The 121,896-nt window shown below is 32.8% G+C and overlaps 2 protein-coding genes, 1 long non-coding RNA gene and 1 pseudogene across 3 annotated transcripts; all 4 read left to right on the top strand.

The window, feature by feature from the left end:
* The first annotated feature begins 642 nt into the window (after positions 1 to 642).
* On the top strand, positions 643 to 91,379 carry LOC128224088 (uncharacterized). Its single transcript, XM_052933743.1, has 16 exons — positions 643 to 718; positions 3,524 to 3,568; positions 6,160 to 6,183; positions 9,456 to 9,506; positions 9,878 to 9,925; positions 28,604 to 28,630; positions 72,843 to 72,866; positions 79,264 to 79,287; positions 79,966 to 79,980; positions 80,141 to 80,170; positions 80,805 to 80,819; positions 81,609 to 81,632; positions 83,238 to 83,252; positions 85,334 to 85,537; positions 86,941 to 87,228; positions 87,749 to 91,379. Exons 3-16 carry the CDS (start codon positions 6,162 to 6,164, stop codon positions 87,958 to 87,960), a joined length of 999 nt encoding a protein of 332 aa, XP_052789703.1. The 5' UTR covers positions 643 to 718; positions 3,524 to 3,568; positions 6,160 to 6,161; the 3' UTR covers positions 87,961 to 91,379.
* Positions 91,380 to 94,938: 3,559 nt separating this feature from the next.
* On the top strand, positions 94,939 to 97,636 carry LOC128224091 (uncharacterized). Its single transcript, XR_008259423.1, has 3 exons — positions 94,939 to 95,022; positions 96,802 to 96,918; positions 97,595 to 97,636. It is a non-coding gene; the product is annotated as an uncharacterized LOC128224091 (long non-coding RNA).
* A 2,727-nt stretch (positions 97,637 to 100,363) lies between these two features.
* LOC128223265 (probable phytanoyl-CoA dioxygenase) lies at positions 100,364 to 103,676 on the top strand (annotated as a pseudogene).
* Positions 103,677 to 105,208: 1,532 nt separating this feature from the next.
* LOC128224558 (ectoine dioxygenase-like) lies at positions 105,209 to 114,532 on the top strand. Its single transcript, XM_052934440.1, has 9 exons — positions 105,209 to 105,232; positions 105,559 to 105,640; positions 106,537 to 106,615; positions 108,586 to 108,696; positions 109,217 to 109,308; positions 110,912 to 111,002; positions 111,376 to 111,505; positions 112,588 to 112,739; positions 113,889 to 114,532. The coding sequence occupies exons 1-9, from the start codon at positions 105,214 to 105,216 to the stop codon at positions 114,006 to 114,008; spliced, it is 876 nt and encodes a 291-aa protein (XP_052790400.1). The 5' UTR covers positions 105,209 to 105,213; the 3' UTR covers positions 114,009 to 114,532.
* The last annotated feature ends 7,364 nt before the right edge of the window (positions 114,533 to 121,896 follow it).

Below are 121,896 nucleotides of genomic sequence, written 5' to 3'. Positions count from 1 at the left end.
ATAGTGTTGTACATACGTATTTGTTTTAATCTACTTAAATGGACACCAATTGTTTATTACAAATTTAGTCAAGCAATGATGCGCGAAAGAGTGTTCAAATATAAAGAATGCAATGTTTATTTAAAAATAATATTGTATTGTATTTGTTCGCTGTAAAGCGCTTTTATTAACAAAGAAAGCATAAACTGTTATTAACTATGCTTTTAAGTTGCACGAACTATAAATCAAAGCAGAGATGGTTAAATGCAAATATCCCTATTGTTTCAAGGAATAAGGAACATGTGTTTTAATCATCACTTATACAGATATTTGTGGCCCTTAAACTTTATCAATGGATTGAGCTTATTGCCAATGGCTTTGAAACCAGTCAATCCACAAATAAATGTACTCAGATCCTTACAAAGTGTGCCGAATTATGGCCATAAGTCTAGTTTCTCAAAGCCTTAAATTTATGTTTACATTGCTTTCATTAGATAAAGAAGTATAACCAAAGGTTCCGATATCCCCCTTTATCTCGAGAGTGCAATACAAACTTGTTCGATCCCCCACAAGCTATATTTAGAGCCTTTGGAATTTCCGTATAGCTGGCTCTATTTCTAATATGTTTGGGATTTGTAATTTGATATCAATAGATCTTAGATCATCTTGTAACACTCGGAAAGTGAAGTTGGATTGTTAAGAAGTTAAGTCTGGAAGAGGAAAAACGTATTTTCCTGAGGTGCGTACTCGTTTTTCTTTTTTCAATAAATATATATCTCTTTTAATAGTTGTTTTAGGATAACATTTTTGTAGTTGAAGAAAATATATAACCAAGAACATTTCAGTTATGATCAAAAGTAACCTAGGTAAGAGAAACTTCCACTATGGAATATTTTGTTAACTTTTATAATGGAAACACAAATGAACAATGCGTTTTGCCTCACACAAGTTGTAGTAATTTAAGTTTAACTGATTTGAATACAGGATGAAGCAAATTTAAAAAAAATAAATAAATAAAATAAAATACTTTAACATAGTGAAACCAATACGTCTTAAGTATTAAGCTTCATGTTTTTTCCGATTTTACATCTGATGTAGAACGTTTATCTATCTGACAAATTGTAGTCAAAGATGTTGATTATGGAGACTTTTTGCGCATTAATTTTCTGATGTTAAATAAGAAAATTAATGAACATAGATAAATACATGGGTTACCTTCACAACATGGGCAGTTAAATCTCTAAAATTATTATTACAAGTAATCACTAGTATTGAACCGGTTTACAAATATGGGCCATTTCCGAATCCTGTTTTTGGCTATAAAAATTCTGGAGCCTTTTGATATGGATTTTAAGATTGGCCAGGCCTATGAACATATGTTTTTTGCAATGTTTGGCATAAGCCGTTTTCCAATTAGCGATTGGCAATTATCATTAAGACTCACAAAACCACAACAAGACAAAGCGTTTGCGGTCGTGAACTATTATATATTTAGCAAACGTACTACATATGACAGTTCATGCCATTCTTGTGTTTGTTATGTTATATTGTGTTAAAAGATTAGCACATATGACGAAATCATATTTTAACGGAATTATCTTCAATAGAATTTGCAATCTTAAGTAGACGATCATGCTTGCATGTACATATCTGAACATTTATGATCTGGGTTCCCAATATTGCAATATTGATATTAATACTTCAGCTGATAAGATTACGCATGCTATTCAACTGAGGTTATGTCATGTTTTATTTTCGTCCATTTGGAGATAATGTCGGCCCACTCACGTTACCGATTGTGTTTATAATTTAAAGGGACCGTGCGGTTATTGACTTTAAACAAAAAATGACTGACAACATGTGGGTATAATGATTGGGGAACCGACCATTTCCAAATAAATCAATCCTTAATGAAAGGTTAGGCGCTAACTCTACGATCACAGCTGAGTAACGATTAGAATAAACTAAATATGACCTTTTACGGGATGCCCTCAGATACTTGAACATAGCGTTTATTGAGGATATTATTTGTTTTTTATTGCAAGTTTGTCTTCAACTGTAAAACTGTTTCAAATTAACAGTAACAATCATTAATTGATGGTTGTCTTTTGGGACCACTGTGTTTGTATGTTTTTTTTATTAGCAAAATTGATTATTTTAACAACTTACTTCTTCATTACAAAGGATTTTACCAAGAAGACACCATGATATTAGTATCGTCGAAAGGGTTTTCATTTTGATTGCAAACGGATTTTAACCTTCTCTGAACCAATGATTACCTACCTGAAAGTTTCTCTTGATTCCTTTATAGACCGAAGATGTACACTGATGTGCAGTTGACACTCACAGAACGGCTTTATTTTCAATAAAATTTTGTAGGTAGTTTATAAGAGGGGTAAATATGTTGTGTTTAAACCTGAAATGTTGAGTATTGCTATTGAAAAATTATGAAATAACCAAAAAAAAACATTTGTAAAAGGCATGTTGGAAGCTTTATGGACCCCGATAGTTCTTTATTTACAGGCATACTCAGTATTAGTAGTACTTAAATACGAGTGCCTATGCTCTCCTATTTTTTTGGTGTAATAGACAAATTACTTTTAGTTCATTTAGAACGTTTTGTGTTTGGATAAGCGAAGACGTTGCATGTTCGACATGCGATTACAAAATATGTAGTAAGCAAATAAGGGGATGAACTATTTAGTATATGTACGTGACAGTAGGTCCTATACAAAGCATGAACATACTAGTAACTGGCAATATACTGAACCAACATTTAAAGTGAACCATATTTTTCAAAGAACAAAGGGACACAAACCTTAATTTAATTCAAAACTATCCGTAAAAGATGTCAGCTTTAGAGTATATATCGATAAGGCTGCATATATTATATGACGTTACCGTTACTGCCTTTTTATATAGTTTTTTTTATCTACTGATGATGGCCTTAAGCCGAAACATTTAAGATAATAAACTTTACGTGTTTGTATGGTTTATTTTATTCATATTCATATAAAATCATTAACAGTCATTTAGATTTTAATTTATGTATGTTCTTGCATCAACAAAACATTCTTAAATAAACGATGTAATGAGATATTAACATATAGGATAACTTGCAAAACTACAAGTAATGTATTTAATACATATAAAACTAGTCTATGAATATGAAAGACCATTTTTTATGATAATGATAAACACATTCATGTACTGCTCTACATATAAATATATTAGATATACCGAAGCTCTATGTGGAATATTTTAGCAAAGACTTTGATTCTATAGGAATGGATCGAATATATTGACTAAACCTTGTCTCCATAGTTAATTGTTAAACTCGCTTATTGATTCACTTAAATCACAAAATACTTATCACGAGTTAATCAATCAATCGTAATACAGTTTTATTAATTAGTGTCACGATTTATAGCTTGAAAATATATAGCAAGATAACATTACCTTATAAAGGGTCCCGATGCCCACCCAGACAGTTTAGGTTATGGAATGATTGTGTCATAACGAACTGTTTTCTTTTTCTTTTCAGTTCATCTACAGAGAATACGATTAGGAAACATTAAAGACAAACTCGGTAAGTATTTTCAAACATGTGAAAATAATCATGATTGTACATTCTTCAAAATATGCCTGATCAAAAAATGCTGATGCATTTTTAATGCAAATAATCCATTAGTACTTCCAGATATATGATATTGATTTAATTTTTTTGGGATTGTGACAGTCATATTCCTTATTTCTAAGTGTTCACAAACTTTATGGACACACCTCTTTAAGATATATTGCCCCGTTTACAACTTTTATTGTAAAAGGAAAAGGTATTTGTAAAGTGACACTATAATTATAATCAATACATAAACATGTCAAAGAAACATGATTTTTGAGAAATTAAGCCTTAATTACTTACAAAATAATGCAATAATGGAACAATAATTAATTAATAATAACAAGCTTGTAACCGTGCATTTAATAGCTGAACACAAAAATTAGTTTTGCTATTTCTTATTTGCGAGTAAAAGTGCATCTTTAAGTCATAACCAAACCTCCAGGATATAGGAAATGTTATTATTATTCTGAATATGTTGATGTACATAGTAATCAGTGTTAACTTAAATCATGATATACTTGTATTGTAATGGTATAATTTTTTTATGAATATTCGTAATTGTCATGCCTATAATAGCTTGTTATACTTATTATATTCATTGCGTAATCCCTTAATGACAATTACAACAGACACAGTCAAAATGGCAGCTTGAAGGAGTGTTTACTATCTGATTTTCAAGTGATTTGATTGCATATACAAACATAACGTGTTTGCACTATATTGCCTTAATGACATATTTATTCATCAGTCATAGTGATTTGATGAACAAAATGCCGTATACTTAAATACCTTGTTTTGAAAGGTATCTGCAGTAAAAGGGTTCTCACTATCAACATGAGTTTTTCCATCTACTGTGGCACCAAATCCACAAAGGTAATTGATGACTAAAAAACTAATAATATATTTTTACCTTCTTATGGAGTAATTTACCTAATAAAATAAGGCAAGAACAATTTTTATCATCCCCGGGGAAAAAACGGGTTAAAACTTCCAAAAAATAAAATAATCCTAGATGCTGTAAAAGCAAACTCGATAAAAACGATTTATTGATGCAAATATTCATGGTAAATGGAAACATTCTTGACTAATATATTAGATAAAAAAGTAGGAACATTATAAAAGACTGGATGAAGGGCATATGTTATCATTACGTATCTTTAATGGCATCATTAAATCTTTACATACTTAAACAAAACCAAGAAAAAGATGATATAGGAAAATTAATCATAAGGAACAACTCAGAAATCAAATGCAAAAATACAACTGTATATTCTAAATAATGGCATAAATGATATTGTATATAGAACACATATTTGACTTCATAGAAAGGAAATTCTTCTCATTTGATAATATGCATTTTTATAAGAAGTTTCTTAAGGTGATTATTTCAATTACAACAACTAACTACCAGCCATACTATGAAATCCAATCTTAAACCTTAAGATTATTGTAACGTGATTCCGTATGGTGTCGCTCAGTGTGTACTACACAAATTACAACGTATCCAGAACATGTGTGCTAAACTTGTTCTCAACCGCTTTAGACGTGATAGTTCAAAACAGTCATTATATGATCTGCACTGGTTACCCATAAAGGCACGAATTAATTTTATGATCCTAACTTATATGTGCAACTGTTTTGATGGAAATGCCCCTCAATACCTTAATGATTATTATCTAGTAAAGATTCTAAACGCACACTACGATCCTCAAAATCCTCAATAGGATGCTACGTTGTGGCTTTGAATAAGAAAAAGATATTCTGTGACAGACGTTTTAGTACTATTGGCCCTAAGCTTTGGAATGAACTGACTCTGAGCCTTAAACAAAGTGAGTCAGTAAACACCTTAATAAAACATTTGAAAACTCACCTTTTTAAATATTAATTATGCATTGTTCTTAAACATATACCCATGAACTATTTACCAATATATTGATGTGCCGTTGTCTGTTTATACGTTGGTGAACACCAATTATGTTTATAAATGTTGTACAAAAATAACATCATTTATATACTATTCATTGAACTATGTATGTAATGAACTGTGTGCTAGTATTCATGATTTTTTCATTGATTACTGGTTATTGAATGATTTAGTTTGTATTGCTGAATTACTTATATTTTCTTCTAATTCATTACTGTACAACGCTATTGAATATGTATTTGTATGTAGAAATAGGGGTTTAAGCAAATAAACAAGTTTCAAGTTTCAACTTCAAACTGAACGTGACATAGCTATTATTAGAAAAACAACATTAAATGACCATATACACAAATGGGCTTTAATATTATTATTTTATTTTATTTTTGTCCTTAAAACAACATGTTTTAACAAAAAGGGCATTACAATTTTATGTCGAACTTTATTGATTTTTGCATTAAAACTCCTCGTAATGTTTTGAAAATAGTTTAAAAAAGTATATTTCTATGAAATATTCTTACCACTGCAAGATATATGTTCACAATGTTCTGTCTTGAAATTGTTTGTTGATTTTTTGAAAAATAATGATATTTGAATATCTTGATCAATATATAATGTTATTATATTCATGTTTCAGAAATGGCGATTAGTAATGCAGATGGTAAGTAAACAATAGGTTTACAATGGATTTTTAAAGTACACTTTATACGTTGATAACATTTAATCAAATGCAACGAAGTATAAAAACTTAAAATATATATGATAACTATTTATCATAGATAGTTAAGACTTTGTATTCGTCCCTAGTTATACCATAAGCATATGACCTACATAGACTTTTCTTTGAATGATTGGATAATAAATCCTAGTGCGTTTGTTTTAAACAATAGCAAATATGGAAGCGATAAGTTCAAAGAAAAACGATCAGTCCATGTTATCCATATATTTTAGTTCACCTGAGCACGAAGTGCTCAAGGTGAGCTATTGTGATCAACCTGTGTCCGTCGTCCGACGTCGTCCAACGTCCGTCGTCAACAATTTGACTGTTATCACTCTAGAGGTCACAATTTAGGCACAATCTTAATGGAACTTGGTCAGAATGTTACTTTTAATAAAATCTTGGAATAGTTCGATATTGGGACATCTGGGGTTAAACACTATGTCATCAGGTCAAATTAAATGAAAAGCTTGTTAACACTTTAGAGGTCACATTAATGACTGTATCTTCAGGAAACCTGGTCAGAATGTTAATATTAATAATTCCTAGGTCAAGTTTAAATCTGGGTCATGTGCGGTCAAAAACTATGTCGCCAGGTCAAATGGAAGGAAAAGCTTGTTAATACTCTATGGGTCAAATTTATTACTGTATATTCATGAAAGTTAGTCAGAATGTGCTCTCAAAAACTAGGTCACCAGGTCAAATTAAAGGAAAAGCTTGTTAACAATCTAGAGGTCACATTTATAAATGTTTCTTCATGAAAGTGAAATGTTTATATTTATAATCTCTAAGTCAAGTTTAAATCTGGGTCATGTGCAGTCAAAAACTAGGTCATTAGGTCAAATCATAGGAAAAGCATGTAATCGCTCTAGAGGTCACATTTATGAATGTTTGTGCATGAAACTTAGTCAGAATATTCATAGTGATTAGTTCAAGGCCAAGTTTGAATCTAAGTCATGTGCGGTTAAAAACTAGATCACCAGGACACATTTAAGGAAAAGCATGTTAACATTCTAGAGGAAACATTTATAACCATATATTCATGGAACTTGATCAGAATGTTATTATTGATGATCTTTAGGTAGAGTTTGAAACTGGGTAATCAGGTGTCAAAACCAGGCCACTAGGTCAACTCATATGCTGACATATTAAGCAACCAATAACCATCTTAGCAATCAGATGATTCTTCATATATCCTTAGTTTTCAATGTTATTCTTAGAAAACAATACCTTTCTTAGCAACCAAATACTTCCTAAGCAACCAATTACTTTTTAACAATTACCTTCATCCATATCTTTCATTGATCTTAGCAGATAATTGCTTTCTTAACAACCAATGATCAAGTAATGAATACCCTTCACACTATATTCACCTATAGCAACCAATGACTTCCTTTTAAAGCAATGACACCCTTAGCCTTAATTGACTCCATTAGCCACCAATGATTTCCTTAGCTACATGTGACTTGCTTGGCAACCAATTACATTCTAAGTTACAAAGGACAACCTAGCAACGTCCTATATTCATCGCAACTAATACGTTTTACGCAAATAATGGGGTTTTATGAGCAGTCAGATATACCCTAGCAATACCTTACTTTTTGAGAAACCATTTACTTACTTAACCATTACTTCAACCGATTTCATAGATTTATTTTCTTTAAAACCCGTGACTTTCTTTTTAAGCAATGACGTTCCTATCAACCACTGACTTCTTCAGAATCAATTACTTAGTCTAAGCAACTGCCTACATCAGAAGTTGAAAAAAACTTCCGCAGCCAAACATTTTTTTTACCAACTTCCTTCATCGATGCCAACCAATACATTCCTTAAAAAGTAGTTACGTACTTTGACTTTCTTAGCGATTTTTATGATAACCGAAGTAACAACAAATTACTTCTTTTTAAAAAATTTCCTTTTTATATTGGCTACTTCAGCTATGGAGTTCTTCCTATGCAAATTCTACTAACCATAGCCACTTATGACTTCCTTAGCTTCCAATGACTTGTTTAAACTTTTGATATATATAATCTCGGTACGTTTCGAATGATTACAGTAAATAAAAATGAAGACAAATTATTTTTACATGAAAGAGTTTCCACTCCCATTGAAAACTCTTAATGTGTTTAACACAATTAAGCAAAGCGTACAATTGTGTACGTTTGGCATATGTACGGCAGCAAGATTCAAATGGATAATGTCCGAGGTCCTTTCAAACAATTATGTCGATAAATGTTGTAGTTACCTCCTCAACTAAGTCAGTTTAAATTGATAAAAGTCACTTGGGGTTACCAGGCATCTATATACGTATTCTTTAATTCTGAAATTCCAGTTTGTGCAATGGCCTTATGTTCGTAAACAACTTGGCTTGTTTTCTGAATTACGGCAATTCATTTCCATTTAAAAACCTTTCTATGAAAATAATATAAATTGTTCTTTGCACTGTAAGTGCGAAACATATTTCACTTCATGAAATACAGCTGTTCTTTCTCACTCAGAAAAGTATATATGTTCCAATGTATAGATGTAAAATCAAGCTATATATTTTCAACATATGCACCAGTAACCACGCCCCCCCCCCCAGGTCCGGGGGTATACCGGGGATATCCGGGGAAATGGGCCGTGTTTTTACTTTCCAGGTGGCCACATAGTGCCGTGTGACTGCGGCGGTTTTGTCTTCACGCCAAATTTAGCGGGAAATTGACCTTATCTAGGGTCCCTTGGGTGCATTTGGCGGGTTTTTACCAGCAGATTGTTCCCGCAGGGTGGAGACTTTGCCCGGGCTTGGCTGGACCGTAGGTCAAAGTCCCCGCTATTCCCCCCGGACCTGGGGGGCCGTGGTTACAAATATCTGGTGCATTAGTAATGTTTTGATAACAAAGTGGTGTTACAACATTACAGTCTATGATGCAATAAAAAGGTTTGCCATTTGATGCTCTTAGTATTCATAACCGGTGACCTTATTCATACATTTATCATTCCTCTGTGTCTAAGGGAACTAACTATTGTATTTCCTTAGACAAATTATGACAGTATTTGATATTGACTTTTAGTTTTTTTATCACATCTTTCGGGTGATTTATCAAGGAAACAAAAACTCGGCGTATCTTGTATCATAGATTATTGTGCTCACTTAGTAAATATATTGCGATCTTACACTGGAACACAAGCATTTATCCTCTATATCAAAAGCTGATTTTGCCTTCTCTTTCCAGTTTTTGACAGAAATCTGGATGAATCTACAAAACAGACAGAAGGGAGTGAAGGCAAATTTTAATTGTTTTAATTAGTCAGAGTTATTGTAGCCGATGTGATCTTTCTTATTACAAAAGAAGTGATGATTTTTTTTTATTTCGTTGCGAAGTAAAATTAAGATTCGTACTTCATAATATGTTCATACTTTAAAAGAAAAATATGCTTTAATTAGCAGATAAAGTCAGTGAATTGAAAGAAGCCATAATTTGAATGTTTCTGTGTAGAATGACTGTTCATGTGCCTATGATATACAATTTATACAATTATGCAAACTATTATATAGTAGTAGGTGGTATTTCTAATGATTTTAAACACCGAGTAGTAAAAGCAATACTTATACAACTGGTATTATTTTGAAAATATCATTTTTCTTTACTTCAAGGAGCAGAAACGTCCAGCCATGATGAAGGGAAAAACCTGCATGTCCATGGTAAATAACAATTTTACTTCTAAGTTTGACTCACTGTTGTAATATGCTTGGTGAAACTATCATTATAGCGCTAGCACTTTAAAATTGTCATTACTAAAAACTATAAAAATATTCAATTGTAACTTGTTGCACATGTTCTCAGAGACAAAAAGTGACATGATAGCAAAGCCATTGACAATTGATTTAATAAATGTTATGCTCCTTATTGTTAAGTATTACTTTTACTCTGTCTTTCGACCTTTTAAATGTTGGCCTTGTACTGCTGACGAAATGGCCCTTAAAATGTGAACTTTTACGAGTTGTATCTCCTGATGCAGTACGTTTATATAGGATATAATATAATTCGGATTTTGTTTGCATTCAAACTCAATAATGCCTCAAAATTGTCTTGGGATTGTTTTATAAAATTGTCAATTGGATTTTCTTGAGTATTGGACACAACAAACATGATCATATTCATATTGTCGAAATAGTTTCAGTTTCATTTCAAACGAAATTTTAGCATAACTCTGTAAAAGTATATGCTTTCCTGATATTTTAAGTATTGCTTTTGATACATATATAATAACAATATGAGTCAGATATGAACAAACATTTTAAAAGAGCTCCTACGCATGCTTGTTGATGTTCTAGTGTCGAATAATAATAATAATAATAATAATAATAATAATAATAATAATAATAATAATAATAAAAATAATAATAATAATAATAATAATAATAATAATAATAATAATAATAATAATAATAATAATAATAATAATAATAATGATAATAATAATAATAATAATAATAATAATAATAATAATAATAATAGTAAAGTATGTAAAGCCCGTTATCTCCGATCTCAGCTAGACATCTAATACATTACCATTTTACTCTCACTTTTGCTCACGGTAAGTTCGTCTTAAAATAATACTGAAATAAATAGAAAGAAGCCATTCTTACAAACATAACGCTATTCCAACAAGGACAGCACTATATTCGACATGCTAAACGTTTCTGAACTCCAAAAAAGTCAGAATCAACTTGAATTTAGTCCAGTCTTGTCTACTACCCACAGTCATCGTTTGCCTATCTCTTCCTTTTCTTGCAATTTCTATATTATCGTTTATTCAACTGTACCATTATTTTGCCTCCTATTTCTCAATGTATTCATCATATCTCATTCTGTTAATATTCGATTAACCACAGCAGCCTCCACACAATCATAATCATCTTTACGGAACTTTTTTCTCTATTTTGTATTTGTGTAATTGTTTTGTGCATATATCACGAGTCTTTCTTCATTACCCATTTATTTATTTTTAACATTACCCATACAAATATCAAATTAATATGTTCAATTTTGAAACATCCGAATAAATATTGTTAAAACCAAAAAGGAAAATATCTCAATTTCTCAACAATATGCTTCCAAAAAGTAACTCATTGCAGTTAAAACTCAAACATGGGAAAGCTCCTTTTGATACAGGTTTAATCTGGAAATAAATTTACACAATGCCATTCATTGCGAAAATTGATACGTGTATACATGTATACGAGCATTTCAACTTAAGCTAATAAACAACTTTCAGCTTTTCAATTTACTCAAATGAAAAATTATTTCAAATCAAAAGGGACATTTATCGAACTTAGGCTGATAAGCATTTTATTTGAAAGAAAGGTAAGTAGTACATATAGCAGTATTACCTTCATAATACTACTCATGACATGTTTCATATTTGTTCAAATACAGACAAATGATTCCACATTTTCCTACTTTTGAAAATACTTGCACTTATGCATTCTAATTGAACAATAAAAAAAATCAGGAACAACTAAGTAAATGTCCATAAACAGAAGCGGGCCTCTTTTTACTGATAAAAGATAATGAAATGCAATTAAATGAAAATAAATATTGAAATATAAACATATTCTCTAAACTCGCACGACCCATGCCTTTGAAATTTTGTGTGAAGCCGTGTGTAGTGATTCTTTACCAAAATAGTTCACGGTCTGTCCTAGCGTTTCTTTATACTTTGATGTTAAAAGCGATATAAATCTTCTATATCAAATATACAATGTTCACATAATGTCCTTCGTGTAAAATGTAGCCCCGCCCCGGGGGTCCCAAGTTTTCTTTACTTAATTCGTATAGCTAAATTTTGAAAAAGGCATGACCAAGACCATTCAAATCTGGTTTGTACCCTCAAGAAGTTACCTTTTACTAAGTGTTCAAATAATTGCCCTTGAATCAAAACTAGCCACGCCTGTTTAAAAGTTTTCTTCATACTCATATAGTATTTTTTTTAAATCTTCTCTAAACACGCAAGGTCCAGACCCTTGCTATTTGGTATGAAGTCTCATGTAGTGGACATTAACTACTTTCATCAATAGCATCCAATTACTTGCTGAGCAGCCACTGATTCCTAAGCATAAGCAGCCAATGATTTTCTAAGCAACCATTTTTTTAGCAACCTTAGCAAAAAAGACCTTGTAAAGCATTGACTAACTTAGCGACACTTACTTCTTTAGCAACTCATGACTTCCTAAGTGACAAGGGCTACCTTAGCAACCATGGACCTCCTTAGATATAAATGACAACCAGTTACCAATAGCTTCCTTTGCAACTTCTGACTATCTTAGCAAGTAGATAATTACAGAGCATTTATCATTTTTCCTAGTCATATTTTGACCAGTTTAGTATCCAATGACTTGTTCTGCAACCAATGACTTTCTTAGCAACCAATTACTTCTTAGCCACCTCATACATACAAAGCAAAACGGTTTAAATAGGAACTAATGGCTTCTTAGCAAACTATTTTTTAGCAACCGATGATTTTCCAAGATACTATTTTTATCCCTAACTTCCTTTTCAACCGATGTCTTTTTTAGTTACCATTACCTACCCCAGCAAACTCTTACTCTTCTAGTGACTCTTGACTTTCTTAGCTACCTATGACTTTCTTAGCAACAATGCCTTTCTTAAACACATAAAACTCAACGATTTTCATAGCAATCAAGGGATATTTAAGCCTACCATCCACTTACATTATCACTATTTAGCGCCTACCTAAACTCGTATTATAACTAATGGCTTCCTTAGCAACCGATGACTTCCTTATCAAACAATGACTTCCTTAACAACTTATGAGTGTCTTGGTAACTAATTACTTATTAGCAACTACCTACACTAAAAGCAAGAACATCCAAATAATGACTGACATACCAACTACATTTATCCATAGCATCAATTGAATTTCTTAGAAACCACCTTTTCCAAACTTACAAACTACATTCATAGCAATCATTGACTAGCAGAGCAACGATCGGGTTCCATTGACATTATATGCATTTCTCATGTAAAAAACAGTTGACAACACCTAAACTCCCCTTAACTCACCCCTGCATACGAAAATACGAAATTGGTCATTTTAACCAGGTGAGCGATGTATGGCCATCTTAGCCCTCTTTTGATGTCATTCACTTGTCGCAGTACGTTTCTAATGTTAATAGTGCTTAATCAGAATGACTGGTTGACTAAAGTAAAACATTATACAAAGGCAATATATATTACCTAAGTTTGGAATATAATATTCTAAAACGCTTAGTTTACATAACACAGTTAATCAAAGTTGATACTCGTTACCATTCATGCGTATTTACGATAGTGATAATGATTACGTAAGACCTTCTTTCACACTATAAAGTAAATAAATGTTGCATTTCCTTCTCAACAAAGTCAGGAAAATTATATGAGAAATCACTGGAGTTGAACAAGAGTCTAAATATGTATTAAATTGTATTTTTTAAGCAATACAACTTATAACCCTGATTTGCAAATAACGCTGATGTCAATTAGTGAAGTTTTGATAGAGGTACTTTGCCTACAGTATTGTATTGTTTACAAATTAGAAAGTTTTCACCAAACAATTGACGTTGACGAGCGAATTAGTAAGGACCATATCAGCAATGATTCATAAAAGGGCGTCAATTTGCAATCACTATTTTGATTACCACAATTGATTGGTGGGTATCTTAATTCAGGAGTTATGAATATTAATGAGGTAAAAAAATATTTTAGTATGAAAAACTGTCATTTAAATCTTATTTCGTAATTTCGTAGAGTAAACAGCTCAACAAATATATAAATATGCTTCGTTCATTGTATTTCTGAATGTTGTTCATAATTATAGTCTCGATCATCTATCTGAATATGATTTGATTTTACTTTCCAGTTATACTGTGTTATATATGTAGGTATGAAACAAATGAAAAGGACAAATTATAAGCATGAAACAATGCTTGTTTTTCTTTTTCTGTTAAGGTACATAATGACCGTCAAACTAAAAGATGAAAATGGCCAATATTACGACCAACGCACAAGTACATGAACGATACATGTATACACGAACTTGTCTTTTCCGAATATCAATTCAAGTTATCCGGGAAAAATCGAGTAACCTAGTACTCGATCGGAAGATTGTCCGAGTACTCGAGAACCAATTGTACAACTCGTTGAAATCCATAATTGTTCTGTTTACAAATAAAATAAATCAAAATATTGGAATTCTTGTATAAACATAAAGTTTTCTTTTCTTTATTTGTATACCTAAGTTCTGAAAATGGCATGACCAAGACCATTCAAATCTAGTTTAAGCCTCAAATTGTGAAAACTAGCCACTCTGCGGTTGAAAGTTTATTTTATACTTAAATAGTAAAATGTTTCAAAATCTTATCGAAAACCGCAATGCCAAGACCCTTGCTATTTGTCATGTAGTGGACATTAACTATCTTAACCAATAGCATCCAATGATTTGCTTGGCAGCCATTGATTTCCTAAGTTACCAATGATTTTCTCATCAACCACTTTATTAGCAACCTATGATTTCCTTAGCAACAATGACCTGCTTGTAAAACATTCACCTACTTAGCGACCATTTCTTCTTTTGTAACTTTTGATTTCGTAAGTAAAAAAGGACTACCTTGGCAACCAATGGCATTCTTAGCTATAAATGAAAACAAATGACTTCCTTTTCAACTGATGAATTTCTTAGTTACCATTTCCTACCTCAGCAGCCTTTTACTCTTCCACTGACCCTTGATTTCTTAGTAACGCATGGCTTAGCAACCAATGCCTTTTAAAAATACAAATGACAACCTTTGCAACTTCCTAAATAAACTTAATAAAGGAAAATAATTTTCATAGCAATCAAGGGCTACTTAAGCGGCCAGATAATGCCCTACCATACTTTTACTGTCTTAGTTACTATTATTTAGCGAACATCTACACTCATTTAAATTAATTCCTTAGCAACCGATTACTTCCTTAGCAACTACTAACTTCTTAGCAACTACCTACATTAAAAGCAAAAAACATCCTTAGCAAACAAGGACCTTTATACCAACTACTTTCATCCATAGAATCGACTTAATTTCTTAGAAATCTATTTTCCAAACAAACAACCTACATCAATAGCAACAATTGACTACCATAGCAACGATCAGAGTTCCGTTGCCAACATATGCATTTTCTATGGAAAAAGACAGCTGACAACATCTCCTAGAAATACTATTTAATCGCATACCTCCTAATCAACCATCATATTACTCGGCAAACACTTACTGTCATAGCACGCAGCATTAATTACCACTAACTTGTTGGTTATTTTAACCAGGTGAACGATATATGGCCATCTTTGCCATTTTTTTAAAAAATTATACACTTGTCTTAGTGCGTATTTAGATTAACTGCTTAACTAAAGTAAAACATTATACAAAAACAATTTCTAATAATTAAAAGTTTTGAATATTATTTGAAACGCTTAGTTTACTTAACACAGTTAATCAAAGCTACCACTCGTTACCGTTCATGCGTATTTACGATAGGCAGATTCATATAGATTACGTACGAGCTCCTTTCAAACTATAAAGTAAATAAATGTTGCGTTTCCTTCTCAACATAGACAGTCAAAATATATTAGAAATCACTGAAGTTGACGAAGAGTCTAAATATGAATCAAATTACATTGTTTTTATAGCAATACAAATTGTAATCCTTTTATTTTTACGATACGCAGATTCATATAGATAACGTACGAGCTCCCTTCAAACTATAAAGTAAATAAATGTTTTGTATACCACCTCAAAAAAGTCAGTTCAAATACATACTAAATCACGTCTAAAAACGTGTCAAATCATGTTGTCTCTTTATAACGTTTGAAAATGCGTTTCCTTTTATTCTGAGATTCGGTTTGGACATAAAAAATAATAGATTATAGGATCCGAAAGATTTTAATCTGAAGTAAATATCGTTTAAATGCGGGTTAAATGCTTTTATAAATATTTTATATCAAAATTCCTTGTTTGGTAGGTCTTATAGTGGATAATATTGCTTGCTAGCATGAAGATCTGATGGCGACCCAATGAAATATATATATATCATGAATATCTCGACTTTCATAATTACTAGTATTTTATTCGACTGATAAAAGCACACTTTGTATACAACTTGACAGCATTTTTTATTGTAGTTCATCTGAAGATAATTCAAATTTTAAAAAGTCGGTACCCAATTCAAATTGCACATTTTCATAACAATATACAGGAAACGTGGAAAAGTTGACTGACGGTATTGTTCTATCAACTTTTCAGAAATGATAAAGGTTTTACAAGAGATTTTCCTCATTATACTTTTAACATTGATAAAATATAATTAAATACAATGAAGTAAAAAAAGGTTAAAAGATATATGATAACTATTTACAATGGATATTTAAGATTTTGCAACAGTTTATATATCATTTACATAAAACATACAACGACTTTTCTTTGTATGATAGGATAAAAAATCCTGGTACGCTTGTTGTAAACAATAGCAATTATTGAAGCGATAACTTCACTTAAAAACGATCATTTCATATTAACAACATTGTATTTTATTTTTCAATCGTACGGGACAAAACATGTAACCATCATGCAAGAAGAGAATGCATATTACGAAGAAACATTCAGACTCATAGTATTAAGCATTGAGTTTGAAATTGGTCTTACATACCTTGAAATCACTTACCGAAAAAAAGTATCCGGATGTATTTTACATATGACTTAACGCTATAAAATAAACATACACTCAAAATGACCGCTTATGGACATGTCGGCGCCATGTGAGTCACAGATTTGTCTGTAAACACAGTCTTTTACCTTGCATTTTTTGTAAATGCGTACATAAAGGGAAATAATTGGCCATTCAGGACAAAATGAAAGAAACACTGTTTTAAGCACACCTGACCAAGAAGAGTTAAAAGTGACCTGATGTATCCGTATTCCGTTTAAACTCTACCTATTTCAATGTAACAGTTAAAAGAGACACCTAGTCTAAGCATGAGCAAAGGATTTTTGGTGGTAACAAAACATGAAAAATAAACGTTGTGTGCATTCACAAAACAACAACTGTGGAACCCCCTAAGAAAACAATGCTTATTTTTGGTTGAAACAACTTTGTAAATAAGGTTTCAATCTTGAAAAAAATACTTAATAACAACTGATACATGTATACAGGAATTTCAACTTAAGCTTATAAACAGAATCATACCTACAGAGGAATATTTACTAAAATGCAAAATGACCAACACCAGCTAATGCAGAGAGTTCTTGCAATTAATAATATATTTTGCACTTTTTCTTGGAGTAACATATTATGCAAGACCTTTGTAATAACGTGAGCAGTTCTTGTTACTGCAATATAAATGTTCACCAAGTTCTGTATTGAAATTATTATGTTTATAAATAAATAAAAAATAAATCAAAATATCGGAATTCCTCTATCATTATATATTTTTTCTATGTTTCAAGAGAGATCTTATTTGATCCACTTGGTAAGTAAACAATGGTTTTACAAGTGATTTTCCCAAGTAATGTATACTTTTAACATTGATAAAATATAATTTAATGCAATGAAGTGAAAAAGGTTAAAAGACATATGATAACTATTTACTATGCAATTTTAAGACTTTGTATAGGTCACTAGTTTATATATAAATAACATATAACTCTCAACGACTTTTCTTTGTATTATAGGATAGGAAATCATAGAACGCTTGTTTAAACAATACCAAATATAGTAGCAATACGTTTACTCAAATACGATCAATTCATGCTATCAATATTGTATTTTGTTTCAATCATATGGGGAAAATATGTAACCATATGTTGAAACAAATTAAGAAGAAAATGCATTTTACGAAAAACTATTCAAACTCAGAGTATTAAGATTGCTGATGATTAAAAGTAACTGTCTATAATTAAAGGCATTTACGCCAAAATGTAAGGAACACTGTTTTAAGCTCACCTGACCACGAAGTGTTAAAGGTAACCATTTTGTGCATGAATAAAATTAACTGTCCATAATGAAGGGCATTGAGGACAAATGAAAGGAACAATGTTTTAAACTCATCTGACAACGAAGTGTTAAAAGCGAGCTAATATGTCCGTCTGCCGTAGTCCATTGACCGTCGTGAACATTCTCTTAAATTACAAATCTTCTAGTCTGATAATTTCAATAATGTCCGTTTGACCAAAAGTAGCCAACCGCCCCCCCCCCCCTTGAGGACTCAGGTTTTCAATGTACTGAAAATCTTCTCTGAAATCGCAAATTAAGGTTCTCTGCTACTCAGCATTTAAATCATGTAGTTGCATTATACCAAGTTTGTATTGTTCGAATTATGTCCCCTCGGGTGAAGCTGGCCCCGTCCCGGTCGTCAAAATTTTCTATAATAAAACCTTAAAAATCTTCTTTTTATAAAAACCGAGAGGGCATGACTTTTGACAACTTGGATGTAGTCTCATGTTATGGCCGTTTACCCCAGAGGTTCGAAGATTTATATATTCTTTAATGTTGTTGTTTCTAAAAATGTTATTCTCTAAAATCCCATGGCCCAGACCTTTGGTTTTTGGTATGACGCCTTATGTCGCGATTCTTCACCAAAATAAGTAAAATGTCTCTTGGATCAACACTGGCATCTACCCGCGGTGTCAGGTTTTCTATATACTTATTTAGTTAAATATTTGAAATGATATTCCTCTGAAACCGCAAAACGCAGACCCTTGATGTTTTTCCCTACCCTTCTGTAGTGATCCATTACCGTTTTTGTTCAAAATATGTCACTTGAGTCAAAGCTGGCCCCGCAGTGGGGTCCATGTGTTTCTTTATACGTATATATATATATATGGTAAAATCTTTATACATTTTCTTCTCTGAAATCTCAAGGCCAATATTTGTGCTCATTGAAATGTAGCTTAACGTAATGGCCGTTAAACAAGATTGTTAAAATTATGTCCCTCGAGTGAAATGTGGTCAAGGTTTTGTGTATACTTATTTAACTTAATTTTGAAATTCACTTGACCTAGACCATTTATATGTTTTTTTTAGCTTCAAAATTGCCATTTACTAAAATTCTTCAAACAATGACTATTTGATCCAAATCCCGTTGGTCTTTTTTTATATACGAAAATCTTCTCTGAAACCGCAAGGCCCAGACCATTGATATTTTGTATGTGATATCAGGAAGTGGTTATTACCACCTTCATCAACAGCATCAAATGACTTGCAAATCAAACAATGACTTCCTCAAATACCAATGACTTCCTCACCTACTACTAACTAAGCGAAGTATGATATCCTTAGCCAAAACTTACCTCCTTTGAAACCATTGACGTATTTAGCGACCACTTATTTCTTGAGCATCAAATGACTTTCTTAGTAACCTATAAATCATTTAGTAACCAATCACTTCCTAAGAATACACATACCTACATTCATGGTAACCAACAACTTCCTTAATACTGCGTACATTCTTCACAACCAATGACTACCTTAGCAAGCAGATAAATCACCATTCTTTTTTAGTTTCCAATGAATTTCTTAGCACCAACATACTTCATTAGGTTTCAATGACTTCCTCAGCAACAAATGATCTAATCAACCATTTATTAAGTGAAGAATAATTTCCTTCGCTAAAATTACCTCCCTGGAAACCATTGAATTACTAAGCGAGCACCTATTGTTTAGCAACTTACGACTTTCGCATAGAAATGCAAAACTGCATCAACATTGTGATATAAAATCAAGTGATTTAAAGAAATATGTTAAGCGAGGTTCTTTTTAAATAAGAAACACGACGTTTTATCAGTTGTCAACATTCGAAAATATATAAACAAAAAGTCACTTTATTTTTATTTACAATTTTATCAAGATAATTCAAGTCACAATACATTGTTAAGGGTTTCGTCCATGAATTTTATCAAAACAAAAATAGTAATTGATACCGTCTAAATGCAAACGGATCAAATAAGTTTTAGCTTAAAAACATGCTGAACTTAATAATTATGAAAGCCGAGTTATGGTTGACAAAATGAAAGAATTTATACTTTTTAATAATTCATTCGAAAACAAAAGCGTTTAGGTCATTTCGTACATATACAATCATAATCCGTAAAATTGAAATCATTATTATTATTATTATTATTATTATTATTATTATTATTATTATTATTATTATTACTTTTATTATTATTATTATTATTACTTTTATCATTATTACTATTATTATTATAATTATAATTAATTCTTATTATTATTATTATTATTGATTTTATCACAAAGGTATTCGTTGGTCACTTATCTTTCTCGTATTATAGACTGACGAGTATGGGTTTTGAACACAAAAATCAGGACAAACATTATAAAAGTGTGATTATTTATGTATATTAGATCCATAACTGTCTCAGCGTTTCTTTTAACTTTTATGTTTAAAGTGATATAAATCTTCAAATTGTTCACATTAAGTCCTTCTTGTAAAATGTGGCCCCTCCCCGGGGGTCCCAAGTTTACTTTTCTTGAATAATATAGCTAAATTCTGAACAAGGCATGACCAAGACCATTCAAATCTGGTTTGTAGCCTCAAGAACTGACCTTTTACTAAAAGTGCTCAAATAATGGCCCTTGGATCAAAACTAGCCACGGTCCGGTTAAAAGTTTTCTTCATACTCATATATTTTTTTAAATCTTCTTTAAAACCGCAAGGTCCAGACCCTTGCTACTTGGAAATGTAGTATCATGTAGTGGACATTAACTACTTTCATCAATACATCCATTTACTTGCTGAGCAGCCACTGATTACCTAAGCAGCCAATGATTTTCTAAGCAACCATTTTCTTAGCAACCTATGTTTCAGATGTTTAGTGTATTCAGATTAAATTAGGTAGAACAACACTTTTCAACAACAAAATTATCATGGTTATTAATTAAACCGCAATAATGGTTAAGACATCCTTGTCCCGTAGTGTTTTTACTTGTTTCAATTTTATACCTTGATTTGATTGTTTTTCTAAACAGTATTTGTATATTAAGTAATAATTTTAAAAGCTAGCTAGTTGCAAGTTAGTTAATTTAGAAAAGTTCGCTAAAAAATATGCCTTAATTTTCTAACTTCTTATTTAGAAACCCTTAATTTACCACACATAACTTTATTACATTAATACATCAATTAAAAAAATAATATATATTGTTTGGCGTAATATTTAACTTTTTTGGCAAATAAACATTGAGAAAAAGCTAAACAATAAAAATAAAGTATTAATTAACATACATGTATTCGCCATAGAATATTCTTTAACTTCGTACAGTTAAGCAGACTTTTGTGCTCAATGATCTTGCCGAAAACGCGATGGCTGATACTCACGTAGTGAAACACATGCATTTACCTGGGAAAAAGAAACAGCTCGGGTATCTATCGAACTTTTTCATATACATAGATATATGCGAACATACTATTTGAAACATACATGTCATTAAAGTACCCGAAAGGTAGCCTACAACGACACATAACTCAAAGCAGACGACAATTCGACTATTTTGAAACAAAAAATATAAACTTAACTTGATTGTATATCATTTATCTGACATATCCTATCCAGGAATCACTCATGTTATGCACTGGGAACGATAATTAGTTCTATACTGTATTACATTAAACGTAGATTAAAAAACGACAACAATTCAGTAGTTTTTTGCAACAGAGTAGTTGAACAGTCATTTGGGTTAAAGGTAGAGACAACCCGTGCCCTAAAAACGTTATCAAAGTCAACACGTTACTTTGTTTAAACAATATTTAATTCAGTGTAACATTTAAAAGAGACACCAAGCCTTAGTATAAGTAAGGGATTTCCTGTGGTAAAAATACATATGAAATAAACAAGTATGCACAAAACAAGATTATCAGGACATAATTTAGAAGAAAGGTTTAGAGCCTATAACATGCCTCGATCCTGTAAATTGAATTTATTATAAAACAAGTATATGATTTTGAACGTTGATCCCTTTTATTGATAAGCAAAGTAATATACTGAGTACATGATAACGTGGGATATGTTAGGAAAGACAATGACTTTATATGATTGGATAAAACATACTGACTAACCTATTTTATATTTGAAACATATGTAATCTTGTTGATTCCCTCACATCACTAACAACGTATCTATAATTAATCTAAAATTCGAACAATATGTATGCTTTTAATAATTCTGTTTTAATATTAGTTTATAGATCAACCTTTGTACAGAACATTTCCTTTACAAAATATACGAGTCCTAAAACCACACTCCGCTTAATTTTCCAATTCAGAAGTGGTTTCTTTATGGATTTATTCAGATGTAAATTACTCTTTTTCTTACTTTTCAGTTGATCTGCTAATGCCGAAAGTATATATAATTGAAAATTGTGAACACAATTTTTATAATAACATCTCAATTTTCCTATAACACACTTCCAATACTATAACTAATTGGAATTAAAGCTCGAACAAAAGTGGACAAAAACATTTTGTCTTAAAAGAAATTAACTCAACAACACTGATACATGTGTATGGGCATTCCACCTTATGCTAATCAACGGAATCACACCTACAGACGAATATTTCCTCAAATGCAAAATGTCCAACATTAGCTAATGCGACAAGTGTTCTTGCAATTTAAAATATATTTTCCACTTTTTCTTCGGGAATCATATAATACAAGACCTTTGACATAACGTAAGCAGTTAATATATCAGTTTTACCTGCAGAATACTACTCATTAAATATTTCATACGTTGTTTGAAATAACATAAATTCCACACTTTCCTAACGCACAAACGCATTCAAACTGTACGTAACATAGTTAGCATGAAAAACGAACCATATTTTTCCATAAAGATTCAAACAGAGAATACCCGTTCTTCTCTCTTTCTTTTTCTTTTTTCTGAATACCAACATTTTTTAACAAAAACATTACATTTCAATGTCGAACATTCTATGAATGTTCTTATGTCATAAATGTTTACTAAGTTCTGCATTGAAATTGTTTTGTTTATAAATAAATAACAAATAAACCAAAATATTGGAATTCCTATATCAATGTAAAATTATTTCTATGTTTCAGAAATGAAAAAGGTTTTACAAGTGATTTTCCTCATTATATTTTTAACATTGATAAAATATAATTAAATACAATGAAATAAAAAATGTTAAAAGATATATGATAACTATTTACTATGGATATTTAAGACTTTGCAACAGTTTATATATCATTAACATAAAACTTACAACGACTTTTCTTTATATGATAGGATAACAAATCCTGGTACGCTTGTTTTAAACAATAGCAATTATTGAAGCGATAAGATCACTTAAAAACGATCATTTCATATTAACAACATTGTATTTTATTTTTCAATCGTACGGGACAAACTTGTAACCATCATGTAAGAAGAGAATGCATATTACGAAGAAACATTCAGACTCATAGTATTAAGCATTGAGTTTGAAATTGGTCTTACATACCTTGAAATCACTTACCGCAAAAAAGTATCCGGATGTATTTTACATATGACATAACGCTATAACATAAACATTCACTCAAAATGACCGCTTATGGACATGTCGGCGCCATGTGAGTCACAGATTTGTCTGTAAACACAGTCTTTTTCCTTGCATTTTTTGTAAATGCGTACATAAAGGGAAATAATTGGCCATTCAGGACAAAATGAAAGAAACACTGTTTTAAGCACACCTGACCAAGAAGAGTTAATAATGACCTGATGTATCCGTATTCTTTTTAAACTCTATCTATTTCAATGAAACAGTTAAAAGAGACACCTAGTCTAAGCATGAGCAAAGGATTTCCGGTGGTAACAAAACATGAAAAATAAACGTTGTGTGCATTCACAAAACAAGAACTGTGGAACCCCTTTAGAAAACAATGCTTATTTTTGGTTGAAATAACTTTGTAAATAAGGTTTTAGTCTTGAAAAAAAAATACTTAATAACAACTGATACATGTATACGGGAATTTCATCTTAAGCTTATAAACAGAAACATACCTTCTTAATAAAATATGTTCCACTTTTTCTTGGAGTAACATATAATGCAAGACCTTTGAAATAACGTAAGCAGTTTTTATTACTGCAATATAAATGTTCACCAAGTTCTGTATTGAAATTATTATGTTTATAAATTAATTAAAAATAAATCAAAATATCGGAATTCCTCTATTCGTTGGTCACTTATCTTTCTCGTATTATAAACTGACGAGTATTGGTTTTGAACACAAAAATCAGGACAAACATTATAAAAGTGTAATTATTATGTATATTAGATCCATAATTGTGCAGCAGTCTTTATTTTAATTTTATAATGTCCTAATGTCAGGTATGCCCCTATTTCCATTTTATTTGCATTTAAACATCTCAAACAGATAATACGCCTTGTTTTAAAAGGTCTAAGGGGTGTATAAATGAATTCAAGTTGCTGGGCATATCCTTAGATCGGCGGGGACCTGGGGGTCCTTTCCAGTCAGAATCAAGGGGACAATGCCCTTTGTGGTAGGTTTCGGGAAAGAATCCCCCCCCCCCGACCGCAAATGAATTGAAGCTTTTTTGAATCACAAAAAATAAAGTCTTCTGGTGAATAGTATATTTTCATTTGGAAACACATTTCTAACATACAATATAAGGATTAAGTTTGTGACAGTGAAACTAAACATAAGAGTACTTGAATATCGTACTGAATCTGAATATGACAGTACGGGCTTACTAATGAACTTTTTAATTGACAAAATTCAGATTCAGTATCATATTTAGACCATTTGCCATGTCATATGCAAGCATTCTCTCCTAATGACGTCTGTATTTTTTTTACAAATCAAGTTATGAGAACTCTTCAATTACCTGCGTATAATTGACGCCATGATTTTTGAATGTTTCCTAGAAACCTTTTACGCAAATAACTGAGAATATTCTACACAGTGATTCCATACTTGAATTTTATTGTCAGACGGTATCAACTCTTAAATGTTTAACCACCCATCCACTTCACGAGCTAGACACATTTTTTACTGAGGACACATTCTGCAATTTCGTATCATCCTGTCATAGGTGTATTTGATAGAAGATGTAAGCGACTGAGATGCTTCTTAACTGAAAGGTTTACTTAAATTATTAAGGTGGGGCAGAACTTCTGCTACGTTTTCAAAAAAAAACCTTAAAACTTCTAATTTTCATTAGTAGACCTTGTGCAGCAGATTTTTGAAGTAAATTTGTTGCTTGCAGATCAGTAGGGTATTTCTTCAGAATAGCTGAACGTTTCCCTCACTTAAGATTCCAAAAACATATTATGTTATGTTATGTAACCACCCTGGCTGGGAAACTAAAGTTTAGTTCAACAATACCAACAATCTTGGTTTTAAGCGGATGTAAACATGATTTTAATTTAAGAAACCAGTATCTTTTGATAAGTATATGTATATAATGTGTAGTTTTAGAATCCTGCCTAATTTATCTCAGTAAATAAGGACATACGGGAAAATATGCAGATGTTTATTTGAAACAATATAAATTTTGGATCCCTTATATCACCTGATATGTTTTTTCTTTCATGCTTTGCAATGAAATATGGATTTTATTAGTGAAAGAACAACTACAAAAATATCATCTTTCAGGACTATTTTTCAATAATATTGTAGGAATTCCCCCTTGATCAGAACAGAACGCTTCACTTCAACCAGAACATGTTGGCAAAAAAAATAAAAAAATAACAAAATGTGACATAAATTTAATTTGACACTCTTATTCAAAATCAATAAATCCTTAAACTACTTACTAAATACAATGTAATGCATTTATGGAAAATACTAATTACTATTACCAAAATTGTAACCGTGTACTTATAGCAGAAAGCGCACGAATATTAAGTAATTCGTAAATGCTATACTATAAGGTAAAAATACCGTGTTTTATGCTCATTTATTTCAAATTAAACACATACTTCAAAAGAACCATTGTTTTCGACATGTATTCATCATTTTTGGAATATTAAAACAATATTATTAATTGTGGTAAGTCTTATCTTGGAGCAAGAATGCATCTTTAAGTAAAGATATGTTTGGAAATTAAGAACTTACCGTTATTAGAAAAATGGTTATCCCGTTTTTCAAATGTTTTCTTGATCTTGAAGATGACTGTTCGAACAATTGCTTTCATATCATCAAAAATTACAGACGTAAACAACTGTTCGAACCTAAATATAATGTTATATCATCGTTCAAATGTATTTTGAACTGTTTGTCGTTGTAATACGTCATGCAAACCCCTGGAAAATTTACATAGCTATTTACAGATTAACTGATATTTTTTTCTACCCAACCCACATCTCAAAATGTGTCAAAAAACGAGCGTGGTCCTCATCATTACCTGGAAAACGACATGTCTTCAAGCGAAACAGACTGATCTCTGACAGTGAGATGAATACATATTTGGACACACGCTATAAAACTAAGAAAAATATTTTATATGCAATGAGTATCCGAAATTGTTTTGCCAACACCTTCGACCTTTTCAAATGTTCATGTAATGATTGACGGCGTAGTAATTTGAATATGTATTGATGCCCCGCTTAGAACAACCTGTTTTCGTTATTTTTTGGAACAAAGATGCACATATAAAGATTCACTGATAACTTCTCATAAAATATTAGCACTAAAAGAGCGAATAAGAAATTATAAAAAATAATATCAGAGAACTTTTTCTAATCAAACAGGAAAGAGAAAAAAAACTGACAGCAACGCACCAGCTATAATTTTGCGTGAGGGGTGTCCCACGGGTAGCTGCGTGAATAACGGCTTTTTCAAAAAGGGGGTTATTAAGAAAATAAATTAGAATACTATACATCTCGGAAAATAAGCATACAAGATACAAAACATTGGCTTATATTAATGTAAGATCGTATTTTATTTGACTCGGTATCATAGACGAATTATATTCTTAACAAGAAAATAATACTTCTACTAATAATAATAATTAACCCCACTACAACTATGTATTGCACATTAATATTACATGTCTTATTGCAAATTTGTTAATGTTATATCAAATGTATTAAATTCCATTATAATTGATAAACAATTTTAGATCTAAACAAGTAGGTATGTTAATTTATTGTTTTAACGTTTTGTCTGCCTTTGAATCCGCAATTCATTCTAAAATTTAAAAGGTTATTTTTGACACTCTGAAACACTGGTATATTTTTCATTGCGTATATAACATATGTTAAACAAATAGATAAATGTGAAATTTCATTTTTCATATCATTAACAAAAAAACACATAAACAGTTTGTTTAATATAAATATATAAATATTTGTGTCTGCTGTATGTTGGAGTATTTTTGAAAAGCCAATTACATTATTGGAATGTATTAAACATACTGACTAAAGAGGTCTTCTTCGGGATATTTTGAAAAAAGCGTTATTTTATTAATAAACCCATATTACCAAATTCTTATTGAGACTTTTATAGCTTAAGGAGAGGTGATTTGGTCGTAACAAACTCTTCTTTTAATTTCCAGTTATTTGTACAGAGCATTTAGGACCTTTATGGGTAGATTAATTTGAAACATGCGAATACAATTACGCTTTTACCTTTTTTCAATGTATACGTCTTCAAATAATTCTAATGCATTTTCAATCCAAAAACTCCATTAATAATGCATCCAACCATATGATAATCATTTAGTTTTTGGTGTGATACGTTCACATATCGTATTATTATTTCAAGTCTCCTTGAACTTTATTGACATTCCCTGTTCACTAATTTGACATAAAAAATATGACAAAATTGGCCGTTAACAAAATCATTATGACAGGTTTAAATAAATGATAGCATATAAATCGTATGATTAATTACGTAATAATATAACGATTGGCAGTCGTTATTATCATGACTTTATAAGCTACTTATGCTAACTTTAGTTATGACGTATGACCTAATGCAAAATAACACACGATAGAGTTAAAATGGCATCCCTGGTAAGTTATAACATTATGCTAAAACGGTTGATTAATTGACGTATATGAAGATGTTTTTGACATACTTCTAGATTGCACTTTAAATACCAGTCAAGAACAAGATGATTTGATCAACAAAATGCGTTATAATAAACTTGACCGTGTGATTAGATACTTTTTATAAAACTTATTCTCATTCTTGGCAGCCTAATGAGCGTAAAAGAGTCGTAAAGCATGAACTAATCCATAATTTGATGGTTATTTAAATTGGATGTTCTTTGGATTTTTTTATCAATACACTTTTATTTCTGTTTTTCAGTGATGAGGAGGATTTATTTGGACGAAGGTAAGCAATCGATGGTGATATAGTCGATTTTCTCAAGTATGCCTTAAAATATTGATAAACTGTATTAGTCTATAGATGCAATTAAATCTCACGGACTACGAAGTATTATCACGTCGGGGAATCCACGTGACGAAATGGTTGGTTTCAGTGAGAGATGGCGTCACCAAAACGCTCAAATCGAGCCAAAAATCAAGGTCATACATATAATCCTAATAGTTTCTTGAATTTTAAACATAGCCTATCATATGCCCACCTTCCTAATGTGTATTAGCATATCCATATTTCCCTTGATACTTTAACCGTTTTGAGAACATTTCTGCAATGTGTCCAACATGCACGAAATCCGACTGGTAGGTTACAGGCTCTTTTAACATGTTGGCTCGGATTTAGCGGAAAATGAGGTAAAGGTTCGGGAAAACCGCATAAAACACTAACGTTTTGTTTAAATATAAGAGGTGCATGCATTTGTAAACGAATATTTTAATGAATTTTCAAGATTTGAGAACGAAAAGAAAATGATAGGTTGCAGCTCCGATTTTTAAAAAGATAGGGGTTGCAGTTCCATATATAGGTTGCCATCTGGACTGCAATTACTTTGAATTATTCTTAGTGTCCAAGCCAAATATATACGTTCACATAAAACTTAACTGATATTTTACTATGCCATTTTCATTTTACATAGTTAAAACAGCATTTAAAATCATAAAATCATTGAAAATCAAATGGGACTGCTTTGTTTATACTTTGGATTTTTCTGCTTACAAATTTATAAGGTTACCACCAATAATGATTTGTATTCTGATATAAGATGATAGCATGTAAAAATGTTTGTAGTTTGATTGCCAAAAATCAAGACAGACACACGAACAGATAAAAAATATAAAAGATATCAAACACAATAGCAAATCGCTGATAGTCTTCAGTATGGAAACAGTATAGCATATATTGCCCAAATTAATTTTACATTTGTTTGTTTTATCAAAAATACTTTTCTTCGAATTGTCTGTTGAAATCAATTACATGTAACATCAAATGATTTCAAACGTTTAAACAACGAACTGTTAAAGAAAACAATGCCATACAATTTCAGAATATATCATACTATTATGAGAGACCAATCTATGCCTTGCATGTTTTTCGGTAGCGCGCAAGTCCGGAGGAGTACCGGTAGGCACGTCAACATTGGCTAGTGTATTTGTTAAACATGTCATGCTGGCCGCGATGATTAGCTAAATTCGCTTTCTTACGAAATTAATTCAACAATCGCTGCACTTAAAACGTTTTTCTTTGTGCGATACAAGATGCAACCTAATTAGTGACTTTGATGCACCTTTTTGCCCACAAACGGCACACGCTTCAGGCTTGATTGGACCATGATACGAGGACCTGAAATGATGATATTAAAACCAATCATGAATGAAATATAAGGATAAACATTAAGAGGTTGAATGTTTGCCGAAAGTAACCGAAATTGGTGAACGTCAATCAATACTTTCAAAGTTTTAGTAAATGTTTGCAAAAATGGATGGCGCTATTGTATCCTATAGACATCAAGTTACTTTATGATTGAAAGAAGACATTTTGTAAAACACAAAAATTCGGTATGCTACGTTTGTAATCATTAAAACATCATTGAAGACTTTATTATATTTTCAAATACGCACTGGCGACGGCCACAGCGCCGTTACATAAGCTAACAAGATAGCTGGTGTGTAGAATATCAGTCTTATTCCGACAATATTAATAACAAATATTGTCTTATTGTGAATGTACCATACTGAGATCGGACATATTGGAAATACAACGAATAACACGGGCATGCGCCTATTGATAAGATGGTTATTTGCCGTCCAAATGGGTTGAGTGTAATCAGTCAAAATTAAAACAAAAATATTTGTTCATTGCTAGATGAAAAAAAAACAAAAAACAAAAAAAACAAGACCGCCATTGATCCAGTGTGTATGTTGTAAAAGCAGCATTACAAGACAGTTTTTTTTCAATAAGTGACTCTTACTTTATGAGTGTAATATTTTGATGACGAAACTATTATAATTTTTTTCGGGCCTGAAATGAGAATGTTATAATATTGGCAATATATAGTTATCCACATACATCACATGTCAGCGTTCTTACGGAGAAAGAATACATTACAATAATTTTATAACTTCAATACGTCAATCTTCACTGGTCCTTGTGACAAAATAAATTGTTTTCATTAACAAAATATTTTACACTGCCTATCGTAATGATACAGAGCATTATTTAATTCAATTCAATACCATGACTTCCCTAGAATGCAAATGCATGCCATGGATGCGCAGGTATAGAAAATATTTCAATGTAAAATCTGTTGTTCGCCATAATGCAAATAATATCAACATTTAACATGTATACAACTGTATTTAGATTTTCCATCATTTGACTTAACTGCTAAAACTCGGGAAATTGGCAAATGTGGAGATAAACTTTTAATAGAATTCATTGTTACTTTGCAATATCAACTGGTTCAATTAAATGAGGACGTACATATTTGGCTGAACAGACTAAGAATAAGTCAAAGAGTTTGCAGTCCAGATGGCAACCTATAGACTGAACTGCAACCTATCTCTTTAACAATCTGAGCTGCAACCAACCATTTTCTTTTCGTTCTCATTTATTTTAAAATCATTAAAATATTCGTTCACAAATGCATGTACATCTTATATTTAAACAAAACTTAAGTGTTGTATACGGTTTTCCCGAACTTTAACCTCATTTTTCTTTATATCCCAGCCAAAATGATAAATGTGCCTTAAACCTACCAGTCGGATTGCGTACATGTTGGACACATTGCAGAAGTGTTCTCAAAAACGGTTAAAGTTTCAAGGGAACCATGTTAATGCTAATACACACTAGGTAGGTGGGCATATGATAGGCTATCTTTAAAATTCAAGAAACTATTAGAATTATATGTATGACCTTGATTTTTGGCTCTATTCTAGCGTTTTGGTGACGCCATCTTGCACTGAAACCAACCACTTGCCACGTGGATTCCCCGCCGTGTATTGTTATTACCATTAAAAATTATATTTATGACCTTGTATCGGCCATAAGTGTACATATAATTAGCATATAGTAAGGGACCCAAGGTTGCAAGACTCGGAAGAACTGTTTTCAGAGGAACCAGCTTTTCACACCGTTTTTTCCTTAAAAATTGTGTCTAGTATTGCACTTACACTTGCAGTTGGACTTACAAAGGATCAAAAGGATCAGATTTCTAAGATCACTACCACAATTCAAAAAAGCAAAAACGGAAGTTATCTTTAGCCATTACCTTAAATAGATCCCCAAACACATTTATATTTCAACGAGTGTAGTCGTTAAACAATAAAATGAAACAAACAAATGAGTGAACACTGAACTCATTTTATTTGTATGGATATCATAAAGGGGTCGAATTACTCCATTAATCAGAAAACAACACAAAATGGTCAGATGTCTTGTTTAAAGTTGGTTATAAGTTAAATAAATACATTTTAAGTGTTAACGGTAGACACAGTAACTATTTCTTTTAAAGAAATCACTAGGATGGAATGCTATGGTCAAACAACGGCAAAAGTAAAACAATATCATACGAAAACTGGATTTTCGTAGCGTTTTACAGTATATTATTTGAAAAAACAACAACAACAACAAAATCATATCTACATGAATATGTAGCCAGGGTAATGTTGCTGATGTCTTTGAATTGCCCTGGTGTGTCCTTTGGTAGCTATTTGGTGTCAGAGGACCTGAAGTATTATCCAATTTGACCAAGATAACTTGGAGCCATACAAACTTGATCAAACAAGTGTCATGAACATTTGGTTGAAACATTTATATCAATTAATGCTAACAATGCTCTTCGATCATCTAAGATTTTAAAATAATTAGCCTTTTATATATGAAACTGGCCTCATAAAAAAAACAATGTTTTCCAGGGGTTAGATTTGTCTATGTGTATAAAAGGTTTTATGGATTCGATCAGAGGTACATTCACATTGCTTCTCAAAAAGGTCAGTTAAAACACACAAATAAAACAAACGCTATTCGCCAACATATTTCATTGTTATCAATAAAATAAATTATAATATAAAAAAGCAACATATTCTCTCCAGGAGAATGCTGTTACATCAGGCTAAAACATCAAATACACGAAAATAATAGTACTATAAGTGGCAGCTTCAAAGAAAAGAAAAGACATTTTAGTTAAAAGTCGATTCTCATACACCTCCAGATCAGCAAAAACTCTAGGAATTTTAAAATGATAATTCATCCTTTGCAACGAACAATATTATACCGATAATACAGGAATTCAAAAAAATGTATTAGAAAATGGCAACAGATAAATTTAACCTTGCTTGGAAAGGTCTTTGTAATTCAATTGTTAGCACTTCTAAAATTGGGTTTTCCGGTCACTGATTTACTCAATCATCCAGGTCAACTAATAGACGAAATCCTAATTTGTATTTTACTTTCATATGGGATAACGATTCTGATAAAAAAGCGAGATATTCTATATTATCCCCGGAAAAATGGTCGATTGAAACTTCCGCTTAAAAAAGTTCTACATGCTATAAAGCAGGCTGGATCAAACGATTTATTGATAAAAATAATAAAGGTGAATGGAAAACAGTTTTTGACAATATAAAAAATAAAAAGGAAGGAACTGTTTAATTGAATTGAGACTGGATAACAATCATATAAATGGAATTTGTGGTCATAATGAATTTATTCATTACGTCTTTAATTCTTACATCATAGTTTAACAAAATCAAGAACAAACTGATATCAGAATATTCATCATAAACAACAACTCAAAAGTAAATGCAATAATAAAACTATTTATTTTAAAATTTGGCATGAAAAGGGAATATTATACCTTAAACACATATTTGAATTCAGTGTAGAGAAATTTTACTCATTTGATGATTTGATTATTTAAGATATCAACAATTAGCCAAAATAACATCACACTAAATTAACTTCAATATTCAGTCTATAGATATCACGGTTCGAGCTAAATATAACAAATATAAAATCCAGAAAAACATTATCTAAATTTCTCTATAACACACTTCCCAAAACATACTTTATAAAATTAAAACAAAGCTCGTACCCAGAGGGATATCTATCAAACTTATCCTGATTAGCGTTTTATTTTCAATAAACGTAAGTATAGTCCGGCAGATATAAGCCAATATTCAACTTAACCGTGCAATCGCGTATATACACAATATTTTTGCATTTTGGGGTAGGTTAAATCTTGAAGTTAACGAATCCGGGTGATGAAACACTGGCATCTTTGAGCAATTTGCTAAAACAAGATGTTTGCCAACATGGCTGCCAAAAAAGGCAAAAAAAAACACAGACACGTACTATATTTCGTAATTCAGATACATGTTAATAAAACAAATGATTACATCGCAGCAATAACAATCTCCTGTGTACATGTACCGGTATAAAACGGAATTTGCTCATGAAAAAGCATAAAATTGTCACTTTCTAATAAAAATAAGTTACCAAACTAGTACAACGATTGTATTATAAGAAAAGAAAATCATATGAAGTATATGCGTATCGTGTTATGTAGGTTTGTGATTGGTCAGTTAATTGCGTGCTAGCAAACCTATAATTATAATAAATTTGCAAGTTTGAGCAGTTGACTATGTCATGTACGTAATGTACGTTACAATGTCTACTCAACTCATTTACATTTTCTTATTTTGGGATCAATAATCATCGTGTTTAAAATATAAAACTGTATCCGCGCGACAAAACTTTACTGCATAATGTCATGATTGTAAATTATCAACCTATGAAATGCATGGTTACAATAAAATGTAACATACGTTATCACGTCCACTTTATCTTAGTTCTTTTTGACGACTGTTATGCATCGTTGTGAAAATATAAATCCATAACATGGCAACATACCTGAAAGAATGACGTTATGATTATTCATTTGCAAAGTTAGCAGAAATCCATATAATACATGACTATGTAATGAAATTTACGTTACCACGTCTACGTAATTCCAATTCTTTTTTACGATAGATAAACATTGTGGTGAATATATTGACCGATGTCAAAGATAAAAAAACGGAAATGATTATATACTTAATATACGCAATACTAATAACACTTCAAAAAGAGGCAAAAAATTATATATGAAAGAACTCTACATTTCATTTGACACGTTTTGATTTCAGTGTTAAATCGGTCTAGTTTAATAAGATATAAGCAAGCTTATACAGCTTATACATTCTTGCTTATACATTGATTTCCTTATTGATATGTACGTTACAGCATATATCTTTTCCACGACAAGCACAGAACACATTGCATGACAGTAGAGAGCTATTACAACGGCATCGCATAATAAATCATGGCATTTTGCTTTCACATGAACATCAGTTTCACTTATTACTTATGTGCTCGTGTTATATTATCAATGAATGATTCATTTGTTGGGAGATGTGAAGCTTTTGTCCTGTTGCTGGACATTTTTGGCCCATGCAGCCATTCTTACGTCTGACATTGTATTTATTCCGTCGAGCCCGTAACAAGCAGCAAAAAAGGACGTCGATTCCCTGACGATGATGTCCAAAGTCGATGTTTTATTTCCAATAGACTATATAGAGTGTGTATTATGAGATTTTAGAACCTTTCCGATTCCATGACAGCACGCCACTGTGTCACAACCGGATAATGCATGAGCTGCTGGTAAATCCAGTATTATATCTTTGTTAGCCTTAGACGTCGCGTTGATCTGCACGCGGCCTTGTGTTGGTGATTTCATTAATACTTTCAAATACACTTGGTATACTAAAAAGGTTAAAGACCCAGCACAAACACATAAGTTTTGTCAGATATTATGCATATACCACTTTCGGTCTCATTGACAAGCAGAACCCTTTGTTGAACAAGGATATAATTCGCCTTTTCATGTGCTGTTCGCATGTCTTCCAGTCTTATCGTTACACTCTCTGTAACATCGAGTGGTACATCATCTTCCCCGGTTATAACGGGTTTGTGTTTTAAGGCTGCTTCTGGGAATGTTACATTTGTCGACAAAACGTCACATATCAACTGTTTCTTGTTTTCTGGTACAGTATGGTCGGTATCTGTCAAATACAAGTTATACATTGAAGTCAGCCAGTTTCCTTTCAATATACCTCCTAAATTGGATAATGTAACCGATGACCGTTCCATTTGTGGGCCAGCGAATTATATATAAAATTGCAGAGCCGTAAATTATAACACATTATATCTACTTTTATTAATTAATTCCGTTGTTGACATTGTTCAGAACTCGCAGCAATATAGACTTTTTGGAATATCGATAGAGTTGTATATAGTCACTGATGTAAGCGGACTGAGGTTCCCACGTGTATAACCCACAATTGCATATGTTAAGAAAGGTACCACGCATTTTCACACAAGCGTCGTCGACATTCGCAGCACAGTGCAAGAATGGGTCACACTTTATTCCAAGGTGAACATATTCCTTAGCTTTATGTTTATTCCCTAGTTTAAATTTCGGTACATTGTTATTATCAATTATGTATTTAAAAAAACAGAATAAAAAATTGGCATTGCATTCGTAACGCCAGCGCTCTGAATAACTGTTACAAATGTCGTCGGCCACTGTAGGGGAGCTGACCGTATTGTTGAAGACACAGATGCCGTAACTACTTGTATCTAGCATGTTGATAAGCAACAAACGGCTTTCTTAACAACATATGATTCTCTTAGCAACCAATCACCTCCTTAGCTACAAATGACAACCTTTTCAGCCTGATAATTCTCGAGCGTCCACAGACCTACATTCATAGTAACCAATATATTCCTTAGCAAACGCTGACATTCTTAGCAACAAATGACTATGATTTTAGAAACCAGACAATTCCTGAGCATCAACATTCTTCCTCAGTATCCAACGACCATTTAATAAACCAATGACTTTCTTAGACAGCATTTACTTCCTTAGCAACCAATTACGTGTTAGCAGCTACCTTCAAAGCAACCCATGATTATCTTAGGAGCACATGGTACTTTTTCAGCAAACAATGATTACCCTAGAAACTATCTTTGTCTATAGCCATCAACCTTATCTTAAAACAATGACTTCCATAGCAACAACTGACTTTCTTAGCTAGCAATGACCTCCTTAGCTGCATTTGATTTTCTTAGGTACCAATGATAACTCAAGTGACTATTAAATCAGTTCCTATATCAAAAGCATCCAATGATATCCTTATCAACCAAGGGCTACTTAAGCAGTCTGATTTCTAAGTATTCACTTACCTTTTTAGCAGCCACTGACTTCCTTCGCAACCATTTCGTTCTTAGCGACTGCCTACCTCCATTAAAACCAATGACTTCCTAAGCAATATATGACTTCCTAATGAACCAATGAAATCCAATGAAAACCTTAACAATTGCTCGTTTCCTTAGCAACTACTTACATCTTGGCAACTACCTACATCTAAACAAAGAAATTCCAAAGCAAACCATGACTTACTCAAAAAGAACCTACATCCATAACAAACAATAACATCTTTTTGCTTAACCACCTTAGCATTCAATAATCATATTGACAACTATCTTTATCCATAGCAACCAATAACGTCCGTTTTAACCACTGACTTCCTAATATTCCATTGATTACCCTAGCAATCGATTATTTCATGAGCAGATATTAACTAGCATGTCAACTATGGCCTCTCATGCCAACTATTAATATCCTTACCAACCAATGAATTCCTTTGGCAAACAAACCTTTTCTTTGTAACTACCTGCATCCATAGCAACCATTGACTAAAATAGCATTAATTGGATTCCATTGCCATCATATGCAATGTCTCAGGGAATAACCAGCTGACAAATGCCCTATAAATACTATACAATGACCAACTTCCTTATCAACCTTCAAATTATCAGGGAAGCACTTACTTCCTTAGCAAGCATCCTTCAGAACGACTGACTTGTTTATCACTTTAACCAGGTTACAGATATAGTGCCCTTTATGCCCTTTTGTTGTTATACACCAGTCGCAGTACGTTTCTAATGTTTACAGGGCATACATAGATTTATTGGTTAAGTAAAGTAAAAACATAATATTATTTCTAATAGTTAAGCGTTTATATATAGTAACAACACTTCTAGGGGTTTATCAGTTTATGTTACCAGTATGGTGAAATCTATCAACATAATATATTATAAAATACAACACAAGACAAATGTTTAAAAGCCATACTACAGGGTACAATGCAATAGCCACTTAAACTATGGGTCATGTAAAAATAATTACAAATGTGTTTTATTTTTTAGATATTATTTTTAAAACAACGACTAATATATGTACTGACATAAAACAGCTCATCAGGATATGAGACGATGTAATATTTCAAACAGTTTTATTATAAAATGAATGATAAACAAATTGCAAATTGACTTAAAACGTGCTAGGTAAAGAATGATTACAGGAAAATAGAAAGTTAATCTGGTGCGGTGATGATATAAATTTAGATTAATGACATTGTACATTAAATTTATTAATTTAGTTTAAGACATCACCCCATACAAAACAGTGTACATACATGAAGTTGTCATTGACTAAACGAATGACAATTACATGGACAGCACAAGTGACAAAACGAAACGGACTGCTGGGGAAGTTGATCCGTCTACACATAGGTATTTAAAGCTGATACTTGGGAACGTTCATGCATATCAACGAAAGGCAGATTTATGTAGATAACGTTCGAGCTCCTCTCAAATTATTAAGGAATTAAATATTGCCTTAACCATTATTCATCGAGTTCCGAAGTAACTATTTAATTATCAGCTGATAGGAAAACACTTAATAACAGATTATGTTATGGCATTGGGGTTTATTGGGAAAAAATCATGTTATGTCACCTTTTATTGTCGTCTATGATCTATTATGGGATAATTTAAATTTAAAAAGTTAAATAGTTAAAATTAAACAGGTTCCGTAGAGCAATTGACTGAACGTTTCGTTTTAGCTTTTTTGTTTTGTAAACAAAATACTAACTAGCCTGTTTCGTTATGGTAAGATTCGAACTAATGATGCAGTATTCCAATTTGGCTTCTGTTTTAAGCTTTTCCGGATTACATAAATCGTTTTTATTTTTTTTATCAAATATGTAAAGCTTAATCTCCGATCCCAGCTAAAGTTCCGTTACAGTTACATTTTACACAAATATTCAACAATCCAAACGTAGGGTTCTGATTTGCTGACGATAAATTCGTCAAAAGCTGAATGAATTTTAACGCGTCTCTCTGAGTTTGTTATGATATGACATTATTTGGAATGTACATGAATAACTTCTGCAAAAGCAGAAATAACGTTTCAGGTACACATGCATAAATCACGTTATATTGTTCATGTGATAGTCTTCACAAACATAATTATAATAAAATTTTCGAAACGGTCTCTTCTAATTGAAAACAAACGAATCGTACATGTATCTTTACAATCATATATACCTTCGATGAGTATGAGCACATGATTACTACAAAGCGTATAACAAAGGATAGACATAGATTATTTGAAACTGGCATTCCCAGTTTATAATGGTAAGTTTGCTTCTCGCTACATATAAGCAAACAGCATTTGTCGGCCTATATTCGATAGTAAACTGACACCGATATTTCTTTGCTTACAGTAATCGAGAGAAAAATGATTAACAATGTAGGTCAAATATGAATAAACAAAAAGGTATTGAAGCATACTTTACTGTTGTTCGTCTGTCGGACGAGGGGCTTAGGTCATCCATTATTAAAGATGGCTTTTGGGTCATGCTAGACATTTGCGCAATATCTCTTGCAAAAGTTCTATACATTTTACATGACTAGATGAACAGTTTCTAGTTTTTGACCACGCAGAAAGAAATTTAAGGAGAACGTCTTTGCTTCGAAAAACAAATCAGCTTAAAAGGCATCTTAAATAGTTATATGTGCTATAAAATGGTATTGTTAATGATTATCTCCAGACAGAAAGGAAACGTTCGTTTTACATTTCCCAACCTTTGGTATAAACTTATACTGTATAAGACATTTTTTCGCCTTTTGTTTATTCTCGTAATATTTGTGTTTTTCTTTTCAAATCCCCAAATTCATCGAATAGCTGGCACTCAAGATTAAAGTTAATCGATTATATGGACTGAACACAGTAACAGTGCCAAAATCAAATAAACATAATTAGTTTAAGCGGAAGAAACAGTTAAGCACAGTTCAATGGTACACTCTGGCAATATATCTGCCCACGGATTTTTCATAGTTTACCTACCAAACGTTTCGTTGAACAAGAGATAGTCTAAAATGATCCTTCGATTCTATATACACGAACACATACGTTTATTGTAAAAAAAAATATACAGATAATCTTATGCAGAACAACAATTTTCAACAACTAAATCGATATGGTATTAAATCTGAATTATGATAAATACCTTATGCGTTTTCCAAAAAAAATATTGCCGGAAATTTGCTAGTTGCATGTTAATTAAAATAGAATGAATCGCCAAAGAAAAAAAATTGCCTTTGTTAATTTCATTTTTTGTTATTTAAAATTCCTTAACATATAACATATTACTTGATTGATAGCAGAATAATTATTAATTAAATGAAGTTAAGTCTTAAATAGGAATAAATTGGCTTGTTTAAGTTGATGTTTAATTTTTTGGCAAAAAAATCATTTCGCAAAAGCAGTCTCACCAAGAATTATAAATTAACATACTTGTATTGTATTGAAATCCGTACATTTAAACAAATGTTTATGATCAATGATCTCGCCAAAACGCGCTAATGGATAAACGCTTATTGACACAAATATATTTTAAACCATAAACAAAGTAGCTCGAACGGTTCCTAATTTTCAATCGTCAAAAAATCAATAATAACTGTTGAGCAAATCTCAGCATCATTATGCCGTTTTTTGTTATCCTTTAAAATTAGTATGCCCTTATTTCTTACCATTTTTTTTTTTTGGTTTTTTTATAATGATGCTAATTATTTTATACGTATTTCTTTTAAAAGCAATGATGATAAAGAAATTTGTAGATATATTTCGAATGTTTCTTTGATATACATAGATATATGAAACATATACTTATTAAAACATACATACCATTAAAGTACCCGAAATCAAGCTACGCCACACGACAATTTGACTTTTTTGAAACGGTAAAAAATATTTTACCATAATTGATTAACATTTATCTAACATGTCCTATTCAGGATCTATTGACACATATACTGAGTTTCGAACGTAGTTCTTAACTGTTTTAAACGTAAACAGAATAATTACCTATTAGGAAGGTTTATGCAATTGAGTTGTTAATTAAATAACCGTAAAAAGTCATTTGAAATAAAAGTAGAGTCTTCCCTTGCCTACAAAGCGTTATAAAATTCAACACATAAGCATTATCAAAGGATTTGTTGTGGTTATAATACATGAACAATAAGCAAGTATTTAATGTACAAAACGAAATATCCAGTCAGAATTGAGATTGAATGTTTGGAGCCTATTCCATGCCTCGAGTCTGTGACTGTGAATATTTGAGAGATTAAAATTTTGGTATATTTTCAACTATGTTTATTTATATATATAAATCAAATAAATGATTATGAATTTTTATAAGAATAATGATCAGCAAACTAATATACTGCGTACTAGATAACGTGGGATATGTAAGGAAAGAAAATGACTTCAAAGGACTAGATCGGAAATACTGACAAACCAATTATATATTTAAAACATAATTGATCTTGTTGATACACTCACATCACTAAGAATGTATCTATAATTAATTTAAAAACAAACAATATGTATGTAATTATTCTGATACGTTATAGATCACTTTAGTACAAGACATTTCCATAACACAATAAACGAACCCCGATACCTCCCTATACAAACCTTTCAATCCAACTCATAAGCGGTATTCTTTATGGAATTATTCAGATGTAACTCCAGGTGATATGAAAATTCGGGAACTTTATACAGGTTTGTATAACTGAGACATGCAAATGCAAACATTGTTTTATCTGTTTCCAAAATAAAAGACTGCAAATATTGCATTCAAGTTTCGACTTCAAAATATAATATGTCATAGGATCCGTTTGATTGTTATATGAAGTCAATAGCATTTCAATGAAGATAAAACGGTAGTTACTTTATACAAAAATTAAGAAATTGCAAATATTGCAAATAACATTTGTAAATTAGCGGGGGATATATATTAAAGGCATTTGCGAACTGCTTCCGTCCAATTTGCAAAAAAAACAATGTCAACAGTATTTGTTTTTGTTAGGTCTTATAGTCGACAATCTTGCTTGTTTGCAGGAAGATCTCAAGGCAAGCCTTTGAAATATATATTATGAATATCTAGAAAACCATCACTACGATTAAATTATCAATTGATAAGAACACGTTTCATATACTTCTTATGTTATGTCATGTTTGGTTGTCGTACATCTGGATATAATTCAAATTTAAGGGAAAATAGTCTGTACCCACGTTGCACATTTTGTAAACATTATAGGGTACAGTGTTTAGTAAAGTAGAAAAATAAAAAAAAGGTTATTTCTAATAATTAAGAGTTTTAAATCTCATTTAAAACGCTTAGTTTACTAAACACAATTAATCAAAGCTGATACTCGTCATGTCATGTCTTTCTGTCGTCCATCTGGAGATCTTAATTTTAAGAAAACAATAGTCGGAATCAACGTTGCACATTTTGTTAACAATATATGGTATAGTGGAATCATTGACTGACCGTTTGGTTTAAACATGTTTGTGGAACCAAATATAACTATCAAGCTTGTTTTGTTTTTTTAAACTTACGATGCAATATTCCATGTGCGCGTCTGTTTGCGCGTTTCTGGATTACATAAGTGTACTGAGGATATGACCATTCGAACTGTATTTGCAAGATCAGGAATTAAGTTCCATGTTCCATTATGTTTGACACTATCTTTTAAAAAAAATGTTGTCCCTTAGTTGTATTCGTTTTTATCTTATGGCATATGTTTACGGATTTTCTTTATAACAACGAGAAGTATACATTAAGTCAATATTTGTTTGCCAATTAACTGCTTATCTCTAAAGTTATCACATATAAATCACGCCACATTATTAATATGATAATCTGTACAAACATAATCATAATTAAATGGTCGAAATAGACTCCTTTTTAAAGCAAGGGTATTTTCGAGGTATCTTTGCAAACATTTATACCTTCGTTGAATATGAACTCGACTTCTTATAACTACATAGTAAATGTTTAACTTCAGCCAGAAAGAAATCTGTTGTTTAACATTTCCCTACTTTTGGTCAAAACGAGAACTGTGTAAGGCATTTCTATCGTTATTTCTTTATTCTCTCAATATTCGTGTGTGTTCTTTGTCAAATCCGCAAATTCATCCAATAGCACGCAATTGAGTATCACGTTTAATCGTTTTATGAACTGAACAAAGTTTTAATGCACAAACAAAATATTAAGCTGTATTTTATGAGGAAGGGGCAGATAAACACAGTTCAAAGTGCGCTTAGGAAAACATATGTCCACGGATTTTCCATAGTTTACTAACCTTACCCTTTGATAAACAAGATACAATTACAAAACGTTTCATTTCAGTTGAAGAAATATCAGAAAAACACTCAAATAAAACAAACACTATTTGCCGGCGACGCTACATGTTTTAACAATTGAAGTGAATTGTCATATTATAACTAATATATTCAATCCAGGAGTATGGATTTACATCAAATTTAAACATCATTTACAATGTACTCGACAAGGTTAGTACTCCAAGAAGGCAGCTTAATTCGTCCTTTCCAACCAATAATATCAGACCTATAGTACAGAAATAAAATAAAAATGTCCAAGACAGTGACAACACAGAAATCTAACCTTGCTTGACTCTGTAGATATAACATTATCACTTCAAAAATAAGTTTCTCATTAAATGTGTTACCAAATTTCCCTTGTCAACTGATAATACACTTATGTTTACCTGTACATGGTATAACAAACCTGATGAAATGAATCGAGAACAACTATATCATCGCCGGAGGAATGGTGTATTAAAACTGACAAATAAAAAAAGGTAAACATGCTTAAAAAAACAAGCTGGATAAAACGATTTGTTGATGATAATAATCGTGGTAAATAGAAAACATGTTTACCAATATATTAGATGAGAAGGTGGGAAATTATATTTCAATGTAGAATGGATGAACATAATAGAAATGACTTTTGTTTTCTTATAGTCTTGAAAAATACATAAACGAAATCAAGTACAGTTTGATTTCAGAAAGTGTTCTCATATGCAACATCTAACAAATAAAATGCAGTAATAGCACATATTATTATTATAAAGAGTGGCATGAAAGAAATATTATACCTCGAACACAAATTTGACATCCTAGATAATAAGTTCTACTCATTTGATAAATTGATTATTTGAAATATCAACAACTAACCCAGAGAATACCACACTATATTAAAATATAATTTTCAATCTTCCAACATAACGATTACAGCTAAATCAATGCATGAAAAATAAATGTTTTAGACTATATTTAAATTTACACAATGCGATGCATTGCAACAATGCAACAATTGAAACGTATACGAGCATTTGAGCTTACTTTAATCACCATAGGTATACCTATTGAATATTTACCCAAATGTAAAACATCCAATACTAATTTATGCGACATGTGCTCTAACAATGTAAACAAATGTTGTCCACTAATTCTTTAATTACCATATACTGCATTATCTATGAAATAATATAAAAAAACTCCAATCAAAAGGCATATAAATCGAGCTAAGCATGATTGGTGTTTAATTGATAAATGAGAGTAGTAAAAATCGCAGTATTGCTTCATAATATTACTCATGAAATATTTCATATGTTGTTCAAAATACATAAGCATTCAAACTGAACGTGAAATAGCTATAATGAAGGATCAAATGTCCAAGTACAGAAATCGGTTTTTATATCACAAAGATATCTAAAATAAATACCATGTCTTTTAAAACCATTTTTGTTCATTTTGTTCTGCATAACCACATTTTTTAGCAAAAAAGCAATAAAGGTTTATGCAAATAATTCTACAACATCCACATACGTACATTCGTTATAACCAATTTCTTCCTTATCTACTGACATTTGTAGCAACAATTTACAAATCCTGGAAACTAGGTTATTTCAGAGCACATTCAACATTCTTCCTTAATTACCAGTGACTTCCATATCAACCAATGACTTTCCTAGCAACCATTGCATTCCTAAGCAACCAATTAAATCTTAGCAACTACCTTTATGCAAAGCAACCATTGCTTTCCTTAGGAACAAAAGGCTTCCTTAGGAACCAATGACTTTCCCAGAAACTAATGATAACCCTAGAAACTATCTTCATCCTTAGCAAAAATTGACTTCCTTAGCCACTAATAACATCATAGCAACCAATGATTCTCTAAGCAAACAAGGCTACTTTATTAGACAGATATTATTTTAGCATCCACTAATAATTGCCTTTCTTAGCAACCTCTGCCATCTTAGCGACTGTCTACATCCGTAAGCAATCTATGACTTTCGTGGAAATTAATGAATACTTTATAAACCATTAACTTTCATAGCAACCGCTTACATTTTAGCAACTTCTGACATCCTAAGCAATAATTTTCAAAGCAAACCATGACTCACTCATCAGCTACCTTCATCCATAAAAATATAATTATGAATTGCATAGGAACTAACGTCTTCCTTAACCAACAATCATTTTTTTATCAACCAATGATTATCTTAGCAATTATAGTTACCTATAACTATCGTTTCAACCACTGACATCCTAAGTAACCATTGGCTACCTAAGCAACCGATTACCTCTTAAGCATGTACTAAATACCATAGCCACGTATGTATTTTATAGCAATCAATGACTTCCTAAGCATCCAGTGAATTCCTTAGCAAATAAATATCTTCTTAGCAAGTACCTACATCCATTGCAACCATTTACGACCATAACACCAGTCGGGTTCCATTGCCATATTAAGGTAACAGCCAGCTACCAACGTCTTAACTTCCCTAGAATTACTATACAATTTTGTCACTGCAAGGTAAATGTTTACGTTGTTTTTTTTTGTTTTGCTGATAAAGGATTAAAAAATCAAAATATTTTAATTCCTTTATCAATATATAATTAGTTCTATGAATCTGGTACGATGCATGGTATTGGAAAAAGCAAGCAAATACTGGTGATAGAAGTGAAATTCTCAAGTATATTTTAACGTCTAATGATTAAATATTAAGATTGCAATAAATGAAATTAAAGGTTTATAGAAAATAGAATGATAACCATTTAATATGGATAATTGGGACTTTGTATCGGCCATTAGTTTAAAAACCATTCACATAGATCTTACAGGATAGGATTTTATAAGTATCTTCCATAGCCGAGAGTGTATCATAGATTCTTTCCAACCAGAGCGTAGGGTGTTTTACGGAAACGAGGTTAACCCTGCGCAAGAGAATGAACATACACGTAAAATGACCGCTTTTGACCATATCGACGTCATGTGAGTCGCTGCTCTGTATTTTCATAAACTCTTTTTCTAACTTTTTCCGAAACGTGTACTCCCAGGAGTCTCAGGTTTTCGATGAAAACAAACATTTTCTTCTCTGAATCCGCAAAATCTTGAACTTTAGAAATTGAGCATTTTATCTTTTAGTGAACTTTTTTTTCAAGTTTGTTTCGAATTATGTCCACTGGGTCGCATCTGGCATCGTCCAAGAAGTCCTAGAGTTTCTATAATTTGACCTTGAAAATGTTCTTCTCTGAAACCACAAAGCAAAGTATTTTGATAATTTTTATCAAACCTCGTGAAGCGGACCTCTTTTACTACGATTGTTCAAATTATGTTACTAAGGATCAAAGCTGGCCCCCAAACCCTATATTTCTAGATAATTATTTTTGTTTTAAATTGTACATTGCTGTAAACGCATTGACAAGACCTTATATATTTGGTTTAAGCCTTATGCTGTGATCATACAGCTAATTAGTTCAAATATTGCCCCTTTGGTCAAAGCTGGCACCGTCCACTTGGTATCGGGTTTTCTATAAACTTATATAGAGTTTCTCTGAATCCGCTAGGCAAAATATTTTAATAATTGGTATGTAGCCTGATGAAGTGGCCTTTAATCAAGATTGTTCATATAAGATCCCTTGAGTCAAATGTTGCCCCGTCTCTGAAACTGAAGACCTAGACCCTTATTTTTTGGTAACAAACATCAGTATTTACTACTTACATCAATATCAACCAATATATTCCTTTTCATGAAATGACTTTCTGTGCAACAATTGGCTACCTTCGCCACCAAAGACCTCCGTAGCTACATAAAATTTAATGGCTACTTGAGAAGTCATAATATTTCTAAGCATTAACTTACTTCACTAGCAACCATCGACTTCCTTAACCACTTCCTTATTAGATACTGGCTACCTCAATAGAAACCTATGACTTCCTTAGCAGTCCATGACTTCCTTATAAAACAATGACTACCAAAGCAGCCACCGACTTCCTTAGCAACCATTTACATCTTAGCAGTTACCATTGAAGTTGATCTCGTCTTAAATGCGTAGGCGAGTTAAAAGTAATAATGACACATCCGTTATAAAATAACAACTGAGGCTACCTACATCTAAAGAAAAAAACTTTCAAAGTAAACCATGACCTAATCACCACCAAACTATATCCATGACAAACAATTACTTCCTAGGGAAGTAATGACTTGCTTAACCAATAATTACCCTAGTATCTATCATCACACATAGCAACCAATAACTTCCGTTTCAACCACTTACCTCTTAAGTAACCATTGGCTACCTTTGCAATCAATTACGCCATAACCAGTACCATAGCCACTTTTATGCATTTCTTTCATACCAACTATTACCTTCCTTAGAATTCAATGAATTCATTGCAAACAAAGATTTTCTTCGTAACAATCTATAATCATAGCAGCCATTGACTACCATAGCAACAGTCAGATCCCATTGCCATCTTATGCATGGTCCCTGGAAAACAGCTAAAAATACTATACAATGACCAACTTCCTTATCAATCACCAATTTACTCGCGAAGCACTTACTTTTTTAGCGTGCATTCTAATTGCCGCCGATTCGTTGGTCATTTTAACAAGGTGACAGATATAGTGCCCTTTAGGCCCTTTTCGAAATACACCAGTCGAAGTTCGTTTCTAATGTTTAGGGCATATTTATGTATATATTTACTGATTTAGTAAAGTAATAAAAATGATAAGAGTTTGAATCTTATTTATTATGCTTGTTTTACTTAACATAGTTAATCAAAGATGATACTTGTGAATGTTCATGCATATCAACGATAGACAGATTTATGAAGATAATGTCCGAGCTCCATTCAAACCATTTATGAAATAAATGTTGCTTGTTAACCTCCTCAAAAATTCAGTAAAAATGTATAAGAAATCACTGGTGTTGATCAGGAGTCTAAATATGTGCGAATAATGTTGTCTCTTAATTGCAATCGAAGTTTCGATTCTTTTTATTATGGAAATATACTGTCGACATAAACAACTAATATATCTTAGGATTCATTAGAATATAATATGAAATCAATATCGATAAAATGAGTGGGAAAATGCTTTTATAAATATTTTAGAAACCACTTGTGGCAAAACCATTTGTTTGATAGCGCTTGTCAAATATGATGCAGGCATTCATGACTTACCACAGTCCAAAATATAAAAAAGCAATGTCAACATGATTTGTCTTTGAAAGGTCTTATAGTGGACAATCTTGCTTTTTCGCAGGAAAATCTGATGGCGACCCATTGACATATATATATATATATATATATATATATATATATATATATATATATATATATATATATATATATATATATATATATATATATATATATATATATATATATATATATATATATATATAAATAATTCCAGGAAGTTTCTAATTATCAGCTGATAAGAAAACACTTTATAAACAAATTATATTTTGTTACGTTTAATTGTCGTCTATGTTCTTGGAATAATTCAAATTTAAATAGAAATGGTAGGATTCGAACTTTTGATATAATATTCCAATTTCGTTTCCGTTTTAGCTTTTCAGTATTAAATTAAATCTTAATTGAAAAGTTTTATTAAATATGTAAAATTAAATCTCCGATTCCTGCTAAAGATCCGATACAGTATAATTTGAGCTGAATGAGTTCGTTATTCAAAACGTGTACTTATAACAATTATGATAATATTTGGACTGCATTTGCATAACTACTGCAATATAGGAAATTAGATTTCTGGTGCATCATGTAAACAGTGTGTTGCCCCTTAGTTGTAATGTCTTTTATTTTAAGAAATATGTTTACGAACTTTCTTTGTAACCATCAGTCTACTTTAAGTCAATATGTTTAAAATTAGCTGCTCAAGCCATTTTATAACTACAAAGCATGTAACAAAGAATGGAAATAAGTTCTTTGTAATTCGCATTTCCAGCCCTGCTTCATAATATATATTCTGCAGAAACTTTATTAAATAACATATGTCGGCCTTCATTCGGTATTTTATTGGCACTGATTTATTTACTTACAGTAATCGGGAGAAAAATGTTAAACAATGTAGGTCAAGAATAAATAAACATTCTAACAAAACCATTGAAGCATACGTTACTGTTGTTAGTCTGTCGGACCAGAGGCTTAACTCAACCATTAAAAGCTAGCTTATAGGTTTTGCTAAATATGTGCGTATTGTCTCTTGCAGAAGTATAATATGTTTTACATGACTGTCTTGAACAATTTCTTGCCAAGATTATAAACACCCACACACACACATATACGCACACACACACACACACACATACGCACGCACGCACGCACGCACGCACGCACGCACACACACATACACACAAACACACACACTTAAATACAACGACGCCGCCGACGTGTGTTCTTCGATAAACAGAAGAGCTAATTAAGCATCTTAAATAATTTGCGATTTAAAACAGTATTGTTAATGTTTTTCGTCAGACAGAAAGAAAACATTCGTTATACCTTCCTCAACCTTTCGTCAAAACTGAAACTGTGTAAGTCATTTCTTGCGCGTTTTGTTTATTCTCTCAATATTCGTGTATGTGTTATTGTCAAATCATCGAATTCATCCAATAGCGCGCAATCGATTATCCCATGTAATCAATTTCATGAGCTGAACATAATAACAGTACACAAACGAAATGAAAAGCTCTATTCTATGAGCAAAATATAATTAAACACACCCCAAAGTGCGCCTGCTAAGGAAAAACATCTGTCCACGGATTTTCAATAGTTAAATTACCTTACCTTTTGATAAACAAGATACGAACAAAAACGTTTCATTTCAGTTGAAGGATTATCAGTAAAACACTCAAATAAAACAAAAACTAGTCGCCGGTGACGTTACTTTTTTAACAATTGAAGTGAATTGTCATATTAAAAAAAAACCTAACATATCGTCATGGTAGTGCAACAACTCAATAACCACAAATAACAATAGACGCAGATATTGAGTTCTTGCACTAAAGTGACGATATCCAATCCATTGTGGTGTTACATCAGGCTTAAACATCAATTCCTCGAAAACTGAAGTTAGTTCTCAAAGTAGGCAGCTTAATATATCATAGACAGTAACAACACAGACATTTAACATTGCTTGGATAAGTCTCTGTAGTTATTACGTAAGCATTCCTTAAAACTAGTTTTCCCATTTACTATGTTATCAAAGTCCCTAGCTCAAATGATAGACGAACTAATAAAATGTTATTTTAACCTTTATATGGGATAACAGATCTGATGAAATGAGGAGAGAATTACTATATCATTCACGGGAAATGGTCGACTGAAACCTGCAAAATAAAACTGTTCACATGCAATTTAAGCAAGCTGGATTAAACAATTTATTAAAGAAAATTATCGTGTTAAATATATTTTTACCAATATATTAGATAAATAGGTGGGAACATTATATTAGAATGTAGACGAGATAAATGATATAAAGGTTATTATCGGTCATAACGTATTTTTATGACATCTTTAACATCTTGGAACATACATTAACAACATCAAGAACAAGTTGATATCAGAAGATTCATGATATGCAACAACTCAAAACTTAACTGCAAGAATAAATCTTTTATATCATAAAGAATGGCATGAAAACGGATAAATGTACAAATAACTCATATTTGACTTCAGAGAAAAACACTCTACTCAATGGATATTTTTTTTTTGAAATATCAAGAACAAATCAACATAATGCAACACTATATAAAATCCAACCTTCATACATCACGATTCCAGCTTAATATTCATCGATGCATGACATACAAAATCAAAAAAGAAAAAATCTAAAATTCTCCATAACACACTTTCAAAAAATACTCAATAAAATCAAAACACAAACAGGGGTGGGAAAGCTCGAACCAAGAGGGATATCTATCGAACTAAGACTGATAAGCGTTTTATTTGAAAGAAACTTAATTAGTTGGTATAGCACTATTACCTTTATAATATCAAACAAAATATTTCATATGTTGTTAAAAATACCGTCAAGTGATTCCACGTTTTCTTTATTTAGAAAAATACTAGCATGTCAGCATTGAAATTGAACGTGAAATAGCCAATTTGAAAATGAAAACTAACTTAGTGTCCATAAACAGAAATTGGCTTTTATCCCAAAGATAACTAAGAAATGATACCAAACTGCTCCTCATAAACACTTTTTTTCTGCATACCCACATTTGTTAGCAAAAAGCAAAAAATGTTTATCTACACTCGGTTAAATATGTGACCGCTAAAACCGACTTTTTTCTACACTAAAATGTCGGAACAGCACACAGAATGTTTCATTATCGTATCTATAGTCCGCCAACAATCCTCCTTAAAAATCACACGCCCATAAAGTACCATCAATCTGCATAATAATGACACTCCGTCTGGCAAAAGTATCGGCCAGAAAATCTACATGTTCATTGCTGAAAACAGGGCAGCATTCAACTATAGCTAATTCCATTTCTGAGGTGAATGACAAAATCGCACTGACAACAGAAAAATTGAATTATCTCTTTACCATTTGAAATGTGGCGATTGTTTGTAAACACTCGGGATCTTGATCCATGACCGGTGAACTGTAGACTGTGACCTGCGGAATAATTGTAACATCGTCAGATAATGTTTGGTAATTGATCCATGTGTATGCACTTTTAAAAGCTATTTTATGTTTTGAATTGGTAATGGCGTATTAAAATGCAATAATTTGGTTATAATCGTATTGAAAAAAGCTGAATAGTTTTAAGAACTATTTTGGGGGCGAATGGACATAGATACCAAGTGTGCCGACGTCAAAAAACAGTTGCCCCACCCCCCTTTATTTTTAAGATACTTAATGATTTTAAGGTTGTTGGTAGTGTTTAAATAAACAAAGTAACAGAATAAATAGCCTTTGGCTCACTCGGATTTTTTCCGCCTTGCCAGATAAACTCCCTCCATCCACGGCACTAACCTAGTATTCTCGATATTATCGATCCCAGGTTAAAAACCGATAGAGTATAATTAAACACACACTTTCAACGTTCTAGACGTATGGTTCTGATTTGTAATGATAAATTCGTCAAAGGTGAATGAACTTGAGTTACCCTGAGCTCGTCATGCTGAGCGTGTACTTAATATGGCATTATTCGCATTGTATTTGAATAACTGCTGCAAGATCAGGAATTAAGTTGCAGGTGCATACTATTTAACACTATAAACAATTTGTTGTAGCTTACTTGTAATTATATTTTGTTTAAGAAATATATTTACGAATTTTCTTTGAGACCAGGAGTCTACTTTAAGACAGGACGTTTTTAATAAACTGCTTATTTATAAAGTTATCAAGTAGAAATCACGAGATATTAGTAATTTGATAGTCATGACAAACATAATTATAATCAAATTGTCGAAAGGGTTTCTTCTAAAGAAAGAAAATCGATGTTCTAGATATCGATGCAAACATATATACTTCCGTTGAATATGAACTCGACTTCTTAGTACTACAAAGCATGTTGCAGTAGTTTTGCAATAAGTGATTTTAATAGGCATTCCAATAAGGAACTCTATAAGAGATGTTAAATGTTTGTAATGTGTAAATATTAATATACCTTGGAATGGTAGGTGTTGCTTTGGATAAACATTGGCAAATAGGAATTGCCGGCCTTCATTTGATAGTTTATAGGTTATGGGTTTTGTTAGACATGTACGTATTGTGTCTTCCAGCAGCCTAATTATTTTGACAATAATATCTCGAATCATTTCTGAGTTTTAGTCAAGGTGTAAGAAACAAACACACATGCTGACACGCACACGCACGCACGCACGCACGTACGCACGCACCCACACACGCACGCACGCACACACACACACACACACACACACACACTTAATTACGACGACGCAGCAGAAGAAAACACCGCCGCAGACGAAATGGCTACGTAAATTGCAGGTCCTATTGGGAAAACAAAATAGCTAATAATTCATCTTTAATAGTTATTTGTGCTTAAAAACGGTAATGTGACAGAAATAAAAGGTTCGTTTTACATTTTCCAACCATCGGTTAACACTGATACCGTAAAAGGCATTTCTTTCGCTGGTTTTTGATTCACGGAATTGTATGTTTCTTTTGTGAAATCCGCATTTTTTTTAAGTGAACAAAGTTACACTGCAAAAATTAAATGAATAGCAGTAATTTATGAGGAAGCAACAATTAAACACAGTCCAAAAGTGCAGTCAGGCAAAGCATCTGTCCACGTGTTTTCCACAGTAAACCTACCAAACCTTTTGATAAACAAGATACGAACAAAAACGTTTAACCTGGTTTCAAGTTTTCAGATAATCTTATCTAAAACAACTATTTTCAACAACAAAATTATTACTGTATTTGTACGGAATAATGATAAAGACATGTCCCCTTTAATAATATTTTTGGAAAGTTGGTTAAGTTTAATAAGAAAGATTCGCAAAAATATTATTTTGCCGTTATATATTTAATTTTTATTTAGAATCGCCTAATTTACTAGATTTAGATCAATTAATAGTAGACTATATATATCAAAGTAAGTCATAAATACATCTGCTTATTTGGGTTCATGTTTAAATTATTGAAAAAAAAACATTTCGAAAAAGCGTTTTCACTAAGATAAAAGTATTAAATAACCCATTGTATTCGCTACATGGAACAAAAATAAAATAAACAACGATAAACAAGGTATGAATTTTCCCCTTTTTGAGAGCATATGCTTTTCTGTTAAAGTAATCTTATCAAATACAAGTATGTTGTTGTTTTTTGTTGTTGATTTTTTTTTTTGAAAAACGTCCTAATGTTTAATTAATTATATAACATCGTTTAAAAGTTTATGTACTGATTTGTTCGAAACGCTTCTAAAAATATGTTAATGACCACATAAAATCATTCATATACCTCATTTGTATAAGAAGTTATTCGTTACATTTGATTTTATTAAGCTCCTAAAATGTTTCGCATAACATACAAAATCAATTGGAATAAAATAAACAATAACATTTAGCAAATCGACCAACCAAATGTTAAACGACAAATCGAAATCGAATGATTAAAATAAATGTGTATCTTGGAGCTATACCATATAAAACCTAAGCAAATGATATTCACATGTAAATATAACCATTGTATCAATTCACCCATTTATTCAAACAGGAATAGAAAGACACACAATTCTTAACAATGTATTTGCTGGCCGTGTTTGTTTAAATACGAGCAAGCTTTGGGGCCAAAATTTTAAATTTTAAATTGTATTTACAGCAATTCGCAACTTTCTCCCCAGCTGGAAGCTTTATATTTGCTTTTAAATGTTGAATAAGGAACAAAACACCCAATTCTTAACAAACTTATTGCAGGTCCTGTGTGTGTACATGAGTGAACACTTTGGCGCCAAAATGTGTTTGAGTGATATATATCAATCAATTATCAGACTCATAAAGAGTGTGTAATAATACATATAATACGTTTGACAAACATTGAATTACATTTCAATGAAATGCAAGCAGTTTACATTGAAGTAATCTTCAAGCAAACTACCCTTTTCTCTGACATTTTGCATTCCACACCGAATCCTTTTTGAAATTTATTCCGAGTAGCAATCGGTGTTGCTGTGTTGTTACGTGTATGTTAGACATCGAAACTGTCAAAAAGTTTACGTATGATGTCTTTGTTTGGCATCACAAGCTTAATAGTGTCTATGTTATTTGATGTATTTATATTTTCTTCAGTTTGTGCTAATCGAGAAATCATAATTTAGTTTTTTTTATGTATTCATTTATATTCATTAGTTTAAACATTGACTTTATAATCACAATCTAATTATCACAATTTTTTTTTAAATCAAATACATAGTTGCACATAAACAGATCATGGCACAGAACTAGTTTAGTCGACAATAGACAATGAGATCAAATCATACAAAAATAGCTGTATACATAATTATGATCCTGTAAATTATGAATACCAGTGATATACGACTGCTGACAAAAAATCAGATCGCAGTTATTAATATCTACGTTCGAAATTCATGTTTTAATGCAACTAATGCTTTAAGAAAAATGCATAAAACATTATTTTTTATACTTAAATAGGAAATTCTGCGATCTCATATTTGTCAGTAGTCGTATATAACTGATTCCCATATTTGCAAAAATTGGCTTTTGCCAAAACGCTCATTCTGTGAGAGTGCAGCGCTAAGGCTGAACTCCTTATCACAGTCGTGTCATTTCCACTTAGGTTTTTCGTGGTAAACCTGATGATGATTCATTTCAGCCTTTGTGGCGAACTGTGTAATACAATTATGACATGTAAGATCCTTTAAACGGTTGTGCGATAACGACTTGAAACACTTAAGTAAGTTAATATTTACAAAAAACACAAATACAAGAATACACAAACTTCTAAATCCAAAATACTTCTGACAGCGTTACACATTTGATCTTTAAGTGTATTGTGGTGTAAACATCAGAGTCTCAGAAAGTAGCCATTTGGAATTTACTATAATGATATTACGTTTGCCTTGTTGTTAGTATAATGATCACCATTTACTTGGTCGGGACGTTTTTAGAACAAACACAAAATTATTTATGAGTTTGAATGTTAAGCTTAATACGTGTGCTCCAGCCTAAGCATATGAGTCGTCGCCAATATTTATTGAAGGGATCGTTATAGGTATTTTTATTGAAGTTTTATGTTTTATTTTCGATCAAATTAACCAGATCAACACGTAATTCGGTGACACCAGGGTCGCGATGATATATGATAATACAAATTCGTGATGATATGTCACAATCAAAGGATAGCATTTCTTTTATCTTGAGTTATTTGACAAATATTTCTTTGCAAATGATCTACAAATGCCCAAATAGTAAAAAATGTTATTTCACTTGTTAACAAAACTATTCTCTCAAACATCGCTTCTTTAATTCAGGGAATTATATACTTTTTGTAATAAGTATATGCTTTCGTATATGCCTCACGCAGGAAGTCAGAAGTAAAAAAATGCAGGCATAACTGAAGGTCAATAAGATCGAAAAAAAGGTCGGATGCTGATTGAACGGATTACCTGACTGGGCTGATCGTTGATCACTGATATAAAAACGGGGTGGCAGAAAATTAACTCGCAACGTCTAATTTAAATAATCGATTTAATGAGTTTACAAAAGTTACATTTGAACCCCGAACATTGGTCCTCTTAAAGTCCCTTTGATTACTTATTTCATATTTAGCATTTTATGACACCACATGAATTATCATCCAATGTACTTTGTCTTATTCAATAGTGTATTTCAAAGTGCAAACTATTGTCCCTGGATTTTTGATTTCCTGAAGAACAGCTTCCACAACATTGATATGGCGTCTTTCCATCATGGAAATGCTCATGCAAGTACAGCCCCAACCTCATTTTAAACACATTTCGACAATGACGGCACATCAATTCTTTTGTAGATTCCTGAAATAGTTTATTAAACATTTGCATGTTCGTAATATATAGTGGCAATCATTTTAAAATCAGACCCTTTTTAACCTTAACATTGGAATTTCAAAAAATGTATCGAGTTTAAGTCTTATACAATGCATACCGCTTAAAATGAAATCGCGCAATTTAATTGTGTTAAAACACGGATACCCTGCACTTAATCTTAAGATCCTACCTTAACATTCACCATCCGTAAATGCCAAATTTAAAGGCTGAAGCGGGGTTAATCATTCCCCATCTTGTTTGGCTAACAAAATACAGCGATCACGTGATAATCCCCTGTGTAGAATGATAAAATGTCCATGCCTACAAAATACTGTAAATATTTGATTACAAGTTTATATTTTAAAATTACAATTATTTTGAAGATATGATAGACTTTTTACTCCAAAAGCAATGGTGTTGGACAAATTAAACTTATCCGACCTAGACCAAGTCAGAGCTAAAGAAATTAGGCACTCGAAGCAATATGGCGGCCTAGTTGCAGTGTCTGCGCCAAAAAAACAACACCTGCGAGAACTTTTGACGCATTCTGCTTAAATACTTGTGGCCAAAAGGATGATTCATGGCGTGTCTGATAAAAGTAACAAGATGATAACTTTTGATTAATTCCCTACATCCGAGAATACACAGCCTGTCGATCAAATTTATTTCCGAAGAATTAAGACTGTCTCTTTTGGTGTGTTTTCAGGGACACTGAACATTGTATTTGACTTGTGAGCAAGGCTTATATTGCCTCGAAATTTGAATTATAGGTGCTTGATTTTACATTTTTAACAAACACGTGCTAAAGTCATAACAATTATGATAGTTATCATTATATTCGTTGGTAACTCGTCATGTTCTTTACATTTGCTATTTTTAGATCGATCAGACCGGAAAAGACTTTTAATAGTTGGTAGGTAGCGTGATGAAGTGGCCCCTAACCAAGATTGTTCAAATTAGATCCATTGAGTCAAATGTTGTCCCGCTCCAGGGGTCACAAGTTCTCTTTATCCTTATACAGCTAAATTTCCAGAATTGCTTGCCACAGAGCGGATATATTTGGTTTGTAGGGTCATAAAGTGGCCTTTTACTAAACCAATAAAGTAATGACCATTGGGTTAAAGCTTGTAACTGATAGACCCAGACCCTTGTTATTTGATAAGAAACATCTACATTTACTACTTACATTAATAGCAACACATACCTTCCTTTTTCAAACAATAACGTTCTTTGCATCAATACTTTAGCCACCAATGACCTCCATAGCTAAATGAAATTTGCATAGCAACCAAACTTCCAATTTTCATAACAACCAATGATATGAATCGCAAGCAAGGGCTACTTTAGCAGTCAGAGAAATTCGTAGGGTGTACGAAGCAACCATTGACTTCCTTAACCACTTCCTTCTAAGAAGGCTACTAATAGCTACACCAATATAAACCAATGACTTTCTTCGCAGTCCATGACTTCCTTATCAATCATTGACTACCAAAGCAACCACTGTCTTCCTTAGCAACCGTTTACATCGTATTAACTACCACTAAAGTTGATCTCACTTAAAACGCTTAGGCAAATAAAAACAAACAATGACACACATCTCTTATAAAATAACAACTGACATAAAACATGCAAAAATAAACCCGAATTAAGAATGACAATTTGCTTGGTATTTTCCTTTTTTTTTTCGTCAATGTCCAATACATTGACAATGAAACCATTTTGATTGTATTCTTGAGTTGGATCAAATTCAATGTCACTGTTACTTAAATTATAAGTTGTGTCCGCCCAGTAATCTTGGAAAGTATTCCCAGATTTAATTTAAAGGTAATATGTATGGTGTATGTGAAAAACTTTAGAATATATGATGAACATGAGAGTAATAAAATGAACATGTTCACTTAAAGTTTAAGCTTTACTGAGTCCTAGTGTGTTTTTGTTTAAAATGATAGGTGTCTTGATATATTAGTATGTAGAAAACACTTTTTAGCAACAAAATTATCAACATCAACACGTTCAGCTTAAACCTGAATACATATATGTGCCATTTTCGGTGTATCCTAATCTCATTCAAACTGATGGGCCTTTTTATTGTTAATTATCTGTTGAGGCCGTTTTACAAAGTTCTTTGCTATTTTCAGTTTTAAATTTCTTAGAAACCTGGAAGTCAGAAGAATCAAAGAACAGAAAAATGAAGTATTTTCCCTTTGTACGGTTCAATATTCAGCAAACACAATTGTCCGTTCGTGCAATGTCAAGCGTAGTGTGAATTAAGCAAATATTGCACAAAATCATACATAAAAAACTTCAACTTGTATAAAAAAATGATGTTTTGCTTGCAAATGTCATGGCGACTCATTCGAATCTACAAGTTATTGTGAATTATCTGGAATTCCAAATTGTTTTTTTAACATGCCAGCCGTTACGAATACCCATTTTATACATACTAATGCTATGTTATGAATCATTTTCGTTTATCTGAATTTAACAAGAAAATATTCCAACATCCAAGTTACACACTTTTTTAACACAGGTATCATGGTATTAATTCATGACAGCAAGTTAGTTTTATTTTGTTACATGTTAGGACTAAGATGTAATTGTAATTTTTGTGAGAATCAAACTTACAACGAAAATGTGCTACTTACTGTGCTATTTCAGATAACAAAATCGCGATTCAAGTGTTACCTTAAACTTTCAATCACAGCTGAATATCGGATGAATTTTACTCTTTTGCTTATTGCAAAAATTTACAGTTTTATCAAACATGATAATGCAAACGGAATTAATCGAATGATTTTACGTTCAAAAGTGGGCTTAATTATATAATTATCAAAGCCAAGTGATGCTAGACAAAATGAAAGTGTTTATACTATATAATTTATTTTCTTCGTACAATTATGATAATTATCCATACAATTGACATAAGCAATTCCAAATATGCATTTATTTAGAATGTAAACATTTTTTATCAAGCTATCACAAGACACAGATCGGTCTTCTTTGCAGTATTGGTATTATTGCTTAAAAAGTACGTACCTAAACAACTATTAAACCCTCATAATATCATACGAGATTCATACGGGGTGTAAAATTTATTAGAAGTAGGCGGGTTCTGGGGTCCTTCCAAGTTAGGATCAAGGGGACAACGCCCCTTGTGGTCTGTTTCCTGATTTGGAGCGCCACCCCCCCCCCCGACCAAAAATGAGTTTAAGCCATTTTAATCACAAACATCTAGTCTTCTGATGTATTGTTTTCATGTGTATTCTCATTCAGAAACATATTTCGTATCTTTAGTATAATGATAACGTGTGTGACTGTGAATCATAACATAAGAGGTCTTGAACATTGTACTGATTCTGAGTATGACAGTAAGGCCTAACTAATGAACCTTATCAAATTCAGATTCAGTATCATATTAAAGATGCCTTGGCATATGCTAGCAATACCTCCTTATGATATCAGTACTTTATTTTCTACCGCGACTGAGATCTATGCTTCCTCACAGTAAAAAAATAACTAATTTTCTCAAGGTGGGGCAGAACTTCTGCTGATTTATTACAAACTGTTTTTTTTTTTTTTTTTTTTCATTAACAAACCTAGCGCAGCAGATTATCGTTTTTTGGAGTTTATTCGGCGTTTGCAGGACATAGTGTTTTTCTTCAGTTTAGTTTTTATGGAACTATTTAAGTATAAGTTTTTACCATCCGATGAGATGGTGAGATTCGAACTTACGATAAAAAAGTCCATGTTTGCTTATGTTTTAGCTTTTCTTGATTAATTTTCTTTGTAACTTCAAGTTCATATTTTTTCAATATACTGCTTATTTGTACAGTTGTGAAGTAGAAATAACGCCAAATTATTAATGTGATAGTCATGACAAACATAATCATACTCAAATTATCGAAACGGTATTTTCTATTTAAAAGCAAACCCGAACAAAAAAGTTAGTTTAACATTTCCCCCACCTCATCCAGTAGCGTGCAATCTAGTATCTCGTTCTATGAACTGAACAGTTACATTGCACAAACGAAATGAAAAGCAGTAATTTATGACGAAAGAACCGCTTGAGACATTCCAAAGTGCGATGCTTAGGAAAAAACATATGTCCACGGATTTTCCATAAGTTACTTACCTTAGCTTTGAAAACCAGATACGAATACCAGCGTTTCATTTCAATTGATGAGTTTGGTGTTACATCAGACTTAAACTTGAATCCCTCGAAAATGTTAGTACTCCAACGTAATTCAACCTTTTCAATAATAGTATGCCGTATATACAGATATTCAAAACCAAGTTCATAGACATAGAAATTTAATCTTTGATTGAAAAGGTATTTGTAGTTGATATATTATAATTTCAAAATTCGTTTTCCCATTCACTGTTTTACCAAATTTGCCAGCTGAACTGATAGACGAAATGATAAATGTATTTTGACCGTTATATGGGATTACAATCCTGATGAAATGAAGCGAGAAGCAATTTATCATCCCCGGGAAAATGGTCGAATGAAACCAACAAATTAATATAGTTTTATGTGCTATAAAAGCGAGCTTGATTTAACGATTTGTTGATGAAAATAATCGTGGTAAATAGAAAACTCTTGTTCCAATATAATAGATAAAAAGGTTGGACCATTATAGTTGAATTAAGACTGGATTGAAATGATATAAACGTCATTTGTGGACATAACGTATTAATTCATGACATACTTAAAATCTTAGATCATACATTTACAAAATCAAGAACGAGTTGATATCAGAAAACTCAACATATGCAACAACTCAAAACTCAAATGCAATAATACATATATTTATTATAAAGAATGGTATGAAAAGGGAATATTATACTTAGAACACATATTTGACTTCAGATAAAATGAAAACTACTCTTATGATAAAATGATTATTTGAAATATCAACAATTAACCTACGAAAAACACACTTTATGAAATCCAATCTTCCAACGTTCCAAAAATAACTCAATTAAATTAAAACAAAAACAGGTGTGGGAAAGCTCTGTTATTAAAGTTTTAGCCTGGAAATAAATTTACTCCACGATATTCATTACAACAACTGTTATTTGAGCATAGAAGCAAAAAAAACAGAAATACAAAGGAATATTCACTCAAATGCAAATTATCCAACACTTATTTATGCACCCTGTGTTCTAGCAATGATAAAAAACTATTATACACTAATTCTGGAAGTACCATATACTGCATTACCTATAAAACAAACAAACAACTTCAACCAAAGGAGAACCATATATCGAACTAAGTCTAATTAGCGGTTATTTGAAATGAACGTAAGTTGTAGATATGGCAGTATTTCCGTCATAACATTACTCACGTTATAGTTCAAATGTTGTTCAAAATATCGACAGATGATTCCACATTTTCTTCATTTTGAAAAAAGATACTTCCAAGTAAGAATTCGTATTGAATGTGAAATAGCCAAAGAGGAAACTAACTAAATGCCCATATAAAGAATACCATTATGCCTCTCATAAACACATAATACCACATATTTAGCAAAAATAATAACAATTTGTCCTATGTTGAACCTAATTGATTTTAAGATTATGATCTTTCAAAAGTTTGAAAAAAGCATTATTTTATGAAAGGTTCTTAAAAATGCAAAATATTTGTTTGCTTTGTTTTTGTATTGAATTTGTTTTGCTGAGAACTGATTAAAGAATAATTGATCAATACATGACTATCTTATGTTTCACAACTGGATCTGCTTGGTAAGTAAACAATGATGATTGAAGTGAAATTATCCAGTATATTGTATAATGTTGATATAATAATTAGTAATGCAATTAAATGAAAATAAGGTGAATATAAACTAATATGCTATTGATAATTAAAATTTTGTATCGGCCACTAGTTAATAAATCATTAACAAAGAGCTTACAAAGACATTTCTCTGAGTGATAGGATACGGAAATCCTTGTTTGTATGTTTTAAACCATATAACAAGTATGAGATCTATAAAATGACCTCAAAACGACCCATTCATGTTATATTTTTGTATATTGTTACGGTCTTATAGGTTCAAACCATTTCAATCCTATTAGCAGAAAATATATTTTACGGAAATACATTAAACTCCTAATATCAAACATTGCTAAGCAAAACCTAAACCTAAGCAAATGATATTCACATATAAATATGACCCTAGTATCAATTCGCCCATTTCATCCAAAAATAAATCTAAATGTAGGCTTTAAAATGTTAATCAGTGAGAATACACCAAATTTTAACAATGCAATTGCATGTCCTGTGTGTGGTTTGTGCCAACATAGGTTTGAAGTATATTTACATAAATTCGCACATTTCAACCAAACAGGAAGCTCAAATTCTACTTTTGAATGTTTACTAAAAAAAGATGCATCAAATGCTTAACAAGGTAATTGTAGGTCCTGTGCCTGTTAATAAGTGATCAGTTTGGCGCCAAAATATGTTAGCGATTTATTTAAAAATACAAATTACCACGCACGATATCAGTTCAAGGCAACAGAACAAACAAGTCCGTCTCTTTCAAAGACTAATATAGAGTGCATTATAGTACAGATATTTCATCGCAAAAAGATTAAATAACATTTAAATGATACGCAGTTAATCTAAGAGTTATTGACAAGCATGCTACTTTTTTTCTCAGACTTTCTGCTCTCGACTCCGAATTCTTTTTGAAATCTCTTTGGAGTACATTCAATTTGAATATCGACAATTCGTTCAGCTCATGAACTATCTTCCCTTTTTAATGCCCGATTCTTTCAATATTCTGATTACTTTCTGTTCCGATATGTCGCAAATTGTCCGAAATGTTTCATTAACATTTGTACGCTGCAATGAAAAGAGGCAAATCTACGCTTCCTACTACCATATTTAGCACTACACGAACACCCCGTGATTTCACGCCAATATGCCTACGCCAAACGACAAAAAAAACTCTAGCAGGCGACAATTCGACTATTTTGACACGGTAAAAAATATTCTTAACTTGATTGTATAGCATTTACCTGACATGTCTTATAAAGTAAGAAGTGAAGTTATAACACATGTACAGGGTTCATATGTATTTCTAAACTGTATTAAACGTTGATGAAACAATTATCCAGAAGGTTTATGCAACTGAGTATTTATATACATAGCCATGATCTGTCATTTGGATTAAAAGAAGTGTCTGTCCTTGCATAAAAATAACATAAATTAATTGAACATGTTATTTGGTTTACACAATATGTATTTCCTTCTTTTAAAAATACCACAAGTCTAAGCATAATAAGAGGTTTTAAAAACATTTTAAAGTACTATGCATTTAATATTGAGTTGAATGAACTGTAGTAGATGTGCAGTACTTTTTTTGTTCTCTCTATACATACAATTTCCACAATGTAAGCACTAAAACTTATCCAGAAGCTATACATCTGTTCTACATACCGTCAGTGTCATTTTTATGCCAACATTGTGTTAAGCATTCTCTGCTTCTTCTAAAACTCTCATCTATACGGATTCTCATACCACTGTCAAATAACATGTACATTAGCCCCTTGAGATGATCATTTCAGTGCATTCCAATAACGCGCTGTAGAACTACAATAAAGAATCAAAACTTCGACCTTTAGAACATCAATTTACTGTTTCTTTTGGAACTGTACTTCAAAATGAAAGAAACAATAGTATGTGTTTGTAGTACACCAGTTACAGAATGTTACTTATGTAAGGTGAGCAGCTACCGATGAATTGGTTTAGGAAAGCAAATACAAACAACAACTATTTCAGAAGTATAAAGGTTAACATATTATCATTTAGTTTATTAGCACAATCAATAAAACTATTTTCATATCAATGATCCAGGCAGAGAAACTTAAGCATCACGACACACGTATTTTATTGAATACATTCCATTTAGTAATAACCCTGCCAACGATTTTGGTTTATTATGTATATACCCAGCAATTGGGTTTTCCTTTAAAATACCAGTATCAATGGCCTTATATTGAAATCGTGCTCTCTTTATTGTTTGCTGTTTTTAGACCAGAAATGTCCGAACAAAATATTTACTTATGCAATGGCCGAACGAGCCCATGTTTATAGCATTTCTCATTAATATTTATGTACTGTTCCTTCTTGGGTGATCCTGTTGCACCGTTACAAGTTTGTTTATCGCTTTTCTGACAAGTTCTCAAGTGATTCGGATTAAGATTTTCGCAAAAGTAAGCACTACTTTATCTGTTTATTATGAAGTTCCTCCGATTTGTGTTTATAAATATTCTCTTCTATAAAAAACCCATTTTCCTCTTATAAATAATTTTAGATGTACAACGTTGACGGAGAATAGTTTGTGTATGATATCACATTTAAACTGTGTTGTGTATGTGATAAACATACAATAATAATTTAATACAAAACATACTCTTTATTCGATGTTTACTCTAAAAAACTAGTAATTCATATAGTACACCTGTATCGAATATGTCATGTTATTGAAACGTTTCTTAATTCAGAATATTTTCACCCGTTATGATTAGCATACTCATTTGTGTTGCCAATTTAATGTATAAAGTAAATAAAAGCTATGAATTGAAATGATATGTAGTCGTATGTATTAGTTCGTCTTGTGGTTGGAGTGTCTTGTGTCTTTTAACTGCGTCTCCTTAAAGTTTTACCTAAAATGCTTTAAAACATAAATAAAAAAAATGTTTAAATGTCTGAGAGCAGTTATAAAGACTTCTGACAAAACATCAGTTTGCTGTTTTTCATCTTCACCTTCGTAAATTGATGTTTCATGACGAAAAACCCCATTTTCCTCAAATGTTAGTAACGTTCTTAGCAAAAATACCGTAAATATTAAAAACTGCAATATTATATTTTAAACCAAACTGGGAGAAATAGCACTAAACGTGAACTGCAAAAAAAATGAATGGTGAAAGAAAAAAGCGGAACACATTATTTTCGCCAGCATAACTGTTTTCTACAGGAAAAAAGCCATACAGTAGTCATTCTTCAAGAAATGACACTAGTTATATCTCCAAAGAATTTTGTTCGTCTCTCTACAAGGTATCGCCACTCAAATAACTTGTGTTTCGTGTATGTTAGACATTCGAAACAGTCACGTGTCAATAGTTTACGTGTGATGTCTTCTTTTGACATCACAAGCATACTAGTATTTATGCTTTTTGATGTATTCATAATTACTTCTTTTTGTGTTAACTGACGACTACTTGAATACAAGTAATAATAGTGTATTTATTTTGATGTTTTATTTATATTCATAAGTGTAAACATTTACTTTATAATCACAATGTAATTATTTCAATTTTGTAAAATCAAATACATAGTTGCACATTAACAGATCATGGCACAGAACTTTTCTAGTGGACAATAGACAATGAGATCGATTTCACATGGTGAACAAAGATATCTGTATATATAATTATGATCCTGTAAATGATTAATACCAATGATATACGACTGCTGACAAAAGATCAGGTCGCAGTTTTTTCATATCTACGTTCGAAATTAATGTTTTAAGGTAACTAACGCTTTAAGAAAAATGCATAAAACATCATTTTTTAAACATAATGGGAAATTCTGCGATCTCATATGTATCAGCTTATTGTGGTGTGAACTTCAGGGTCAACGAAAGTAGCTATTTGGAATTTACAATAATGAGAATAAATTTGCCTGGTTGTTAGTATAATGATCACCATTTATTTTGTCTGGACGTTTTAAGAACAAACACAAAATAATTTAGAAGGAGTTTGGGTTTAAAGTATAATACGTGTGTTCCATCCTAAGCATATGAGTCGTCGCCAATATTAATTGAAGGGATAGATATAGTTTTTTAATGAAGTTCTATAAATTATTTTCGATCAATTTAACACGAGTGTAATTCGGTGATACACGGTGTCGCGATAATATATATAAAATGCAAATTCGTCATGATATGTAACAATCAAAGGAAAGCATTGCTTTTTTCTGGAGTTGTTTAACAAATAGTTCTTTGCAAATGATTTACCAATGCCCAAATAGTAAAAATGCTAGTTTCACTAGTTAACAAAACTATTATCGCAAAAATGGCATGCTTTCGTATATGCTTCACGCAGGTAGTCAAAAGTCAAAAAAGTAAAGCGTGCGGACATAACTGAATGTCAATAAGATCGAAAGAAAGGTCGGAGGCTGATTGGGCGGTTGACCTGACTGGGATGATCGTTGATTACTGAAATAAAGACTGGGCACTTCAAAACTAAAAATTCACTCCCACCGTCTAATTTTAAAAGTCGATTTAGCGAGTTTGCAATAGTAGCATTTGAACTCTGAACATTAGTCCTCTTAAAGTCTCATTGATTACTTACTTCAAAGATATAGCATTTTCTGGCACCACATGAATAAACATCCAAACATCAATGTCTATTTCAAAAGTGTCTTTCAAATTGCAAACCCATGTGTCTGGAGTTTTGATTTGCATAAGAACAGCTTTCCATAGCATTTGTATGGCGGCTTTCCATCGTGGATTTGCTCATGCTCGAAAAGACCCGACCTGCGTTTAAATCAGACCTTTAATAACAATTCGTTGGGTTTACCAACAAAAATATGCTTCGGCGAACCCATCTTATAATGTTTCGCATATTGTGTCGTAATGGCATTGGTCTTATTGTACATGATTGCCCCTGTCGTTTAATGTGACTGAAATTGTACTGTGATGTGCTTCGGTTTATGTCCTTACAAAAAGTATATTTTCAAATCAATTCAAATAGCAGATATTGGTTCTCCGGGAATTAACTTATTTCAAGACATGAATTCCGTCAACGAAAGAAGCCTTTTACATTTGTCAACAGGCATACGTATACGATCACATGTACATAATAAACACATACATCCCGTTGTGTTGAATGTATGGTGATCAGACCCTGAAATAAATAAAAAGTTAAAAAAACATATGAATCTGGTTATGAAATTTAGTTGTTTTAAAAATATCATTTCATCTTGAAGAGAAAGTAGACATAAGATGTAAATGTCGCAAATAGGTTAATTGAAACATCGTTTGAACATTTTACTTATATTTGTTTTTGGACAGTGTACACACTTTGATATTTGTCCAGAACTGTTGTTAAACACCGAACTATAACATGAGTCTGATAACGAAGGATACATGTGCAGAGTCAACATTTGTTTTATATACCTGCTTTTGCGCTAAAACACATGGAAAACATACTTATTTGGACAAATGTACGAAAAGAAATAAAATCTGTATCAAGTTTGGCCTTGTATTAAGCATGACTCTTACAAAATAAAAATCACGCAAATAAACTGTGTTACAATACGGGTACCCTGAGCTTATTCCTAAGATCCTACCTAAACATTCACATCCGTTATGCCTAAATTATGGGTTAAAGCGGGCGAATAATTCGCCATCTTGTTTTGTCGATATACTTTTAATAATTGATATAGAATTAAGATGACAATATATTTATCTAACGTGTCATTTTTACTATTCAATCAGTTTAAAACACATATAATGAATGCACTAGTATAAATAAACTTTACTCAGTGAGTAGGGGGTGAGGCTGAGTACAAAGATGTTTGAGGAAAAAGTCAAAGTATGGTTGAACATGTCAGAGACCAATGCAAGCAATAATCTACATACCATCAATACATTTTGCACGAGTTCTGTGTCATCAGTTTGTTGAGTCCAAGTATATCATATAGTATTGAGAAATGGCGAATTCAATAATCAACCATTTAAAGGTTTTCTTAAATGTATTCCTGTCGTCATTTGGCCAAAAACTGCTAAGAAATTTGAATAAACATGTGTTGTCATTGGTACACAACTATATCCATCCACAAATACGTGTGTTTATATTTTTTACGTTCTACCAGACAAAACGCTTTGTTATTGATGCTCTCTCACTTCGATCTATTCCGTGTTGTAAAAATACAAAATAAGTTTAAATATAACCTATTATGCTCATAGATATTTAGTTTCAATATTAAGACAGACTGTGCATACATGATAAAAAAAATTAATCATGGTTAAGATATCGTGCATTAAGCCTAGTTTAGTTTTTCATTTCTAAAATAATTAAGTACGAATATTAATATAGAGGATAATATAATAATATTATTATATATATTATAATGATAATATATAATTAAAACCCCAGTAGAGTAACATTTTACTGACCGTTCCAAGGCGGTACCTAACAATTCTTGATAAACACATACCAATTATATATATATATATATATATATATAGTATTTATGCACTGTGCTGTTTGTAGAGTTTTGTGCTGTTTTGTGATTTTGTGTTATATGTCTTTTGCGTTTGCCCATTGCCACTAAACCGGGTTTATGTTTAAACTTTTTTACTACTGAGCATGTTTGTGTAGCTTTTTGCATATATATTGTGATTTTTTCCCCGTCAAAAAATATTTATCAATTTCCCTCGAAAACTAATTGTATATGAAATGTATTAAAGAATCCCAATTTCAGAAAAGGGTTACATTTTTATTCACGATATGTGGGGAATGACAGAAATTTGTCTTGGCATGCCTTGCCCCACATCGTGAACAGACATGGTTAAATTTGCAGCTCGCTCACGAGCATTTCCCTTTAAAGTCAATGCAAGCAAATCGGGAGGCGATCGTGTTCGACCTATTTGGTTTACCGGGGCCAGTCGATTTCCCTGGAACATTTTAACATACAACGCCACTACAGATTATTATTTATTTTGACCATGATGACGGAGCTATGGCCTGTCGTAACCTGAATTGCTTGTCATATGAGCGCCATGCTAAGCCACCTTGGCGTTACGCGCCCTCTCAAAAGTTAAATATTGCTTGGAGCAATTCATTTTTCAATAAAAATAATCCTTAAATCTTTTGGTTTGGACTTAATAGAGCGATCTAATGATATTAACAATACTGATGTTCCCTGGTACAGTGACACTCGTTGGATCATAATCAATACTTTAACAGTGTATGGCTTGCCTTTATTGATGTGTGATCTATGATGGCGTAGCTTACCGTTATAAAACTGTATTCGTTTACTAGATGAAACTCAAGTTCACTAGGAATTTATATCATCCGCACTTTTCTTCTCGCGATGTTTACACGTATTAATCCTTAACCACGCTATTTAAATGTTAAGCAAGGATTTTTTATAACTTATAATAACCATGGTTTCACATTCAAGTCGGAAACCTCCCGAACTATATCCATTTTTTTGTAACTGAAATCAAAAATATATCGCCATAGTCCCTGAATTTGCGAGCACTGTGACCTTGATTCGCGGCAATTTTATTTACCTGGTAATCACACGATTTGTGCGTATCTGCAAGGCTTTAACGTCATTTATGCTACTAAATAATCACTGGAGCAGCTGATTTTAAACTCGCAAAAAAATGTCTTTAAAATAGATAAATCCACCGCGAAAAAGCATGAACACAGCAAACAACGCCATTTTAATATTCCCAAATTAAATAGAAATCCACCATATTTGCCAAAACAACATCTTTTAAAACTCACCAGCCAACCCGTCTGCTATGCACACACTTCACCAATGGCAGTCACGTGACCTGAATTATTGTAGTAAGGCAAAGCAAAATTACTATTGGGTTAACATGTCTCAAAGTCTTAGTGTCATAAAAACGAAATAATTGGATGTTAATTTAAGTTTAGGCACATCCACAGATATTGCAAGACAGCCTTTTTTCAGCTGCCCTTAAACATGCTTATAAATGTACAAAATGATTATAGAGGAAGGGACATCTGCTTTCAAGTCATCTAGAATGTTAAGTGTCCAAGAAAACACCCGAAAGAGACACTTTTGTCTTGGATATTAATTATACTATCATCCACTACGAGTAATTCTACATGATAAAATATCCATGTCTACACAATACTGTAAATATTTTATTACAAGTTTTGGAAATTGATTTTTTTTTCTAAGATATGTTTGACTTTTTTCCAAAACGAATTGATTGAAATAGTGTTGGCCTGAGTAAAAACGTGCCGACAAAGACCTTGTCAGACCTAGCGAGTCTAAAAAAGGGAATCAAAATGGCAGTGATCCGAAATTGAATTATAGGTGCTTGTTTTTCATTGTTTTAACAATCACTAACCTGCTAAAGTCGTTATAATTATGACAGTAATATCATAATTACTCTATTCGTTGGTAAGCCGCCATGTTTATCTGCATTTGCTCTTTTTCTATCGATCCGACGATTCAAGTTACAGCGATCGATCACATTCTATATTTATATCTAGATCGATTGACTTTCGATCAGCTGTCCAATCTAGAGTCGATCACCTTTCGATTGCATGCTCACACAGACGTCTGCGTCTTAGTATACAAAGAGTTGGATCCTTGCCGAAAAGGTTCCACGTTCTAAGAAATTCTAGATTCACTAAAGCTGACGCTAAGTGCTAAGGAAATGTTGGATAGAAACGCAGCAAACACAGAACGCTATATAAATCATAAGTAAAAATATTTTATGTTTTTCAATGGAAATGTTTTAAGCGACTAACGCAGATCCCTTCCATAGCAAAATATACCATTATCCTAACCGTTTTATTAACGTGGATGGCGGCTGACCGTCCACCGTCTCCAAACCAAAAGAGAAGGGCACATATATACAAATCCACAACACATAGCTTGATCGTTGTTTTTTCCCAAAGTATTAACATGGTCGCGTATTTGTTTGACCAATAGCTACATAAATGATAAATACATGCATACTACATGTATACGAAGTCTTGAATTAACATTGAACAAACGCCGCCCAAAGCCAAATTGTCCCATGTAATGTTTAACTTATGACAGAAAAAGCCAAATGGCCACTGAACAAGACAATGTCAAATAATCACAAGTGCTGTACTGGAGGCACTAAAAACACCAAACCTGTAAACGTGTCATTCAATTGCATTGCTCATTTTTAAAAGGGCCAAATGTGTATATCACAAAATAGTGATTTGCCGTTTCAATTGTGTTGGTACATATGTTGACAGATCATCATTCGCTAACCAATCAATAACATTACCCTTAATGCTATTTCCATCCAAGTTTGGCATGGGTTTCTGTGGTGCCAGAGATAACTGAGATGCCAGGGGTATTTGCGGCGGCTGCCTTTACCGCCATTCATGTGGCTGCTCCTCTTCTTGCACATATTCTACTTTTTCTTCCCTCTTTTTTCTCTCTCTAGTGCGTCCTCTAACCGGCATTATAGAGTAAGCCGTTTTGAATTGTGTATATTTATTATAAAAATAATAAAATAAGTCAAGTTAACATCTAAAAGAGCTTCTTTTTTGGATCCACATAACACGAGTTTTGCAAAAAATAGAGAGATTCTAGATTCATTCATCGGTTAAATCTCATTTAAAAGTGTACCTTAAACAACTGAAAAATATCCGGAACCAGTCCGTATTAACTTTAAAGATAGCGACCGAGTATTCCGATTTCTTAGCAACGTAAACAACAACTATTTAATTCAATCCCGCGCAACTAATAAAATTTATTTATAATAAAATATTACTTTATTGGCAAAAAATGCATTTACGAAGATACATGTATATACAAATTCATAATATAAAGCAATGTTGTTGCTTTTTATATTTCATTTATATATCTTGAAAGCACTAATCAAAGAATAGTGGCCGGATGTATATTACCTAAGACATAACGAAATAACATGAACATACACTTTAAATGACCGCTTATCACCATGTAGACGCCACGTGAGATTTGTATGTAACCAAACGTTAAAATAGAATACCAGTACTGTTTTCATTTTTTTCTGCATATCACATGTTTTAACAAAACAAAACACATTACAATACAGTGTGGAACATGCATGATTTTTAAATCATAAACTTTCAAAATATTAAAAAGAATGGTTTTGTATGAAAGGTTGTTATCACTGCAGGATAAATGTTTACATTGTTTCTGTATTGAAATTGTTTTGTTGATTAAAAAACTAAAAATATTTCAATTCCTATATAAATACATAATTGCTTAAAAATATTTCCATGTTTCAGAGACAAGGAAGAGTTTGGGAGAAAGTAAGTAAACTTTGGTTATAAAAGTTAAATTCTTCAATATATCTTAACAAAATTATTAAATATTTAGATTGCAATTTAATGAAAATATAGGTTAATCGAAAATAGTTTGACAACTATTTACTAGGTATTATCGGCCACTAGTTTCCCATTTACATAGATCAACAGATAGGACTATAAGCATATTCCATGGCCGAGAGTGAAGATAGGTTCATCCCAACCCGAGCGTAGGGTGTTTAGCTGAAACGAAGTTAATCGAGTTTCCGTAGAACACCCTGCGCGAGAGCATGAAAATACACTGAAAATGAACGCTTTTGACCATATCAATGCCGTGTGAGTCGTTTATCTTTATTTATCCAAACTATTTTTCTCACTTTTTTTTCAAAACGTGTACATCCAGGAGTCTCAGGTTTTCGATTGACGCTGACGTTTTCTTCTCTGAATCCGCAAATCCTAGAAATTTGAAATTTAGCATTTTGTCTTTTTAGTGGCATTTTTTCAAGTTTGTTTCGAATTATGTCCCCTGGGTAGAAGCTGACACCGTTTCAGAAGTCAAAGGTTTTCTATAACTGACCTTGAAAATCTTCTTCTTTGAAACCGCAGAGCCAAGTATTTTGATATTTTGTATAAAACCCTATAAAGCGGACTTTTACTACGATTGTTAAAATTTTGTCATTACGGATCAGAGCTGGTCCCAAGAGGACGCTAAATTTATATATACTTAGTTGTTGTTGTTTTCTTCAAATTGTTCATCTCTGAAACCGCATTGCTCGAACCTTAAATATTTTGTTTGAAGCCTCTTGCTGAGATAATAAACCCTTATAGTTTAAATAATGCCCCTGGAGTCAAAGCTGGCACCGTCCAATGGGTGTCAGGTTGTCTATGTACTTATATAAAGTTTCTCTGAAGCCGCAAAACAAAGACTTTTAATAATTGGTATGTAGCCTGATGAAGTTGCCCTTAACCAAGATTGTTCAAATTAGAATCCTTTAGTCAAATGTCGCTCCGCCCCAGGGGTCTCAATTTTTCTATATATTTATACATCTTTATTTTCACAATCTCTTGCCACAAACCGTAAATATTTGGTTTGTAGCGTCATGAATTGGTCTTTTACTGAACAAATAAGGTAATCACCATTGGATCAAAGCTTGTAACGCCCAGTTGGTAGGCTATCTATATAAGTATTAGGGTAAAGTTTTGAAACGTTCTCTGAGACTGATATACCCAGACCCTTGTTATTTGCTGAAAACGTCTACATTTACTACTTACATCAATACCAACCAAAATCTTTTTTTTCAAGTAATGACTTCCTTTGGAAGAATTGGCTTAGCTACATGAAATTTGGTTAGCAACTAAACTTCCTATATTCATAGCAACCAGTTATGTGCTTCGCAACCAAGGGCTTCTTTAGCAGTCAGATAATTTCTTAGCTTTCTCTTACGTCCCTAGCAACCATTGACTTCCTTAACCACTTCCTTCTTAAGGACTGGCTACCTCCATATAAACCAATGACTGCCTTAGCAGTCCATGACTTTCTTATCAAACAATGACTACCAAAGCAACTACTGACTTGCTTAGCAGCCATTAACATCTTAGCAACTACCATTGAACTTGATCTCATTAAAACGCGTAGGCGAGTTGAAAATAAACAATGACACATATCCGTTTTTAAATAAGTACTGAGGCTATCGGTAATAAAAAAATGAAAAAAAAATCGTTAATTAAAAATGACTATTTGCTTTACTTTTCCTTTTTTGATCGGTCGATGTCCATAAGTTGACACAATGACATAATTGGTTTGTATCCTTGAGTGGGTTTGATCAAGGTCAATGCCACTGTTACTAAAATTACAAATTGTGTCCACCCAATAATCTTTGAAAAATGTCCATAGATATAATTAATAGGTAATATGTAAGCTGTATACGAAAAGATGATGACTATGACAGGAATTACGAACATATCCCCTAAAGGTTTTTATTTTACTGAATCTGAATGCTTAAAATGTGTTTATATATATTTTTATGTAGAAACCGCTTTTAACAAGAAATTGATCAGCATTGACACGGAAATACATATTTGTGCCACTTTCGGTGTTTCCTTATATCATTCAAACTGATGGATCTTTTTGATACTGAATCTCTGTTGGGACCAGTTTATAAAGAAAATTATTTGCAATTTTCAGTTTATATAATTTGTTAATTTGTAATTGGCATATACCAGAAAGTCAAACAGAAAAAATAAAGTGTTTTCCCTTTGTACGGTTCAATATTTAGCAAACACAATTGTCCGTTCGTACAATGTCCAGTGTAATTGTAATTTTGGTAAAAATCCAACCAACGACTACTTGTGCTTCTAACTGTACTATTTCAGATTACAAAATCGTGATAAAAGTGTTACCTTAAACTTCCAATTACAGCTAAATATTGTATAAATTTTACTATTTCGCTTACTGCATTAAGTCACAATTTCACAAAGTCACAGAATGAAAGTTTCTATACCATTTTTTTTTAGTTTGAAAATATGCATTTATTTTCATCGTGCAATTGACATGAACAATTTCACATATGCATTTATCTACAATGTGAACATTTTTAATAAGCTAGCACAAAGGAAACAGATCGGTATATTTTACAGTATTGGTATTATTGCTTAAAAAGTACATACCTAAACAACTATTAAAACCTGAGTGTCACTCAAAATAGTATACGAGATTTATACGGGGAGTAGAAATGTATTAATGAAGCAGTGTATATCCCTCAAGTAGGTGTTGGGTCTGGGGTCCTCACCAGTAAGGATCGATCAAGGGAACAACGCCCCTTGTGGTCGGTTTCCTGAGTCGAAGCCCCCCCCCCTCCCCCGGACCGAAAATGTGTATAGGCCTTTTTCAATTACAAACATCTAGTCTTCTGGTATATGTGTTCATGTGTTTTCTCATTAAGAAACATATTTTTCATGTACAATATAATGAGTAAGTGTGTGACTGTGAAACCTAACATAAGAGTACTTGAATATGGGACTGAATCAAAGTATGACAGTGAGGGCACTCTAATGAACCTAATAATTGTCACATTCAGATTTTGTATCATATTCAAGATGCCTCTTCATATGCTAGCAATTCTTTCCTTATAATATTTGTTTCTACCGTAACTGAGACCTATGCTTTCTAACGGAAATGTTTACTAGCATTTTTGCACAAAAAGAAACAGATCGGTTTTGGTATTCTTAATTAAAAAGTACGAACCTTAACAACTATCAAAACCTTAGTGACACTCATAATATTATACGAGATTTTTGACGTAGTGTAGAAATGTATCTCCTAAAAATATCTGTATGACACTTATGATTCATAATAGAAAAGTTTTACTAAGCTGATCAAGGTGAAGCAGAACTTCTGCCTCAACGTTATCACAAACTTTAAAATTCTTATTTTCAACTACAAACCGAGTGAAGCAGATTCACTGTTTTTGAGTTAATTCAGCGTTTGCAGGACATAGGGCTTCTCTTCAGTATAGTTTGTACGAAACTTTTGAACTACAGGCATTTGAACTGACAGGTTTTTTTTCAACCGATAAGTTAATTTATCTCTGCTGTAAATATGTTCCACTTAATTTCAATTTGAACCTTGAAATGCCCTGCTTTTGTGGTAAATTTTCAAACGCTTTCCACAAATTCACCCCTGTAGTAGTTCGCCGTTTGTATTTGGAACGCTTGGAGACCACGACTTAGTACTTCAAAACAATCCCAGAGGGGGAAACAACTAATCACGTTACGCATCAAGCTAATGCTGATTGGTATTCGGACAGCTGGGAAAGCAAAATTTAGTTCAACAACACCAACCATAGGGGTTTTAAACGGATATAAACATGAAAAACACGACAAAGTTTTCTCGTTTCTGCGGGCAAATTAGTTTGGTAAAGATAGTAATGTTATCGGATTATCTGTTATAACGTCATTATGAAACAAGTATGAAACAGTCACTTCTCTGTATCTCATTTACATTTAATCATACATCTCCACGTTATACATTTTAAACAAAAGATCAAGAATACAAATATATAAAACAAACATAAGTCCATGTGTAATTATTCAGGAATGAGGGCAATGATGATCAGACTTAATTGAAATGCGTTCCATTTATCTTACTACATCTAAATTTATGGACACGGCTGATGCCTATTGTTTATGTTTTATCTATGATGTTACCATCAGTTATGATACAACAAGCGAATTAATTAAACTTAATGCCGATTAAGTTTCATCAACTCGGACAATAACCGAATATGTTTGCGCAAGGTAAATTTAAATTATTCGCACAATAAACGTGTTTTACATTGATTCAAAGTATTGCATTCTTCTCAAAATAGTCATAATGCTTGATTTCGTAAATTTAATTGAAATTTTCTTTACAAATGCAAAGTAAGCAAGGTGTTTAATTTCTTTTGATTGCTTAATACTGTAACAAACATAAATATAAATTAAATTCAAACACAAGTGTGTAGAAAGTATAATGTTTATAAGATTGAGAATCAAATAATAAAGCATAAGTCAAGTGTGATTATTGATGAAGGAGTGCAATAACGATCAACATACGTTATTGAAATTAGTTCCGGCGCGAAAACAACCTCTGACAGGATTACCACGATTTGTGCCTTGTGACGCCGTACACAGATTTATGCCGATTACGTATTACACGTGAACTGAATAAGCTGCAGTCGAAACACACTGTTCTGCCTTTGCGCAGATTCTATGCACAGGCACGTTTTTTTTTTTTAACTTAAGCCCGTTTATGTTCATTTGTGGCCATCCCTGACGGAGACCGTTTCATACAGTGATATTTTTTTTAGAAAAAAACAGCACAACTGTTATCGGTGTCAGTTTGCTTAACAGACAAAAATGACATTCCTATGAAATTTTTCCCTAATATTTTATATTGAATGCAAAAATTAAAAATATTTGCATGTTTGGTTTGTCCTTTATTATCAGACTGCAAACACTGCTATTTAATGTGGATATTCAGTAATGTTTACTAGCACTGTCGATTCTCGGAACACTTTCCACCACAGACGCACATGTGTACTCTTGATAAAGAAGTATAAGTGATACGTATTAGGTCACAGAAACAGGGGCAAGCTTTGTTTAGTGTATATGAGGTTCTCAGATAACTCCTTATGGTGATTCGTGAACTTAAAAACGTATGCTAACATATATATAGACAAAGCATGTTTCGTTTTTCTGCTATAACACGTAAGCATTTCTCTTCAAACTTTCATTTCTAGTTTTGAAGACCATATTGATCAAAGGTTCTGCTCACTTGGTCAACGAAATAATTCGTGTTATGGTTAGCGTCAATAAACGATAAAAAGCCAGATGTCGGCTCATCTACACACATGTAGTACATCCCATAATTCTCTGGAAAGGGGCCTTGTAATTTTGTGTTGATGTTTTCATGGTAAATGCTGTCATTGGAAACCAATAATGTATATTCTAGTCCCAAAGTAGAGTATCAATACATTGGCAGTATAGTTATCTTGTCAACGTCAGCATCGTTAGATGGTCTTCGGTGTTGCCTTCTGCCATCCTTTTTTTCGGTCTAATCTGTAAAGCTATCGATTACGTATGGTTTGTTAAATGGCCTGATTGTAGAATTCATTTTATTGCCCTATTCTGAGCTGAAAAACAAACACTACAAATTGGCAGTTCATGAGAATCATTGGACATATTAATGTTTTCAGCGACTTTTAAATTCTTACACTGCTGATCGTGCGTGTTCAGTAAAACGTTTTAAATTGGCTTTGTGTTTTAAATTCGCTTGGCCTTTTCACGTTTCTTTATTTAATGTCTGTTATTATACTAGATATATTTTCTATGCCAAACAAAGCTTAGTTTTGTTCTCCAGATGGAGACTTATTTGTAACCGCTTATTTTTCTTTGAAGAACTGTTTCTCTTAATATGCACCGTTTTGTTGGTATTCTTGTCTTCTAGAAAGGAATTGTTAAGATAACTTTCTCTCCAGCAATTAATGCGCTTTCCACCCCTGATTGTTTTGAGTTACCTTCTGAAGGTTATTTTTTTTCATACGTTTCCATCCAACGTATTCAGCTTATATATACGGCAAAAACTATATACAATGTTTATTCCAATATTATTAAACGAAACACGAAACTTATACTAATTGTGTTTTATCAACTCCATCAAAAACTTAAATAATTATTGCCTTAAACGGAGGACACCTAACAATTATTAAAATCTGAATGATGGCCAGTGTTTACTTTCATAAACATTAACGTGTTTTGTATAGAACTTTGTTTTGTTTTTTTGCAAACGATATGAACGGTATATCTATTGTGTAGCTTATCGTCTAACACACAATATCAATACAGTACTATTTCTATGTTTCAGTACGTTCCTTGTATGGTTATGAAAGTAAGTAAAACAAAAAGGTGCTATATGCCAAATTTCTCCAGTAGACTTCAAAATACTAAATAAGAAAAAAAAGAATGGATGCCGCGGTTGATTCTTATTGTTCAAATTTTATTAATAATATTCCTTCAAATATGAACCAACCAACCAAACATAATACCGATTTTGTCATCAGCTCGGATAACAACCGATTCTGTTTTGGCTATGTAATTAAGAATGAGCGCTCAAAGAATGTGTTTTACTTTTATTTGAATAATACTTCTAAAAATGTAATTGATGTTTTTATTCTTTAATCTAATTTAAATATTCTTGACAAATGTAAAAGTATTCACGGTGCTTCATTTTCACATTTTGCGTTTATAAATATAATTGATGTACATGTAAACTTAAATAAATAACTGTGAAAGATCCCTTTAAGCAATTGTGTAGGCCATCATAAACGGTAAATATACATGCCTGTTTTATGAGAGCAAACGACGTGAGCATGTGGACGGCATTGTTTAGACTATTTGTTGTTTTCAAACAATGTTGATGAAAATATTATCCAGCGTAAACGTAAATATTGAAACAAATAAATAAAGAGTTGGTTTGAGTTTGCATAACGAATTAAGCAAATATTAAATATCCGTTAGTTGGAGTGTTTTATATTTTAATTGATACACTATCATTTCTATGTTTCAGTTCTGTTGCCTATATGTAAGTAAAAACATACGTATTGTTCTTCTTATTTAACAAAGCGATATACACAATATATTCATTTTGTAGCTCATCATCTAACTTACTATGTCGTCAAGATGTGTCTCTTTATTCCGTATTGGAATTCCTTTATCAATACAATACTATTTCTTTGTTTCAGCCAGAGTAGTGGGTTATCATGAATATGAAGGTTAGTAAATCATAAAAGTTAATATAAGGCACATTCCTCTTCATATAACTGATATGACAAAAATGTGATTTAAGTGCAAACGAATATTTATAGATAGTGTTTCATAGCTGTGTCAATGTTTCTTCGAATATGATTAAACGAACCTACCAAACTGGATACCGATTTAGTTATCAACTCGGTAATTCAGAAATGTGCGCACAAAGAACGTGTTTTATTTTTATAAAATATTCTTCTTAAAATAGTATTGATAGATTTACTCGTCAATCTAATCGACATAGTATTGCCAAATGTGAAGTCGATGCTTAATTTCCACGATCGGCATTAACAAACATGATGTTTATGTAAATTGTATTAATATCTGTGAAAGATCCCTTAAGACAATTTGGAATGTCATTTTAAAGCGGATGATAGGCATTGATAAGGTTATTTGTTGTTGTCAAACAATGTTGATGAACATACTATCCAGCGTAAACATAAGTAAAGAAAAATATAAAAGAAGAATTGGCTTTACTTTACATAACTAAATAAGAAAAGACCTTGTTGAAGCCTTTTTTATACAAAATAATGTATGCATTTGTGTCTCTTCTTACAGTAGTGCAATTGCCTAATCGACACTATATTATTAATGTTTCAGCTAGGAGACGATTGAGTAAGTAAAACAGTAAAAATGTTACATGTCTCAAGTATAATTTATAATTCTTAAGTATATATATCATTTTAATCCAAATAAATATTAATATAAAGTATAATGGTAAAATTATTATAGGCGGAAGCGATCAGGTTGAGTAAATAGCTATTTGTCAAAATTTCATAACTGAGGAAGAGGGCTGTGATTGTCCGACATTATTTAAATGAGTGTCACATGCTTAACAATATCTGACAGGATTGCCACGGTTGGTGCCTCTTAATCAAGTTTCATACATAATATTTCATCATATACTATAAAACGAACAACCCAAATTTGATTTTTTTTTCACCAATTCGAACACACGTTTCTTAAACAACTTCGAAAGTCATTATCAAAGGTAATTACTAGACCGTTTACAATATTTCAGTTTTAACGATTCCAGCAGGCGATAGCAACTGTTTATGTTTCGTGTTGATTTGAAACAGTGTTGATGAACAAGCCAGCGTAAACATTATAGTGATTCAAATAAATTATAGTTGTAATAAAAGTATAAAAAGAGCGCCGCGGAGGTAAACTAAGCTCGTCAGTTTTGGTCTAAAAAGGAGCATACCTCAATTAGTAAAGTCTGAGTTATAGGTCAGTGTTAACTTTCATACTCATGTACTAGTTGTATATGGGTGGGGGTTGTTTTAAAATTGCTTAAGTATTTTCGTTGGTTGTTAGTTATTCAAATAACACTTGTATTGAGTTTTGTCTAGTTTTATAGTTATAATTTTGAAATCCTGTTTCACCAATATTTCTATTTTTCAGAATTGAATTCATTGCCTGAGGAATGTAAGTACAACCATCAAAGGTGAAATAAGTCTCATTCCTGAACTATACTTTAACATACAGATTAATAAATATCAATGAAATACAAACAATAGTAATACAATGATTATCAATCAATATTGTTTATTATGAAGTATGGGTTTATTTTTACATAATTATGTTTGTTATAAGTCATAGTGTTATTATTTTTGGAAAAGGGGCAATGATTTTGAAACATTATTACCGATTTAACTTGGCCATCTTTCGCACATGGGTTTTTGTTCTGTTTCGATTTTTTACCCTATATACGCTCTATTTGTAAGGGCTATAATGCCGATTGCTCAATCCTGACACGGGTGGGTAAAGCAAATACACTTAGGTAAAACAACATACCAACCAAAATAAACAAATATAACACGATGTAGATCATTGAATTAGCGTAAAATATCTACATTCTATGCGCTTTTCTAACTAATGCATTCTGAACAAGAATACAATACACCACTTTTTCACAAAGCACTTTAACATTGCTAGATGTGCTCAGTCATAAAACTGCCTGCAAAATCACGAAGAAAATCTAGTACGGGACTTTCGCCAATTGAAGTGGTGATTTTCATCATAAACAAAACATTAATCGGTAAGAGTTACAACTGACGACTCTTCACTGAACTGGATATTTATTATCGTGCAGCATTGCATATTCCATGATTTAAGTAAGGTAATGTAATATTTTGGAATTTTTGCGAGCACGGGTCCAAATGCAATACTATATCTTTTTGATAGATAAGTCAGATTTTGGTTATCCAAAAGTCATTCGTTTGTTCTATGTGCCATTTTATAAATAAAATAGAAACTTCCCTTTAACTGTTATACATTGTCGATTTCATTTTTATTTTGAGAATTCAACACCTTGTCGATAAATATATGGGGTAAACAGAATCGAGAGAAACCCCTGTGATCCATCTTCATACTTCGTTTTAGCTGTTATTCATTATTTATTTCATGTGATCCATTGATGCTGTTTGCACTATATATTTAAACATATACACATATAAGTATTGTTTTACTTTTTTTCGAATTAACCTTTAAATTTGTTGATGATTTTGTTTCGTTATTTTTTTCTTATTATATTTTTGTGTAATGTGAAGTATGCACGGTGCCTTATTTTTCAATTCTGCCTTTACAAACATCATGATTTGCATGTATTACAAATCTATCACTGTGAAAGAGACTCTTAAACCACTTCCAAATGTCATTACATAATGTAAAGTTATATAATACCTGTTCTGCTATTTTTAATCTCAAAAGAAGCCAGCAGGTCATAGTTGTCAAATTATTTCTGTTTTAAAACATTGGTGCTGAAGCATAAACATAAATAGTAATACAAAGAAATGAATAATTGTTCAAATTATATCTAAAGCGCCGCGGAACGAACGCCAAAGATCGTCAGGTATTGTCTAAAAAGAGGCATACCTAAACAATTTAAGACTTCGGGGTCTTGTTTTTACTTTGCATAACGAAATAAGAAGTGTATAAGTTAGTTGTATGTTATAAAAAGATTATATCGTACATGGGTGTCTCTTCGTACAATATTGGACTTCCTTTATCGATATTATTACTATGTTTCAGTGCGGAGGAAATTAGGTAAGTAAAACATTAGTAGATGGAATAGTTACATTTCTCAAATGTTCGTTATAATAATGATATACACTATCAATACAAAGCCACACATAAAAATTGTAAACCAGAGTGGTTAAAAACAACTACGTGTATGGATACGTGTCTCCTGCCTTTATGCACTACATCATACAGGTATGTCTACCTTGTATTATTTTAAAATTATATGTGTAATAACTCAATGAGTCGACATTAGGTTTAAAGAGAAATCTCGCAATATAGTTAAGACTCAACTGCAAATTCAATTGCTTAAGTAGGGCAATCATGAAACATCATATATTTCAGTGGTTCATAAGTTCTGTTGAATGATTTGAAAAGAATATCAAAATATGATCTCCAATGCACCAGTCAATTGTAAGCACGCCCCCCCCCCCCATGTCCGGGGGTATACCGGGGATAGTCGGGGAAATGGGCCGTGGTTGCCTTCAAGGATGCCCCGCAGTGCCGGGTGAATGCGGTGGTTTTGTCTTCGCAAAACCAAAGCGGGGATTGGGCCTAACCCAGAGTCACTGGGGAGCGGGGGGATTTTACCCGGGGTTGGCTGGACCGGAAGTCAAAGTCCCCGCTATTTCTCGGACCTAGGGGTGGGGGGCGTGGTTACAATTGACTGGGCCTGGTTCCGTAAGTGTTATCATTTTCATTAAATGAACTACAAGTAAAGGAGTAAAAATGTTGTTTTGCTATTTTGATGCTCTACTTACATTCAAGAGCTAGGATTGAGCACATTGTAATGCATGGGATGTATGTAAATGCCTTAATGATTAAACATAAACGCGTCCGTATGATACACACAAACCATGTGGTTGGATTTAAAAATATCAATAAGAACCAAACTTTCCGAGAATGATTGTAATACCAAGGTGAATGAAATGATTGGATGACGTGAAATTGTGTACGCAAAAACAGTTGTTGGTATTTTTTGATAAATATTTTATTTTCGCAATTGTTTCTGTTTTCTGATTTTTTTTTTTTGATTTTTTTTCCTGCAAACATTCCACTTAAGATCTGTTTTAAAGTGTTTTTACATAATCAAACGACAGACCTGTTAAATTAAAACAAAACATGGAATAAAAAGGTTATCTCAGCATGGTGTGTGCATGATACACATGATCTACTAACACAAACTGCATGATGGTGGTAGTTGTGTAGTGGTGGTGTTCTTAAGCCTCATAATACACTGTAGGCAAACTTTTGTGTATCTATAAAGATCGTTTTCGATTTTATATTTGAATAAATGCTTTTGCACCAATAAAAGCAACGTCTTTGACGTCATTGGCTTTATCTCATATATTTTAACATGTACAAAATAATTAAAACATATTCATGCTCCTTACTGTCAGCATTGGTTTATGTAAGACAATATGAGCTTTATTTAACCTTTGTGTTTTAGTTAGATCATGATACTTTAGTAAAGTTGACAACGACAATGGCAATACTACGTAATAATACTTCACCGGCATTAAATACTTGGGTTGAAATATGTTCGATTTCCGTTAATAGACAAACATTTTCCTGACCATAGATTGATGGTTGGATGGACTGATGGATGGGTGGATGGATGGATTGATGGATGGTTGGATGGTTGGATGGATAAATTGAAGGATGGTTGGACTGATGGATTGATGGATGGATGGATGGATGGATGGTTGGATTAATGGATTGATGGATGGTTGGATGGACGTACGGACAGAATAAATAAATAAAAACAGATGGACAGACAGACGACATATTGAAAGACAAATATATACAAAATATGGATAAGTAATTAATAATATCATAAAGTTTCTGCCTGGTAATTTTCTCTAATTCAAAAGGCTTTTACGTGATAAACCATGGAAGTGGTATTCACCGTCAAAACTTATAAAAACATTATAATTTTGGTAAATAGACGTGACGTCATTATGTACGCTATGATAAAATAAACTTCTGGAAATTGAAGTTAATGCGCATGCCCTTTTAGGGGATTGTTGAATAAACATATGCTGTATGAACAGTATTGTTGAAGATTATAACAAAAAGCAAATAAAAACACACCTCTATTTTTGTAGAAAGAATGGCTGAAGCGGAGGCAGGCGTCAATGAATTGATGGGAAAGTTGGAAGTGCTGTTTGAGCTGTTTTTGTACGTTTGTCTGATACTTGAAACATCAACATCAAAGCAAACAAGGAGAAGCAAAGAGGACAAATGCATTGTACATATATTGCTTCTCCGATCTGGAGTTGAGTCGAATCCCGGCCCAAGGACATGGATTGGTAATTATCTTAATTTGCTTTACACAGTGCAGGTGATGAGCGGGTTAGGCATTGTCTACGTAATTTAACCTATTTTTCTGGACTGCTTGTAGTTACTGGAATGTGATTTTATTTAAGCGCATAAGGTGAAATGACGTTAATTATAAACCCAACACGTTAATTACAAAGTAGTTAATATTTGCTTTAATGTATACGATAACTCTCAGTTCAGGCGAGTACGTTTAGTTATATTCAGAGGTGTATTAATAAACAAACACTATTTAACAATTAGTTGATATCTAACATTGTCGGCTAAACTGATAGCTTTGTGGGTGGCGCCGTCTTTTACGCAGTTTCTTAACATTACACCACTCGGGTTGTCAGTTATAGCACGTTTAGTCATTTTGTGTAATTATTTAAATCCCAACTCACTCAATGGAGTTTGGTTTACAGGGAAATTGATTTTGGGATTTTTACACTTAAAAACAAAGCTTATATTTTTGTCTTAGGATACCGTTTACAGCTAATTTGGTAATACGAAGAAACCTTAATCAGCCTGTTATTTAAAGAAGACAATTTATACCTTCATATAGGGATCATGTTGCGGTGTCGCCGTCGACCACGTCCGCAGCACCACATTAATACTTTTGCTGTTGAAGTAAAGCATTTGTTATCAAATCTTTGTCAAATGGTTATTGGTATTAAAACTCGACTGAGTTAGATCAACTGCGAAATCTCACTATAAATTCAAGGCTTTTTCAGTATATATGAAAACGTTTGGCGCTTCCAACAAGCGACATATTTAATTTTCGAGTATGTTTATATCCCCAGTTCAGATCAATAAACGTTGCATTATATTTATCAAGGTGTATTTATAGGGTTTCCCAAGACAGTAAACAAAATAGTTTACTTCTTTAATAAGAAGACTATCCAATTTCATTTTATTTTTTTATACTGTTAAATCAATTCATACTTTGTTTGTAGACTGAAACGTTATCTATATGCCAGTGCTTTGGAAAGTTTTAAATTACTACTTTAAACGAAAATTAGATAAACAGTTTTAGTATGGTGACCATGAATAAATCAGATATATATATATATATCAAATGGCTATAAGAATAAGCCAAATATTGAAATGGAAAACAAGACTTAATCGGCGGCATAATACGGACGAATTTCCAGTATGGCTCACGGTCCATAAACTTATTTTTTTTTGCAATCTTATAGTTGATATCATTTATAAGTATCTCAACATTTTTCTTATACGAAGATATCGCCTGCTCAAAATTTCAGAGTTTCAACAGTGGTACCTAAACAAATGATAAAAACATGAATTAAAATTACAGATGAAATATTGATTTTTTATAGTTTGTTTTACATTAAAGACAAGTTAATGCATGCATTACATAACTGGATTTTTTTAGATTACTTACGTGAATGGGACAAACCTACAAAAGACGATTTAATGTATCTGTCGGGCCGCATAGGCAATGGATGGAGGCATTTGGGGGCTAGACTGCGCTTGCGTCAAGCACAACTGGACCATATTGAATATGACCACAAAGGCATGCAAAACCAAATATATCACATGCTGCTTGAGAGCACAAAGTCGGGACTGGAAGCCAGTTTGAAGGATATATTGTTGATGTTAGACGTTGCTTCGACTGAATTCACGATGACAGTCGACTGGGATGACATTACTCTTAGATTTGGTAAATATGACGATCTATTTGCATACCACATGTTTTATCTAGAATAAACCGACCCACAATTTGTGAAGTTTCGATGCCTATTGACCCCATATGATTCGGGTTATTCAAAAGAAAATGTGAAAACGTACTGAACAAAATGAAACATGTAGTTTATCTTGCCTCGAAAGCTTTCAAAATAAAAAAGTTTACATCCGCTTGCATATGAAATGAATAGTAAAAATAAAACTGAAATAGCATTATGAAAGCTAATGATATCGGATTCCTTGACATAAATTATATGCGCGCTGGAATGTGAATTAATTTTGTTTTTCTCTAGCCCCAAAAGTGCCTCATTTCATTACAAACTAAAATAAATTTATTGAGACATCCTTTCTATCTCACGCATGTAAATTGTTATTGTTCTGTGATTATAAACCCTTCGTGTTACACAAAAAGTTACTTGTGGCTTAGTATTTGCTCTTATCTTCCTTTGTACGTGTTTGTGTAGGTCTACATCTTAATATAGGTAGTGTTATTTCAGCAAACAATGGTCAGGAACAACAACTGATGCTAAGAGATGTCGCTAACCCTATTTTGGCACGGATGGTCGATGTCGAGAATAAAATTGCTAATTTACAAGCAGAAAACAGGGAGCTGAAAACAAAAATTGCCACCCTTGAACGCGTAGCACAAAAGAGAAACGCTGAGGAAGGAGAGACATCAACTGACGTGAAAAGGGTCAAACAACAGTGAACGTTATGACAACTTTAACATCGTTAGTGAGAGATGAGGAGTATGACCACGGATTAAGACGTAATTTACATGATTTTAGTTGTATCTGTCCGTCTAGTCGCCACCAAGCTTGTTTGAGGTTTGAGATGATGGTGATAAATGGTTAAGACTTTTTGACACTGACAGCATTGTAAATAATATTTGTACAATATTGAACATAGTGAGTTTACATAATTAGGTCATCTTATCAACGGCCGTATAATCCTGCGATCAATTTGTCTAACGCTTTGTTCTTGCATGTTGAACGAGATGTTTGGAAACCGGACTGATTACACTTGTTTGTAAATAGTATAAATACAATAATTGGATCCATTCTGAATTTACTAATTGGTATCATCTTCACAACGAGCGTATCATTCTACAATTTAATGTGTCTTACTTTTTTCTTTGATGTTACGAGATATATTTTGAAACCGGAATGGTTACACCAGGTCGCTAAGCATTCATTTTTCAAGATCTAACAGCAAGCTGTCCTACGTTCTTGAATGATACCTAGAAATGATTGAAAAATGAACATTAACATGAGTATTCCTTAGTAAAATATGTGAGTTTGATGTCCTAAAATTCTTATATCAGGTATTGTTTTGTTGTATATGTATATGCTTTTTAACTGTACATAGTCTAAGAAATGTATACAGATTGTAAAGTTTTAAAATAAAGCCATACTAAGAAACTGCAACCAATTTGTAAAAGATAATTAGAAATATTTTTTTAAACAATATAGTTTAATAACTTTACTACATTACCATCAACTGTTTAGAACTTACGTACAAATGCAACTTACTAATACGTTGTTTTTTTTATAAAATAGAAACATATTATCTACCGCATATCTTTGGATCATACAACTGTAAAGTATAATTGAAATGTATAATTTTCCAGATAATATCGCATTCAAAAAGATATAATAAATTGTATATTCTTTATCTAAATTGAACATATGGCGTTACATTTAGGTATGTAATAAGTTAAACATGTTTTATCATTTATCTTAAAGGTTAGCTTTTTCGTTTGTTATTTAATCAGATTTTAAATTATATGTTGTACTATATTTTTCGTTTAGTATTAAGACATTATGTACGCTGGATATCATCTAAAGACGCGCATTAGTACTTTGCAAATGACATTAACACATGTTTATTAGCTAAATGTATTGAACAAGAAAAGCAAGATTACTTTATCTGATGTTCAGCTCGTGCATTTTTTATTTACTTTTGTGCCATGATTGTTAAACTAGAGAACTTGGGTTTTTAAACTTAGTTTACACTAGATATCCTCGGAATACACACATCTATTAGCCTTTTGAATATGACAAATGTTACAGATTTATTATTTAAATATATTAGAATGAATTGGCTTTTAATAAACAAACTTGGATTTTTAACAACCGCAAACAGATAAAATTACGTGGCCTTAACCATAAGCAAAGTCCGGTTACCGATATCCGAGAATTCCTACTAATTAACATAATGTTAGCGGTATTTTACAGATGTACATATCTTAGGTAGCATGTATGCATGTAATAGTACACAGTATACATTGTATAACGATTTCAACTGAAGTGTATTAAATTGATTGTAGTATTTACTTTTGACCTTCTTTATTAATATGCTAAACACTACATCCTGGTAATCTCTGAATTTGTTTGGCCTTTTTATGAAATAATGTATTAACTACTTTCATCTAATAATCAACGCGTTTTGATATGTTGAATGAAATTTGACTTTTTGAACATTGTCTATTGTGTATTGAAGACGTTTTATGTTCAAGTTCAAATAGACACTCTTGTCTTTCTATCTTTAAACGTATGTGATATGAGTTGCCTTTTTTGATAAATACTCTGGCGATTTAGTCATGGCAACTTTAAATGGAAAACTTCAAATTTAAAAGAGGCTATTTTATAAACGAGCGTAAGCACGTAGGATTCAATGTACTTAACTATTTTCTTACACTCGAAATTTTGAAACCGGAATGGTTACACAAGGTTTAATCTAACGTTGCAAATGATTTTGATTTAAATTCTTAAACTCGCCTAGCACATTTTTTTTCCGGATCGTACAACAGGTTGTCCAACGTTCTTTGTAGAGATGCTCACAATATGAATATAAACATGTGTATATCTTAGAAAACATGTGAGAATGATTTCCTATAATCATTATAACTGGTTTAAATTTGTGGTATATGGATATAATATTTAAATGTACGGAGTCTTTAAAATGAATACGGACAATAAAGTTTCAAAGTATAAACATGTTAAGAAACCTAAGCCTATATTGAAAACGAGCCTTATAAAATTTATTTAAAATTTAAAACAAAATGGTTACTTAATTTTATAACTTTATCTTTTTAGTCATAAACTAGAAACATATTATAATCTGCATAAATTTGGATCATAAACCTGTTCTGCATAATTAAAAAATAATATCACAAATGATAAATTGTATACTTTTGTTTAAAATGAACCTATGACGTTTTATTAGTTTATGTAATAAGTTAAACATTTTTACCTTTCATTTATTTTAATAGTTAGCTTTTTTCCTGTGTTATTTGATCAAATTTGTAATAATATGTTGTACCATATTTTCCGTTTAAGTGTTAAATCATTATGTACGCTGGATATCATCTTAAGAGACGCATTAGTACTTTGCAGTTGACATTAACACATATTTATTATCTAAATATCTTAAACAATAAAAGCAAGATTACTTTATTTGGTGTGCAAGTGTTGTATCTACTTTTGTGCCGTGAATATTCAGAAAATGTTAAATTCGTGTACCTTAGTGTTTAGACAATGTGTACACTATATATCCTCGGAATACACACAAAAGCACTTTGAATAAAACATTTGTCACATATTGTATTATCTAAAAACGTTGAGATTTGGTTTTAGGTAATAGACGTGGTTGTTTGATAGCCGGAAATAAATATATCACGTGGCCTTAACCGAGAATAAGCAGAGTTCGGTTACCGGTATCCGAGGATAACTACTAATGAAACTATTTTAGAGGTTTTTTACTGAATGTATATATATTTTATGTAACATGTATACATGTAATAATACACGATATACATGGTTTAATGATTTCAACTTCTGTCTAAAATTGATTGTAGTATTTACTTGGTAATTCTTTATCAACATTAAGAACATTGTATCCTCGTTATCAGTTAATTATATTACCTTTAATAAAATTATATATGTTACTACCTTTACTTAATAGCCAACGCGTTTTGGTATGCTGAATAGAATTTGATTTTTTTAAAACATTGTATTTTGTGTATTGAAGACATTTTATGTTCAAGTCCAAATAAACACTCTTGTCTTTATGTCTTTGAATGTTTGTACTATGAGTTTGCTTTTTTAATAAATACTCCAGATATTTTGTTCTTATGATTTTTTTAAATAGCGAAGTAAAACGCAAATTTCCATTCATAAAGGCCGATTTAAATGCTATTTTGCAACATAACCTAGCGGCCACTTTAAGCAATACGAAGTACAAAGTGTGTAATCATATCGGCTTTTAGGATACTTCTAGCGAAAACGGTACTTCCGTTTGATTCCGTCTTTGTCTTTTTATTGAATATGCAAGGTATAAAAACACTGATGTCTTTGATTTAACCACTGAATCGATGAACCGGTCTTCAAAAGTATATTCTCGGACGATCGTATGCGGAAGGCTGGGAATCGTTGCATCACTCTCAGTAAAAGGGTATATCTTGCTGTGATCAACATCACGCACCATTCCTTTATCTGTATGAAACCATTATAGTTTAACCGTCAGATCAATAAATGCGAATATACATTGATATTCAAAATATGTCAATAAACATAAGTGTAGTGTTAAATATTGCCCCATACTGGTTTGGGCTTATCCGTAGGTGTTTTGCATTGCCCAATATTGGTTTTGGTACCCCGTTACTGTTTTACATTGTCCAAAGTGATTTTGGACATTCCGTTGCTGTTTTACATTGCGTGATAGCCACACCCGTTCTCTGTTCCCCAGTATGCTATTTAAGCATTCGGACAAATTGCTAGGAAGCGTTTCTACTCGACATGTCATATTTTGTTTCATGTTTGTGAGAGTAAATAAGGGAGTAAAATGTGTGAATCGATCGTGTAAATGCAACTTCTTCTAAGAAATGATACGGACGGGATTGGTATATCGGTATAGGTGTCCACCTTTAAATCGAGAAGAGTGTATTTTTCTGATTAGTGAAAAGATGCAAATGTCTGCGCTGTTGATTTCGCTGTTGAAAAAAGATGATCCGATGTGGCCTATTTATTTCTGAAAACAATGAAAAAAGGTGATTGAACGGGTTATATATAAGTATGTATTCATTCAATCATCTTCGTTATGAAAACATTTTTACACCCTTCCAGACCGGTTTTCTTCCAGCCAATTCCACTTTCGATCGCCTTACTTTCCTTTGTAACATATCATGTGATACTATGACGGTCTTGAAGTCGGAGCGGTGATATTTGTTATCAACAAAGCCTTTGACAAGTCTGGCACAATGGTCTGATTGTCAAAGTAGAAGAAACTGATGTTCGCGGCAACTTGCTTTCATGGTTTTACGTGATTATCTCACCAATCGCAGGCAACGTGTTGTTCTCTCTAATTCGAGCTGGAGTATTGTAAAGATCTATTTTAGGTCCTTTAGTTTTTCTGATTTTCATAAACAACATTGTTGTTATCATTGGAAGTAATATCAGACTATTTGCAGATGATACCAGACTGCATATCCTTGTTGAAGATTCCTTAAAGGCTACTGAAATAATTCAAAGATACATCGATAGGAAAAGTACTTTGGCTGAAAAATGGCGATCTGCCTTTAATCCAGTGATACCCAGTCCAGTCTGTGCTCGTGGAAACGACAACCTCGTATCTATCATGAGTTGTCTATGTATGGCCATACAATTTCAGAAACTAAATATCATAAACACTCCGGCTTAATCCTTTCTAGTGACTGTTTCTGCCGTGAACACTTTGAGTGTATCCGTAATAAAGCTCTTAAAATGATATGCATAGTGAGATAAAAAAAGCAATTCGGCTTAATCCTTTCTAGTGACTGTTTCTGCCGTGAACACTTTGAGTGTATCCGTAATAAAGCTCTTAAAATGATATGCATAGTGAGATAAAAAAAAAAGCAATTCGGCTTAATCCTTTCTAGTGACTGTTTCTGCCGTAAACACTTTGAGTGTATCCGTAATAAAGCTCTTAAAATGATATGCATAGTGAGATAAAAAAAAGCAATTCGGCTTAATCCTTTCTAGTGACTGTTCCTGTCATAAACACTTTGACACCTTCACCTGTCAGTTCTAGAAATGACGCACTCTGTAATGTATCTAATATAAGAACGGTATTCTCTCGTTATAGCTCTTATTATTTGTCCTTCCTTCTTGCCTTCTACTGCACAAATGTTGAATAACCTTCCAAAACACGTGCGGAGGAGTCCTTCAATTTCAATTTTCAATTTTAAACGGTTTTTCCAATTAGCCCTTCCCACATTTACCATGGAAAGCGACGGCATCCATGTTTGAATACGTACTAAATGCAGTGCCCTAAACTAACACATTTTCTGCATATGCATATGTTCGGCCATATGCACTTGTGATGAAGTTAAAAGTAACACAAACTGTTCATGATGCAATGTCCCCTATAGTCAAACATCAGAGAAACACTCATTCATGACATGTCAGGAATTAAAGAAGTAAGCGTTGACTTCTTTCTTAATATAAATACAGCCTGCGGCCCCGAGAACAACCGCAGAATCCTTAACTACTATTCAGAATTTCATCAAGGACTCTTTTGAAACTGCTACTAAACTGCTTTTCCCTTTGTTGCTTTCATCCCTCCCACCTTTACCGCTTGACTGTCTCCCTTGACACCCTTCTATATTCAACACATTGCTCAACCAATCTCCCAGTCAATATGTGATTCCTTATATTATAATAATGTCATAAATAAGTATTGTTAACAAATTAAATAATAACGCTTGATATATTTTCTTCTATGGTGATTATGGTCCCTTATTGGTGTAAGAAAAACTCCGGGAAAAAATATAAGCGCTGCTTTCGTTTTAATCCGATTAAATCATGATTATAAGGATATGCAATGATGTAATGTATGCTATTTATGTTGAATAAAATATGTTTAAACTAAGAAGAGTGTGTGGGGTCGAATCATCCCAGCAGAGCTGATTTTTCTTGGCAAGTACAAAAGGACACCAGCACTGTGTTTGTTTTAAGAAGGAAACGGACTCTAGACTATTTCCTATGAATCTTTGTTCGTAATTAAACAAAATAAATAGTGTAAATTATATTTTGCAAACATTTTTCGCACCCTATCATATACGGGTCGCCTGCGGCTCACAAAGTCTGGCTTAATCATGATTGACTGTCAACCCTGTGCTACATTCTGTCTGTGCGTGAGAAGATACGGCAGTGTCGAAATGAAATTTCACCGTAACCGGCATGTTAAACTGTGGTTAAAAAGTATCTTTGCTTAGATTTAATTGCTCCGTTCAAATCTATCTAAGCTCCGCATTGAAGTTAACAGTTAAACACGGAAGAATAAATAGTATATAGTGAAAAGCGTCTCCCGTCCTTCTAGCTAAATAGTGATAAATATATATAGTTTAAATTATAAAACTTGATTCTGTATGGGTAAGCCTACTCCAACTCAAGCGTAATGACACCCTTAAACGTATGTTCTAGTGATTTAATGCGCTTTATTTTTTAATAACAATATCATATTTTTGCAGATGTCGACCAGTTTTATGGTTTCATTGTAAATGATATCGGCCTCTTAAATGACACCGTTACAATCTTGAGTGATAATCGACATCGTGTAGGCCTACTACCAAACCAAATTCATAAGGGCATCTCATTGACCCAAACATGGCCGCCGAAAGTCTTATCGCCTTCTGCACAGAATATAAGCCGATCCGCAGAGGTTCGTCTGCACAATCCTATATCAGTCTTAATGATGAAGGTGTTTTTGGTAGTAGCTTTATGCATCTCAGGTAAGAATTGTTTGTTAACAATTCAAAAAGACTACATTTTTGTTCATGGTTGCAATTAGTTTTCATCTGATTGAAGATCTAAGAAAATAGTTGACAATTTATTCTCATGGATCGTTTCATCCTGGGATTTGATAAGTAGCGCACACGGTCTTTGTTGCCGTTCAGATACACCATCAACTGATGGATCTATAAACATTTCGAACACCACGTACTATATTACCCATCATAAATAGCGACATTTCGTTGTTGTACATCGAAGATTATGAGTTTTACTGTTTGTCCGTTAAGGGCAATGGATTGTGTATTTGCTTCTTACCAACGCGACACTAGGTTGTCAAGTTAGCGCAGTGGACAGCGCTATTGCACCGGATTGTCCAGTTAGCGCAGTGGACAGCGCACTCCCACCGGGTTGTCCGATTTTTGCAGAAGAAAACGCAATCGTTTCTCATAAAGGCGTCCCCGGTACTTCGGTGAGCGCAGCAGAAAGTGCTAACGCCTGTAACCAAGTTGTCCCTGGTTGTCCGGTTAGCGCAGTGGACAGCACACTCGCACCGGGTTGTCCGATTTTTGCAGAAGAAAGCGCAGTCGTTTTTCATATAGGCGTCCCTGGTTGTCCGGTAAGCGCAGTGGTTCGTGCACTCGCTTCTCACCAAGTTACCGCAGTGGTATGCGCTCTCACTTATTACCAAGTTGTCCCTGGTTTTCCGGTAAACGCAGTTGTTCGTACTCTCGCTTCTCACCAAGGACCCCTGGTTGTCAAGTTAGCGCAGTGGTATGCGCTCTCACTTCTCATCAAGGATTCCCAGGTTGTCCTGTAAGCGCAGTTGTAAGCGCACTCGTTTCTCACCAATGCATCCCGGTTAGCGCAGTGAATAGCATATTTGCTTCTAACAAAGACATCCAAGGTTGCCCGGTTAGCGTAGTTGTAAGCGCTCTCGATTTCCACCACAGTGTCCCAGATGTCCAGTAAGCGCAGTGGTTAGCTCATTGTTTAGCACACTCACTTCTCACTAATGAGACCCATGTTGTCCGATAAGCGCAGTGGACTGCACTCTCGCTTCTCACTAAGGCGTCACGGGATGTCCATTTAGAGCATGGGTAAGCACACTCGTTTTACACCATGGCGTCCCGGGTTGTCCAGTCAGCGCCTTGTTAATGGTATTGGTAAGCACACTCGCTTTTCATTTAGGAGTCCCAGGTTGTCCGATAAGCGCAGTGCTGTCGCACTCGCTTCTCACCAGGTGTCCCCTTGCCCAGGTGCATGTGAGTTTGATTGTGGGCACCAGGTCGGACAAGTGGGTTTTCTCCGGGTATTCAGGTTTCCAACACTAAAGACACAGGTGGAGGAACATACTGCATACAATTGTGACTTAGCATACGTTAACATAAATTCCTTCACAATTGTTGTTCAATGAATAAGTTTGAACTTAACTGTCCTCATGGTACTAAAGATTAATTAAATAACAGTCTCCTTAAACATCGTGAGAACAAAAAGAGAGTGATCAATATATAGCTTGCTTCACAATCGTTTTAAATAAAGTTTGGGCAAATTATGGACTTACTGTGATTTGAACACAAAACGTTAGTGAGATCTCACAAAAGTATTTTCAGAGCAGTGCATTTCCTTCGTTTGTGTTGTTTGCACCATGGTCACTCTGCTAAATTTGCCATTGTTATTTAAATGCAGGACAGTTGTTGTTGTTTATTGCAATTCTCTGAAAACTTACATTACTATACAATTGTCATTTATAACTAAATCTACTACAATCTAACTTTCAGCTATTGTGATTGGCTGTAATGCCAAGTGTCACCATGAGGACACAAATTCGTGTTCGATCACGTGTTCTAACCCTCTTGTGATTGGCTGCGTGAATGAGCAATGCCAATGTGTAGAGAGTGAGTACCTTATTGCTAAATTTGGTTATATTATATTGTTGGTTATATATACTATTTCTTTTAAAGTGGAATACTTTCAGGAGAATGGATGTTTGATGGATTTATGGATATATTCAATATTATAAATATTAGATACGTATAAAGTAAGTGTTATATACTCAATATTTGTTCTAATGCTAGCAATATATCTTACTTATGACACATTTTCAAGCGAGTCTAATCATTTTGCACAAATGAATCATGACAACATTAAAACATTGATGTACAGAAATAGTTTTGGTATGTTCTCTCTAAAGATTCATATTGTTACTACTCTTGTTATGATCGAAGCACCGTTGTTTGTATGGGTGTTCTTGTACACGTTACGATTTGTAAAATATAATGTAATGATGTCATTATATTAAAGTTAATTACTTTACCGAATAGCACAGCTACTATGAACTCTCTGTATCCAAACATATGACTTAACGAAGTCACTTTATGAAGTATCGATCCTACAAAAACAGTTTGAAAAAAAAAAAGTTTATAAGCCATAAGAAATCGCCTTAACCGTTTAGCAGATAAAAGCACTAATTTAAATAGACCATGAAAAGCCGTAATTCAGAGTGAAGATATTACTTTCACGTTCACAGCACTATATTTTCGGGAAATGATTTTACATTTTTTTTTATTTCAGCCTGCACACAGACGTCTGACTGTAGAAGACTTGGTGAATGCAGCCACTCCTGTGTTGATGGCTGATGTATCGGCAATTGATTGTTTTAATTATATGACTTTATGATTACGCAATAAAGTTGTTGACGAAGTATTGTTTTGCCCCCCCCCCCACACACACCGGCGCACAAAATTGTTTACACGGCAAAGTTCTTGTAATATGGTTCATAACTGAACAATTATGTGTTTAACAAAGCCGATTATATATTGTTTTACATCAACTGAATTGATATTTTATGCCTGAAAGTATGCTACCAAATTAAAAATGTTTTATTGTAAATAGCATAATGATCTGTTCGTCTTAAATACATTCGGGTAAGACATAAAACGTCAAAATTGAGCCCTCTACAAACGTCAAATATAATGTACACGGCAATCAAACCTTGATGATTTGACAACAGCCGTTGCACATTGTTAAGAATGATTGGGCACCGTGATTTGCGTTTAAGAATTTGACGGATGACATAGTTAATTTTGTGAACGTAAGAACAACAGCCTAACAAAAATACGACCATTAACAAAACGTACGTTTATAAAGGATTCTCATCGGCAGTTTGACAAATATCACTAATTAAAAACTCTGTTGTTTGTCATTTTTTTATATATTGTTACATGAAGAATATTATATGATTAAAGAAATGTCATTATTCTTTTAGGAAGTCAGGTATCAAAACTTTAAATCCGTCTTGCTGCATCATCTATCTTTAACTCCACGCAGTGTTATTCCCCTAAGAGTAAAGTTTTCTCCGACCGCAGATAAGTAGATCCAAAAATTTAACCATGCTAGAAATTCTTATCTTGCCCACGGGGAAAGATAAAATAAGTACCCGTATGGAACTCCTTTTTTACATTGTAATTACCTCCCCTGTTGAAGACTGTCATCTGTAGCATCACAGAAACATTGTCTTGTAGCAATACTTAGAATGCTAGTATTTATTTCTCGCTTCAAATGTCACCATAAAAACTCGTTTCCGCAAAACACCCTACGCTCGTGTCAGGATGAATCTATCTTACATTCTCGGCCATGGAAGATACTTATAATATATTCTGCTTGTAAGAGATTGCATCTGTCTGTAAAACTGTGCAGTAGAGATGAAAACAATTACAGCAGCTAAGTAGAATTCGTATAAATGTATTGTTACTATTTTTTAAACCATTTATTCATAGTATACCTCTTTTAATTGGCTTTAATTATAGGAAGATGTTAAATTTAAGGATGTGTATGTTTGTCTTGGTCAGCAGTCGTTAGAAAATATCCCATAATGTGAACATAAATGTATTATACTATTATAAATGTTTATATTTGACCATGGTTGTACGAACTATGGGCTAGTAACAATGGTTTACCAACTGTCAGTCAATAATTTTAATCCTGATTGATACGACAAGAAGACAACGCCTGGGTAGCCTCATTCGGAACACTTCGGCCATTTTCCATCGAAAACAACACCGGATGTATATGGACGGTTCACAATACACCCTACGTGAATAAGTACAGACGCCATTGTTGATCACGGCGCCTTTCGTGACTTAATTCAGACTCAATTTTTTACCAATGCGCCTTTCGAGTCTAAGTATCAGGCGCGTAGCCATCACTGTCCGTCGACATGCCAACTTGTTTACTTTGCACACCCATAATATTTTGCTACGGTTTGTCAAACGGTATTCCAGTCCAATGCAACACAGCCAACACCAATAACTACATTGGCCCAACCAAATGTCACTAGGCCGACGCATACACACCAACCAATGACGAAAAAAAAAATTTGGCCCACCAAGATTTTGTAAGCAAAATCTACTTAGCCACAACTAACGAAAGACTTACGTTAGCCAAACCAAATGTCACTCAGACTAAGCCAACACAATTACGAAAAACCGACGTTGGCTCAAACAAATGCCACTTAGTCAACGCAATTACACAGCAGGCCAACCGACAAAAATCGAACGTTGGTCAAACCAAATGTTGATTAGTAAACGCCAATACATAGACAATCAAGGAATTAAAAACAACATTAGCCTACCTTATGTCACACAGCCGAACCCAACACTGCGTCGAAATACCAACGTTAGCCTAAATAAATGTCAATCAGCCAGAGCCTACACACACCTAACAAACCTTCAAAAAACCAACGGCAGCCAAAAAGAAATGCTATTCAGCCAGCGTCTACACACATCCAACAAACCGTCGAAAAACCAACGATAGTGCAACCCAAGGTCACTGAGCAAGCGCCTAGACAACGGCCAATAAATTGTCAAAAACAATCAGCGTCAATGATACTACACACGACCGGAAATCCGACAAAAACCAACGTTGGACCAACAAAATGTCACTCAGCCAACGCATACACACAGCCAATAATGCAACGAAAAACAACATTAATCTAACTTATATCACACTATCATAGCCAACACAGAACCATCAAACCGACAAATATCCAACGTTAGGCCAACCCAATAGCACTAAGCCAAGGTCAGTACAAAGCTAACCAACATACGAAAAACCCACGATGACAAAAAGATAGCTATCAGTTTATTATTTAAACCGTTTAATCATAGCTGCTAGAGAATGCAGTGTTTAAGTAATTATCTATGGCAAATTGCGTTAGAATTGATTGTATTTTGTTCTTAATTCAATTTATAGATACACTGTGTGTATAAGTAAATTTTAATCGAAATCACTTTTTCCAATACATACAGATATTGGTATTACTACGGCAACTTGTTTCCCAACATGATGACTGTGTTCATAGAAAAATGCAGGAAAGAAAATAGCTGCTAGCAGGTATATTACATTATTAAAACATCACTTTTTATATATATATTCGATTTAGACAAATATTCAAGACACAAAATAAAAACTACCATATTGACTTGTCGCTCATATACATTTTCAGACATACTCAGTACATTCCTTTTTCATAATGCTATGATACATTTTGTAAATGTTATCGAAGGAGCAGATAATAAACATTGAAACAGCAATTCAGTAATTATATTTTGAAAAAAGAGAAATGTGTTTGTTTGTTTTTTTGAGACGCAGTCTGTCCTTCGTTGTCTTAATGTATGTTTGTCTGTTTGAAAAAAAATACTGTACTTTATTTATTTTAATGTATGAGTAGAGCATCAAATATTTTACGTTGATAAGTTAACAACGCTGTCGTTTATCACGAAATTCACATGCGGAACAATCGGCTTATGGTTTTGTTCAAATTATTTATATACAATGCAGAAAGTTAATCGACCAACTAACACGCTTGATACTAGACCGTCCGATCAGCCAAAATATTGAATTGTGATGACTAGTAACAATATATACATGTGTTGAATAAATGTGCGTTAAATAATTGCAGGTTTCCTTTTTGTGGACGTCAGGGATGAAATTAACAACCCTTATGTTTTAATGGTCAAAAGCTTTGTTTGTAACATTGTGATTGGTAAATTATATTTACATATTATTTCCCTAGCATAGTTCAATTTCATAGTATACTAAATTGTTCACCAGAAATTATACTGCACATAAATTACAACGAAAATCACATGAATAACAACGAAAATACCTTTCTACGTATCGTGTTTTAGGTGTTACCAGGATCACACAAGTGCGGCCGTATTGAGCACGTGAAAATTGCCGCGCAACAGGGAGCAGATATGAACAGGGTTGAGGAAATACGAAAACATTTTCCGCTGGAGTATATCAAAATGGAACCAGGTTTAATACTGCTAGAATCAAACAATACTAAGTAGCGGTATATGTCCCTTTTTAAAAACTTGATTTTCACTTTTGTTATACTCAAAGCTGGAACGTGTTATTGTTTGGTAGCAAAAATCACAACGAGCGATGATTGTAATAATCTGTATGTGTTATGGAAATGTCACTAGTCTTGTCGGTATTCCTTATATGTGAAATTACATTTGTGTAAAAGTGGAAATATTGTGCATTACAACCTAAAGCACAGGCGACAATTAACACCATGACGGGTAACACTATAAGTTAAATTGCACCGTCATATTGATACTAAACACCGTTAATTGTATGACCCAAATCACGTGACATTCAAAAAGTTAAAATGTTCCTGATTTTTTCAACACTGAAAACAAACGCATAACCAACTTAATTTTATTAAAACATTCATAAAAGATTGTTTTTAGTTTTGCATTTTTTTTTTTTCAAAAATAATATTTTGATAAATTAAGGCTATAATAAAAAAGGGGAGGTCACTGAGTAGGAGATTCGTTAATTGTGACTAAATATTACCTATTCCGCTTATATGTTTTCATGAGAAACTTCCTTCTTTAATGAAAATATGCTTTACAATATATGTAAAAATGAAATTTTCTCTGCACAAACCTTAAAAAATATGCAGCGCCAACACAAGTGACCAAAGGAGATGGGTATTTCTATGCGCTTTAAGTGTGTTGTTACAACAAAGTCAAACCTTTGTATTGTGTATTTTTATTTCAGGAGATAAAGTGTTCTTTCATTGCGAACTTTGCCAAAATAATTTTGGATAAGGAAATGGGCTTTCCTGGGCACTTAAATATGTGTGTTTTAAACTGACAAAATTAAGCTTTAGAGTGTGTATTTATATTTCAGGAGACGCACTGTTCTTTCATTGCAACCTCCTTCACTGCAGTAGCGCCAACACAAGTGGGAAAAGGAGATGGGCTTTACTGTGTGCCTACAATAGAGCTGACAATGACCCGATATGGGATCACCATAATCCTCATTATACCAAACTTGAAAAGGTAGGGAAATTTCAGACAATGTAAGGTAGTTTGTAATATACATATGGGAAAACGGTACTGTGAATTACACAAATTTGACAAGCAAAAGACATGCGGTGACATGTGGTGATTACATGGTGTTCATTGTAATTATTTAACAAAAAAGAGACATTTTTTTGTGCAGACTCTTACATTTTGTAATATCTTGACATTTTCTACGAACCATGGTATCATTGAACTTCCAGTTTCTGTATTATGCTTGCATTTATCTTATCGCTTAAATGTATGTAGATTTGAAATCTTGGCCCACTGATATTCTGGCGTAATATACTGACACTTTTCATTAGCATGATATTTAGCTGACTATAAACTCAAAACAAATAGTGTTGAATTGCATTCATTCGTTTTTCAATTTTACATGATCAATAAATAAACCGTCACTGATTTAATTGCGACCAAATTTAGACGACAGATTAACACGACTTACCTGTTTATCTGTAGACCGGAAACAGTTTTTCAAGTGATTTCATTAAATATCATGTGAATCCATGTAATGAAATAGTTATTGACATATTTGCTGTGAGCTATGTAGTTCATATTGACTGCAAACGAGTTATTGACCTTGTATTCCACCTTGGTCACTAAGTCTTTTAGTTAAATATGACAGCATCTTTCTTAGCTAAAAGTAAATAAGTGTTAAGTATATGCTGTTTTGATAAGTTGGAGATATATCTTTCACATAAGTGTCAAATTATTGCCAACCCGACATGACCAGCATGCAGTTTTACACTCAAACCTGCTCGTCGTACGGTCTCTTGTTTTAAATGACCATCTCTATCAACCGACCTCTTCAAAATTCCACCCGTACATTTTAAATTTAAATTCCTATATTCAAGGTGTCATATTCTTCCATCATGGAATAAATGCACATCACGGACATCACAGCAGCTTTACAGTAAAACCTGCTCGTACAGTCCCTTGTTTTTAATTGTCACCTGTTTTATCCGGTCACTCCAACAAGGTTTTAATATATATTGTAAATATTAAAGGTGCCAAGTTCTGATGTCCTGGTTTCACGAACTTATCAGACATCACCGGCAAGCAGTCTTACAGTCAAACCTGCTCGTACAGTCACCTGTTTTAAATGGCTACCTGTATCATCCGGCCATTTTTTTTAAATTTAAATTTATATGTTATAGGTGCCAAATTCTGCCGTCCTGGAATTCACGAACTTCACAGACATGACAGGAAAGCAGATTTATGGCGTAAATCTAGAAAACATTACAGGAAGAAGGAAAATTCAACGAGATGAGCAATAAATAACGAATATTTGATAACGTTCGGTGTCAGATCGAACCATATTTCACCGCGTGATAAGAGAAAGCAATACGTTCCATTTTCTTAACGTCTTTTTAGAACCTTTCCATCCAAAACAGTGAACAGTAGAGTGGTAAATTGATATATCACCGAAAAGCATAAAGGAAAAAAAATATGGCTTCTGACTTCGTCTTCACTAACGTGGCTTAGCTTGAAAGTGCTTTTACTTAACTAATGATGTTGTACTCTCCAATTTTTGTTACACATACCAGGTGAAACTACAATATACACATGTTTAATCAAAGCATAAAGAATAACATTTAAAGTAGCATATATTCTTAAACTAAGCTTAAGCCGAGACGTCGTTAAATAGTGACCGTTTAAGATGGACTTCTAAAAAACAATTATGCTTACATTTGTATGATAATATGTTAATATTTTACTATCAAAATTGCACACGTTATCAAAGATATAAGAGAAAGCACGGTTATCATAAACATTTGACACGCAGTTTGTTTACCGCTATACCATATCGGATAATTGTTTGTTTTGTGTAAGAGTTTGATATATTTCAACGAGTGAGCACCAGAAGATATATTCAAACAGTTTTTCTTTGTATTATTTGCCTAACATTTGAGTTAAAATAAGTTTCATTACACTCATAGAAAAAAAAAACGCGCCAATTTGTATGCGAACGAAATGTCATTTCGGAATTGACGAAGATGAAATTGTGTCCTAGCCCTGTGCGCGCTGGTGTTTAATTTGGAACAGAAAGCGGGCTAAAACCTCAATATATATCAATTTGATATTATTTCTGTTTGGAAAGTGAAATATCAATTTTATATCACTGATATAGAGGATAGTTATTTTATTCAGTGTAAGATCGAATTTATTTCACGAGTGGTCAGAGACTGGTCAAGAGTGCCGTAGCCATGAGTGAAAACATTATTTTCCGTTACAACGAGTGAAATTAAATACGAACTTACTTAGAATTCAACAAATGTTCTTGTATTGCATGCAAATATTGTGTAAATTCAATATAGTTCCCCGCTTTAGTAAATTGTTTAACGACAGTCCCTTTCCGAGGCCTCTTTACGAAAGAAAGTACCTGCGGCATAAATCGCTGTATCAAGGTTAATCCTATTTGCGCGAACAGTACGTCCACTAAAATAAGTTCCGTACTATATGGAAACAGTTAACATTTACATAATAAGACATTCATTGCCTTTGAAGCTTTGCAAATAACGTGTTCTTTGTTAAGGGCAAAGTTCTACGTGTAGTTGAATAAATCCCACGTCAATGTTCAGTTACTAATAATCAGCCACGCATAAGAAAACAACAACTTTAAGAAGACTTGAAGAAAGTGTTTCAATTAATTCTCCATGTACTATTTCATGTATTTATTTCTATGTATAGATAAGTGTACATACAGTGTATATAAAGTGATAACCCAATTAGATATATCATCGAGGTAAAACAAATCTTAACGCACGGCTATATCTTACATTGTCAATCAGTTCATTATCAAGGACGAGCAAAATGGCTGAAACTAATTCAGGTACAATTTAGTTTGCAATTTAAACAATATATGTTTAATTCAAGAAAACTGAATCGCATTGCATTGTTGTTGAAATTTATTTCTAACTGTAAACTTCAATATTCAAAAAAGGCTCTATCATTTCGACACTTGCATCAGATCCGGATCCTTAACGTACTATGTATTAACTTTATTGACTTTTCAGAGCGGCTGAATGATTTAGAGTACGTTGAAATGAATTTGACTTTGAAGTGCTCATTTGTACGAGATACTTCATCTAGGTTGATTTTCGTATTCAACTAATCAGTTAGGTGTGTATGTCCGAAGCTTTTAATTCTCTTATTCAGTGTTTTGTTGTGAGAATGGAAACTTTACACTTACTGATACCATGAAGAGATCGTTCGATGACAATGGGTTCATCCTTGTAAGGTAATAGTGCATTGTTGTAATAACGTTGTATTATAAATGATACAATGGTTCCGTCATGAGTCGCCATATAATACACAATTATATTCATTTTGAAGAGATATATTAGAAAGCGATTCTTTGGCGATCTTTTTGCATAATTCCGGTACGAGTTTAGCACCATCTTGTATAATATGATAACGAGTTTCAGATTTTTTAACAACTGATTTTTTCTGATTTACAATATAAAACAAAATATATATTTATCAGATCGTTTCATTCCTTTCATGCGAAAAATGAATGCTGATGAGCGGTAGTATTAAAACAACATAAAATCGTTTTAGCTTAACGAAGTTTGTTTTTTTTCTAAATTGTGAGGTCACACTCCGTCATATTACCGTATTTAATAATGTATTCATGGCGTTATTTCCGGTGAAAAAGAAAGTGACGACATTTTATTATCTATTAGAATACAATCATCCTTTTCAGCAAATCAATTTGCAGCTAGTCAATCATTAAGTACAAGGCTTAATCATAACGAATTTTAACTTTTGCGGGTGTTTAAAGGTCCGCCTTCTGCCACTCATCCGATACTTACTCTTTGCGTCCGATTTTGCGTTGACAATCTAATAGAAAAAGCGGGTGTATACTACGTCAGTAAATTAAGCTGAGCTTAAATCTTAATGATTAAGAAGGGTTCACTCCTAACTCTTTCTTCATCGTTTAGATTTTAATTTATGTCACCTCACTATTACATAGTAACCTTCGCAAAAGTTATTATTCTTATTATTTAATTTTGATTGCAGTTACCGCACGAGAACTTACTATTCGTGAAATTTAAGAAAAAAACAACAACTGAGATGACGTTCTTCTTTAGAAACAATTTTACTTTTGTTCTTTCATTTTCATGTACATTACAGAAAACTCTTTTCAAACGAAGAAGTAAAACACATAGAGAATGCGTTGACAGAGGGACCTTTCCAAGACTATACATACGGTGTAAGTACTTACTGAACACTATCGTATTAATTGTGCAATTGACCAGCCGCCAAATGTTAATTAAAAACATTTAACCTAAGGATAATACTTGCTACAAAATAATCAAAAAATTGAACATGGTTGAAGAATTCCATTTATAAACTGATAAACTACATGACTACGACAAGTTGGATAAAATGCTTTGTAAAATTGCAGGATGTTAAGTGACTCACAACTTAACATAATGTTTCGATGTTAGGTCATAGTTCCAAACCTCGGTTTTCAGAAACACGTTTGTTACACACATAAGTAATTGCACTAATAATAGTATGGTAAATTTCAAAATCATGTTGTGGTTCAAACAAATTCAACCTCAAGCCACAACATATTTTAATCGAATGAATCATAATTAATTGCACTAATAATAGTATAGTAAATTTCAAAATCATGTTGTGGTTCAAACAAATTTAACCTCAAGCCACAACACATTTTAATCGAATGAATGTTTTAATGAATGCCTTACAGTGAAATAAAGGAGTTTTAAAAATGATAAAATGTATTGATTGGCCACGAGTATGATACTCTTTCTTATTATATGACTATCAAATTCCTTTTCCAACAGTGAAAATACAGTACGCCGTATTGTAAAATCCGTATCATTATACTGTCGTTTTCTGATTCCGTATCATGCGAGTACCGTGTGTAATCTCAGAACTACTTTTACGTTGCTAAAGGTAGCGTGACCAAAAAAAACTGGTAAAACCTGTCAACTTTTAAATGTATTAAAATATCTAACTTTCCTTACGCCCCAGAAGCATGTAAATATTAAGGAAAATGGTTCTCATGTTCTTCAAAGAACCATGGGGATAAGCACGAAGCAGAGAACACTTCCAATCTATCTAGACAGCTACTTCAGTGTACTGGTTGTTTACCATTTCGAAGTTCATAAATTGTTGCATTATCCATGTTTATTATCATAAATATGAGCCGCTCCCCAATACAAAGAAGAAGACAAATTCGCGTAATCGAGAGCAATAGCGATTGACTCATGAACTTCCCTCAATTCTGCATATTATGATTGTCAGAAATATCACGAATATTCACTTTGTTAAAAATGGCCGCGTTAAGTCTGAAGGAAATGACGATTAGTGTATACTCGTAAAATACGTACCTTTTTTGCTATTATTCTTTTGTGCTGTGACATGTAATAATGTTCTCGTATAAGCAGTTTGTTAATTTTGCCAAAGCACAAACTATTTTGTTTTTATTTTGCTCATTAAATTGAATACTGTAACTTCTGACTTCGTTTCGCTGTATTAGTGTCCATTGACTTTATTACACAAAGCTACACAACATATTCGAATTCATACGCGCAGACGGCGGTAAATTTAAATCAAATTAAAACCGAAAAATAAAAAAGTATAATTAAATAGACAGGTATATAATAAATTGGAATACAACGATAAACTATTTTCTGGTGACCTGCATCACGTCTCGTTCGGTGAGTAAACATGCTTAAACACCGATTGAGACGTGATACAGGTTATCAGAAAAGTATCATTATATCCCTTATAAATCGCAAAATACATGAAACCTTGAAATAATTTGTACAGTACGTACGTGTATAACAAAATTAATTTCGATTTCAATATGTTATTATTTTGTGCAATGTATTCGTAATGTAGTCGTTATCATGTTTGATAATATATAATTTGTACCTTTCAACTCGTTTTTTTTATTATTTGCATTGATCAATCGATATGCTGTCAGCATACGGTAATATACACTCGGTTCTGTTTTGTTTATGTTCTTTTTAACTCAAACAATTTACAAATATGTTTATTGATGACGTCTTGTTGTAATAGATACGTCGTTTATGACATAAAGAAATAAATGCATTTAGAAAAGACATCATTCGTACGCACGAACTGCGTTCAAAATATGGGAAGCAGTCAACAAAAACATTGCTTTTTATTATATACACAACCAAGGTTGCTGATGGTGAAGGAGGGGAGGCTCATATGATACTATGGCAACATCCCGGAAATGATGTCACTGGTATGGTGGGAAGATGCGAAAAAGTAGCTGGAACTTGTGACATGGTACGAATATGTTAAAATGTTTTTGTTTTCATTTCGTTTAGTCTTCTCTCATTATCTAATAACAAACCAATCCAAATTGTGTACATAAATAAAGACTTGTGTTGCCTTGATACGTCGTATGTTTTTAAATCGGAGTTAGATTTCAGGCTACCAATGATAATTGTTCAAACATTGTATAACACTCACGAAAAACCTTATAATGGCTCGCAACAGAACACATTATGTCTATTTATGAACGAATTGAAGACTTACACTAATTTTCACTTGCCTTTTGTGTGCTGCAATGTGTAAACAATGTTTCAAAACAAACATGATGCGAAGGCATAACCATGGTCACCGATAATTACATGCGGATATTACGTCATTTTTACTTTTGTCAAATCATATTTGTTCTTGTTATATATTTGTATTATTAATCTCTATCCTGGATGAATAAAAAACAATCTATTAATACAGAAATTAATTCGAAGCTCATTGCGTAACTTGACTCCATATGAAATAATTTACAAATTATTTACAGCTTTTGGAAGGCGAGGTATACCACTACCACACAAAGCTCATGAAGAAGCCAGCTAAGATTGGAGGCAAGCATATCTGGCATCAAGATTACGGGTAAGTATAACAGAGTATTAATCACTTATTATGTATTTGACGCGAAACCGAGATAATCGTTTTACTTACTCTTGACAATTGACGACAATAACAACTAGGCACACAGTCATCAGAACCCTATGATCGTGATTGATAAGTGTTCATCCTAGCAAACGTAAAGCGTGTACCACACAATTTCTAAGTTCAATGAAACGCCTTTCCCGTTTTAGACGTAATTGCAACCATTTTCGAGCTTATGGATAACTTTAATCAAATCGAGTATTACTTCAAAATGTAATTGTTTCTTAATTTTGGGTACATGAAACATAATACACCTATACACGCTATATCACTAAATGAACCTGCAATATGTTTACTGCATGTATAACCACGAACATTACTTGCGAATTCAAAAAAACATCTGATTGGCTGAAAGTCTATCAATCTTATTCACTATCGGAAAAATAATATACAGCAATAGGACTGCTTCATTTTACTAATCCAATACCGTTTATAATAGTCTTTGATTTAATCGACTTAATATACTCTCAGATAGCCGACCTTGTGCAACACATAATGTTTCTCCATGTTGTCTTAATACCATTCTGTTCATCGGGCCACAATTCGATCAATGTCAAGGTGTCTGTCTTTTGACATTGGCCAACAGTTAAATATAACGATAACACACCGTTGATCCGACGCCGGGCTGTTTTGATTTGTTATTTTCCTTGTCAATTACATACGTTTGTTTTCTCTTGTTATTCTTCCTCTGTATTTCTGTCTTGTCAGCAACATTTGTATCGACATCATTTGTGTTGCCATGTGTAATGAACCTGCAAATCAATGAATACGTATTGCTAAATTAGAGTTTTATGTGCACATATTGAGACATATTCATAGTACATGCTAATTACATAGACATGTACATTATATTTTGACCTCGCAGAGTTCTCTACAACTTTGCCATCACTGGCCGTCGACATATTTTGCCAATGTATCCTTCCCGAAAGCCACTTAGCCAACACCAATACACAGCTAACTTTCGAAACCCTCACGTTGGCTTAACCCAATGTCACTCGGCTAACGCAAACACACAACCATCCAACCGGCACGAAACGCCAATGGTGGACCAACCATATATCAGTCGGCTAACACAAGCACACAACCAGCCAATCGGCACAAAAGGCCAATGGTGGCCCAGCAATATGTCACTTAGCAAAGGCCAATACACAACCAATTAAGCAACGGAAAACTACATTAGCTTACCTAATATCACACGGCCAAAGTGAACACACACAGCAAACATCTGTATAGAAACAACGTGAGCCAAAAGCCATCACGGTCTACCAACCGAAAAAAGACCTACGATAGTCTTAACCCAATTCACCAAGGCCAGCACACAGCCGGCCATAGAATTTAAAAACTACGTTGGCACACTGTCAGCATGTTACATTGGTTTAACAATACACATGTACCGTTAACCAATAGCTGTTAGCAGTGTTTAAATAATTATCAATGTGATATTTGGTTACATTTCATTGTCATTTACTATAATTTAATGTATAGACATAATGTGTGTGTAGTCAAATTCTTAATCGAAATCACCTAACATCAATACATACAGATATTGGTATAACTACGGCAACTTGTTTCCCAACATGATGACTGTGTTCATAGCTGTAGACAAATGCACGAAAGAAAACAGCTGTCTGCAGGTATATTACTCTTTTTTGTTACTATACACTCCCCTTGTATAAAGCCTGTGTATTAAGATATGATTAGTAATACTAATAAAATTAACACATGTGTCGCTCAAAACACTGTTTTCAGTGGTATATTCCGATTTAAACAATGCTATGTTATATCATATAAATGAGCACGAGTGAGCAGATAATAAAGATCGTAACTACAAGCAAGATAGATAATTTGGAACCACTTAGCTTAATATGCAACTGCTTATTTCTTTCAAATTGTACTATTCACATATTTACGCTTGTAAGCTGTGATATATTGACAATATTTGTGACAATTAATTTGTTGTACTTGTTTTACCTATATCTATGAGCCCATCATCTCATTTCGTTTCAGGTGTTGCCAGGCTCACACAAGTGCGGCCGTATTGAGCACGTGAAAATTGCCGCGCAACAAGGGGCAGATATGGACAGGGTGGCGGAAATACGAAAACATTGCCCGCTGGAATATGTCGAAATGGAACCAGGTTTTATACTTCTAGATTTAAACAATACCGGGTTGTGGTATATGTCCCCACTTTAAACTTGAGTATCACTTCTGATATATTCAAACCCATAACGTGTAACTGTTTGGTAACAAAAACATTAAGAGAGATGTTTGTAAGAATTAATCTAACATTGTAATGGAAATGCAAATAAACAGGTAGGGTTTCCTGATACGTGAACGTTTCATTAATGTTTCTATCGAAGTATTGTACATATCATCCTAAACCGCGTGCGACAAACACCAACATGACGGTTAAAAATTTAGTTCAATTGCACCGTCATATTGAAACTAAACATCGTGTTTTGATGTTACTTATACTATATTTTTATCATTCTTACGTTAGTCATTCATTTAATGGTCCTATAAAGGGATTGGCATTTTTAATATTATGACGGAAATCACGTGACGTCATTCAAAAAGTTAGAATGCTTTTGATTTTCTTCCTAACAAAAACAAATGTACAATGCATTTACTTTTCATCAAATTTTCTTAAAAGGTTATTTAAATGTTTGCAGATTTTTAAACTTAATTTAGGCTTTTGTTTTCAAAAAAAGGAGGTCACTGAGTAGTAGAATGGTCAATTTTGACGAAATTACGCTGCCTCTTCCGCTCATATATGTTTCATGAGACACTCTCTCCTTTAATTAATAATGGTTCACATCAATGAAAGAAAATTACTTTTCTCTGCACAAACAACTAGTATATATGCTAAAAATGAGTGGCTTTGTTTTTTTGTGTTTGTGATAATGGTGATTCGAGATTCGATGCATGCACTCTTGAATTGCAACCTGATTCGTTAATTAATGCAGCGCCAACACAAGTGACAAAAAGAGATGGGTTTCTATATGCGCTTTAAGTATGTCGTTTAAAATGACAAAGTCAAACCCTTTTATTGCGTATTCACATTTCAGGGGATAAAGTGTTTTTTATTCACTGCGAATCTTCTTCATTGTAGTAGTGCCATCACAAGTGTGAATAAACGGGAATGGAATTTTTTGAGCATTTTAAATGTGTGTTTTATTTAAAAAAAGTCAAGCTTTGGAGTGTATATTTGTATTTCAGGAGATGCACTTTTCTTCCATTGCAACCTCCTTCACTGCAGTAGCGCCAACACAAGTGGGAACAGGAGATGGGCTTTTCTGTGTGCGTACAATAGAGCTGACAATGACCCGATAAAGGATCATCATCATCCTCATTATACCAAGCTGGAAAAGGTAGGACACGTTTGAAGAATGTTACATCATTTGTTACATACTTATGGGAAAAAGCTACTGCGAATAATAACAAATTTGTTTAAAATCATCAATAGATGTTCAGTGGTTTCATGTTGTTGTTTTTTTATTTCAATCATTTAACAAATAAACCTAACTTCTGCATACTTTAAAAAAAAACTCTTAGTTTCTGTCATATCTGCTCTACGAGCAGTAATTTTATTGAAACCCCATTTACTTCATTCTACTCGTATGTTTACTTACCAACCAATTACTTTAAGTTGTATCAGAATAAAGTATAAGCGGCGTGCTACAATCCGTAAAATCATATAAGTTTAAAATAAGGTAGATTTGAAATCTTTGTTCAATGATAATCTGGTGTTATATACTTACACCTTTCATTTAGATTTGTAGAAAACAGTTTTAATAGTACAACTGTATGAACCATGATCATTATCTAGTTGACGATGCAGTCAAAACTAATAATGTTTAATTGTAATGGTTATCGCTCATTATTACATGATATATAAATAAGCCGTCAATGATTGGATGATATCAATTTTGAAGATAGCATGAGACGACATATTCACCTATTTATTGATAGATCGGAAACAGTTTATCAAGATACGTCATACTATATCATTTGATATCGTGTTATAAAACAGTTATTTACTAATTAGTTGCGCAATATGAAGTTCATATTGATCGAAAAAAAAATGACCTCGTCGTCTCGGTCAATAATAATTGTTGGTTAATATGACATAAAATGTCCCAGCTAAAAAGTAAATACTTGTTAATTATAAGTTGTTAAGATAAGATGGAAATTAATACATTAAAGGTTCTAAATCATGCCGTCATGGAATGCACACACTTTAGAGATATATCAGAAAACCAGTTTACCTGTAAGTAATGCCACCTGGTTTAAATAGTCACCTGTAGTATCCGGCCACTCCAAATCCCCCATACGGTTTTAAATTTAAATTCATTTATTCAAGGTACCAAACTCTGCCGTTTGGAATGCACAAACAGGAATTCAAAGCAGTTTTACAGTCTAGTTTTACAAAACGGCGACCGTTTTTACATAGCCATCAGTATCATCCGGCCACTCTATGTCCTTATGTACGATTTTAAATTTGAATAACTTTATTTCAGGTGCCAAATTCTGCAGTCCTCGAATGCACTAACTTAACAGATATGACAGGAAAACAGTTCTATGGTGAAAATCTGGAAAACATTCCAGGAAGACGAAAAATTCCACGAGATGAGCAATAAATAGGGAATATTCGATAACGTCCGGTGTAAGATCGAACAATATTTCACCGTGTGATCAAAGAAAGCGGTATTGTTCGTTTAAGTTATTTTTCAGAAATTCAATGTGGACAAGTAGTGCAAAAACATGATGTACCACCGAAAAGCCAAACTTTACGCATAATGGCTTTTGACTTCGACTGGTAATCTTCATTACCTTGTGGCTGACTGTGAATGAGATATTACTTAAACATTGGTTTTGTACTCTCCAATGTTAGTTACAAATAACAAATGCAAGTACAATATACCCAAGTTTTATATATCAAAATATTCAGTTTGAGTAACAATAAAAATAGCATGTATTGCCGAGTCTAAAACATAACTTAAGCTGAGATAAACAATGAACATTTCAGTTGGACTTATATTTTATTGGTATGCCTACATTTTTATGATATGTTATAACTGTAATATGTTACATTTCATTTGATCTTTTTGCAGATGTATGTTTGGCATATGTATGTTTTTGTCATATAAAAAACATTTGTTTATTTAAATTTTATTTTACTAGTCAGATTATAAACGTACTTCAAAACACTTGACATAAAATAACTTGACATAGTAATGTTCCTTGTATTAATTTGAATACATGTTAAAAAGCTGACAAACAGCCAATAGTTTATAGTTTATACTAATTTCATTTAGCTCGATTGGGACGATAGTTGAAAGCTTATATAATGCTCTCGAGTCCGTTTCCTGGGCAGAAATCCTTACTGGTGCCAATTATGAGAGGCCGTGAAATGTACTCCTGCAAACAATGGTAAATAATTACCTCGGTAAGTAAAACCACCGGTAAATTCCGTGGTAATATTACAATGGCAGTAAATACGTTGAATAAAAGAAATTACCAAGGCGGGAAATTTACCAGGGTAAATTTTACCAAAATGTCCCATAATGCAATAGAGTGACGTCATATTCCCGCACAGCTGTCAGATTGGAGGTATCTTTTTTTATTAAAAAAAAAATGAACGTCCAAATTCCATTTTTATAAAAGAAATCTTAAAGGCAGGTTTAATGACAAAATTCATTTAATCGGTCCAACAAGTTACATGGTAAATATTCAACAAAACAGTACAAAGTATTAATAAGCTGCTCCCGTGGCTGATCAGTTAGACACATGCAACACTTCAAGGGTTAGGTTTATTCTTATTCAGGGGTGTTACTCTTTACTTCATACAAAACGGTCAACGAATACAGCAGGAAAATGCGAACATTATTGCAATGCTATGCAAGTCATAACGACACAATATATCTGAATGATTTAAAACCAGAAACTAACTGACAAGAAATTATACTTGCTTACACAAAATACAAAAAAAATATCTCTGAATGAAATTTAATGGCATCTCCGTTTTTCTCACGCTAACACCTAAGTAATTTATAGTCAGTTTCAACTTGTCATGGAACAGATGCACAGAGTTTCATAGAATTGATTTTTATTCATTAAAGTGATTAATAATTTATATCTTAAAACAAATATGTACCCTTGTTTCAGTATTCCATGTATTTGTTAATATTATATTTTAAACTGAATTAATACTGAAATAAAGAATATATGTAAGCAAACACCACTGATTCTTTTAGTGTCAATAAAGACACATATTATAAGTGTACTTGATCTTTTCTATATCTCCTATGTGAAATGTCTTTTCTTGAAGAATTCCGTTTATTAAATGCTGCATCCAACCACTTTGCAAATTCATAAGATTATTAAACCACATGTGACATTTGTATATTATATCAGTTATGTTTATTTTATTAATGACCAAATGATCTTGAATCTTTTTCTTTGATCTTGTTTGTAACACACACACACACATATATGTATATATATGTGTGTGTATAATTATGTTCCTACCCATAGGCTTGCAGTAACTTTAACTTGGCACTAAAAGTGCAATCATGTATAAATAACTTAATGAAATTATTTTTAGTGTCTGCTTATTCATGTCATCATTGTTTCTGTTTAAAAAAGAATGACACATGATCTCTTCAGATATTGTCAGCCCTATTTTATTTTTTTTAACTATTTAAAAACTAAGCTGTCCCATTGTAGATGTCAAATTTAAGTGTTAGAAGTACTTACTCATATAGTCACCATATTTCCATTTTACAGAAGCATAAAGTCAATATACAAGCAGTGTAACTTTTATTTTCTATTTTCATTAAATATAAATGGTCTTAAATTCAAAATCAAAGTCAATTCTTATGTAAATACCAATAACCAGAATCAGCAATGTAAACAGCATATAATACACTAGCGGCTCAATGAAGTTCATTTTGTGTTGTTTTCTTGACAGCACATTTGTCATATAACCTTGGTCCTCCACTGGCAGCAATCTAAAGAAAAGTAAAATTATTTGTAATCATTAAAATTAAATGTAGTCTGTGAAAATCAGCTTCATATTGATGATAAATGAATATTGGGCGCGGATATGGAAATACGGCTTTTTTTTTGGGGGGGGGGGGAGTGACGGCGTTCCCTAGAGGCCAATGTTTCTATAAATTTGAAAGGTAAGTTAACAAGAGCGTCGGTAAGAGATGGTGGTTTTCACAATAAACAAATCAGTTATTAATATTTTGCTTTCACTCAAATTGTCGACAGTATACTGATAATTTACAGAAGAAAAAAAAACATCTTACTATTAACTGCTCTTGGTGTCTTTATTCATGTGCCTGTTGTATGTTCTAACATCACACTGGCTCTGCTGGCTTTCGCTGATGAAAAGCCTAAATGATTATTTATATTCATTATCACATTATGAAATGGTTGTGTACAATTAAACATAAACGGGTTAATCACAGAACTGTATATGTAACAGTATAATTTATATACATTTTAACAAACTCAAAAAATCATACTTGGGTATGTTTTCATACAACAGCTGTTGTTTTTATCAAATATACAGTAAACTTTTATATTATCAAGGCACTCTACAGGATTTGGTTAGCAATAAACCCATTGTGTGGCTCTATATAAAATAAAACCGTAGAAATATACTATAGACTGAGGTATTTTCATAGAAAATGGGGTCATAGCTGTCATTTATTGTTCAATGTTTACAGGCGGTTCAATTTGATTGTAAATATTTATGTGCAAAATATGTGCAACGTGGGATAAATTTCAACAAAGTAAGGTCGAGACCTGCAATCAAGTGTTGGTCTCGAACCATTTCATTGAATTTTGAAAGATTTTGGAATAGTTTAAACGCGAAACAAGGTAAACACATTCTTAAACTTCAGATTTATTGTGTCACTGTTGTACATAAAGTTTGTTCTTTAGTATTTTTAATGCATTAATTTGTTCACACAGTGGTTATTAGCGATTTTTTACCTCTGTATTCCTGTCTTCTATTGATATGGATGTAATGGAACAGTTTTCTATCCACGAAGTTTCAATTTGTCTTTAAAATCGAAAAACTGATTTGTGAATCGAGCGTTTGTTTATGTCTGGTCGGCCATCTTGATTCTGGTAACTGAGACGGTAAATCAATTGACCCACCTCTTGGAGAAGGGTTAATATTACCGTGGTAATTAGCTTGGTAAAATCTTAATCTTGTTTTATACAATTGCTTACCGCAAATTTACCAGAAAATTTACCGCCGGTAAAATATTACCCTGGGTAAATCTGTTTATACAATTGGCTGCTGGTGGGGATGAACCCACAATATCGTGGGTAAGAGGCGGACACCTATACCACTAGACAACTCTCACCCTTGTGGGGGTCGAACCTACTACCTCGTTGGTGAGAGGTGGACAACTATACCACTAGACCACTCTCAACCTGGTGGGGGTCGAACCTTCTACGTCGTTGGTAAGAGGCGGACACCTATACCACTAGACAACTCACATCCTTGTGGGGGTCGGACAAACTACCTCGTTGGTGAGAGGTGGACAACTATACCACTAGACCACTCTCAACCTGGTGGGGGTCAAACCCACAACCTCTTTGGTGGCGGACACCTATACCACTTGACCACTCCTAACTTGTTATGGGTCGAACCCACAACCTCTTTGGTGGCGTACACATATAACACTTGACCACTCTCAACCTGGTGGATGTCAAATCCACAACCTCTTAGGGGGCGGAAAAATATACCACTTGACCACTCCTAACCTGTTGGGGATCGAACCCACAACCTCTTTGGTGGCGGACACCTATACCACTTGACCACTCCTAACATGGTGGGGGTCGAACCCACAACCTCTTTGGTGGCGGACACATATACCACTTGACCACTCGCAACCTGGTGGGGGTCAAACCCACAACCTCTTTGGTGGCGGACACATATACCACTTGACCACTCCTTACCTGGTTGGGTCGGACTCACAAACTCTTAGGGGGCGGACAACTATACCACTTGACCACTCTTAACCTGGTGGGGGTCGAACCCACTCTCACCCTCAGACATAAAGGTATCTTACAATTTGAATATTGGATGCCTTGCGACCCGTCATTGTTTTGATATCATAAATGTATGTATGTGCACTTAAAGAAAATGGTGTACCTTAAATAATATAAGAAGCTTATTTGGCCTTGAAAGATTGCAAAATAGATAATTTTACGTCAAACATAGTTTGAAATAAAGGGCGAATATATAAAATGTCATCACTATCTGTAATTTTTTTTTTATATTTATTATACATATTACTAATTAACAAGTAATTACATTTAAATTTTGACTAACATAATATGGGGTAATCGGGCATTACAATAATAATAAGTTCCAATTGATCTTTTGATATAACAAGCTTATTCGTATAACTGCTACCCTAAGTAGGTTAGTTTTGTTGATATGCATTTATCAATTGGTTAAACCCAGCGCAGCTGAACAACCACTTGAAATTGATTCATTAAAGCAATTATCTGACATAGTGTTTGAAAGTATAGATTTTCTGTGAACCCGGCTTCTGTTAAAATACACCGATTTACTTAATCAAAAGTATTTCTCAATGATTGGTAGTATTCAATAGTGTTATAACCCTTCTTTCCGATATGCATCAGTGTCTCCATTCTTTCGGTTGGGCATTTATATTTTGTTCAGTCTAATCAAAAACCTCCTTTAATTGATAAACGCAAGTAAAAAACAATTAACCGACTTAGTGTTTTGAAGTTTACTTTGACTGTTGGCCCAGCAATGAATGGCCATAAATACACACATCGCAAGTTTTTTTTTTATTATAACGATATAAACAGTAATGTTTTAATTCTTATTATTGCATTCTGCGCGCATCATACGAATCTTAGTTCCTTGCGTGTAACGAATATTAAATGACTATTAAAATTCATCACCATCCTCGTATATGAGTGATATCATAAACTCAGATTACTTTTACACTGATGTATGTTATTTACAAGTTGGACGTAGTTGCACGAGGAAAATGTATGGTCATCGATCAAGGAAATTTGCATCTAAACGAGTTGTTATGTTAAAGAAGTAATCATCAATATTGCATTTGTCAACTTCTGAGATAATAAAGCGAGTATAGTTTTATATTTTATTTAACAAAAAGTGTGTTGTTTGAACATTTGCAGATCATGGATGCAATATAATTGTCTTAAGCAGTAAAGGGACACCGACGTATACAGGCGACAACACATGAGCAGACTTGACTTGCATATATTGGGCGTTTATTCGTCAAATAAAATATTTGTTGCATTAGCGTTTCCTGGGGGAAACACATGAAGACATGACTTAAATATATTGGGCGTTTATTCGACAAATGCAATTTTTGTTGCTTTGGCGTTTACTGGCGGCAACACATGAGCAGACTTGACTTGAATATATTGGGCGTTTTTTCGACAAATACAATATCTGTTGCATTGGCGTTTACGGGCGGCAAAATATGAACAGACTTGACTTACATATGTTGGCTGTTTATTCGACAAATACAATATCTGTTGCATTGGCGTTTACGGGCGGCAAAATATGAACAGACTTGACTTACATATGTTGGTCGTTTATTCGACAAATACAATATCTGTTACATTGGCGTTTACGGGCGGCAACACATGAGCAGACTTGACTTACATATGTTGGCTGTTTATTCGACAAATACAATATCTGTTGCATTGGCGTTTACTGGCGGCAACACATGAGCAGACTTGACTTACATATGTTGGTCGTTTATTCGACAAATACAATATCTGTTGCAATGGCGTTTACGGGCGGCAAAATATGAACAGACTTGACTTACATATATTGGCTGTTTATTCGACAAATACAATATCTGTTGCATTGGCGTTTACGGGCGGCAAAATATGAACAGACTTGACTTACATATATTGGCTGTTTATTCGACAAATACAATATGTGTTGCTTTGGCGTTTACGGGCGGCAAAATATGAACAGACTTGACTTACATACATTGGCTGTTTATTCGACAAATACAATATCTGTTGCATTGGGATGGGTCCTCGAGACGGCAGAAATCAGAAACAATAGTTAATAAGAAATATATTGTAATTCATCCACTATTAAATGTTTTATTTTCTAATATTTAAAATTCTAAACAAATTTTACCATGGTAACCGTTTAATGTCTAAAAAGTAACACTATACGACGAAACCTAAGAGCCGAAGGCAGTAGTCAACACTTTAATGCTTCATTTCACAGATTGATTGTTTATTTATTTATTTGTCGTGGAAAGAGCCAAGTTTTGGGTAAATGTCTGGAAACCAGTGATAGTAGACTGCTGACGAAAGAGCAGTTAACAGTCGTTTGTTGGTTCGATGACCAAAATGATAACAATACAGATAACGCGAAAGTTTCAATCAATGAATTAGCTTTTCCAGATTCCGTGTTCGTGTATTTCCCAATATCAAGCTATGCCCTAATAAATATAGGGTTTTCAGGCACCGACACTTCACAATACCGAATACCGGATGTCTTATCTAGTGTCACCGAACACTCAAAATATGAATGGTTTTATATCGCAATATTTCGTAATAATCTTTGCCCTTATTTCACCAAGACTTATCAATATTTGGAATAGTTCATACTACATTATAGGTACGTCTAATTAAGATACGGAATCGGTTATATATATATATACCAAGATAAGAACATATCTTATTGATTTCTGGAATAATCTTACCGGCAGTGTCAAAACGTCTTATGAGGCTTTGTATCATTTTAAGCCGCAATACTAACCATGTTTTAAAAGCTCGGATATCTCAATATCAACAAGTACTATCAAGATCCAGAATAATTTATTTCTCAATATCACACAAGTAGTACAGTCTCGGAAAAAAATATGTCCCACTATCAACAACACCCTTTGAGCAGTCCGGAAGATGCCCCTAATATAATAGTTAACTGCGCTTAATTGTGATCGTCTTCAGATAATTTCCATTTAAAATCCAAAAGCTCTTAAGAATGTTTACACAAGTTTAAACAAATCTAGTTAACTTCGCTTAATCTTGCTGTATTGAGGATATTTCAAGTTATTAAGAAATATATATAAAAAAATATGTCCTTATTAACATAACTGATTGTCCAGTATAGGAACATTTGAATTACGTTATCCTAGTTTGTTCAGTTTGTATTGTCCTCCCTTCTTTCGAGCATGCGCCTTCTGGTTCTTGTGGTAATGGTGGTATTTTGGTTTCCTGTGCGGGTGTTTTACGGAAAAGTGCCGGTAGATGTTCTGCAGTCTGGAACAGGTGAAGGAGCAATAGTCGCATTGGTATCCATCGTTGCGAATTGTGGACCACACCGTCCCTATAAGACACAGAAACCACTTGTATAAAACATGAAAAGCTTTATGTAGGTTATACTATGGCTAGTTTACATAGAACAACAATTTATTTTGTCAACAGTAAGTATTTGCTAACTGTTTTCCAGACAATACG

Source organism: Mya arenaria, chromosome 17 (genome assembly GCF_026914265.1).
Source record: "Mya arenaria isolate MELC-2E11 chromosome 17, ASM2691426v1".
Classification (NCBI taxonomy): domain Eukaryota; kingdom Metazoa; phylum Mollusca; class Bivalvia; order Myida; family Myidae; genus Mya; species Mya arenaria.
The sequence above is the reverse complement of the archived record's forward strand: the minus strand, read 5'-3'. Positions and strand labels throughout refer to the sequence as shown.

Excerpts from the sequence above, each read along its gene's own strand:
- LOC128224088 (XM_052933743.1), top strand. The coding sequence starts at position 6,162 with ATGGCGATTAGTAATGCAGATG. Across the intron at positions 72,867-79,263 it reads AAGGAAGAGTTTGGGAGAAA|TACGTTCCTTGTATGGTTAT; the intron begins GTAAGTAAACTT and ends TCTATGTTTCAG. Across the intron at positions 87,229-87,748 it reads TGACATTACTCTTAGATTTG|CAAACAATGGTCAGGAACAA; the intron begins GTAAATATGACG and ends GTGTTATTTCAG.
- LOC128224558 (XM_052934440.1), top strand. Across the intron at positions 105,641-106,536 it reads AATGGGTTCATCCTTGTAAG|AAAACTCTTTTCAAACGAAG; the intron begins GTAATAGTGCAT and ends TGTACATTACAG. Across the intron at positions 111,003-111,375 it reads AAGAAAACAGCTGTCTGCAG|GTGTTGCCAGGCTCACACAA; the intron begins GTATATTACTCT and ends ATTTCGTTTCAG.